At 41.2% G+C, this 144,179-nt stretch overlaps 1 protein-coding gene and 1 long non-coding RNA gene across 8 annotated transcripts; one reads left to right on the top strand and one right to left on the bottom strand.

The window, feature by feature from the left end:
- Nucleotides 1-68,399: 68,399 nt before the first annotated feature.
- LOC132237670 (uncharacterized) lies at nucleotides 68,400-78,148 on the bottom strand. The gene is made up of 3 exons (XR_009453561.1): nucleotides 78,040-78,148; nucleotides 71,230-71,277; nucleotides 68,400-68,836 (listed from the first exon to the last, which is right to left on the bottom strand). It is a non-coding gene; the product is annotated as an uncharacterized LOC132237670 (long non-coding RNA).
- SEMA6D (semaphorin 6D) lies at nucleotides 78,068-136,185 on the top strand. 7 transcript variants are annotated; one of them, XM_059702256.1, is made up of 20 exons: nucleotides 78,068-78,336; nucleotides 79,247-79,441; nucleotides 121,665-121,827; nucleotides 122,216-122,327; nucleotides 122,882-122,942; nucleotides 123,063-123,125; nucleotides 123,234-123,335; nucleotides 123,569-123,659; nucleotides 124,105-124,224; nucleotides 124,920-125,008; nucleotides 125,685-125,902; nucleotides 126,013-126,144; nucleotides 126,450-126,605; nucleotides 126,696-126,869; nucleotides 127,876-128,016; nucleotides 128,113-128,190; nucleotides 128,615-128,676; nucleotides 129,071-129,127; nucleotides 130,611-130,778; nucleotides 132,480-136,185. In XM_059702256.1, the coding sequence occupies exons 3-20, from the start codon at nucleotides 121,719-121,721 to the stop codon at nucleotides 133,766-133,768; spliced, it is 3,222 nt and encodes a 1,073-aa protein (XP_059558239.1). In that variant the 5' UTR covers nucleotides 78,068-78,336; nucleotides 79,247-79,441; nucleotides 121,665-121,718; the 3' UTR covers nucleotides 133,769-136,185. The 7 variants fall into 7 exon arrangements, with proteins under 7 accessions (XP_059558239.1, XP_059558244.1, XP_059558247.1 ...); XM_059702261.1 differs by lacking the exon at nucleotides 79,247-79,441 and having other exon boundaries at nucleotides 121,669-121,827; XM_059702264.1 differs by lacking the exon at nucleotides 79,247-79,441 and having other exon boundaries at nucleotides 78,069-78,336; nucleotides 130,611-130,766.
- The last annotated feature ends 7,994 nt before the right edge of the window (nucleotides 136,186-144,179 follow it).

Genomic DNA, 144,179 nt, shown 5'->3' with positions numbered 1-144,179 from the left:
CACCACCTCCAACACAGATAATATTTACTGCGCATCTGTGCTGGGCCAGTGACGTGCTAAGCATTTTAGGTGTGGCTACATTTTATCCTCCCCGCAGTCTTGGGAAGAAGATTCCAGCACTGGATGCACTGACTGTGCAAGGCTACTGTGCTAGAGGAATTCAGGGGTCAGGAGGAGATCTGGGTTTGTCTTACTCTGGAGCCCTAGCCCAACTGCTGTGCGACACAGTCCCATTCACGGTATCCAGATACCACCCCATAGACAAAGATGTTACCGTCACCCGGGGAGGGGCTTGTGATGCAACAGCAAGACAACCTCCAGTCCGGGAAACCACTCTGGCTACTGGAGAACTCACAGCTGAGTGATTTTTTACTTAATTCGCATTTGAAGATGTGCTGCCGTGAGAGAGGCTCAACATAAATGCTACCATATATAACTGACCTCCAAATCAGTAATTAATTACTGGTTTCCCTCTCAAGATACCATGCATTTATAGAGTGGTTTGTATCACAGGTGGCTTTCATTTCAAAACTAATATTTATTGTCATTTTATCTTGACAATAACATTAGGCAAAACAATCGTTTTTGTCTCCACTTAGGAAAATGAGACTCAGAGTGGTTAAGTAATTCACCAAACCCAAGGCTAGTACCACACCGACCTGAGGCATAAGTCCGGGGTGGTGTTGCCCTTACTCTGCTGCATCTCAGTCAGCAGACTTTCTGCATCTTAATGTAGCCGGCTTTCCCAAATGTATTGAGTGCAAGTAAACAGTTTGGGCAGGGGCCACACACACACACACACACACACACACACACACACACACACACAGACTCAACATCTGATGTACTGTTAACAATAACATTTCCAATTGTTTCAGTTTAGGATAGCTGGCCTTGGTATCTAGTCCCAAGGACACCATGAAGGACCAGGATTTCAGAGGGCGGGTTCATTTTTACAGGACAGAACCTATAGCATAGGAAGCATCCATTAACGTTTGTTGAGTGAGTAAATAACTATAATCCCAGCACAAGTTTTCTATAACAAAAAAGCTAACCTTCACCATTACTACCTCTGGAAAAAGAAACTGTGAAGTAATGGCAGGTGAATGAGTCGTGTTCAAACATTAGTTTCTTTTAGATCTGGAAACATCATAATTTGTCAACATCTTATTAATCTATGTATCTGTGTTGTTACTCTGTGCTCTCCTCCTTTCCAAGATGTATGTATTTTGCCAAACTATTGCTTAAAGAAGTATATTTCAAGTACATGAAATATCTCATAAATTTTATGAGCATTATCTCATAAATTTATTTGTATTTTCCCAGCAATGGTCTAGTTGAGATGAGAAATACAATGGAAATAAACAAAGTAGTGTCTCATGTTTAGGCACTTAATAGACTTGGAGGTAAAAGACTAACACTCAAGAAACAAAGGGTATATGGGTGAGGAATAAACAGCCTGGCTGCTCTGGACTGACTGTGTGCTCTGGACTGTGTTCTAGGAATTCCTTAAAGTGGAAGACCATTTTTAATTAAAGCTTCAAGGAGGTCAGGCATTGAATTGAGTCTAGATTTTCTCTTGCCCCCAGTGGCACATCCCACAATTTTGTCACCAAAGCCTGGGGTCCTTTTTTTGCGATCTCTTTTATATCCATTTCCTCCCCCCAACACATTACTACCCTCTCAGTTCATAGATTTGAGCCTTTGATGGATTTGGGACTGTGGTGAATTGGGAGACATCCCTGGAGCCCACGTTTGGAGTCACAGTAGTATTTGAGTTCTAGCTTTGTCAAGAAAGGTGTGAAATTCTCTGAGTCCCACTTTCCCCCCACTTGTATTAAATGAGATAAATGTGGAACCACTTCATAAAATGGTAAGTTCTATAAAAATGTATGGGATTATTGTCCTTATCCCCTAAACTGTACTGTGTGCCCATCTTCTGTCTCCAAATAATACCGCACACCAGCAGGGCAATCATTTTCCTAAAGCATCCCCTCAGTTATGTGCTTATTAATGAGAAAGCCTTCATCATTCTACACAATTAGGCCCCAGATTCCCTGTCCAGCTTTCTGAGCCAGTGCCGCCCTGTGTGCACCTCCCTCAGCCCAGCTGTACCAGCCACTCCCTTGTGCTTTGCAACCATAGCATCTGGCCTGCCTGAGCACACCTCGGATGCTGGGAAGTCTGGGTGTCCTTCAGGAGCTGCCTACTGAAAGACTGGACTCTTCCCTAATTTCCCAAGTTGGTGGTGATCTCATCCTACTTTTATTATTCATAACCTGAGTTTCTGAATCATTTCTTTTGTGCCGTACATTATATATTGCTCTACTTCACTAGGGAGTAATTCCTGGTGATCAAGAAATAATACTTATATTTAGAATTCCCCACTCCCTTTAAACAGCGATTTGTGCATAGCAGCTTCACTCAGTTCCTATCAAGTGAATGCATGCTTCTAAGATATAAAATGACACAAAAGAAAAGCACAAAATATACCCATTGTTTTTATGAGAAATGCTACCTGGCCTTTGTGTGGTTGGCTGGGTTTACAGGGGACTAGTGCATGAAGGGTTAAGAAACATTTTACTAACAACTGCAGCTGTTTGTGGGGGAGCTCAAGGACATTATGAGATTAGCGAGAATAGGACTTTGAAGTCTGTCTTAGTGTCTGGAATTCCCCAGTCCCCCACCTCCAGCCCCTCTTACCCCCTTCTCTTCAAAACCCACACCCTGCTTCACTCTCCAGGGAGTGTTAAAAATGCAACTATGGAATTATGTAGCTAAATAATGCAGAGTGCTTTTGACTCATATACACACAGAGGTCCTTGCTGGGCATTCTTTGGTCCACTCTAAGCTAAGTGTAGACTATGCCCCTATGGCATACATTACTAAATAATAATAATAATAATAATAATAATAATAATAATAATAACAACTTAAAGATTCTACATGTAACTGTTTCTCACAAATCACAAAAGAAAGCAGGGTCCAAATAAAGATTCAAAGACTGGCTTGGTACTATAATTGGCTCGTTGGTGCTCCTGGTGCACGGAGATTGCCATGCCAAGAACTGGGAACACTGATAGACGCACTCTCCATGCATGCGTATTCCTCCAGGTTCTTTTGCCTAGGTAAGGGTATGATAAAAAACACTTCTGTCTTCTAAGCAGATAAACATGCTCAGACACCTGGCAAGGTATAATTGAGGGAAGATCAGTTTCCCAGGAAAATGCACTATAATGAGAAATATTCTTAAATCAAGGCTGAATCACTCTTTGCATAGAAAAACTTCAAATGGAACTGTAACCCGAAGCAGTTCGCATGTAAGTATGCTTAATGTGCAATGGAATCTGCACATAAAAAGAAACTTGACTCCTCAGGAAATAATAGAGACTCTTCAAATAGGCGATGAAAATAAAAATCACAGAAAGCAGAGAAAATCGACTGCTGGTGCTAATTCCTAGTCCTCACACACTTTGCAAACCCAAACTCCTTCAGAGCCAGGCCTGTAGAGAATAGGGTTGATGGCACTTTGTGTGTTGAATGTTCCTTTGACTGACTTGCCCTTTTCTATGCAGAGCCTGAAGGTTCTCCAGGAGCCACGCGAGACACAGTGCCTCTGCAAAGCTTTGACTAAACACTCTCCCAACAGCAATACTTACTATATTTGCAATTCAATGAGGTGCTCCTAAAATAATTATTTAATGTGGATTATAAATGTCATATGCCTTGTCCATGCGACAATATTATAAGTTTCTTGGTAGTAAGAAAAAAAACAAACACATTTTTTGGAGGCTGCATGGTATATAGCCACACAGAAAGCGTGCTTGTCCATGAATAAATGGATGGGGAATTCATCAAGGATTAAAAGTCCCCTCCTCATCCATTCCCAAATAAGTGTAGTGCATCATTAATACATTTACCACATATTTAATGGGACTTACATTATTCCAGGCACTGTATTAGGCTCTAGAAACTTAGTGGTGAGCAAAATAGGGATAGTCCCTGCCTTTGGACATTTATAGTGATACTAGAGGCCCAGTGCACAGAATTCATGCATGGGTAGGGTCCCTAGCGGCTGCCGGCTGCCGGCCCGGGGCCTCCCTTCATTCCTTGCCACCCCCTGGTGGTAAGCACACGTCATAGCAAGCAGTTGAACTCCCAGTCAGCAGAACTCCCGAGGGGACACTTTGCATATTAGGCTTTTATATATATAGATTGACTCTTATCTTCCATGTTGATGGGATTGTATCCTTAGACCAAGGTCTAAGGAGGTTGCTGTTTTTCTTAACCTAAGATAAGGATGTAAGAAAGGATGATGACCTTTCCACTCCAAATTGGGAGACTCTTCCTCTTTTAGTTTAAGGTGTTAGATCTCCATTTACAACTGTTTATCCAGTTTTTAAATTACGTGATGGATCTTTCTCCTTTTCTCCATACCTTTCAGGACTCCTTACTGAGGAAGTTGAAGTGAATGCAGTTGGATGGCTTCTACATCCCCAATTCAATAGATCTCAATCTGGCTCCACATTTTAATAACCTGGGGTGCTTTTAAATACATTATAAATACCAAGTTCTCACACACAGAGATTCTGATTAATTGGCCCAGGTTGGGAATTGGACATTCACATTTTCTTATTTAACTTCCCAGGTGATTCTGGTATGAAGCTACTCTCATAATTTCTGCCTCTCCATAATTATATTCTTAAATCTGTCTGAATAGAAAGTCAGGAACCTAAGAGGGAATAATATGTGCACATGTATTATTGCTATAAATACTTACATATGTCTTTTTAAAGGTTACAGGCAGTTCAGGAAAATTACATAGATTAGTATATGACTTTTAAGTGAGCATTCCCTTTATTTTAAATATTGCAAATATAATCAGGTTTCTTTGAAGAAGATGAATCAAAAGGTCATTATTCATATTTGCAAACCTATTGTGGGAAGAATGGAGGTCTTAGAATTAAAGGAAGTTCTGCAAATTATTAATGTGTTTTGAAGCTTCTCTGTACCTCCATGCTTTCATCTGTAAGTTGGCCATACCAAGGTTTACCTGTGAGAGTTACTTTAAATGTTAAATGAAAGTTCAAATACAGTTGACCTTCATTATACTTGGATTCTGTAATTGTAAAGTAGCCTACTTGCCAAAATTTATTTGTAACTCCAAAACCAATAGTTGTGGCACTTTCCTAAGCATTTGTGGACATTCACAGAGTAGTAAAATTTTTCATTTGTTTGACACACTTTCCCAGTTGAAGCAGAACAAGATTCCATTCTTCATTCTTGTTTCAGTCCTCATACTGTGTTTTTCAACCATTTTCATCTCATGGCATACATAAACTAATTACTAAAATTCTGCTACACACCAAAAAATATATATATTGCCAATCTGACAAAAAAAAATAGGTATAATTTTGAATCATTCACATTGGATGGCAATTGTTGTGTTGGCTATTGCCATTTCTTTTTAAAATATGTTTTATTGATTTTTAGAAAGAGAGGAAGGGAGAATGATAGATAGAAACATTGATGAGATCGATTGGCTACCTCCTGCACAGCCTCTACTGGTGAATGAACCTGCAACCCAGGCATATGCCCCAACCAGGAATCAAACCGTGACCTCCTGGTTCATAGAACAATGCTCAACCACTGAGCCACACCAGCCAGGCTATCCTATATAATAAAAGCCTAATATGCAAATCGACCCTAACGGTGGAACAACCAGTGGAATGACTAGTCGCTATCATGTGCACTGACCACCAGGGGCCAGATGCTCAACGCAGGAGCTGCCCTAACCTGCAGGCCCCAGGCCAGTCAGCAGCAGCAGGGTGCTCGAGTGGCAGGGCCAGTGAGCGGGCAGCACCAGGCCGGCCAAGGTGGGTGCCACCAGCGGCCTTCCTGATGGCCCCACCAGTCACCCCACAGATTGGCCCTGATCACCAGCCAGGCCAAGGGATCCTACCCGTGCAAGAATTTCATGCACCGGGCCTCTAGTAGGTTCTTAAAACTGTATATAGTGGCATACTTAGGATTTCTGTATAAACAAGCAATATGATTCCCCATGTGTTTAAGTTGTCTTTGTGTCTTTTAGTAGAGTTTTATGGTTTTCTTCAATTTGTTCCAACTCATTCTTAGCTTTTTCCCTAAGATTTTAACGTTATTACTATTGTCACAGACAGAATTTTTCTATTTTAATTTTTAATTGGGGAGTACAAGTATATATAATGAAGTTACTGATTTTTGCATTTCCTATTTTTTTATTAAATTTACTTTAAAATTTAACCCGGAAAGAGAAAGAATGTATCTAAACAGTTCATTTTCTCTTCCTTTGCAACATTTATGCCTTTCATATTGATCCATCAAAACTTAGAATTCATAGAGAAATAAATGTAGAGCATGCAATGACAGAGGATTAATTTCTTTATTCTGGCCTTAACGTGACAGTTGTAGTGTCTTCTTATAAGGAAGATAGTGGTAGTTGATTTGAGATATTTTTATGATGCTGAAGATGTGTTAATTTTTACCTAAAATGTTATTGACTTTTTGAAAAATTAGATGTGAAATCTTATCCAAATCTTTCAACATCTCGCAAAAAGTTCATATAGTTTATCCTTTACATATCAGATGTAATTAATCATGTAACTATGTATACTAAACCATCTTTGCTTTCCTGGAATAACTGAGGGAACCTATATGGTTATAATATGTTATTTTATTTTCTCAATTCTTAAATGCCATGAATTATTATGGTAAAGAACTTTTCAATGAGAAAAACAAACATTACTATGTAAGAAATACATGTGAATTTTGAGGTGCTTCTCTATTTCAAACACATCAAACTGTGAAAAATATATAGCTTAGAATTTAAAAAATAAAGAAACAAGATAAATAAGAAATAAGAAGATTCCTGAATTTATATTTCAAATATTTATTTTTAACTTTAGCAGTGGCATTCCTAAATGACACTGGACAAAGTTTTGTCCCATTTTGGTGTTGGATTCTGCAATCTTTACCCCCATACTTGTAAATACTTGACCCGTCATTTTCTAGCGTCTATTATGATATCTTACATAGCTATATGTAATGTTTTTTCACAATAAATCTATGTAATAGTAGCAAGTTATGCTAAAAAATGTTAAATTATATTAGGTATAGTCTGTTTAAAAAGGCATAGAGACTAGCATTCAACTTCCCTAAATTGATAACACAATAATTTAGAATATATAATAAAAGAAAATATACCATTTTAAATAACAACAACAAAAATCTAGGATTAAGCTGAAAAAAGTTGGGATGACTTTTATGAAGAAAACTATTGTGGAACAAAAAGGTTGTACCTTATCCTTGAACATTTGGTCTCAACATTTTTAAGATATCAGTTTTTAAATTAATGAATTTGATGGAATCCAAATTAAAATACCAATAGATTTATTTAAATTAGAAAAACAGAATCTAAAGTCTTTGTGGAAAAGTGAATACAAGGGAATAGCCAGAAATTTTCAGAAAAAATAGAAATAATAAGTGAGATGTAACTTAATTGCTATGTAAATGCATTTTACAGTAAGAAATTTGGTACTAGCACATTATATATAAATAGAACAATAAGATAAAGAGTCCAGTTCAAAATATATCTAGAAAATTTAGCATTTAATATGTGTCATGTTAAAATCAATGAAAAAACAGGAATTGGTCAATAAGATGGTATTGGGAAAGTGGCCAGCCTTCTGCAAAAGGATAAAGCTATGTCTGTTACCAAATACAAAAGGACCCATCAATCAAATGTTTGGGTTATTTTTAGATAAAAGTATAAAAGAATATATGGAACCATAATTTTTGTGTTGTTTGCAAACTTGAAGCAGAAAAGGTTTTTGTAAGCAAGAAATGATCATATAAATTTTATTGCAAAATTAAGGTTTTGCATGACAGAAGTTTTTTTTAAATCTTCATCTGAGGACAGGCTTTTATTGATTTTAGAGAAAGAAGCAGCGAGAAGAGAGAGAGAGAGAGAGAGAGAGAGAGAGAGAGAGAGAGAGAGAGAGAGAGAGAGAGAAGAAAGGAGAAAGAAAGAAAGGGGTGGGGGGACACCAGTGTTGCCTCCTGCACACACCCCAACAGGGGATTGAACCCGAAACCTGTGTCTGTCCCAACCAGGAATCAAACCCACAACCTTTCAGTGTATGGGACAATACTCCAACCAACTGAGCCATACTGGCCAGGGCAACAAAAGTATATTTTAAGGAACAAATTTATATTTGTATCCTATGATAAAATGATAGTTTACTTTATATATATAAATTTCTTAAAATTCACTAAAAGAAAAGGTAAAAATTATGAATATACAGGTCACAGAAAAAGAAATACAAATGGCTTATAAATATACGAAAAATGCTTAACCTTGCCAACAATTAAAACTACATAAATTAAAATTATAACCTATAAATTATATATTGCATTTTAATTTGATGTGCTTCTCTAAAGAGTAACTTGATGATACATATTAATGTCTGATGCACATACTCTGTGACCCAGAAGATGCTTTTTTAGCAATTTATGTAAAATACAGGGTTGGGCAAAAGTAGGTTTACAGTTGTTTATTCTTGTATTATTATGTATTAATTATTGTATTATTTCCACATAAACAACAATAACCCCACTTTTGCCCACTCCTGTATGTAATTACATATATATTCAAATACAATAAAAAGTGATAATGATAATTATCACTTATTGAACATTCTTTATAGACCAAGCATTATTCTAAGTATTTTACATATAATATCAATGCATTTAATCCACACAAACACCTTATAAACTATCTGTCATTTAGGAGTGTTGTTAGCTGCAAATAATCAAATACCCACTAACACGGGCTAAACAATTTGGAAGTAAGTTATCTAACTAAACAAGAAGTTTGGAGATAAGAGATCTGCGGTGTAGATTGGTGGTGCAGCAGTCTGGGCTGGTTGATGCCTGGGCAGTTCTCTTAGCTTCCTCGTGGTGGCAAGGTGGCTGCAGCAGCTCTGATGATCACAGTCTCACACAATTCACATGGGAGCCTCAAATCAGGAAGTGAGTCAATGCCCCCTTAGTCCATATCTTGATCAGGATCAAAGATCTTACTTGAAGCCTCACCCAGCACAGACTTCCTCTTCAGTTTCATTGGATAGACAATATTAATAGTAAATTGATTCAGCACTTAATAATTACCAGACATTGCTCTAAGTTCTTTATGTCCATTCACTCATTTAATCTTCAAAACGTCCTTCATACAGTAGGTACTATTATGATCTCTGAGAAGTAGAGTTTCAGTAACCTGCCCAAGTCTACACAGTGAATAAATGCTGGACCCAGGATTCTTACCCAGGCGCTGACTCCACAGTCACACTTTTAAACAGTTTACTATATTGCCAGATCTTGGGCCTATGCTTAAACTGCTCACTAACATAGGGGAATGTCAATGTCAGTCTTGCTAAGGCAAATCATTTTTTATCCTCTAGGACTGGAAGGGAAGGGTGGGGAGGGGAACTCAACTTGCGTGAGCAAGTTGTATGGCCACCAAGACAAAGTCGCCATTCTAAACTTAGAAAAGGAAGAAATAGTCGCTGGGTAGGCAACCAAAACTGTCTGACATAGATCAGTACTATTGTTGTCCCCAATTGATAAATAAGGAAACCAAGATGTAGATTAAATAACTTCCCTGAGGTCATGCTTCTTGTAAGAGGCATAATCTATTTCTTGAAATGTTGAAGTAAACATCTGGAAATCTACATGTGTATGAATAACAGGCCAAAATAAAGAAATTATGGAGATGGACACAATATGATGATATGTTGTCTTAATGGGGGGTATCTATACATAAACATATAGAGAGACGTCTTGTATGTCCTAAGCTTAAAATATAACCAGCAAGGTACAGAAAAATGTAAGTCTTATGTGGGCAGAAGTAACGGTGACACACATGCTTACACAGGCTCTATTTGCCTATTTCTGGATAAACAGGTAACTAACTAATAATAGGAGTTGCTCTGAGGAAGTTGATCCAGTAACCAGGGTAAGGAGAACATATACCTTTTGCTGAACAATTTTTTGAAATATTTGAATTTTTCCAGAGATGTGTATTGCTTTCTTATTTTATTTTATAAATAAATTTGTAGGATTGCTTTTTAAATTGAAATTGCTTGCTTACTTTAAAAAATAGTTTTGACTTTCCAAGTGATATTTTTCTGTATCACAAATTGCCTGATGATCTTGAAGAGTTGGTTCTTCACTGAATTTCTTTACACTTCTTTGGAAAGTTTACGAGAATCATGTTTTCAAATGCAGATTTCAATAATTTGAGAAGCAAGCATAGCCTGCTGCTTTCATCTGTTAATAAAGTTAGGTTGGGATAAAGAAAGAGTGGTATTTGCCAAATACCTTCTTTGAGCTAAAAGGAGCCTGCCCATTTTGGACTCTCAGTCCCAGACAACAGCTCTTTTTCATAATCACTTCTTTTTCTTAGGAAGCCAAGTAAAAGCAGCGTAGATTTTCTTTCTTGATCACCTTTGGGCACCACCTTCATCCTTGAGCATTTCCCTGGCAGCACCTTCCCCGCTTTCGTCCTCCAGGAAATGTCCAGTATGCACTTCCCCTGGGAAACTGTCTCATGAGAGATGTGTATGAAGATTAAACTTTGTTTTTGAGATGGCCTGTTCAATCCCTTCTTCTTACATCTTTTTTTTTTCCTACCTGAACAACAACAACAACAAAGAAATAAAAATTGGTGATGGAAATACTGATGATATAATCTCTGCCTACCAGGCTGAATTTAAAAAAAAAAAAATTAAATCTATTTGGCACAGACACCTTGGCCCTGCCCAGCTAAATCTACACCCTTAAGATTTTCTGGGTGAGGGGTGAAGCTATGGAAACTGCATAGAGAGCTGGCTGCTTGCATTCTCTCCTGAAGGGAGAAACTCAGAGAAAAACAGTGTGCAAAAGCTCATTCCAGGAAGTGGACAGAGGAGCTGCTCTGTGGGAAAATGGAGACTCGGAAGGTAATAACGTTTGTGCTTCCAAGGAGAATAATGAGCAGCGTGTCCCAAGGAGGTGATGCTAGAGTGCTTTTGTCCAAAGAGCAGCCACGTTGCCTGGTTACAGAGAGATTTTGCTCTAAATGTCCAAAGTGCAGGCAGGAGAATTAGAACACATGACTCTAAAATAAAGCAACATTTTTTAAAAGGGATGCTCATACAGGATTTGGGTATTCAAGCACACTTTTTGTCCCAGTCAGACAACCAGGCCGGATATCTTGGGTAAATCACAGTGAGAGTGGCTCGGGGGCTTCGTTTCATTCCTGGTATTCCTCACTCCAGCCTGAATGCACTGGGCCCCTCCCCAGCCGGTCACTGCAGACCTCGGAGCTGGCACACCAAGCCCAGGTATGTATGGGACGTGCCTCACCTTGGGAACACGAGTGGAGTGTGGGGATGCAGAAGTATTAACTTTCATCCCACCTTCTCAATTCTAGCTGGGCTAATAGCCAACTTAACAGAACCAGACCAACAGGAGAAAAGGTCCCCAGTTAGTTATGTGAACGTACATCCGGGGGTGCCCTAAGGATACAGACCTGAAGCACACTGGGCAGTGGAGGTTTGCATGCCCTGGAGACAAAGGAGAAGGGGACAAAGTCCGGGGAGTCCCAGAGGAACGTGGACAGCCACGGGTCAGGTGGAGAGCAGCCATGGGCGAGCAAACCCAGGCTGGGCTTCCAGGAGCAGTGGCTGCGGGGGAGCAGGCTGGGCAGGTTTCTCCTGGTCCCCATGCATCCTGCGCAGGGGAAGATGCTAAGACTCCCTTCCGGAAGCGGATGCCCCCATCTAAATCTGCCTAAAGGGGCGAGCCTTTTGTTTCTTAATCTGGGGGTTCAGAACGACTCTCCCCAAGATACACCTCAGTGGTGTGTGAATTATTTTGAGCTGAAGGCAACCGAGACCCCGCGGGCTGAAGAGAAACCTGTGCTCCTCTTCTTAACTGTCTAGGATTTAAGTTGGGAGCCTGGCTCAGGAGAAGAGTTCAAAACAGAAATGACTTTTTAGCCATCCAGGTGGCAGGGCAAGCTAATAATTACCGAGCATGCGCTCTCCCGCAGTTACCTCCAGAAGCCCCGAGCTGCGTTACTTCATCCCCAGCTCAGAACATCTCATATTCCTCAATTTCCCTCCCAGTCTCTGAACCCCTCCTGCATGTGAGTTCTACAGATGTATTAAATGCTGTTTTTCTCTTGTGAATTTATCTCATGTCAATTTTTTTCTTATTATACCAAAGAAAGAACCCTGAGGGTAGAGGAATGTTTCTTCTCCCCCCACATTAATAAATAGCTTAAAAATCAATACCCCAAAACGTACATTTTGGGGTGACTTCCCCTCGAGCTGGTGGTGGTGTGTGTTAGGGCACCTCAGTGTGCACTGGCACAGAGTGTTTGGGAAGGTGACAGCTTGCAATGCTCCCAACATGCTATGCATACGAAAGAGACGCAGTGTTGGATCAGGAGCATTCACACACACACACACACACACACACACAGAGTCAGGGTGCATGTGGCTGGGTGTGGCCTCACGGGCTTTGAGAATCATCTGCAGGAGCAGCAGCAGGACAGTGATCCATTTCTGCAGCTCCCACCGAGCGCACCACTGAAACCTAAAATTAGCCACATCTCTATGAAATCGCATTCATCTCAGTTTCATCTGCTCATGGCAATGTTGTAAAATCAGAAAGGCCAGGCAATTCAGTTATTAGCTCATCACTCTCTGTGCATCCTTCTTAGAATTTATCTTTCTCTGTCTCTATTTGAGCCCCAAATGTGTCTAAATATATTTCAGCAATAACCTGCCTCATTAGGCACGCTCCCTATACGCATATCTACATCACTTCTTGCACTTAATTTCTTTAAAACTTGTATTTTAATCAAAGAATAAATGAATTCAATACAATACATATATTTCAAGTACCACTCTGTGCCAACTTTGAGTTGAGTAGGGCACAAAAGACTTTTTTTTAAGTAGATAGAATTTTACCTAGAGCTCAAAATAGGTAGTTATTGTTCACAAAAAAAGTATTGGCTCATTTGGAACGAAGAAAGTTACAGCTGTGGCAGATCAAGCGTGGGTTTTGGGAATAGCCAATAGTTTAGTTGGGATGAAACGGCACTATGCTGCAGGATGGGAGAAGTAGGTTCAGAAGGTCAGTTCAGACCACACTCCAGAAGCCACTGAAGATCAGGGTAAAGTACCCGTAATATATTTTAAAGCAATTTTGATCATCATATGAAATAACATACATAAGGCATTTTATGTGTCTGGTATAATATAGGTGCCCAGAAAACATCAAGTCTTTTCATTCTGTGAGCAGAGGGGGCCCTTAAAGATTACACAGACATCAATAACTTCCAGAAAGAATGCTCTCATGACTGTGAAAAAGGTCAGTCATGTTCAGCAATGAAAAATTATTTATTCCAACTAGTAAGATAGTTGAAATATTTCACTCGTCTTGACTAGTAAATTGCTTATTCTGTTACTAGAACTGAAGTACCTTACTTCCTGATCTTGAATTAATCCCTTATTGATCAGAAGTTACAGATTCAGGATTTGGCTTTGTTTTGTTTTCACAGCAGGAATGGGGTTGGGAGTTTTGAAAAGAGACATTGTTTTGTAAACTGGCACTAGACCTTCTGGTGTCCGGAAATAAAAACCTGTGAAACCTAGTGGCCTAGGAAGAGAACACCTGGAATACAATGATCATAACTCTTTACCAAAATTCTGGAAACAAAATTGACCAAAGATTTCAGTGCTTCCTCAAGTTCAAGGCAGCCTGTATAACGTAACTGAACTGATGGAATTTCCAAGATAGTCTAGTGGTTTGGATGGGAGAAGAGAAGGAATATTTGAAAATGCAACTATCCTTCAGAAAATCCAGGCAGCTGGGTCTGATACCCAAACTTCTCTAGACCAGCTCTCTTGTTTGGGGATGCAGAATTACAGCCCCAGAAATGCCGAGTGCTTTCCCCTGGATACTCAAACTATAAGGAGAACCTGTTTAATCAGAACTTGAGTTTTTTGACTTCTCGAGCTGTTTGTACCTTACTGTGTCAAACTTCTTCATCTTGACAGGGTAGATATTTTTCTTATGAATAAAAAAATCTAGAAATAAGTTTTAGAACAAATCTGAAGACAAATAACACTGGATAAATTAATAGAGCCCCAGAGAAAAACAATTTACAACCTATGGTACATTATCTACTACAGATGCTGCTTATTTATTGTTATTTCTAACATACATTTATACCTACATAGGCACATATATAAAATGATGACAGTTCTTTTACATTTATAGATGTCCACCTTATGCTTTACAAATGTAGGCACTATAGGTAAATTTGCTCTGATTGAGTTATTTTTTAAGATTCCTCATCTCTATAAGAGCCGAGTTCTGTTCATACAATATTTTGTGAGCTCTTACCACATGTGCCAGACAAAATTCTAAGAATTGGCAATTTGATTTAAGAAGTCTTCTTAATGTAAAAAGGTAATAAAATAATTATTTGACACAAGTCTGTACTGTGATGGAAAATGAGCCACTTATCATGTATGACAGCTATAAAATGTTCAAAAGCAAGTAGCATTCAACTGTAGGCATAACTACCATGTGTAGCACAGAACTGTCAGTCCCTCATCACTGGGATGTGACCCTGGGCAGATCACTTGGCATCTCTGAAGACACTTCCTCTGCAGGGATGTTGTTAGTATGTTTTTGGTGTCCCTTTTCCTCTGAGCTCAGTGTGCACCTCTTCTGTCCTAGAGTCACACCACTCTGTGCTGATTAGCCACTCCCTAGTATCAGACCTAAACATCTAATCGCAAAGTTTGCCAGCATTATCTTTACAGTTGTTCAAAGCGCATCTTTATATCTTCACCGACACAGATCCTAGGGCAATGGAAACTAAAGGGAAAATAAACAAATGGGACTACATCAAATAAAAAGCTTCTGCACAGCAAAAGAAACCATCAACAAAACAAGAAAACCCACTTTGTGGGAGAATGTATTTGCCAACGATATCTCCGATAAGAGTTTAATCTCCAACATTTACAGGGAGCTCATGCAACTTAACAAAAGGAAGACAAACAACCCAATCAAAAAAACGGGCAACTGATCTAAATAGATACTTTTCGAAAGAAGATATAAGGAATGCCAAAAGACATATGAAAACATGCTCAAAGTCATCCGAGAGATGCAAATCAAAACGACAATGAGGTACCATCTCACACCTATCAGAATGGCTATCATCAACAAATCAACAAATGACAAGTGCTGGCAAGGATGCGGAGAAAAAAGAACACTCGTGCACTGCTGGTGGGAATGCAGACTGGTGCAGCCACCGTGGAGAACAGTATGGAGTTTCCTCAAAAAACTAAAAATGGAACTTCCATTTGACCCAGTGATCCCACTTCTAGGAATATATCCCAAGAAACCAGAAACACCAATCAGAAAGGATTATACACCCCTATGTTCATAGCAGCACAATTCACCATAGCTAAGATTTGGAAACAGCCTAAGTGCCCATCAGCAGATGAATGGATTAAAAAACTGTGGTACATCTATACAATGGAATAATAGGCTGCCATAAAAAAGAAGGAACTCCTACCATTTGCAACAGCATGGATGGAACTGGAGAGTATTACGCTAAGTGAAATAAGTCAGTCAGAAAAAGGTAAATATCACATGATGTCACTCATTTGTGGACTATAATGAACAACATAAACTGATTAACAAAAACAGATTCAGAGACAGAGAAGCATCGATCAGATGCTCAAACCTCAGAGGGAAGGTAGGGGAGGGTGGGGTAAGAGGGAGAGATCAACCAAAGGACTTGTATGCATGCATATAAGCATAAGCGATGGACGCAGACAACAGGGGTGAGGGTGAGGGTGAGGGTGAGGGCAAGACTGGGGGGATGAGGGGACAATGGAGGGATAAAGACACATCTGTAATACTTAATCAATAAAAAATTTTTTAAAAGCACATCTTTAGAGTTGAATTCCTCCAATCAACTCTATGCTATTGGCACTAATCATTTGCACTAATTAGACAGATAGATGTACATGGTGGGCACGACCTGTAGACAACTTCAGCAACCATGGCTGCTACAGAACTCCTGCTGTTATCTGGTGGAAGGGTTGTATTCATCTTGCTGGGTCTAATGGGTGTGGGGGAAGTACGTTAAACTCCCAGCCAGAGCATCACCTAGAAGATTCTAAAAGATCCTTTCTCATCACAGAAGCCCTTTATGCTTCATAATTTAATGTCTTTCTCTGTCAAGTAGCCCCCACCCCAGCCGTAGTAAACATGCGTTGACTTGGTCGGATTTGTTATTTAACTTTTTTATTTAAAACATGGTTATGAATGATTCTTGCTAGTCTCAGTCTTTGAGTAGGAAGAAGAGAGGGACAAAGGAAAACTATTCTTCATTCTTTCTGCAGCTTTAGATCATCTCCTCTCCTCTTAAGTGCTATAAACTACTGAAGGAAGATTTTCATCTACCCCTTTCATTCTTCCTGTTTTTTCTTCTCTTGCCCGTCTTTATTCCAGTTGTCTTTATTTTCTGAAAATTTTCCTTCCAGTCTTTTACCATCCTCTACACTTTTCAGAAAGCCAGAACAGTTGGCGGACAAAGAGTAAGATCCTGGTTAGAGAGAGGGTGTAGACAGGTGCTGCCTATGGTAATTACCTTCAGCCCCTTTTTAAGAAACTGCTACCCTTCATGACATTTAAGAAGCGGCTACATGAAGCACTGACATTTTTACAGATGAAGAAACAACCTCAGGGAATTACGTTTGCCTACAATAGAATGAAGAGTTTCTAGAATAAACTCAGAGTTCCAGCGTTCTTCTTATTGTTAGACCATGTGTCCCAATTCTTAGAATATAAACTATTGCTCTCCTAAAGTTAGGAACTTGTCAACAATATGTGCATGGTCCCAGCAGCATGAGAGTCCAGATCTCTGAAACATCCATGGTTGAATTTTGTGTGACACCTTTCTCTGAACTTCCAAGAATGCTTTTGTTTACAAATTCCTACTCCGTTGTCCATCTTCCAAGGTGTTTTCATCTGCACGGTGTTGGAAGAAAGCGGTGAGAGAAAACAACAGCTAGAGCTGTCTTCCTGCTTCAGAAAGTTGGGCTCAGACACGTCTGTATAAGTCACGGCAAGGCCAGTGCCCTAAGAGCAATCCCTACTTTACCCCTGTTGAGTAACTGTACTAGCACTGGCATTTAACACCAGTCTGGCTGGGGCAAAATTGTGACATTTAAGGGATAATCCCATGCTTAGCCATCATCTCCTTTATTTTCATTTAGAAGGAGAAGGGGGAGGCCACACCTAAGAGAATGCTTTTGAGCGAGGCAAGTGGCATCCTTCCCAAACCAAAGCTGTGTGGGCAGAGCGAAGCAGAGACAAAGGCCATAAGTATACACACCCTCATGTGCAGAGTACAATGCTGACTTTTTCCTGCCCTTATAGCATTCTTTTTCCATATAATTATTGACATACAGCTGAATTACTTCCAGTATGATCCACCTGTGAGGATTCCCTGACTTTTGGCTCTTGTTCCTATTCTCCACATGTAGGGAATGTGTGGTCATCACATCAAGAGCAGCAGATGTAGCTTCTCAATGTGATGCATTCTAAGTGTTTGCTGGGGGTTGAGGGGGGAGGTGTTTGCTAAACCATTATTGTCATTCTGGCTCTAACATGGCCCTAAACAAGGTGCAATATAGGATGTCCAGCCACCCTGAGGCTGTTATGCTGGGAGAGAGTCCAAGCCACACGGAGGGGCCATTAATCGACATCCAATCAATAGTCCTGGCCAAGCTCAGCCTTGGAGTCTTGCAGCCCAGCCGTCCAACACAGGAGTGAGGAAGCTTCCAGATGATTCCAGCACCCAACTATCTAGTCACCCTCAGCCTTCAGGTTTTTCCAGCTGAAGACCCCAAAATCGTGGTGCACAGCCAAGCCATCCTCACTGTGCCCTGTCCAAATTCCTGACCCACAGACTCTGTGAGCTTAATCAGCCCCTTTACGCCACTATATTTAGGGGTGGTTTGTTACAAAGCGAGAATAAGTGAACAACCACATCATCATCATTCATGAACTAGTCATTCTGAAGTTTTGATTTTCTGAAGCCCTAAATGGTTGTGCAGAACGCTAAGGGTATTTAAAAACACAATTCAAGCACAATGTAGTCTAATTTTCTGTGGAGTAAAGCATTCTCGAGCACATCAGCCCTCACACGCTCTAGAAAGCATCATGAAGAGGGCTAATTCCTCAGACTGGGGATCCCCATGGAGCCCAGGCAGCTCCAAAGATGTGACGCTGAGGGGGGTGTCCAGGGCCCAGGGCAGGTGCCAGGATGAGGAGGATGTTTTCTTCTGTATTTATTCCCTTCATTGCTTATTCTGTTTCTGTAGTTACATAAGAGGGTTTAAATTTTTAGTTTTAAAATCTTCTTAAGCAAATACGACTAAGTTCACAATTTTTTTTAGAAGTTAATACCTTAGCAGTACAACTGCAGTGTATTTCTTTATCTCCAAGATTACTCAAGAGTATCGCTGATACTGAACGCCAGTGACTTTATTTCCTCTCTGATATACCTTGTAGCCTCGAACATACTCCGTGATGACAATAATCTACAACAATGCTCAGTATTAATGGCTCTGAAAGAACTTGAGTCAGTTTGTCCTGTGTCATAATCTAAGCATCTACTTGATCTAACACTGGCAAACATTAAGACTGGAATGAAATCTGACCTATTCCAGCCTGGTCTTAGCCAACTAATTTCCACACGGCTGTGTATAACATTTACACTGTTTCAACATCTTCTGTATAAAGAACTGGGTAATATATGGGCTCTATTCTGCTCCTAGCTGCTTGCTCTGCTTTCATACATCTCAGAAATTACAAAATCAATGAGACAAATGGCACCCTGCCTTCCACCCCCCTCTCTCTGTGGGCTCCACTTCAAGAAACCGAAAGCTTGTTTGAACCCATGGAGTGAGACCCTCTGCAGATTGGGATGGAGCAGTCTCTTTCAACCCCTTCATATCATTGTTTCTGGACCAAGGAATCAATTCCTTTTCCTGACCATGACTGGCCTCTCTGCCATTGTCCCTCCCCAGCCCCCTTTGCAGTGAGGCGCTAACCTTTCTGAACATCCTTGCTTGCCCATCCCATCCAAGCTGTCCTGCCTCCATGCTGTGGTAGCCTCCTTGGCAGGAACACCTTCCCATCTTCTAGCCCTCCCTCCACCACAGCCCTCGTCCACTAGCAGGAAATAAATTACAGTTCAATTCTCATTGCAGGGTATTTCCTTTTGCTCTCCATCACCTTTTATTTTTAAAAAACTCAAGGTTACAGAAAAGTTAGGAAATATTACAATGTATACCTGTATACTAGTAGATTCACCAATTATCACTTTGCTGCCTTTGGCTTTATCCATACCTTTCCATCTCTCTTTTCTCTCCTTTTGCTGAATGGTTTGAAAGAAAGTTGGGCAGAGCCAGCAGGTTCCTTCGCCCTGTCTAGTTGGGCACACAGCTCCTCAGAACAGGAACTTTTTAAAGCACCACCTTTGAAGTCCTTCCTGGCAACCTTCCCCTGCACACAGATGGAATCCTCACCTCTTCCTTCGAGCCTCCTTCTACCCCCGCGGTTTCTCACATAGACACATCTGTAAATGATACATGAATGGAGATGTTTATAAGGCTCTATCTTCTTGATCAGCTGTAAGCATCCAAGGGTAGGGCTGCTTTGCTTATTTTTCTCTGCATCACAAGTGCCTGGCCCAGTGCCTGGGATATGATGCATGTTAATCAAACAAATGAATCATTGAACAAGATTAGTCCTCTCCTGGGTTCCTGTCCCGGAACTCGAAAAGCCCTCATCCCCTTGGTCATCCGCCACGCCTGCCTTGACAATCCAAAGACTTCCTTTCTCATTCTTCAGGGCTACTGTTCAGAGCCTTTATCCCTCTCTTACCCCAGCCTTGCTCCTTTTACTATCCAAAGATAACCCACCTGTCTCTTCAGCCATGTTTATTACTTTCTCCACCAACTTCCTTCTCCTCAGCATATTCTCTGTCATCTCTTTTTTTAGTTATTTCTTCCTTTGTGTTACTGATTCATCACATCCTGTTCTATCGGGTGTGGAACAAACTGACCTGGACTTGAATCCTTGCTCTAAAATTGTGCCACTGAGACCAGCCTCTCTTCTTCCAGAATATGGGGAATGTATTGTTCTCATCCTTTGTGAAATAATACCTGGCATATGATAGTTAGTTTGCATTTGTCCCCATCCTTGTTCAGTTCCCCAAAGCAAATCAAGTTCGTCCACTCATTCTGTACCTCTGGGCATCTTGCCCCTGCCTGAAGTGTCCCTAGCACCTCTCCAGTTAGAGAAACTTTGCACATCTTTTAAGATGTTGTTCAAACGACATACTCACTGTGAAGCATTCCTACAGTCTCACCCTCTCCACTTGAACATCCACGAACAAAAACCAGAATCAGTCAATCCTTTGTCTATGCTCCCTTAGCCTTCAATAAACACCATGACAAAATATTCATTACAGTGCATGGTGAACACCTGAGGGTCTGTCATACTCACTGCATCTGAGCTGTCGTGTCTTCATTCGTCTCACACACATGTGTCAAGCACATCACAGAGGACGTAGTACGTTACCTGAGAAGCAGTTCTCCTCACAAGTGTCTTGAGTGAGAAGGGCATGGTTTACGTGTGTCTGTCCTGGCTTGCTTAGCAGTGAGCTTGATTGAAGAACCAGGGCTAAGACTCTGGGGAGTCTTGGTCATTTCACAGCAGAAAACCAGTGAGACCTGGGGACTAATGCCCATGGGAAAGCGATGCCTTAATGATACCTCCTAGCATTGTAGATACCCTTGAAATAAGGCCTAGTAAGTTTTCTCTTTTCATATGTGCAAGAAAAAATCTTCTAAAAATAGTTAAGAAACTGAAGTTTAAAGAACAAAAGGAATCCCCAGTGTTTCCTTCCTGTACTCACACACACACTTCAACACCTATGAACCCCTCCCTCACCTCCCTCTTGCCTCACTCATTTGTAAAGGGCTGCAGTTAAATTCCCAAGTCCAGTGGTGTTCTTGTTGGCATCTGCGTTTCCCTCCTGCTCTGTGGGCAACGAGGTGTTAGCCAATCCCATTTTTGGTAGCAAGAAATATTACGCAGTAGTGTTTTATAAGGATTTTGGTTTCCATTTAATTACTTTCAATAAGAACATTTTGTAAACCAAGTTTGTGTTCCAGAGAAAACAGTGGCATTGTTGAGATGATAGCATTGGATTTAGATTATATTTTGATAATAGAATATAGAAAAAATATCTCTGTGCTTTTATTCTATTTTCAAAGAAATTGGTGGTGGGTTTTTTTCCTTTTAATTTAAACATTTCCCTGCAGCGTTGATAACTCAAAGCAAATCTCATTATACACAGTGCATGCGAACCAGAAATTGATGCTGAATTGAGTTGAAAAAAATGAAACTGAGTCTTTTTGGCTAAATACAGTAGTTTTTCTGAGAATTTTTGAAATACCTATCCTTTGCTTGTTCCTGTACAAGTCAATGTAAGATATGCAATAAGACTGTCAGAAGTGGCCCGTGCCCGCAAAGGTATATAGAAAGTGTGGGCACAGTTCAAATGATAAAATAATGCAATAGAGTATTTGTTCCTGTGACAAGTGTATAAGAAGTATAGATGAGACCTACAGGAACTGACATGATGAGAAATGTCTGGGAGCTAGGAAGAGAAACTTCAGCAGGAAAGCAGGTAGGGTTTGAATAGGTAGGAGGACTTCAGCCAAAAGAAAAGTGATCGTGACCATAGCTTTTTGGAAGCACTGGGAATAAATCAGCCTGGCTGGAGGACTGGGTAATGGGAGCAATAACATATTTGGGCCCAGAGATGGAAAGCTTAGGTTGACAAAGGAGGGAGTCTAGAGAGTGGGGATCCAAGTATGGCTAAGCAGGAAAAGCATGTCTTTTAATACCGCTTAGATGGATTGGATGAGAGAAGATTGGAGGCAGGAATAGCAGTGCAGAGGCTGACACAGTATTTTCCATTGAAAACGTGGTGGTGTAGCAATAAAATGGAATCAAAGGGATGTGAAAGAAGAAGCTGTAGGGCTTAGTAGATGGGTCGATATAAGGGCACGCAAGAGAGAAAAAACTTAATTGACAGAAGAATACGGTACCAATGCGCACAATAGAATAGGAAGTTGGGCTGTTCTGCTGTGAGGACAAGGGTGGTTAGGTATATTTGTGAAAATGACAACCACTACTGTTTATTGATCATGAACTGCATGCCAGTTAGTCCGCTATAATAAGAGCAACCATCTGCATTGTGAGTACTATGGACCAAACACTGTTCTAAAAACACTACCTATATGAACCATAAAAGAATTCTAATATCCTTGTGTGATATTATCACCACCTAGAACCCTCATTATAATCCTTATGATGTGATATCCTCATTTCCATTTTACACGGGAAGGAGCTGCAGCACAGAGAGGCTAAGTGCCTTGCCAAAGGTCCCATGCAGAGCCAGGGTTCCAAACCAGGCAGCCTGGCTCCAGAGTCCCTCTCACCGGCTGTGCTTCGTCACTGAGCGTGTTCCATGCCTTCGCTCACCACAGCTCAGCAGAGCAGCATGAGAGAGACTCTCCTGATTATCCTCACTTTCCTAGTATATATCGAAAACTGAAATGCCCCAATATTGGGGGAAATGCTCTCTTGACAATAGATAATAAAAGCTTATGAAAAAAGGCATGGAAACAAACTCTGAAAGTGGTTTAAACATAGGGTTAAATCCTGAGTTTTAAGAAAAATATATGCCAATATTTTAATTAACTTGAAATAATTATATCACGGATGTAATTCATCCTATCACCAAGTTATATTAAAATGTTTATTGGCAATCCTGAGTACATGTATTAATGATATCAATAAAAACGTTGGTACTAGGTTTTATTTTCCTAATTGCATCAGCTTCTCTTTCTGGTTAAATATGATAATTACATAACACTAATATGAAAACTTCACTCAACTTGAGTTGCTTCTTTTTATTTTCCCACTCTAGGCAATGTGTTAATAATTATCAGAATAATTCAGTGCAACCTAATAAATATGACCTAATAATATTTAATCACATTAATAATGTATATTGCAAAAAACTGACATTCAGGAATGTTCCTCCAATTTTAACAAATTAGTTGGCTTATCAGAACGACAAAGAACTTTTTCAAATGGAATTTTTATTGCAAGCCATCTTCCTTAGCTTCTGAAGCCAGAGGCAGAAAGATCCGTCATCTCCTCGGTTGCTGTCGAAAACGCGGGAGGACCACTTCTGCGCGTTTCGCTGGGTCCTGAATGACATATGCCCCTAGCCAGGCAATCTCCCCTCACCCCTAGGAAATCCCCCGGTGGCCAGCTCTCCACTTGAGCCACATCCCTACAATTACTCTTTGCAAAGGGGAAAAAGAACTAAATTATTTGCAAGCGTCAAATCTGTACCCAATCCTAAGAAGCCTGAGGCTAAAAATCTGTTGTATACTTTTCTTTCTGAAATACTATTAAGCTCAAGCATATATAATTATACAGGAACCACCAGGCTGTGAAGGATGAGAAAATATAACACAATTATCTCTTCACAAACCGCAACTGAAATCTGACAGAAATCAACATGAGCCCAGAACACTCTTCCCCTCCCCTTTTCCTCTCCAACTTAACCCCTGCTTTCAGATGGCTGTCTCCCAGAATCCGGGTCTGGGAGCGCTGCCTACACGCCTGTCACATAGCGACTGGGCTGGCCCAGAAGGTATTCATGGGAAATGTCATGTTCAATCCAGGGATAAAGTTTGCAGGGAAAGCTTGTTATTTTAATGCAGTGGCAAGGCTGTAAGCTTCCGAATCAGCTGAAAACCAGCCCAGTCTATGGGGCAAAGCCAGCTCTGCTCCGGAACTCACGGTGAGGTAGGAAAAGGAAGAAGGAGGAATATGTTATGTGGGAATGGGAAGGCCAGATGCGCACCAAGATCACTGAAAGAAAAAACAACAATAAAAAGAAACCAAGGAGTTGATTTTCAAACTAGCCTGATGCCTGCAGCAGTGCCCTTCTGCCCACAGAGGAAAATTGGACATATACCTAATATAATAAAAGGCCAGGGACCATGAGCGTAACGACCAGAATGACCTCTCGACCAGTGGCTATGAGGTGCATTGACCACCTCGTGGTCCCTCCCCTCCCCCACTTCCCCTACCCCCGCCCACAGGCAAATGTGGAAGCGGGTGGGTGGCAGCAGGGCGGGACTGGGGACTGGTGAGCGGGTGGAACAGCTGACCTCTTGGCCCCTCCCCTTGGCCTGCAGGCTCTGATGGATCAGCGATGGTGAAGGGGGGAACCGGGGTGAGTGTTAGGAGGACCAGGCTAGTTGTCAGGCCATTGGGATCCCTAGCTCATCCCCGGCTGCTCAGGGGTTCAGGCAGGTGGGACAGTGGGCACCGTGGACTTCACTTCCGTTCGCATGCGCTGGGCCAGCCATTGATGGAAGGAGCTGCTTGCTCCGCAGCTCACGCAGGCGCCACCGCTGCTGCGGCTGTTGCTGGGGCTTGAGGTGCTGATGGAAGCTGCAGGGGGTGCATGCAACCTACCCCCCAGCAGCAGAGGAGGCGGTGTTCACCGTGGGGACTGGCCAATGGGCAGAAGATGGCCCTGATTGCAGGCTAGGCCTAGGGACCCTACCCATACGATTTCACGGGCTGGGCCTCTAGTGCCTAATAAAGGTCTCCGTGGGGGCAGTAATGTTAAGCTCTCATTCCTTAGGATTTGTCTTCAGGCTGTGCCCTCTGTCCAGTACTTTCTGTGTCCTGATACCTCTGCTTCTTATCTCGTTGCCTCCCATCTGCTTGCATCCTCTCCTATCAGCAGTTATATCTAACTTTGCCCGCAAACACTCTCGGTGGATCCACCTTCACACTGTGCAAACTATGGGGCAGCCCCACCTCAATGTAAAACCGACCCCAGCTCCTGGGACCCTATCGGGGTAAAGTGCCCTGAAGGCCTATTGGTTTGAACCTGTGTACAGTGAAATACGGAAAATATGCTGTTGGTAGCAGAATCATTTCCAAATAAGAACTCAGTCTCTATTTGAAAAATAATTTTTCAGATAATTTTCAAATCTCTGAAAAATCCTCAAGCCTGGCCTTTTCTCCTCGTAGAATAGGGAGTGGGAAGGAAAAGGTAGAAGGAAGGAAGCAGATTGTGGAAAGAGCGTCTGATTCTTCAGCTCCCATCACCACTGTCATCAGAAGTCACTGGGCCACGTCAAACCCTTGTCATTCGACTTGAATAAAGCACAGTTTTGAGAAAGCTGGGTTCATGTTGAAAACATCAATTAGCTATTCTTTGATTAAGAGGGTAACTTTAAATTCCCACCCACTGGCTCACTTTTGACCCCTTCACTGCCACCTCTGCTTTCTCTTACCCTGTTTGTAGCCATTGTGGTGAGAAGGGTGAGAAGTCTGTTGATCACCACCCAAGATCACTTATTAGACTTGGCTTTTTAAATACTAAATTACACCTTTAGAAGCAGCCCTGAACAGCCAAAAGCAAGCTCAGGGGAGAGGGATGGCAGCTGGACAAGGCTGGGGCTTTGTAGTCTCAGAAGGCGTTGTGTACATGAGGATTAAGGTGGAGCTAATTAGAGGGGCAAGCTATGGAAGTAACACTGTTTTTTGCAGCTGCCCCCTGATTGAGGATTCTTGGAACATCTGCCTCTCTTCCCCAGCAGAAGTGGGAATTCCTATTAGTTGAGGAGTTAGCGAATAATTAGCACCTGCCAAATTCAAGGTCTCTTGGAAGACTCTTGGCTCCATGATCTAAGTGAAAACTAATGGTGGGGCCTCCACATGAGCAAATAAAACAGACTGGGTTACACAACAGCATAGCAACAATGCCAAATACAGAGCAGGATTAAGAGGTGTCTAATCAAGGAGTGACCATGGTATTATAAAGCCACATAAAAATGTCTCTTAGAGCATTTGCTTTTTGGTATTACCAACACTAGTATTTCCTAGTCAGCGTATACAATTTAGACAGGCTTAATTCTCCAATTTTCTGATTTTTCTTTTTACACTGTATTTTAGGCTGAATTGTCTCCCAAAATGCATATTTAAGCCCTAACTCACCATACCTTAGACTGTGACCATTTTTGGAGATAGGGCTTTGCAGTAGCAATTAAGCTAAAATGAGGCCATTGGATTGGGTCTTCGTCTGATCTGACTGGTGTTCTTACTGGAGGAGGAAATTTGGACACACAGAAGAACACTAGGGCATGCACACATATAGGAAAGACTGTGTGAGGACATGGCAGGAAGGTGGCCAACCTGCAAGCCAAGGAGAGAGGCAGAGAAGAAACCAAACCTTCTTATAGCTCATCTTGGATTTCCAGCCTCCAGAAATGTGGAAAAATCAATTTCTGTTGTTTAAGCTCCCCCCTCCTCTTCCCTTCCTTCCCACCCCCCAGCTCTGTGGTGTTTTGTTATGGCAACCTTAGCAAACTACTATACTCTTCTTCCTAAGAGGCATTAGTATCAATTAGCATTAGTATCAATTAGCATTAGTATCAATTAGCATCTTTAGTGCTTTGCTGTATATAAGGGAAAATGCAAAATAACAAAATAACTTACAGACAAATCGGCATTTATCTTGTCTGGCAACTCCATGATCATCAGGGCTCAGCCTCCTCCTATCTTTCTGGTTCACCGTCCCAGCACTGGCTTGTGTGGTGGTCCTTGGCTTGTTAGCTCCTCAGAATCATTCTGTTAACCTTTTCCCCAATCTGCCTTGTATGCAGGGAAACTGGCCTCTGCAGTTTATATTTCCCTGGTCCCTGAAATCATTGGCTTCCAACTGAGTTTAGCCAGTAGGAGGCATTGGCTAGAGTTCAGGGGCAGGAGGAAGGAAGAAGCTTGTCCACCTGGGCCCTCACTCTGGAGCAGCTCTGCCTCTCTGGGCTCCAGCTCCAGCAGGACAGTCTACTGTGTACAGTTTGTATTGGGTGACTCTGCACTTGGGTCCACAACACGGCCTCCTTCCTTTGCCTTCCAGCATGACACTGCTACTGACTACCTACTGTTGCTAATCTAGAGGTTTCTGTTTGGCTTCTCATCTATTCCAATATCTCTGCATCTCATTCCCTGCTTTGAATTCAACCAGTGCTAAATACAAAGTGTGGTTTTGTTTTCCTAGTTAGACCCCGCTTGATAAAATTTCTATTCTCAATGTCACCTCATTGTCCAAGTTAGCTACTGGTCTTGCCCCATCATGTCTGGTTCTAGAAAAGAATATGAAGGAAACTAAAGAAGAAAGTAAAGGTCTTGCCTCTTGGCTAAAATCAACTCTTTTAAGTAACCTTTCTGAAAATTTCATCCAACATTTCTGCTTTACGTCATTGGCCAAAATTTAGTCACATGACTACTCCTAGCAACAAAGGAAGCTGAGAAACGTGGGTCTATTAATTGGATCCAAGGACATAAATAAATTAGGATTCAAAGAGGATGGGGAAAGAGTATACTGGAGGACAAATAGCTATTTCTGCCTCTGTGTCTTTAAAAAGTACTTTCATATCTCTACACTTGATTCCTTTCCCATTAAACTCTATGAGGTCTGATACTTTTAGAGACAGTGAGTCCAGTGTGAGCAATCTGAGGACCAAGGCAAGTTTTCTACCCAGGCAAAAGATGGCAAATTACTATTTGTGTAACTTCAGGAACTCTGACATTAAATTATTTTTTTGTCAAACTCGGATTAATGGCTCTCACTTTCAATACTGCACAACAATTGAGAACAGAGTACTAACTACATTATTCTGCTAATCCCAAATAGTTCGAGAAATAGTGTGATATCAAAAAGAAGTACTGTAGAATCTGACAGCCAATGAAGCGTCATGTAATCTTCAGGTTACTTATTGCAAAGCATCCCAAAACTTATGTCTTAAAACTTATTTATTATCTCTCATGGTTCTGTGGGTACACTGATCTTAGATGGGTAGTTCTGTCTTGGGGTGTCTCATGATGTCGCCGATAGTGGCTGGGCTTAAGTCTTCTGAAAGTTTCGCTGACCTAGATGTCCGAGAAAACACACTCCTGGGTAGGAGTAGGTGCTGGTTATGGGCTGGGAGCTCAGCTGGGACTGTTGACTATATTGCCTATGCACAGCCTCTCCATGCAGTTTGGGCCTCTCACCGCAGTGGGCTGGGTTCTAAAAGAGAGCATCCCAAGAGATCCAGGCCAAAGCTGCTAAGGTCCCTCATGACCTAGCCTTACAATTTTCTGATGTAACTTTGTCACATTCTATTGGTCAAGCAGATTCAAAGGGAGAAGAATTCGCCTCCATCTCTTAATAGGAGAGTGGCAAAAATCACATTACACACAAACGTGGGAATAGTAAATAATATTATAAGTATCTTTAGAAAATTCAACTTGTCATAGTACCAAGAATCAGGAAATTGGGGTTCGTTCCTGTATGCCCTTGGTGAAGAGGCCTTCCCTCTCTTAGCCATCAGATCTTTAATTCTTATACGAGAGAATTGAACAAGATACCTTTTTATGGTTCATACACTGAAAACATCCAGTGTTTGGCCCTTTGTGAACAATGGCATCAGTATTTATCTAGCCACAGGTTTTGAAAACCAAGAAGTAGTAGCAAAGGAAAAGCTTAAATTGCCAGCAGTTCTCATGATGTAGCTTTTAGACAGAGAATGTAAGAAATTAGATGATTAAAGTCTCTCAGCAAAAGCACACTATGTTTGAAAGCTGTAGAGCAGCAAGGAAGCATTGTAATTCCACTAAATTAAAAAACCTCAATAGAAAAAGGGAGTGTGAAAATAGGAAGTATCCTTTTTCAATGAAAACCACCCTGTGAGCATTAATTTTCTCCTGCAAATCTCAAAGCATTTGACACATTCACCAGCCTACGGTTTTACTGGTTTCTCTTTATTGGAGAGGTACAACTGGCTCAGAGAACATAATTTTATCATAGAAAATTAGAGCTGAGGGGACCTCAAGGTCATCTTATCCAATGCAGTGATACAGGGCAGAAGAGTACAAATTATATGCACCCACTGAGATCGTAATCTAGAGATTAAATGATTTTCCCAGCATCAAACAATGAGTTAGTGCTGAGCTGTGGCAAGGAGGTAAAGGTCTCCACTTTTCAGCTACAGACTAGCGGAGCTCCCTTTTTAGTTCCTGACAGTCAAAAAATGCCTTATGATTTTCAAATGTTTTTATATCTTTCCTTCCTCCCTCCCTCCCTCCCTCCCTTCCTTCCTTTCTTCCTCCCTCCTTCCTTCCTTCCTCCCTTCCTCCCTCCCTCCCTCCCTCCTTCTCTCCCTCCCTCCCTTCCTCCCTTCTTTCCTTCTTTCCTTCCTCTCTCCTTTCCAACTTTCCTGTTTTTCTCAATCCTATCATATGGATAGGTTATATATCAGAAAGTTCTATATAAGTTATTTCATTTTAGCCTTACATCAACTCTACAACACTGCTAAATACTATTGTCCACATTTTATACCTGAGGGAAATGAAGCCCTCGTAAGAATCCTGCTGATTCTCAACCTTGCCAGAGAGGCAACACTCTGTCTTTTTTGTTTTAGTTTCACAACCTTCCCTCAAAGTGCTTCATGTTATATTTTTAAAATCTTTATCGTTGAGAGTATTATAGACGTTATTTTTTTAATTTATAAAAATTAAAATTAGTTTCCTCTTAGCAAATTTTGCAAATGTTAAAACACCCGAAGAAAAAAAGAATACTTATAAATAATATGTCTGTAGCATTCTTCAGATATTAAATCATTTTCCCAATTCTTGGCTCATCTGGGCCTCAAACAAATCCTGGTTTTTCCAGAGAAGAAACCTGGGAACCCAGAAGGTTTAAGTGGTTTACCTGAATTGTCTCATCTCTCCAAGCTGTTAAATGGTAGAAATGGGCCTTGAAGCATCACTGAATCCAGCTTCCGTTCATGGGAAGGATCCAGGGTCCAAGAAGCACCAGCTATTCCCTAACATGGAATTGCCCCACTTACTTGCATGAGAGCCTGAAGAGAACGCACCAGAGTGTAAATAGGCCCCTCCCTGTGTTGCCCTCTCCATGACAGAACAGCAAAAATTTGCTTCTGATGCCTTTTTCATCACATGCCCGTGGCAGCAACTAACACTTACCCAGAACCTTCACACTGTTTGTTCTTCATACTGATTCTCATGATTCAGACATGCCCCCTGAAATGCATCCCACATTCCAAAATCTGTTCTCCTAGATACATCTTATCTCTTCAACTGGATTGATACTCTTCACTCACTACAGTTCTTTTACTTGATGTCATATCATTTATAAATTCTGCTCTGGACCAGAAAACAGGGTGGAAACATAATCAATATGTTCATTTCCATATGAAAACATGGGTACTAGTTAATATATTTTATCTTCCAGTTAACATGAATGTATTTAAATGACTTTCTGTACTTATACTTAAAGAAATGAGGTCACTGACATAATGTAGTTACCTGGACACACCAAAAAGTCAGATATCTATCGGCAAAGTGGAGCCTTGCCCACTCCTCAAATGACTCAATATAGACAGTTACTAGATAGTCTAATATAAACTGAAAATCAATGTCAACCATACATCTAAATAAGGGGTTAATATCTAGAATATATAAAGAACTCCTATGACACTGTAGCCAAGAAACAAATAACATAATAATTAAAAATTGGATAATTAATTTGATAGACATTTCTCCAAAGAGGGCATACAAATGGCCACCAGATGTATGAAAAGATGCTTAACACCACTAATTATCAGGGAAATGCAAATCAAAACTACAATGAAATATCACCATGAATCTGTTAGAATGGCCATTATTTAAAAAACACATACACCAAAACTTACACACACACACACACACACACACACACACACACACATACACAAATAACAAGTGTTGGCAAGGATCTGGAGAAATTGGAACCATTGAATAATATTGGTGAGAATGTAAAATGGTGCAGTATCTATGAAAAAATAGTATGAAAGCTCCTAAAAAATTAAAAATAGAAAAAACATATGAACCAGCAATCCCAGTTCTGGGTATTTATCCGAAAGAATTGAAATCAGCTTCTCAGAAAGATACCTTTGCATTTCCATATTTATTGTAGCATTACTCACAACAACCAAGAGGTAAAAAAACAAACAAAACAAAACAAAAAAACCCTAAGTGCCCAAATGACAAATAAATGAATTTTTGAAATGTGGTATATACATGCAGTAGAATATTATTCAGCTTTAAAAAGGAATGAAATTTTGCCCAGCCAGCGTGGCTCAGTGGTTGAGCGTTGACCCATGAGCCAGGAGGTCGTGGTTGGATTCCTGGTCAGGGCACATGCCCATGTTGTGGGCTCAATCCCCAGTGTGGGATATGAAGGAGGCGGCCAATCAATGATTCTCTCTCATCATCTCTCTCCCTTCCCTTCCTCTCTGAAATCTATCTATCTATCTATCTATCTATCTATCTATCTATCTATACATATATATGTTAAAAAATGCAATTTTGACACATACTACAACATGGGTAAGCCTTAAGGACATTATGCTAAGTGAACTAAGCCAGTCACAGATGGATAAATACTGAATTATTCCACTTATATAAAGTATCTAAAGCAACAAAACTCATAGAAGCAAAAAGTAGAATGGTGGTTGTCAGTGGTTGGGGAGGGAGGAATGGGGTGTTGCTAATCAATGGATAGAGTTTTAGTCATGTGAAATGAAAAGGTTCTAAAGATCTGTTATACAACATTATGCTTATAGATAACAATATTATACTTAAAATTTGTTAAAGGGGCAGATCTCCTGATATGTTTTATTCATCACAATACAAAAAAAGAAAAAATTTGAATGAATGAACAAACAGATGAATGAATGTCTGCCTCAGGCCAATATTTGCCATTTAATCATTGTATAACATTAGACATGATATTTACCTCTCCGATCTTTAGGGAGTAATGGCTTCTATACAGTGGCAATGTGAGATTACAATGAATTATTACTAATTGCAAAGCATATACAATGATTATTAATTAAAAAGCATATGAAATGAAAGGTGGGTTTATAATTGTTATCATAAATTGTATTAGTATTTCTCCACTTGGAGAAGAGATTATCATGGGGATATGTGGTTGATGTTGGCAACATTTCTCAAGTGTAATCAGTAATAAAAGTATTTGTCATAAAATTACTCTCTAAGGAAAAGCTTTTGGGTCTAGGGGCATAGTTGTTTCAAATAAATATCCAATTTTTATGAAAGCCAACATTAATGCTATTGTCACTGAGGAAGGTGTGATTTAGGGAACATAGATAGACCCCTAAAGGGTAAAATTAGCTCCTAGTTCTCTTAGGACCAATTGAGATGTCAGGAGACACAGGTGCCACAGCCTGACCCTAACATGCCACTTTTGTGTCAGTTACATCGGCAATGTTTACATCATTCTAAATCACGTCTTCAAATCACAAAAGAAAACATGTCAAACACTGGTGCCTTCCAGTGACTGGCTTCTCTCTTAATTCCTCCACCTCCAGGGGCAGGTTTACCCACCCTGCAGACCAAGTCTTGGGTGGTTCTCTACCCGGATGGCTTGACCATGTCATCCTACACAACTAAAAGACCAGTCAAACTATATTATAAATCATTCAGTATGTTAGTCTAAAACTAACACAACTCTGCCAAGTAATAATACAACATTCTAGTTAAGCTGAAAATTAAATCCTTTGTATGTGAGTTCATTTGGCCTGAGCAGTACTTAAAACTCTCCTCACGAATGTCCACTGAGAAAAATAAAGAGGGGAACCCTGGACACCACACAAACATGGTTTGAGAGAAGGGGGACAGATTTCCCCAGCAAAAGAGCATATAAATGCTGTTGACCGATTTCCCGCAAAAACAGGGAATGCACTCGGTTCAAGTCCGGTGGCTGCATCGAGACTCCAAACAGCCACCAGGAAGAGAAATTCGTCTGTGCGCATATTTTTATGTCAGAATCATCACCTAAAAGCAATGATATCCAAGTTCTGAAAATAGAAAAGCTAGTAGCTTATAAAAAAATCTCAGAAACTTTAAATGTGAATTCTATTATAAACTCTGCACTTAGAAAGCACAGCACTTTTTGTGTTTATACCTACACTTTGCTTATCAGAATGTGATATGTTTAGTTGTATATCTTGTTTGCATTCTTTTCAGAAAAAATATCAAGCTTATTCAATATTCAAAATATTCATTTTATTTACTTTGGGTTTTTTATTTTGTTTTGTTTTGTTATTTGTTTGCTCTGTTTTTATTAACTGACATCATACGTCTGAGCATGCCCCAAATGTTTACTTAAGTATTGCTAGTCTTAGTGTCACATAACTAAGTATTAAAGTATTAGTACTACTGTACTAATAGTAGCCCATGAATGATTCATTCTTCTCTGGGAGTCTAGTCGTTGAAGCTGTGGCTGAATGAAACATTGGTTGCACAAAGGAAATGCATTGCATCTTCATTGAGTTCAGTCCTGGTAAAGTATAACGAAGCTTACTTCTCTCTCTAGCAACATGCATTTAGTGACCCTCCTCTAGTTGAACACCTAGTGATAGCAAAATCCAAGAGGTGTGGAAAACAGATAGTAAAGAAGCAGGATTCTTTAAAGGAATGGATATGCTCTGTATCACTATGGAGTCATCTTCAGAACGGCAGAGGCATTGGTCTTCACTCCTAAGCAGTCTTAGCAGAAAGACAAGCATTATAGACCCCATGACCTTCTCCCTAAATGATGCTGATGTGTTCCTAAGGCCATACTGAACACTGCTTATACTAAAAGGGGGCCAGGCTTGCATTATCTGTATGTGGCTTATGCAGATTTATGAAATATTCTCGTCTAATAATAAAAAACAATAATGATAACAAATTAGCATTTATTGACAGTTGACTACAAAAAGCATATATATTTAGGACCATATCATATATCATCATTTTCTCTTTTAAAAATGTTGAGATAAGAACTCTACACACTTTACAATTAATATTAAAGCACAGCAACATGGCATAGAATGTAAGTTCCACAGATGCAGGAGCTGTTGACTACTTAAAACACTGCCATGTTTTTCTGAGTCTATAATAATGCTGAGCACATACCAGGGGCTCTATAATTATCTGGTGCATGTATGAATGACTAACTTGTCTAAGGTTTCTATGCCAGAAGTTATTCAATTATAATTGAAAGTTAAATATTTAGCAAATTGTGAGACTTTTTAACATGGGAATTTCATTTTTTAAAATTTGTATTGGCAGATTTATTCCATCTACAATCAGTTTCAATTATTCAATCTAATAATTATGATAGAGAAATGAATGTTATTCCATTCATCCATTTATTCATACATTCATCACTTAAATATTGAGCTTTAAAATATTCATTGGATGGATTCTATGCCAGACTCAATGCCAAAGTCACAGATATAAGGAAACTTAATATAAAACCAGTGATTAAAAAGTGAAATAATGATACATAAAGAAAGAAGGAAAAGGAGGAAGACAGAGAGGATTAAAATGTAAGATTATATGACATGTTGAAAACTCACACCTTATTCCAGTCCTTCTTAAATGTTCCCCCTGAAGAACCCCTATGAGCAGATGAGAACAAGCCTGTCTTTCCAAAGGAGCCGGTTGTATATCACGAAGGGCCCACTGCAAGCATTAACTAACTTTGGAGAGTCATGTTTTATCATAACATTCATGAAATTCTTGTGCAATACCACCCAATACGTTATCCTGGATTCCCTAGAAAACACAGCCTGAGTCTATGCTTTCATTCCAACACTTCATTGGTTACTGCAATCCCAGGAAGGCAGGAGGGGAGGAGAAAGGGGATGAGGCAGAGAGCACAATGACTGTGAGGGATGTCATCAAGTTAGCAAACACAGCTAATTGTCTGGTCTGGCTGAATATCTTTTTAAAGGCCACATGGGGAGCACTGTGTTGTTGACCAGTTCATTGGAGAGGATGGGGGAAGAGATGCAGCGAATTGATCTGCTGATTCTCTTCCATATTTATCAAATTTCCCCCCAGGGGGTTATCTCCACTACATTCCAGCTTGGACTACATGCCCCTTCCAAGAGAAAGTCACACCTCCCACAGGGGAGGTAGTACTTTTTCAAAGACCAGAACTGGGGGGAGGGGAAGTCCTGAGACCCTTAGCAAGAGCCCCAAACCAATACAACTATGGTAGGACTTCTGGCCAAGGATACTGGAGACAGGTGAGGCCCAGAGGGTCTGGGGTTGACCACATGAGGAGGCTAATACCACCTGCAAGTAAAACTGACCCCAGGAAGATATGCCACGTTCCTGTTGTGGCTTTACACCTCCTTTAGACTCCCCTCAACACAGGAGACTTTGCAACACAGGAAGACACCGCCTGATTTTATAAAGCATATCTGAGTGATCATGGCAAAACCTAGCCATGATATCCCACTTCCCCAGAAGCCAGTCAACCAGCTCTTGACCACCCCTTTTGGGGCTGCCCATTCCAACTCCTCTCTGGGGGACCAGGAAGATGACAACACAGCAACAGCAAAGGCACTATGACTTTCAGAAAGTTGTTCTGAGGCAAATGCTCCCCCAGGCTGCTGAGCAACCTGCTGGGCCCTCCTCTTTGACCTTGCCCACCTCCTGCAGAGGTTCCAACAGCAGCTGAGCCAGAGTCTTTACCAGCAAGTCCTCTTCCCAAAGGACCCAGTTCCCTACATAGCCACGGAAGCGCGGCAGGATCTTGCATTTTGGAAAAGACAAGTTTTAGGCCTCAGCCCAGGCTCCAGTTCTCTGTGGATAAGGCTCTGTGGCTGATGACTTGAATCTATGGTTACAGAATTAAAATTCCTGTGTTCCTGCCCAAAAAGCCTATCAGAGAAATGGACCAGTGGAGGAGGGTATGATTACGAACACAGAGTTCACTTGGAGCAGGTGGGTCTGGACTTGCAGAGAGAAATAGAAATGAAAATATTGGGTATGATTTATTTAAATTAACATGTGGATATTTATTCCCCATTGCTGTCCAGGTAGAAGAAGTGGATGATGCCTTCTTGCACTGGGGCAAGATGTATTGTTCGGAAGACTTCATTTTTTTTAGAAACTACCTTGTTTCCAGGAGGATAAGCCATATTATAAAATCATTTGAAATGGTTCAAAAGTCAAATTAAAATTAAGTCATGAATTGGGGGCAAAAAAGGAAAATTTTTCAGCACTTAGACATCCTGGCAGGGTTATTGAACTAAGTTCCAACCTTCTGAAACTTCCTTAAAGTGCTTCCATGACAGTTTTATCCCTAGACATGAAGGGGTAGGCATATCACCATTGTTAGAAGCAATAAAAAAATGTTTAGCACAAGATACCTATGCTTCATGGAATGAGATTCTGCAAGATGAGCTATCTCAAATAGATTAGGACATTCTCAATAATAATATACTTTCCTAGGTTGCTGATATTTTGGACGAACAAACTAGTGAAAAAGCACCATACAAACTCATTGTTGCCAAACTTGGTGAGGCCGTAGGGTAGGTTCACTGTCCTTTTTCCCCATCCTTCTGGTCAGCCACCCTCAGAGCCTCTAATCTCAACCATCTCTCAGCATGCAAGTTCACCACCACTTCAACATGTGTGTCAAATTCCTTGAATAAACACACAAAAACTGGTCTTATCAAGATTCTAGATGACTTAAAATTAAAGTGGTGTTAATTATGATAGACAGAATACCCTAAAAGAATCTGAATAATGGAATAGAGCTAGGAATATGAAACTTTTACAGAGATAAAGTAGACGTCCCTGACCTTTCATGCTTCTACAAATAATTTGAGCATCTGCTGTATACCTGCTGCTGTGCCAGGCACTGGGAACACAGTCATGGGCAAGCTTGAAATGCTGGCCTGCCCTCAAAGCACTTAAAATTCAGCAGGGAGTCTAAGCAGAGAAGGAAGGTCATTAGCTAGCAGCATGAAAATGTGTGGCCATGTGTTATATTAGAAATAGTGTTAGGGCACCTAACTTCTCTGGAGGATGTCTTCCAAGCCTCAAGAAGTGACCTTTAGGCAGACATCTAAAGAAAGATTAGAAGTTATCTAGGTAAGGCACAGTTGTAGGCTGTTTGAGAAGAGAACAGTATGAGGCATGTATATTCAAAGAATTGGAAAATATAGAAAAAAAATCATGAAATTCACATTAAGTGATTAGGTTTTATCATTAAAGCAACAGGAGCCCACTGAACAGTGTTAAGCAGGAAAGTAACATGATTAGATATGAGTCTTAGAACTATTAACCTGGAAGCATTTGGCATTTAGGCATGTGTAGGAGAAATCCAGGAGGGTGGCCAGTAACAGCAAGAATGGAAGGAAGTAGAGAGAGATTTATGAGGTTGAAGCAACTGGTTGCGGTGGGTTATTGGATATGAGAAGTGAGGGGATAGGGAAACTCATTGATGATTCCAACATTCCCAGTTGAGTAACTAATTGTGCCATTCATTTAGATGAAAATATTGGGGGGGCAGCAGTTTAAGGAGAGAGGGGAAGGACTACAATTTGGGGCCTATGGAATTTGACCTATCTATAGGCCAAGCATGTCAAACTCAAAGGCTAACACGGGCCAAATAAATAACATTTAAGTTTATGTGGACCACAAAGAAACAAAATGTTCAATTTTCACAGAAACACAGGTTTATTTTGGTGGAGACATGCTGAATACAAGGGCTAAAATAAATGAGTAATCATTAACATAAAATAATAGAACATTTTAATAAAAATAATATTTTTTCTTGAACATTAACTTACCAGACACTGAATAACTGCACAAATTAATAAGCGTAGCACAAATAAACCTATTTTTCTTGTTCTCCAAAAGTGAAATATTTCCTGTTGCGCACACCAATCAAGTCAGTCCAAGACTAATGACATGGCAATCGGCTGTTAAAATATTCGCTACTAGTATTAGTGGAGAGAAATGGTGTACCTGTGCGTAAGGGAAATGAATGCAACACGATTATAGTAATCAGTCATTAGTGAACGTTGTAGTTCATTATTAATAATTATGTATAACAGAATATTATAAAAATTAAGTTACAAAATTTTTATTAAAACGTTTCTTATATACCGTTATATTAGCTGGACCACAAAAATAGTTGTTATGGGCCGCATGTGGCCCGGGGGCCGCAAGTATGACATGCTTGCTATAGGCTATCCAAGTACACATGGTCAGGTTACAGTTTGGACATAAGAATCTGGAATTCATGAATAAGGTCTAAGTTTTTTGAGGTACATATTTGAGAGTCAACATAAATGTGATAACTAAAGCCATCGGAATAAATAAAACCAGAGAACTAGAGATAGAACATAGAGGAAATAGGGTTTGAATATGCACTAAGTTTGTAAAATCAGCAACATGATGTGGCTCTCCAAAAGGCAAAGTGATGGTAGTGTGCATTGATCTACTATTTGGCTCTAAATAAGATATCAGAGAGTCCTGTTCTCCGTGGAGCTGACCAGATCATGCTAAGCATCATATTGAGCACAACACTAGAAGCAGATTCAGAAGAGAGGGTCTAGGTGATGAAGAGACTGAAAACCAAGATGAAAGCTGAGAATTGCTACAGCAAGCATGCATGTCCAGTCTAAATAAAAGATGATTCTTCTTCGAAAAAAGTAAAAAGGCAACCAGATAGAAGCTGTATTAAAGTTAGTATGCCTTCTCTTATTCCACAATTATTTATTAAAGTCATGAAGGTAGTACACCCCTTGTCACAGGGTTATTTAAGCATAAGCTGGTACAATTTTTGTGGAGAGAATGACAAGATCAGACAGATGGGTAGATTAACAAACCTTTAGTGTACTTTCCAACCATGAGATTCTATGGTTCACACTGACTGGGAATGAGAAAGGGACATGCATGAGACAACATAACTTTAGTGGACTACCTAGAAGAGGACTGTTTGTAGTTTTGAGCTGACCATTGAACAGCAGAACCTGGCAATCTCACTTGCTTCAGTTCCCTCCCTGAAAGATGAGGGATTGACAGGATGTTTGTTAAATTCCTTAAATTCTGAGAAAGTTCATACTCTTCAGCTACTTTTTTTTCTGGCTAGACTTTCTTCCCACATATCCCACATATAACAAATACACTTTAATTATGCAAATTTATCACATGCCTACTTTGGTTAGATGGAAAGACTTTAAAATAAAGAGGACTAGGGAGGCAAAGGAAATAAGTCTTGGCTCATTGTGCAAGTTGGCAGAGACAGTGTAAACCAATTTTGAGTCACGGATAAGCCGTTTTGAATCATGATGGATTTACTGGAGTTAATATTGCTCACAGACCCATCCAGGAAAAGGAGGGTCCAGAGGCCAGTGGCAGATATTAGCTTCAAGTTTACAGTGCAGTGATACTCATCCTGCTCAACAATTACACTTAGATTGTTAAAATGTATTCTTCTAATTTTAGTAACTCCTGTGAATTTCGCTTTTATATGGATAGCTGGAATATCTCTAGGTGGTGATGACCTGTTCAGGAAGGGCTAATGACCTAAAAGTTGCTCTAGGAAGGCAGTCTCAACATGTAACTGAATTCCTCAGTAAAAGTTGGTTTGGTGAAATTACACCACCAGATGGCAATTGCCAGAGAATTTTGTCATGCTTAGCCAATTGGTTATATCTTAGAGCAGGGATCCTGGCCTTGTAAAGTCAGCTTCTAGTTTAACCAGGAAAGAACATGAGAAAATAGGTAGCCTCTTGCATTGCTTTGTGCAGTGCCATTCCCAGAATGTCAAGTCAGGGCCAGCCCTGGGCATTGGAAAAATGAAAAAGCCCTCCTCTCCCTTCAGAGCCTTCAATGAAGAGTCCCTAAAAGCTCTGGCAAAAGCAGAGATTTGGCTTCTGAGAAGCCTAATTTTCTCTGGCCCTACCACCTCCTGTGGCTGTACTGCCAGCTTATTTAGGAAATGAACTGGCCTGTACGTTTTAGAGCAAGGTCCTGACTCCATTCCTGTCCCTCTCCTTGGCATGCCTTTCCTCAAAGCATCAGCTTTCACAATAGTCTGATGCAATGAGCTTGCCAGGCACACAGCTTTTCTGTGTGCATGAATTTGCTCATCATCACCACTCCTATTCAGCTCCTATTCACAGCTCCTCGGGGGTTTCCTGGGCAGAGGCAGATTTGCTATGGGGCGGGGAAAGCAGGGATTTAGAGTGAAGTGTTTCCCTGAAATACACTGCCTGGGCAGGCTGGGTCTGCTGTGACAAAGCTCCTCCATGGCCGTATGTCTCCATCGCTTTATTAAGTGGAGTGTTGCTGTCATAAAGACGGAGGCTCTGGCTCCCTCCATCAATTATACCCTGTGCCGTCCATCTGCAGGCATGGCGTTTTGCCCATTTCTGAAGTTAAAAGTCAGCTACAATAGAAAATAACTTGCAGCAACTGCAAAGCTCAGAAGCTTCAAAACCTAGGTGACTCTCCCTTGTGGCTTTGAGAAGTCACTGCTCCCAGAGGCTGGCTCATAATTAAATTAGTGTGCACATTTTCCTGATTTGTTTTAGGTGTGGTGTGTATGGCAAAGTCAGGGAAGGGGTAACATTTGAATTAATCTTTCATGATAGATGGAGAAAAGAACCACAAATCTTAAGAGATGTTATAGTTATTACATAGATAGTATCCACTTTCTTTCTTTCTTTTTAAAATATATTTTTGCTGATTTCAGAGAGGAATGGAAAGGAAGAGAGAGAGAGAAACATCAATGATGAGAGAGCATCATTGATTGACTGCATCTTACACCCCCCCCTACTGGGGATCAAGCCTGCAACCCGGGCATATGCCCTTGACCAGAATCAAACCTGGGACCCTTCAGTCCACAGGCCGATGCTCTATCCACTGAGCCAAACCAAATAGAGCTCTATTTCCTTTATTGATTTCATATTTTATATAAATATTCTTCATAATAAAGTCCTCATTTTCCAAAGAAATAGGGGGTTGGGAGGTGTTGCCTGTAGACACCATGAGTTTTTTTTCTGTTTTTTTTTCTTTTTTTAAATTTTATTTTTTAAAGTATTACAAATAGTACATATGTCTCCTTCTTTTTCTCCCCATTGACCTTCCCCCAATCTCCCCTATCCCCTGGCACATGCCCTCACCACCGCCCCCAGGGTCTTGCATCCATTGGTTATGCTTATATGCATGAATACAAGTCCTTCGGTTGATCTCCTACCACACCCCCAACCCTCCCCAGCCTTCCCACTATAGTTTGACAGTCTGTTTGATGTTTCTTTGCCTCTGTACCTATTTTTGTTCATCAGTTGATAATGTTCTTTATATTACACAAATGAGTGAGATCATGTGGTATTTTTCTTTCACTGACTGGCTTATTTTATTTAGCATAATGATCTCCAGGTCCATCTATGCTGATGCAAATGGTAAGAATTCCTTCTTTTTTATAGCAGCATAGTATTCCATTGTGTAAATGTACCACAGTTTTCTAATCCACTCATCTGCTGATGGGCGTTTAGGCTGTTTCCAAATCTTAGCTATTGTAAATTGTGCTGCTATGAACATAGGGATGCATATATCCTTTCTGATTGGTGTTTCTGGTTTCTTGGGATATATTCCTAGAAGTGGTATTACTGGGTCAAATGGCAGTTCCATTTTTAATTTTTTGAGGAAATGTCATACTGTCTTCCATAGTGGCTGCACCAGTCTGCATTCCAGTGAAGGAGAGTTCCTTTTTCTCCACATCCTCGCCAGCACTTGTGGTTTGTTGATTTGTTGATGATAGCCAGTCTGACAGGTGTGAGGTGGTACCTCATTGTTGTTTTGATTTGCATATCTTGGATGATTAGTGACTCTGAGCATGTTTTCATATCTCTCTTAGCTTTCTGAATGTCCTCTTTCAAAAAGTGTATATTTAGGTCCTTTGCCCATTTTTTGATTGGATTGTTTATCTTCCTTTTATTAAGTTGTAAGAGTTCCCTATAAATTTTGGAGATTCAACCCTTATCGGAGATAACATTGGCAAATATGTTCTCCCATGCAGTGGGCTTTCTTGTTGTTTTGTTGATGGTTTCTTTTGCTGTGAAGAAGCTTTTTATTTTGATGTAGTCCAATTTGTTGATTTTCTCCTTAGTTTCCTTTGTCCTAGGAGCTATATCGGTAAAGATATTGCTATGACATATGTCTGCTATTTTGGTGCCTACGGCTACTTCTAAGATTTTTACGGTTCCCCATCTTATGTTTAAGTCCTTTATCCATTTTGAGTTTATTTTTGTGTATGGTTAAAGTTGGTGGTCTAGTTTCATCTTTTTGCAAGTATCTATCCAACTTTCCCAACACCATTTATTAAAGAGACTGTCTTGACTCTATTGTATGCTCTTGCCTCCTTTGTCAAGTATTAATTGAGCATAATGGCTTGGGTCGATTTCTGGGTTCTCTGTTCTATTCCACTTGTCTATATATCTGTTCTTGTGCCAGTACCAGGCAGTTTTGAAAACAGTGGCTTTGTAATATTGCTTGATATCTGGTATTGTGATCCCTTCAACATTGTTCTTCTTTCTCAAGATTGCTGCAGCTATTCGGGGTCTTTTTTTATTCCAGATGAATTTTTGGAGAGTTTCTTCTAGGTCTTTGAAGTATGCCGTTGGTATTTTAATGGGGATTGCATTGAATTTATAGATTGCTTTGGGTGGTATGGACATTTTAATTATGTTGATTCTACCAATCCATGAGCATGGTATATTCTTCCATTTGTTCATGTCTTATTCTATCTCTTTTTTCGGCGTCCTAAAATTTTCTGAGTACAGGTCATTTATCTCCTTCTTTAAATTTATTCCTAGGTATCTTAATTTTTTTGTTGCAATGGTAAATGGGATTGCTTTTTTAGTTTCTCTTTCTGTGAGTTAATTATTAGTGTATAGAAAAGCCATAGACTTCTGGGTGTTAATTTGGTATCCTGCTACATTGCCAAATTCATTTATTAAGTCTAGTAGTTTTTTGATGGAGTCTTTGTGGCTTTCTATATATAAAATTATGCCATCTGCAAATAAGGACAGTTTTATTTCTTCTTTTCCAATTTTGATGCCTTTTATTTCTTCTTCTTGTCTGATTGCAATGGCTAGTACTTCCAGTACTATGTTGAATGAGAGTGGTGAGAGTGGAAGAAATCCCTGTCTTCTTCCTGTTCTTAGGGAAAATGGTTTTAGTTTTTGCCCATTGAGTATGATGTTGGTCATGCGTTTGTCATATATGGCTTTTATTATGTTGAGGTATGATCCTTCTATTCCCATCTTGCTGAGAGTTTTTATCAAGAAATGGTGTTGGATTTTGTCAAGTGCTTTTTCTGCATGAATGGATAGGATTATATGGTTTTTATTTCTCATTTTGTTTATGTGGTGTATCATGTTTATTGACTTGCGGATATTGTACCATCTTTGCATCCCCAGAATAAATCCCACTTGGTCATGGTGTATGATTTTTCTAATGTAATGTTGGATTTGATTGGCTAGAATTTTGTTGAGAATTTTGGCGTCTATGTTCATGAGGGATATTGATCTGTAATTTTCTTTCTTTGTATTGTCTTTATCTGGTGTTGGGATTAGGGTAATGCTGGCTTCATAGAAAAAGTTTGGAAGTGTTCCTTCCTCTTGAACTTTTTGGAATAGTCTGAGGAAGATAGGTTTTGTTTCTTCTTTGAATGTTGAATAAAACTCGGCTCTGAAGCTATCTGGTCCAGGGCTTTTGTTTGTTGGAAGTGTTTTTGACTACTGTTTCAATTTTTTCCATAGATATCAGCCTATTCAGATTTTTTTATTCCTCTTGGTTGAGTTTTGGAATGTCGTATTTTTCTAGGAATATGTCCATTTCTTCTAGGTTGACCAGTTTGTTGGAATAGAGCTGCTCATAGTATTTTTTTATGATTTTTTGTATTTCTGTGAGGTCTGTTGTTATTGTGCCTCTCTCCTTTCTGATTTTGTTTATGTGAGCCCTCTCTCTTTGCTTCTTAGTGAGTCTGGCTAGAGGTTCATCAATCTTATTTATCCTTTCAAAGAACCAGCTCTTGATTTCATTGATATTTTGTATTGTTTTTTTGTTTGTTTGTTTTTTGTCTCTATGTAATTTATTTCCACTCTGATCTTTATTATTTCCTTCCTTCTGCTCACTCTGGGATTTTCTTGTTGCTCTCTTTCTAATTCTTCAAGTTGTAGACTTATTACCAGTTTTTTTGTTTGTTTGTTTTTTGAGATAGGCCTGTAATGCCATGAACTTCCCTCTCAGGACTGCTTTCACTGTGTCCCAAAGATTTTGGATTGTTGTGTTTTCATTGACATTTGTTTCCAGGATGTTTTTTATTTCTTCTTAGATCTCTTCAGTAACCCACTCATTGTTTATTTAATATATGCTAGTCAGACTCAAAGTGTTTGAATTTTTGTGATTGTTTTTATTGTAGTTGATTTCTAATTTTATGCCATTGTGATCTCAGAAAATGCTTGATATGATTTCAATCTTCTTGAATTTGGAGAGACTTTTCCTGTGTCCCAATATGTGGTCTATCTTTGAAAATGTCTCATTTGCACTTGAGAAGAATGTAAATTCTGTAGTTTTGGAGTGGAATGTTCTAAAGATGTCGATAAAGTTCATGTGTTCTAGTGAGTCATTTAGGATTGCTGTTTCTTTGTTGATTTTTTTGTCTAGAGGATTTATCCAGTGATGTTAATGGGGTATTAAAGTCTCCTACTATGATTGTATTGCTGTCAATCTCTCCCCTGATATCTTCCAGAAGTTGTTTTATTTTTAATATATTTGGGTGCTCCTGAATGGGGTTCATATATGTTTACCAGAGTTATATTCTCTTGTTGTATTGATCCTTTTAGAATTATGAAGTGGCCTTCCTTGTCTCTTGTTATGGTCTTCACTTTGAGGTTTATTTTGTCAGATATAAGTATTGCTACCCTAGCTTTTTTCTTTTCATTTTCACTTGCCTGATAGATATTTTCCCATTCCTTCATTTTCAGTCTGTGTGACTCCCTTGTTCTGAGATGGGCCTCCTGTAGACAGCATATATATGGGTCATGTTTTCTTATCCATTCAGCCACTTGATGTCTTTTGATTGGAGCATTTAATCCATTTACTTTTATTACTTAATGTTATTATTGATAGGTACTTGTTTGTAGCCATTTCTGTGCTTTATGCCTGTGTTACTTCCACCCTTTCTATTTCTTCATTTTACAGCATTCCGTTTAACATTTCTTGCATTGCTGGTTTGGTAGTGATAAACTCCCTTAGCATTTTTTTTGTCTACAAAGCTTCTGATTTCCCCTTCAATTTTGATTGATAGTCTTACTGGATAGAGTATTCTTGGATTTAGTGCTTTGCTTTGCATCAATTTGTATACTTCATTCCATTCCCTTCTAGCTTGGTGTGTTTCTGTTGAAAAATCATTTGATAATCTGATGCGGAATCCATTGTAGGTAACACTCTGTCTCTCTCTTGCAGCCTTTGAGATTATCTCTTTGTCGTTAACATTTGCCATTGTAATTATGACGTGTCTTGGTGTGAGTCTTTTGGGATTCATCTTGCTTGGGACTCTCTGTACTTGTGCGACTTTTTTCTTCCTCATATCAGGGAAGTTTTCTGTCATTATTTCTTCAAATAGATTCTCTTATCGTTGCTGCTCTTATTGTCCTTCTGGCACCCCTATTATATGTATTTTACTTTGTTTCCTGTTGTCCCAAAGCTCCCTTGGGCTCTCTTCCTGCTTTTTAATTTTTTTCTACAGTTGATGTTCAGATTGGGCTTATTTCTCTACCTTATCTTCTAACTCACTAATTTGGTCCTCCACTTCTTCTAGTCTACTGTTGAAACCTTCCATAGCGTTTTTGATTGTAGCCATATCACTTTTGATTTCTTCCTTATTTTTGCATAGGTTAATTTTTTCATCCATCTGGTTTATGAACTGTATGACAATTACTCTGAATTCTTTTTCTCTCATATTTCATGCCTCCATTTCACTTATTTCCTTTCTTGGTGACTCCTCTCTTTCTTTCCTCTGGGGATTGTTTCATTGTCTCCCCATTCTATCACCAGAAGGTCCAAACACTGAATTGCAGGTGCCTGAGCCATCCATGCATGCAGAGAATCAGAGTCACCGGCACTCAGTGCAGCCTCATCTGCACACCTAGAATCAGAGACCCCACCTGCGGCATGCTGAAAACAGATCCCTGCATGCGTACACCAAAAATGAGAGTCCCTTAGCATGCGTCAGGAGTCAGAGACCCTGTGTGCACATGCCAAGAATTGAGTATCGGCGTCTCTGTTGTTTGGTGCAGCCTCGCGCCATGAACCAGGGTCCCTGTTTGCACATGCACCAAGAATTGGAGTCACAGGAGCTCAGTATGTATGCACTGAGAATCAGGAATCCTGTGAACGCATGATGAGAAACAGAGTTTCCACATGTGCACACTGAGAGTCAAATCACTGATGCTCAGTGCTGCCTCTCACACAGAGAATAAGGGTCCCTGGTCTGCTTGGGGGGCCGAGTTGCACAGCTGCTCTGTGTTGATGGGAGGCCCACTCCTGTGCCTTGGTTAACAGACTCTTGTGTGCGTGCCCCAGAGTCAAGGTTAAATTCCACAGCCTCCCTCCACAAGTTTTTTTCTTGATTCCTCTTCTAGGAGACACAATAATAGTGAGCATTGCCACTTGTATCTTCAAAATCCACTAAACAACTTTGGCTCTGCACAGTGGTTCCCAGTGGAACCACGCTTAGATTCCCCAACTTATAAGCAAACTTTGTTTTAAATTCACTTTGGTAGGTTTTACTTTTAACCATTTGTACGCCATAAGTGTCTATAGACACAAGCAATGGACCTTTTTTAATTAAATCCAAAATATCGTGGCAGTTAACTGGTTAATTTTTAGAAATTGGAACATCATTTTTTGTAGAAACTATGCTTTTAAAAAACATTTCATTTTGTAATGATTTTTTAAAATAGTTACAAAAATATATTGAATTCTCTTATACTTTTGCCCAACTTTTTCCCCTCATGTCAACATTTTGCATAACCATAGAACAATAATAGACATTAACACAATAACATCAACTAATCAGTAGGCTTCATTTGAATGTTACCACTTGTCTCACCAACATCCTGCTTCTGGCTCAGGAATCAATCCAAGATCCACCTTTCCTTCAGTTGTCATGTCTTTGTAGTGCCCCCTAAGTGGGGCTGTTTCTCATAACCATTGGACACTTTTGAAGAGTACCGGCTAGTTATTTGTTAGAGTTTGCCTCAATTTGGAGTTATCTGTGTTGTCTTGTGATTAAAATTAGGCTTTCTAGGCATTTTTTCAAAAGTAACCAAGAAGCAATATTGAGCCCATCTCAGAGCATCATATCAGATGGTTTATGTAAATGTCATATTACTGATGGTGGTGTCTTCCAGGTTTCTCCATGGTAAAAGCTACTGTTTTTCCTTTGAAACTATTGTTTTTAAGAGATAGGGCTTAAGGATGATACCCAAAAGCCAACATAACCCATTATAGTTATCGCTGAGCACCTCAGGGTGCTTGAAATGAAGGGGAGTCAAGGAAGCTGAATCATGCTCGGTCTTGTCTGTATTTATTTTTACTGAGGTGGTAGACAATGTAAACACTTCTCCATCTTTACCACTGTCACCAGGCACTTTAATCTACAGCTACAGGGGACTCTAATGACTCAAGGGGCAATTGTTCTCATGATAAAATGAGAATGACATGTATGAGTCAGATCATCCTCAGTTTGAATCAGAGGTCTGTGCTTCTAGACAAGTTACTAACCTGCTCTTCTACAAAATAATAATAGTATCTGTCTTATAGGATTGATTTGAATATTTGAGATGATAAATATAAGTTTCCCATGTAGCGTTTATAGTTGTTACTTCATAAAAAGTGTTAACCATATGTGATGGGTAGGTGTTTCTGTTCCAGTGTAACATTGGTCAACTGTCCATATTTGTGAAATCTTTATTAGCCTAGTTTGTTCATTCATTCATTCATTCAAAAATTTTATATTGAGTGCCTGCTGGAGGCCAGTCATTGGTTATATATTCCCTGCCTTTATGGATTTATGCTCCAGTAAAAGAAAAGCCAACAAATAAATGTGGCAGACAATGTGAAACTCTTATGAAAGAAAAATGGGAAAAGGAACATATTTAAATGGAATGGTAAAAGAAGATTTTGTTGAAGAGGTAACAATCACGACGAAAGTTAAAGGATGGCAAGGATTGCTCAATGTAAAGAGCTAAACGGAAAGTGTTTATAGAAGGAACAGCAAAGACAAAGAATCTAAGATGGGAAAGAGCTACAGATGTTTGAGGCAATGGAAGATGGCAGGAGTGACTGGAACACAGAGAAAAATTGAAGAGCTAGCTGTAACAAGTAGTCAAAACTTTTCAGAAAGCTTATTCACATATTTTTTCTTCCCTTGGTTAATGATCATCTACAGTTCTGCTCAGTTTTAGGCATTTTTCTAAGTCACTGATTTTTTTTTTGTTGGTTTTTTTTATATAATTAAATATTTATTGTTCAGATTATTACATTTGTTCCTCTTTTTTCCCCCCATAACTCCCCTCCTCCCAGTTCCCGCCCCACCCTCCGCCCTCACTCCCCACCCACTGTCCTCTTCCATAGGTGCACAATTTTTGTCCAGTCTCTTTCCGCATCTCCCACACCCCTTTCCCCCCCAAGAATAGTCAGTCCATTCCCTTTCTATGTCCCTGATTCTATTATGATCACCAGATTATTTATTCACTTGATTCTTAGATTCACTTGTTGATAGATGCATATTTGTTGTTCATAATTTGTATCTTTACCTTTTTCTTCTTCTTCCTCTTCTTAAAGGATACCTTTCAGCATTTCATATAATGCTGGTTTGGTGGTGATGAACTCCTTTAGCTTTTCCTTATCTGTGAAGCTCTTTATCTGACCTTCTGTTCTGAATGATAGCTTTGCTGGATAAAGTAATCTTGGTTGTAGGTTCTTGGTTTTCATCACTTTGAATATTTCTTGCCACTCCCTTCTGGCCTGCATGGTTTCTGTTGAGAAATCAGCTGACAGTCGTATGGGTATTCCCTTGTAGGTAACTGGGTTTCTTTCTCTTGCTGCTTTTAAGATTCTCTCTTTGTCTTTTGCTCTTGGCATTTTAATTATGATGTGTCTTGGTGTGGTCCTCTTTGGATTCCTTTTGTTTGGGGTTCTCTGCGCTTCCTGGACCTGTAAGTCTATTTCTTTCACCAGGTGGGGGAAGTTTTCTGTCATTATTTCTTCAAATAGGTTTTCAATATCTTGCTCTCTCTCATCTTCTGGCACCCCTATAATTCTGATGTTGGTACGCTTGAAGCTGTCCCAGAGGCTCCTTACACTATCTTCGTATTTTCGGATTCTTTTTTCATTTTGCTTTTCCAGTTGGGTGTTTTTTGCTTCTTCGTGTTTTGAATCTTTGACTTGATTCTTGCGCTCCTCTGGTCTGCTGTTGGGTGTCTGTATAATATTCTTTATTTCAGTCAGTGTATGCTTAATTTCTAGTTGGTTCTTTATCACAACATCGAGGGTCTCATTAGATTTCTTGAGGATCTCACTACATTTATCGGCGGTCTCACCAGTCTTTTCGAGGGCCTTAGTAAGTTTATCGGCAGCTTCTAGACAGTTCTTGAGAGACCTTAAAAGTGTGGTTTTGAGCTCTATATCTTCCATTTCTGACATTTGCGTCCTGTTTCTTTGTCTCCGCATTTTTTTATCTTTTCTTGGTGCACCCCCTAGTGGTCTTTGTGCACAGTCTTGTAGTTAAGCCTTGATTGTTGTCAGTAATACCAGGGGTGATTTGACCTCCAGGCTAACTGGCTATGAGAGTCAGCTGTGTCTGCAGTGGGAGAGCTTCCATGCTGGATCTCTAGGGCGGTGCTAATCTAGCCTTTGCCTGAGGCTATCCGGCAAATGGCGCTGCGCAGGGCTTGGGCCGGTCGGGTCCCCGGGGACCTACAGGGCGGGTGGAGCGAGCAATTATGGCTGCTCTCAGTTCCGTCCCTAGGGGCTCTGCCTCTCAGAGTCCCAGCAACTGCTGCAAACCTCAGAGAGAAAGCTGCCTTCGAATTCTGACCGAAGCCAGACAGTCCCGCTTCTCCCGTTTGAGTCTGGGTCCCTAGAGACTCGCCTGGATCTGGAGTTCAGAGTCTGAAACTCCCTCCCAATTGAAAACATCAACCGCGCCAGCCCGCTCGCGCGCACTCCGCACCTGAGTATTTCACTTCAGCACTGTGCCTCCTCTGAGTCTGGGTATGATATTCTCTTTCCTCCTAGTTGTAGAATTTCCACTCAGCCAGCCTTCCTGTGGTTCTGGATGATGTCTGTTCTGTCCTTTAGTTATATCTCTGAAGTGGTTGTTCGAGGCAGCAATCTCCGGCGTTAACCTATGCCGCCATCTTGGTTTCTCCTACGTCACTGATGTTGTTAGGAATGCATTTCTTTGCCGACCATGTGAGCCCTTATCTTAATTCTGCTCATAGTTGAAAGTGTTATCTATCCCACAACATTTTCCTTCCTTTACTGTGAAAATATCAGGATGATATTGAATGTGCACCCACTTACTGTCTTTGCTTTCCCACTCTTCCGTGCCAACTACTGTTCTGCCACGCTGGTAATGATCTTGCGAATTGTCACTTGCTGATTAGACAATTTGCTTTGTTTTTAAGAATCCCTAAGCATTCTGGAAACATAGCACCCCTTCAGCATAGAGAGTTAAACTGTGAAAACAAGGTTGTCTAGCACCTTAAATATTGTCACATTACATTAAAAACAGATTATTCCTGATTCACCAATGCTCAGAGCAAAACAGTCATGTAAGCCTGTTGGAAAATTCTTGGCCAGCTGAACTATAAAGGGTACTCTAATTTTCTTGGGGTCTGTTTGCGATGTGACCCATGGTGTCACCTGGATGAGCTTATCACAATGCATACCCATGACCATTTATTTTCTAGTTGTGTAGCAATGACCCTGGGGATTCATTCTGGTGTCTTGCTGCTCTGTCTCAAAGCATTGTATGCAATCACAGGCTGAGAAGACAATATTTTCAAAAGATTGATTCACTGCAATTATAAAAGGTTTTGGTTTAAATATGAAATCTGAAAAAAGGAGCAGAGACTATCCCTCCCCTAGCCCCAGATGTTTGCAGTGTTAGAAAGATTAGCATTAATGTTATAGGTTGTACTCTGCACCCCTCCCCAAATTCATATGTTAAAGTCTTAGCCTCCAGTACCTCTGAATGTGACTTATATGGAGACAGGATATCTGTAGAGGTCACCACATTTAAATGAGGCCATTACAGTGGGCCTTAATCCAGCATGACTGGTGTCCTTCTAAAAAAGGGAAATTTGGACATGGATATGTGCACAGGGGGGAATTCCCACAGAGAGAAGACAATGTGAATAGATACAGGAAGAAGACTGCCACTTACAAGCCAAAGAGAAAGACCTAGAACAAATCCTTTCCTCTGGTAATTTTTTAAAGTTCAAGTGATTCCATTGCGAAAGTAGGTTTGGAAACCTTGCATTAGTTTAGTTCCCTAATCCTCAGAGGTGGTCCCAGACCAGCTGCATCTTAGTTACTTGGGAGGGTGTTGGAAACGCACATGCTCTGGCCCCACACCAGCCCTACTGAATCAGACACTCTGGGCTGGATCTAAGAATCAGGGTCTGAACAACCCTCCAGAGGCGCTGATGCATGCTCATGTTTGAAAGAGACTGGTCTAGTACATTGATGTTTTACATGAGGGCAGCTCATAGAACCTGAAAAAAATGTATATGTGCACAAAATATTATACTTACTACCAGAGAGTTCAAGGTCTACCTGTGGCCACGGACATAAGGGGTTAAAGACCCCAGTTTAACGAAGAACCTTGTATACATATATGCATGGCCCACTGGCACAGACAATGGGGTGCTGAGTACCTGGGGCAGGGGGTGGGAATGGGCTGAAGGAGGTCAATGAGGGAAAACGGGGGACAAATTTAATACTTTCAACAATAAAGAATTATTAAAAATAAATCAATACATAAGATAAAGAGTCCAGCTTAAGAACCTGATACTCCTCTCTACCTCCAACCCAACAAACCAGACATGTAGGAGAGAGCTTTTTGCTCTTTCTTAGCTGCAAAATAAGCAGACTTCAAGGAAAGCCTCCTGGCCCTGCTCATATGCCCTCTCCAGCGAAGCCAGGGGCTACTTGGGGAAAGCGAAGCCTCCTGCCATCGCCATCAATTTCCCTGTTGAGGTTTACAGGCCTGAGGTGGAGCGGTGCATTCACTCACCTGATACAAATGGCAGTATTTTTCCTAAGCTCACATGAATACAAACAACCCAGCTGTGAAAAGATCAATGCATGTGTCTGCTGTGGCCAGTCAACTGCAAGTTATGTTTTGCAGCAGGGCCTGAGAAGAGTAGGGCAGCTTTTCTCAAGTCAGAATCATTTTCATATGCAAGTGACAAAGACAAAAGTCATGGCAGAGAAGGTTGGCAATTAAAATAACATCCGTATCCAATTACCCAGATAGTAGTAACGTGTGTCAGTAACAGGGAGAGGATCCAGAGCTCCAAAAATGATAGACTTTTGAGCAGGGCATAGCCTTAGGCAAAAAATAAAGTTAATATTGATGAAGATTATTTATTCATTAAATGACAACACTGTGCCTGGCATATGCACTCAGGGCTTAAAACCTAAGTCATCCAGACAAGCAGATTGCCTAGCCGCTGGGTGGTCAATGCTTGTTTGGTGGGCACACTAAATGAAGTTCCTCATCTGTATCCAAATGTCAATCAAACTTCTGTGGACTCAAGCTGATTGGTAATACCAATGCCAAATTCTACTTTTTCAAATGCAGAAATGATTTTTTAAAATGTTACTGTGTTCCTATTTGCCTTTTAAGAATTTTGCTAGCATAGCCATGTAAATTATGTTCCCTTCAATGAAGCTGTATTTCAGCTTCTCATAGTTTATGGGGTAAACAATCTAGGGACAATTTGGATATCTTCATTCCCTTGACAGATGCTAAGAATGGTCTCAGCTAAGATCAGCTGGGAAAAATTTGCTAATTTGAATTATGGATGCCCTGATAACTTCTAACTAGAAAAGAGAAGAGTTGTGTGCACCGGCAATTGCCAACACACACACACAAATTTATAGGTCTTGTTAAATGAAGTTCTTAATTCTTATCTTCATTCAAAGCCTTCCCTTTGCCTGTCAACATTTCCAAATGAAATCTAAATTTTAGTACTTATTATTTTTCTGTCTAACAAAATATAAAATGTATTTTAATCCCCAAAGCTAGCAGGGAAAGGAAAAATGAAGTCACATGACTAAAGGTCCATATTGGTGTGGGATTTGAATGCCTGGATGTGACAGCAAGTTGGCTCGTATTGGATTTTGTATATTCTGGGGCATGTAATGAGTTATTGATCTGTGATAAACTAAGCTGACATTTTGTAACCAGTAAGCCCTCAGTATATCCAGTTAGCATACGTTGCAGTAATGTTACAATCAGGTCATTGGTAGTTTAAGACACATAAAGAACATGCAAATTTGCAACAGTGCATGCATATCTGTGTTTAATTCTCTCCTCTACACATTAAGACATACATTTTTCCTTAATGCAGTCTTCTCTTCACACACCTCCAACGTGTTTTCCTGACATCAGCTGATGGGTTAAGAAGATGACCCAGAATCCAATTTTATTAGGAACTTAAACATTTATCTGCAGTCAGAAATCTCTTTAGATGACTCAGCCGTCAAATCCAACAGGTCATATTATCTACTCTAAGTGTTAGTTGGGGGTTAGACAATCTCCACGCATTCCCAGAAGCCAAAGTTGTCTTTTGCTAAAATTCTAAAAGTCCCTGAGCAACAAGGTCTTCTACCAAGTTCAAGGGGACTTTTAGGGCTTCCTCTCAGCCTGAACAACACACTTTAGATATTTCTCTCAGGGATTGCAATGCTCAGCAGTTATTTTTAGAAGTAGGGATGGGAGGGGGAAGCAAGAGGGGCTCTGTGTGGTGAGAAAACTTGGCAAAAGCTCCTAGGGACTTCCTTGCTGCCAAAATGAAGAGAAAGGACAGAGGCAGTGGTAAGGATCTGACATCTGCTCTGAAGCTTCTTGGAGGCGAAGTTCTGTGAAAGACATCTTACCAATAGCCCAATGAGGTGGGATTAATGCTCCCATTTTGCACATTAGAAACTGAGAGACTCAGTTCACTTAATTTCTCTAAGACACATAGGTAGTGATAGACCTGGTGTTTGAACCAGTGGTGTAGGGACTGCCTACACATACAATATACTGGTACATATAAAACTGGTGATAATAATGCCTGTCTCACAGATTTGTTATAAAGATAAACATTTGTAAAGTAATTAAGTACTTGACACAATAGGGACTCAATAGATGAAAGCTGCTATTATTATTATCCTTAGTATTATTACTATCATGGTAATCATCATCATCACCTTATACGTCCTACCCAAGCCCCTATTACTGTGTCACAGTACACTTAGCTTGCAATTCGTAGCTGTCTGATACATTTTTGCAAAATGATCAACTTGAGAAAAGGACATATTTACTGCTCATCTCACTCTAGAGACCCAGGTTTTGAGGAGCATCGTAGGATATGTCAGCTGCTGTTCCCTTTCACAGGAAAGGCAAGGACCATGCGTATCTGTGAACCTCCTGGAAACATGGGAATGGGATGGAGGGACCTGAATCTCTCCTCACCACTGGAGCAGAGAAGCACGGGAAGGGCAGTCTGTACACAGGGGAATCCTGGTACGCATTCTCAGGGCTAGCAGCACCCTGCTCTCCTAAAAAGAGCAAGTCCTGCCATGCTTTGCTCTCTGAACTCCCCAAAAGCACTTCCCGGGACACTCCGTGTACCCACAGTGATGGCTTGTTGTCGTGTCTTGTGTTTTTTCATTTCCCACTAGCAAAGTTTCTGGTAATCTTTTCTTATTGGTTGATTATTGACTAATATTCATTGGATTTCAAGGTTGATCCTATTTTACCTCTAACTTCTATTTATTTTCAGAGAATAATCAGATAAACTATATTTGTAAGAATTCAGACTCTGAATCTCCTTTAGTCTATTGTTTATTTTTCAATTGTCACTTCACCTCTTTCAAAATATCTCTTGTTTTGAGAAGCTCTGCTGATTTGAGATTAATTCTAATTAATTTAATTTAATGTCTATTGCTAACTTAACCTTCTATATTTTTACACGTCAACCTGCTCACCCTTTCTCTCAGACAGCCTCCTAGCATCCTTAATACATACACTTCTCATTTCAGACAGCTCTTTTCAGAGGGAACATTTAGTAGAAAATGCTATGACCGAGTCTAAAGAGACTTGGATTCCATTCCAACATGGTGTCTACCTAACTCACTAAGGCAAAAGAATCATTCAGTTCCCTGGGCCTCAGTTTTCCTATCAGTAAAATAGAGGACTTAATGATAGATGGTCTCTAGAATCTGTTCAATATTGAGCCCATTCCATCAGATATCACTTGATCTTTAATATGTTGGTAGGAACTTTAATATGTGCACTTTTTAATTTTCCCTCAAAATAGCTATTTCCCATTATTAAAATATGGGATTAGTGAGATCCCTTTGGAATTGCATATTTTTTGCATAATCCATGCAATGTTGCATTTTAAAGGTGCTCATGGTGAAGTGGGGAATGGTCAATAAACATTTAAATGCAAGCTATTTTAGATTCTCTCTCTCTCTCTCTCTCTCTCTCTCTCTCCAAAGCAAGAGATGAGAAATGAGAAAAAGAAGGCCAGTGTAATCTTAGGTATTATTTAACACACAAAATGACCAAACTCTCTAATGGCAAGAACAAAATTTTATGAATGCTTTTTGCTTCTACTGCAAAACCTCTAGCAGTAAAAATAAAACTCTCTTAAGACTTCTTTACAGCAAGCATGGCTGCTAAAATCTTCCTACCAGGGAAAACTTCTCAAGAGGGAAATAAAAAAAAAATTTTGCTTTAGATGAAACCTAAAAATGTGAATCTACTAAATGAGGAACATTTATAAACTTGATTATTTCCTTCCTGTCTGGAAATCAACTGTTACTTTTTCCCTTCCTCTATTTCTTCTCTGGTAGAGCTGATTCACATATAGGAAATAGAAATACATGGTGCACAGGCATCTAGTGTCCCTTGCTGTACCCATGGCAGGATGGCAGGCATGGCTAATCAATCACAGTCTTTCTTACTCCATGCATCCTCCTGCAGCCACAGTATCTTTGCCAATGCAACAGCCCATGCGATCACTATCTATCACAGTTGGTATAATATATCACGCTTATTGGCCTCCCATAAAGTAGAAACAAATTAGGTTCCTAATAATATGGCTTTCCAGGCCCAGTTATAGCCCAAAAGCAATAGCTATAACATTCCCCATTGTATCATTCAATAAACTTAAATTTAAAAACGGCTGTGAGAGCAAAGGCAGACTTAATGGGAGTGACTATGATTATAAAAGACAGAGAACATTAACAAAGAATAATTCCTAAATTGCTTTTTATCCTAATTATATATACAATTTATTGAACATCTATTCTATACGCATCTCAGTGAAGATGAGAAGAATACACCTATGCCAGGCTTTCAAAGGCCTGTGTTTCACTTCTCCTTTTATTTAACTTGGTTCAATTAGCATCTATATTTCATCTCTGAAATTAACCTTTATATAATTATAGGATTTAGGTAAAAGAGCATGAGACCTAATATTTATTGCAAGCCTACTAAGTGCCAAGCACTATGCTAAGTGCTTTGTCAATGTTATCTCATGTAAGTCTTTAATAATCCTATGAGAATTGATATTATTCCTATTTTATACAGGAGGACTTTAAAGCTCATCAAATTAAAGTAACTTTTCCAAGGTCAAATAGCTATTAAGAGGTGGAATTGGGATATAAACCTCGCTTTATTCATCTCTGTGCAGTGTTCTTTCTATTACACCAAAATACCTTAAAAATAAAAAAGACCTTAGGTCTTGGCCAGGTGTTTCAGTTGGTCGGAGCGTCATCCAGTACACCAGAGGGCTGTGGGTTCAATTCCCAGTCAGGGCACATGCCTAGGTTGCTGGTTCACTTATGGGTGGTAACTGATCAATTCTTCTTTCTATAAAATCAGTAACAAACATATTCTTGAGTGAGGATTAAAAAATAAATAAACTTAGACATTTGGCACTCTTTTTTTTTTGTTTTTTTAATCTTCACCTGACTATATTTTTTGAGGATACTTTCCCATTGATTTTTTTTGAGAGAGAGAGTAGAGGGGCAGGAGGAGTGGGAGACAGAGAGAGAGAAAGAGAAGCATCCATGTGGGAGAGACACAAGGATTGGTTGCCTCCCTCAGGCTCTTGACTGGAATCGAACCCGAGACTCTTCAGTCCAAGGGCTGACACTCTAACCACTGAGCAAAAAGGGCTAGGGCATTTTGGCACTTTTTTGGGGGCGGGGGGCACTCTTTTTGTTAACAGATAACAGATAAGCAAACTGAATCCTGGAAATCTAAGCTACCAGCAATAGAGAATAGTGGCTGTCCCTTCCAGCTATGCCTAAACATGTAGCCTAAATTGCTCTCTCACATTTAGCATCAGTTCAGTAGGAAAGGAAGGGAAATGTTTGGGAAAGACAGAAAACAGAGGAAAAGCAGGAAAATTAAAGTTAGTCCCACTGTCCAATCACACACTTAAAGCAGAATGTTTGTCAACACTTCCAAAAGCTAATTATGATGCAGTGTGTGTGTGTGTGTGTGTGTGTGTGTATGTTTTTAAAAAAGGATAGATGGAAGGATTTTGAATAAAGCTCCATGAATATATTAGTAAGAGTAAAATCATTCTTATTTCAAATTTCCATGTACAACTATTACAAAAATAAACACATGTCTATTAACATAATTCCCCATAAGGATTCCTAAATTCTAAAGCAGATGTACATATTGTTAATCAAGTGTTTAATATTTACTATAACTAGCCCATTAGCTTCACCTAACTGTAATTTATGGCATGGTGGAATTGTATTTTTATAGGCTATACATTCATTTTATAGTACTTTGGGTCCTTTTGTCTAATCAATAAAATATTTTATGCTTTTTAAAATAAGATATGAAATATAATTTGCTGTTTAAAATAAATATCAAGGCTCACATTTGCATATTCACATTTATGACATTGGCTATAGCTGTTATTTATGTCATAAATTCAGTAACATAACACATTTTTAGTCAGCTATGTACACTTTCAGGTATATCACTATTCTTATGGAAAAAGAGAAAAGAAACAATTAGGAATCAATGCACTTTGTGACAATTTCCAGAAACTTCTTGCAGAGAAAAATGATGCCTGTGAAATATGGCTCCTACTCTTTGAACTTACATTTTTATAAAGCAAAGTAGAAAATTAATATAATTAGTTAAATAATTCTGGCAAAAAGAAAACTTTTCCTGAAATATCTAAACCAATAATAGATATAAAAATAATGTTTGGGTTTAATACTAAATAATCTCATAATCTCCCCCCCCCCTCTCTCTCTCTCTTTTTTTTTTTTTTTTTTTTTTGGAGAGGAGGGAAGATGGGATAGGTTTGTGTGTGTATGTGTATCATATGTGGGAACATATTGAAAACTTTTACAAGGTTTTGGATTTTCTTAATAAAGATTAAGTTATTTTATGCTAATAAAATTAATTTTTGCTTGATGACAGAGGAAAAGTTTCTGCTAGTACATGTAAAAGAAAGAAAATTATCTGTTTCAAAAACTTTGGCATATTTTAACATTTTGATTTATATATAGATACACACCCTCATTTGGGTTTTGGCTTTCAAAAATAGAAGCATATGAAATAAGCTTTTTACATAGCATACATACCCTTATTGCTTAGTATATATGGTACATATATTTCTATGCGCACAGTATTAACAAGCTCCATCACTTTAGGTAGTTGTCTAGTATTCCACTGACTGAATATACCATAATATAAGTATTTACCTATTGATAGATATTTAGGTTGTTTAAAACTTACTATTATTATAATAGAGGCCCGATGCATGAAATTTGTGCAAGAGTAGGCCTTCCTTCCCCCGGCTACCAGCACCAGCTTCCCTCCAGGACCTGGGACCCGGGCTTCCCTCTGGATGCCAGGACCTGAGACCCAGGCTTCCTTCCCAGAGGGAGGCCTCGCCCACCCGCTGCAGCTCGCTGGGCGGTGGCCTGGGCCTTCCTCTTTGGGGCAATCATGGAGCCCCCCTATCGATGGCCCTACTGGCCGATGGCCTGGGCCTCCCTCTGTGGGGTGATCATGGGGCAACAGCCGGGCCCCCGACCAATTGCATCACACCTGCCTTGGCTGGCCTGGCACCAGTGGGTGTCATAGCGTGGTCCCAAATGGTCTTCCAGATGGTCATTCCACTGTTCAGCCGTTTGGTCAATTTGCACATTACGCTTTTATTATATAGGATATAGCCCCAAGTATGCATACATTATGTGCATTTGCTTAATTCTTGTTTAAAGAATTAACTCACAGAAATGGACCTTCTAGTTAAAAGCATAAGGACATCTTACCTTCAGACACATAGTCCCAAATTGCTCCCATCCATGTTCAAGGGTGCTCATATCCCCATACATCCTCAACATTGGATTTTATGAATCTTTTAAACTAATGCCAACCTTACTGCATGTAAATAATAACTGTTTCAACTTTCATTTTAATTGCTATTTGAAGTTGATATCTTTTTATAGATCGATTGGTTGAAATTATCTACTCAATATCATTTGCCCAATTTTATTATTGATATATCTATACATTTTCTTATTGAAATACACTTAATATATTAAGAATATTAGTCCTTATGTATGTAAAAGGATGAATTAGGAGCTCTACCTCACACCATATAAAATTAACTCAAAGTGGATCATAGCCCTATTTGCAAAAGCTAAAATTATTATATTCTTAGAAGAAAACATGGGAGTAAAGCCTTGTGACCCTGGGGTAGGCAATAGTTTCTTAGATATGACACTAAAAGTGCAAGCAACAAAATGCAAAATAAATTAGACTTCATTTAATTTTAAAACTTTTGTGCTTCAGAGGACACCGTCAAGAAAGTGAAAAGACAACCCTTGGAATGAGAGGAAACATTTGCAAATCATAGTTCTGGTAAGGGGCTTTTTAATTTTATTTTTAAATTTTTATTTATTCTTTTAAACTTGAATTCATAAAAGATGATTCTTTTTTAAAATACATTTTACTTATTTTTTTTTCAAAGAAAAGAAGGGAAATGTAGAGAGAGATAGAAACATCAGTGATGAGAGAGAATCTTTGATCAGCTGCCTCCTGCTCACCCCTCCTGGGGATGGAGCCCCCACCCCAGGCATATGCCCTGACCAGGAATTGAACTGTGACCGCATCGAACTGGGTCAATGCTCAACCACTTAGCCATACAGGCTGGGTTTATAAGGGACTTTTTCCATAGTATATAAAGTCTTCTTATGATGCATTAATAAAAAGGCAAATAACCTGATTTTAAAATAGGCAAAGAATTTGAATGGACATTTCTTCAAAGAAAATATAAAAATGCCTAGTCAGCACATTAAAACACGTTCAATATCTTTACTCACTAGAAAAAGTAAAGTGATACCACAATGAGATATTACTGCACACCCACTACGATGGACATATTCAAAAAGCAGGTCATAGCAAGTTTTGGTGAAAATATAAAAAAATTAGAACCCTCTTACATTGCTGGTAGAAATATAAAATTGTGCAGCCATGTGCAAAATAGTTCGGCATGCCCTCAACAAAATAAGTATAGAGTTATCATAGCAATTCTACTCCTAGGTATATAACCAAGAGAAAAGAAAACATATGTCCATACAAAATTTTGTATATAAAAGTTCATAGCAGTATCATTCACAGTAGCCAAAACTTAAAACAACCCAAATGTCTGTGAGCTGCTGCATGAATAAACAAATGTATATTCATACAGAGAAATATTATTCAGCCATAAAAAGAATAAAGTACTGATACATGATACAATATAGATGAACCTTGAAAACTTTCCATTGGTATGAAATGTCCAGAATAGACAAAATGTATAGAGACAAACAGGAGATTAGTGGTTGCCAGGAGCAAGGGAAGGATGCTGATGGGTACAAGGTTTCTTTTGGGGGTGATGAGAACATAATGGAATTAGATTATGGTGGAAGCACAATTCTATAAACATACTAAAAGTCCCTGAATTGCATACTGTTATTTTTAAAAGAATAAGCTTTTTGTTCTTATATTGCAAATGGTTTTAAATTGGTGTTTTCAATTTTTATTGTTTTTCACTGTATATAAATTTTACATTTTTTAGAGTAAATATATATCAGTCTTTTTCTCTGTTATTTTTGGTTTTGTGTCATATTTAGAAATTCTTTCCCTACTTTAGGTTTGTGGAAATAATCACTTGTAATCTCTTTTGAAAATGTTGATGTTTGATTCATTAGAAATTTACTTTTTGGTGGACAATGAAGTATGAAATAGGATTCTAGCTTTTTTTCTAAAATGGATAACCAGTTGTTCCAACTTGGTTATTTAATTATTTGTCTTTTCCAAGTTGCTTGAAGTGCTACCATATTTATATTATGATTTGCATATGAAGATGACTTTAACTTTTATATAAAAATTTGTGTTTATCCCTGTACTCTGTTCCATTGACTTAGATGCTTCTATCTACATCACTTATTTGTTGTAGCTTTTAAATATGTTACTTTCTCTATCCAGAACTATTCAAACTAGTCATATATTACAATTACAGTTCTAAATGGTTTTGTAAAGCAGTCATAAATACTCTCACAAGGGAAAAAAGCATTGAGAACTTAATTACAGTTACACTATTTAAAGAATAATTTAGAGATTATGGAATATTTATCACATTGATACTTTTCATATAAGAATGAAACCTGATTCTTCATTTATTTATCTTCTTTTATGTTCCTCTAAAGAGCATTATAGTTTTCTTGATAAATGTCTAGCACATTTTTGATAGGTATTTTTTATTAATATTTATTGTTGAAAGCATTACATATGTCTCCCTTTCCCCCCATTGACCTCTTCTAGCCTATCTAGCACACTTCTTTCTAAGTTTATCCTCAAGTGATCTATGTTTAATTTGCCTATGTGAATGTTGTATTTTCCCCATTATATGTTGCAATCATATTTGTATGGTATCTGGCATATAGAAAAACTAGTAATTTTGGCATTGTTTTATAAACTATTAACCTTGGTAAACTTTCATTCATTCTAAAAAATTTATAATGTGGGCCTCTTTCTTTCTATTATTTCTAACTATATTTTACTTTCTTGAATTACTGTTTTGACCAGCACATTCAAAATCATGGTGTATAATAGAAGAAATTGATGACTGTTATCCATGGCTTTTTTTTAAAAGAAGAATTCTATATTTCACCACTAAGAATTATATTGGATTTTGATATGAGCCGTTTACATGTTGATCATGTTAAAGAATTGCTTTATTTTAATTTTGTTTTAAAAAATGTATTGTAGTAATAGAAATGCATTGGTAATCTCTGTGTTACCTATCTCTCAACCTGTCTATTCAATAAGTATGTATGTAGCTAGCTAGACACTGTCCTAAGCACTAGGGATAGAAATATGGCCCCAACTTTCGCACTCACTGTTAGAAGGCAGTTACTTTAACCATTCCTATTGCTCTGAAGAACTTAAGGGACATGTCTAGCGATGGATTACTAAAGCAGTGGAACTCAGTAAGAGAGGAAGCACACTAGAGGCGAAGGGAAAGAGGCAGGTGTGGCACTGACCACTTAACAAAGCACTCTGAGTGGCTCTTATAGGGCCATCAGGTTGGTCACTGGACTTTAGTAATATCTAAGCTCAACATAGGGTCTATACTGTAAAAATGTATATAATGTTTTCATAAATATGAATTGCTTTACTCCTAGCAATAATCTCAGTTAAATATTATGTCAACTATCACAGAAGACAAAACTGAAACTTAGAATTGTTAGAATACCAAAGCTAAGCCAAAACAAAATCTGTGCTCTTTGTACTTACCCTAATAAAACAATCGAATAACATATGACTTAATAATTTCATAATCTTTAGCATAGAGTTCTAAAATTCATTCTTCCATAATTTTTTTAACCCAGAGTTCCCGCTTTCCCAATTAAATCAGAAAATCACCTGTTAATCACACCAGGCCATCCCCACCAGTAGTTTTCCAGTCGCTCTGAATTGCAGGAACGCCTAAGACCAGTCCTCTGCGAAAGCCCTGCATTCTTGTCCCATGTTGACTTGTGCTGACCAAGAGGCAAGGGAGGAGGTGCTCAAATCAAGGCCACATTCTATGCTGTGGCATGAAAAATGTTGGCTTTCTATCAAGTCCTCAGGGCTTATGGCCGTCACCAGGGAGTCAGAAGCCTTTGCTGGACAGCCAAACGCCCGTGGCCTCACACCCAAGGAACCTGCTCCTTCGCCTCCTCCAGAGTGGGGACTGCCTCAATCCCAGAGCCCTTTTCCTCATCTACTTCACTCACCAAGCACACATTGGCGGCTGTTTGAGCAACAGGATGCTGTGTTTTTCCACCTCTCTGCAGCCTGAGGAATATCAGAGGAAGAAAAGTGGTAGAGAGAGCTCTGGAGGCCAGATCAGCAATTCAGTCTCTGCTGAGAACTGCTCCAGATCTCACTGCTAAAGTGGAGCCTTGAGAGCTCTCTGGCGTATTAAATATTCATCAAACGCTAAACACCACTTTTTCAACATTTGACGGAATAATACAACTGTGGAGTTGCCCCTTCGCTACTCTTGAATTGCTCAGATATACGTAGCACTGAATTATGGTTCTCATGAAGTCAGTTTAAAAGATGAGGAAAGAATCCTTTGTAGTTTATCCCTGCCTTTCATTTCCTCTTAACTTAACCATAAACTAAATGGATCCATAAAATGTTTATGGAGGGTAATAAAATGATATTTTTAATACAAAGGTTGCTCATGTAATTAAGCATAAATTCCATGGCATTCTGTGTAATTCGAGATGGTTTGCAAGGAATTAACAAATACTTATATTTATTTTATTTCTCTTTCCATTAATGGCAAATAATAAAACAAAAAGTGGGGGAGTAAATTCCTACCAATCTAAGTACCTACAGTTTGAAAATTGAAACTGCAGATGTTAAAGACTTTATCTTTTCTTGGAAATGTGCCATTACATTTAATTAGGTTTCTCATTTGTCCTCTTTCCCTTTCACTCTGTCATTCTTTTTTTCTGCCTCTTTATCCCTCCTCTCTTTCTCCCTTAAATAGCAGGAGAACACTATATGTTTTTAAATGGCCTACACAATATAAATGAAGAAACGAACCACTATAAGAAGTAAAAAAGTGGCCATTTTTCTAACCCTATACCTATTCCATTATAAATTATCTGTGAAGTACTGCTACTTCAAAGCTCACCTGACCATTAAATAACATCATCATGCACTTGGTGCCGACACTCTTTGTATATACTTTCTTTTTCTAAATAAAAAGGAAAACTATGCTTGAAGAATTAAAATCAGACTCTGTTTTTCCCCCAGAATTTTTTTATAAAGAGAATTGGAAGCGATCTAATCTTTATTGTTATAACATTTTATCATCTGGCTGTCAAGATGTGATTTCTTACTCTGAAATGATCCACTCTCTATTATATTTCATGTTAACATTTCAAATCAAGAAAAATGGCACCGTTCATGTTGCTTAAGATAATTGGGAGGAGAAGCACTGAACTGTATTTCTCGAAGTTCATCTAGACTTTAGCAGCAAAGATTGATAATCAGAGTGGAAGGATGCCTAATTTTACATGGAGTGATAATGCCTTAAGTAAATTATTTTTTCAGCATTTTTCTCATCAACACCACACTAAGACGAAGGTTTTCTTAACACTTCTAAAACCATGATTTTGGATAGTTTCACGAAACATTTTAAAAGCAATTATCAGCATTTTCTGAAAAGTATCAGTCGGAAAAGTTATCACTGACCCCCCCCCCCACCCCCCCGGCTTAAAAAAGAATTAGCCCAGCCCGGCTGGCATGGCTCGGTGGTTGAGCTTCAAACTATGAACTAGGAGGTCACGGTTCGATTCCCAGTGAAGGCACGTGCTGGGGTTTCAGGCTCCATCCTCAGTGTGGGGCCTGCAGTAGGCAGCTGATCAATGATTCTCTCTCATCACTGATGTTTCTCTCTCTCTCCCTCTCCCTTCCTGTCTGAATTCAATAAAAATATTCTTTTAAAACAGGAATTAAATAAGTTGTAATGAGTTGCCAGATCTACGTTTCCTGTGTTTGTGAGACATGAGCAAGGAATGGGAATAACTCCATGCTCCTGCACTGTATGGTTTCCGTATTGGATGAAACCGTCCAGGAAAGGGAAGGATTAAAGCTTCTCAGGTCACTGTTCCCAAGCACATGAGGCTTCAGAGTCCTGCAGGCTCACCTCGGCCATTTGATGAAAGCTAGTTTCCCCTTACTTTCTTGTGTGTATTTGGCTCATTTAGATTTGGGTGTTTCTCTGGAAGATAGAAATTTTCTCCTGGCCACTGGCTGTAAATATCATAATGATTCCCTATTTTGCTGCGGGGCATCCCCCCATGGACACCATACCAACACTTTCAGCTCCACTTATCCAAAACCAAACTCAATTATGCCTCCTGCAAACCTGCCCCACCTCCTGTGCCTCCATCTCTTATAATGATTCAACTTTTCTCAAACTCTGCCAGACTAAGAAATACGGAAAAATCTCCTCTGCCCTGACTGGCATTCAAACACCAGCCTGCTCTGCTTGTCTCTGCTGTATATTCCGATGTTTCTATCGATTCCACCACCACGGGAGTCATCTTCTGGCTTGACTCCTGCATCCTTACTTCGGAAACTTCCTGCTTCTCCAACCAATTTCTCCCTCCAGCATGAGTATTGCTTCTCAAAAGCACAGCCTAGTTTATGATCATCTTTCCCTCAAAAGTCTGTGGCTTCTAAATACCCCAAGAAAAACATTCAAACTCCAGCAAATGTCAATTGAGAAATTCCATACAGTGATTACATCCTGTTCTTCCTGTCACATCTCCTACTACTTGCCCCTAGGAATGTCAATCATGCCCGGCTACACCAGGCCCTCCCACCCTCCCCTGCCCTTGCTGTCCCCTCAGCCCACAATAACTTGGTTGTATTCCTCTACCTTGTACACTTGTCTTCCAGTGTGCTTGGCTCAGCTCATGTGACCCCTTCATCACGAAGTCTTTTACAGCCCACACTATTATTCCTTCCCCCTTTCTGTCCCTAGCCCTTTCCCTGCATCTCTGGATTTAGCATCTGCAGCACTCTGCCACTTATGAAGTTAGCCTCTGGCAGATCTGTCAGAGGTTGCACACTGTCTCACTCATTATACCACCGATCAGGTATCTCCAGCGTTCCTGTCCCCGCTGCTATTCTAGACACTAATGATACACAGACCTAGTTCTCGGGCTCAAGAAGCTGCGTCTGGTCGATGATAACATGTTAATAATGCAATGTGGTGAGGCAAGTGTCATAAGAAAGTCCAAAGGAGAGGGTGTAGGGAGTCGGTGTGATAAGCACAGGGTCTGAACTCAAGTTTCAGGAGTTCAAGGTCTGGTTCTGCTCTGTAGCTAAGTTATAACAAGCAAATCTCCTAGTTGCAGTTTTCTCATTTGCAAAATTAGGATCCCTACTACCTAGTGTTCTATGAGGATCAAACTAAAATTACAGAGTGAGTTTTCACTTGCCTCACCAGATCCATTCTCTGTCCTTTCCCTCTACTTGAGGCCTCTAGAAGTTGACCTCTAAGCAAGGGGTTCCTCTCCACGATCACCTCTACATCTCCAGGTTCTGCTAATTGCTTTCTCCTCTGGCTCCTTCAGTCCCAGGGGTAGTCAGGCCCCGGGGTAACTCTCCCTTGTGGTCTCCCTGCACGCTGTCCACACCTCAGCAAACAGCCCCTTTATTAAGGGCTCGGAAAATTACCCAAGTCAATGTGCCATCTGTTCCCCGCCAGGACTCTGATTGATAAAACTGCCGTTCGAACTTTCAGTTGCTGTCTAAATGCAAGGTATTTCTCATTTATCTTTGCGCAGTGCTTTACACAAAGCAGATTACTGCTATTAATAACAAACGGTGAAGTGAATGTATGCAAGGATGAATGAGTGAATGATCCTGCTCGTTTCCACTTTGGCTGCATTCCTATGGGGGGAATACCTCCTCGTCCCCTTGATTGGGTTTTGTAATGCCTGGTTTGATCTGGAAGGTCCGTTCCCTTGGAACTCACTGTCTCTGAGAAAATGTTTCTGCAGATAGCCTCCCTCAGCCCATATATGTTTCTAGTGGTTAAGCTTGAAAGGGTTAACTTTGTTTGCAATTTCTAGAAATACCCTCCTTCTATAGGCAGCACAATTACCTGGTAGCAGAAATGGATTACATATTTGTTCATTTATTTATATATTTTGTTCGTCAACATAAAAGATGGCAAATAAATCAGAAGCAGGCAAATGGATTATTCCCTTATTACATGGGGACCATGAATATATTTAAGGAACCAGTAGCTTAGACTGGGGTAGTTTTTCAAAAGCACGGGAAAACCACAAATCATTGCCTCCACTGCCCCCTTTCTCCAGGGGAAATAAATGGACAATGAATGGACAACCGGGTAGCCTCACCAAATGACCTAAGTACAGTTCAATCACTGAATTCAGTAGCTTGATATTTATGAGGAGCCGAAAAATCATGACTAATTCGACTTTAACATTAAATTTATTTCCAGACATTATAGACTATCCTTGTCTCCTGAATCCTCACACATTTCAATAAAATGGGAGATACGCAGTTTCCTCTTATTTTAATATAAGGTTGATAACTTAAATATGAGAAACTGACCCATAGAAACTATCTTTATAAAGCATGCTTTTGAGTAAACACCTTTAATAGTATGCTTTGGTACTGAGTAGATATTATTCATTAGCAAATAATTGCATAACTGGAATTCTTAATTAAAAATTTTGATGAGAAATGAGTTTGTTTATTCTATAATTATAACCCAGGAATTCAGCACATATTGGGGTACTTTATGAGCACAATTTCAAATATTTTAATATAGCAAAGAACCCACAAAGCTTTTAAACAAGAACTCTTAGAGGAAAATAGGCATGTGCGCGCACACGCAAACACACACACACACACACACACACACACACACACACACGGTGTTATGTGTACAGATCAGATGCAATAAGATTTTAAAAGTATAATACAACTGTTACATGGACTTGCTCCAATTTAATGGACGTGTGATGCTGTTAAAAACCTCTAAACAGTCATTCTGGACCTTTCTGGATTTTGCAGGAAGGCTCTTCCTTGAGCTTTGTAATTGAAATACAAATTACAGACAATGGCAAGGCTCTTTTTTAAAGCTTTCCTTAAGAAGATAAGTTTGAAGAGATTGTTCAGCACACATCACAATTCACGTTTTAGGAGACAGCCATGGAGGAGGAGTTGTTTCTGGCAGACAGTTAAGTGGCTCAGATAATGTTTAAAGCTAACTTGGTCGCGAGGGCCAACCTGGTAAGAAAGTCTGTTATAAATATGTACAGGCCTTAAGTGTTTTTATTTGTTGATTGTCAACTGATGGTAGGTTCTTGGTTCAAAGGCCAAAGAGATCTGGGGACAAGGAGACCTTGAGCAGACCACTTTGTGGAACCAACCAAAGGTTAGACAAACTGTAGATTCCTCCCGAGCCTGGGGCATAAATGAAATCCCCTGTAACTGGGGCTGGAAGAGAGAGCATTGCTGTCTGTCACCTCATTTGTGATGTTGCTGACTCAGTGACATCATAACCCGACCCAGATTTAAGCATTGTTGTCTACATGCATCTTCTCATGTGCTGCTGGGCCTTGCCACTTCATCACAGCTCCATTGGGCACTTAGGACGTTAGACAAGTCCTATAATTAATGCTACTGATTTTTATCCCAGAATGTCAACTTCTTCCTGTCCCCCAAACCACTCTCCAATTTTTGTATATTAGCAGTGTAGTTTTTTTTAAATGAATCTAATATATTCAATATTAATAATATGTCCGTAATAGTAAACATCCTACCTGAAAAAGACACAGGGAAGGAAAAAAAATGTATTCTTTGTGTTCCTTTATTTAAAAAGACATAAAATACCCAGAATCTTATTTTCTATCTCTTTTTTTAACCAATTGGTGGCACTAGTGGTTTCTGGCAATGAATTGGCTCTATAACCATAGTTCAGTTGTTCTTATATGTACAGCATTTAGTGATTAGGGTGTTTTTATTTTATTTTTTGTGAAAGGTGCAGTTGTATGGTCCTAAACATTAATTGCAACATTTATGGCTTAACCAATAAAGTTTATTTTAATAAAAATATGCATGCTGTTAATTGGATCCTTTCTCTTATCCAATATAATAAAAGAGTAATATGCAAATTGACCCTAATGGCAGAATGACCAGGAACTACTGGTCACTGTGACACGCACTGACCACCAGGGGGCAGACGCTCAACTCAGGGGCTGCCCCCTGGTAGTCAGTGTGCTTCCAGAGGGGGAGTGCCACTCAGCCAGAAGCTGGCTCATGGCTAGTCAGCACAGCGGTGGTGGTGGTGGGAGCCTCTCCTGCCTCTGCAGCAGCACTAAAAATGTCAGACTAACAGCTTAGGCCCACTCCCCATGCCATTAGTCGGACATTCCCTGAGGGCTTCCGGGCTGTCAGAGGGATGTCTGACTGCCAGCTTAGGCCCAATCCCCCAGGGAGCGAGTCTAAGCTAGCAGGCGGACATCCGCCGAGGGGTCCTGGACTGAGAGAGGGCACAGACCAGGCTGAGGGACCCCCCCCCCCCCCACCCTGAGTGCATAAATTTTTGTGAACAGGGCCTCTAGTTATTTATAAGTGATTCAGAGGTGCATAATAGAATGCATATAATGTACAGGGATTTAAACTATGCTATAAATCCCATTGCAGAGTTCCTGACACTACTTTGTATGCGACAAGCAAAAATTATCACAGATTTGAAATTGAAGTACATTTTTAACCTAGTTTCAAGCATCTACTTGTGGGTTTTTAATGTTTTTATTTTCTGTGTTATCCAAAACATTTTTTCAAACCTATACTCTTTTCATTTTTCATAACATGGTGTCCTAGAAAGAAAATAAGGTTGAGAGCCAAACAGGCCTGTATTAGACCCTCGACTCCTTCATCTACTAGGGCTGAAACCCCTGCTAAGATGGTTAACTTAAACCTGGTTTCTTTGTTTTTGAACAATGCCTGTTTCCAAGAGCTGTGGTAAGAATTAAGTGACACTATTGTGGCTAGTCAGTATCTGGATGCAATAGGTACCCAGTTAGTTTCTTCTCCCTTTGTTGATTTGAATTTTAACATTGGCTTAAGCAAAAAAAAAAAAAAAAAAAGATTAGCGAGGGAGTTTTGTTTTTAAAAACAAATTTTAAAGCATTTTTAAAAAACAGATAAAAAGTTGTAATTCTCTACCACTTTGGTTATTTTATTTCTCTTTCTTCTTTGTTAAGACTTTATAACATTTAATAGATACTATTCAGCCCCAGTTCTTCAAGGTCAAAGGCTTGGTTACTGTAAATTTGTGGAGAGATGCCTGTAAGGAATTTACATCTGTTGGGAAGTAAGCTGGCATCCCTAAATCATAAGTATTTCTCCCCAAAGTACATTGAAGTACAATTAAGCAATCCAGCTGAGTTATCATCTTTTTATTTGATTTTCCCTCTAAAAATTTTATTTTGCTTCTGTTTGTTCAAAAGATCTTTGATAAAATGGTGATAGCATTCCTATCTCTTGTCTGTTTTCAAAAGAGCTTGTGTTATTGAAGGCTGTTTGTTGTTTCTGATGGGGGTGGGGGAGCTTACCTCTTTTTATTCAGCTTGAGCATTCAGTGTCCTTCCACAAAGTGGCACCTGCAGAATCATTAGCAAAATTAGACAAGTAGCTGATTTATTATTTCTGTAAATGCATGGTGCATTCCCTTTACTCGGAGAGCACAGCAAAAATTATTCATGCTAAGGGAGAGTAATCAAAATGACTAAAAAAGCACATTTTTATCATTCCAAACATAAACCTAGCTGTGGTGGTATACTATCACAGTACATAATAATAGAAATGAATTATGTCAGTAAACTCTTGAGGTTGAAGATTTACCATGATAAATATTTTTCATTAAAGTGAAATATCTTGGCAGAGTCACTTTCATATGCAGACTATTGACACAAGGAGGCCAGCTGTGCCCATGCAGATGCCGAGATTTGGGTCTATATTATTAATGATTTATCATGTCACGGAGAGCTTAGATTAGTTTTTAAAGCAATCCCTTGCCACAAAAGCACTTGCTATAATGTGCAAACGCAAGGAATGCTATATGTGCTCTTCAAATTAAAGTGATCATAGAAGGTGTATCTACCTTTATAATTTCAATACCTCTATCTTCTTATTTTCAAACATGAAATTCTGCATCCTAAGCTGTATTATTCATTAAAATTCAGACAAATGTTATTTTATATCAACAACTGGATAGTGAATAGCATATCTGAATTAGTAAACACATGCACATAGATGAGGAAATGAAGGAGATGGAATGCAACAAAAATTTATTGCAAACCCATTGCATACTAAGAAGAAGAAATAAAAGGCATCCAAATTGGAAAAGAGGAAGTAAAACTGTCCTTATTTGCAGACGACATGATATTATACATACAAAACCCTAGAGATTCCATCAAAAAGCTACTAGACTTAATACATGAATTTGGCAATGTAGCAGGATACAAAATTAACCCCAAGAAATCTGAGGCATTTCTATACACCAATAGTGAACTTTCAGAAAGAGAGATTATAAAAACAATCCCGTTTACCATTGCACCGAAAAAACTAAGCTACCTAGGAATAAACTTAACTAAAGAGGTAAAAGACCTCTACTCAGAAAACTACAGGACGTTGAAAAAAGACATAGAGGAAGACATAAACAGATGGAAGAACATACCGTGTTCATGGATTGGTAGAATCAACATCATCAAAATGTCCATACTACCCAAAGCAATCTATAAATTCAACGCACTTCCCATTAAAGTACCAACAGCATACTTCAGAGATCTAGAACGAACTTTCCAAAAATTCATCTGGAATAAAAAAAGACCCCGAATAGCTGCAGCAATCCTGAAAAAGAACAAAGTAGGTGGGATCTCAATACCAGATATCAAGTTGTATTACAAAGCCACTGTTCTCAAAACTGCCTGGTACTGGCACAAGAATAGGCATATAGATCAATGGAATAGAATAGAGAGCCCAGAAATCGGCCCGAACCAATATGCTCAATTAATATTTGACAAAGGAGGCAAGAACATACAATGGAGCCAAGATAGTCTCTTCAATAAATGGTGTTGGGAAAATTGGACAGATATATGCAAGAAAATGAAACTAGACCACCAACTTACACCATACACAAAAATAAACTCAAAATGGATAAAGGTCTTAAATGTACGACAGGAAACCATAAAAATTCTAGAAGAATCCAAAGGCAAGAAAATCTCAGACATATGCCGAAGCAATTTCTTCACTGATACAGCTCCTAGGGCACTTGCAACTAAAGAAAAAATGAACAAATGGGACTACATCAAAATAAAAAGCTTCTGCACAGCAAAAGAAACCATCAACAAAACAACGAGAAAACCCACTGTGTGGGAAAACATATTTGCCAATGACATATCTGATAAGGGCCTAATCTCCAAAATTTATAGGGAACTCATACAACTTAACAAAAGAAAGATAAACAATCCAATCAAAAAATGGGCAAAGGACCTAAATAGACACCTTTCAAAAGAGGACATTCAGAAAGCCAAGAGACATATGAAAACATGCTCAAAGTCACTAATCATCCGAGAGATGCAAATCAAAACAGCAATGAGGTACCATCTCACACCTGTCAGACTGGCTATCATCAACAAATCAACAAACGACAAGTGCTGGAGAGGATGTGGAGAAAAAGGAACACTTGTGCACTGCTGGTGGGAATGCAGACTGGTGCAGCCACTATGGAAGACAGTATGGAGTTTCCTTAAAAAACTGAAAATGGAACTCCCATTTGACCCTGTGATCCCACTTCTAGGAATATATCCCAAGAAACCAGAAACACCAATCAGAAAGGATATATGCACCCCTATGTTCATAGCAGCACAATTCACCATAGCTAAGATCTGGAAACAGCCTAAGTGCCCATCAGTAGATGAATGGATTAGAAAACTGTGGTACATCTACACGATGGAATACTATGCTGCTGTAAAAAGGAAGGAACTCTTACCATTTGCAACATCATGGATGGAACTGGAGAGCATTATGCTAAGTGAAATAAGCCAGTCAATAAAGGAAAAATACCACATGATCTCACTCATTCATGGACAATAGAGACCATTATAAACTTTTGAACAATAATAGATACAGAGGCAGAGCTGCCTCAAACAGATTGTCAAACTGCAGTGGGAAGGCCGGGGAGGGTTGGGGGGCAGGAGGTAGGGGGGTAAGAGATCAACTAAAGGACTTGTATGCATGCATATAAGCATAACCAATGGACATAAGACACTGGGTGATAGGGGAGGCTAGGGGACTGTCTAGGGCGGGGGGATAAAATGGATACATATGTAATACCCTTTGTAATACTTTAAGCAATAAAAAAAAAAAGAAAAAAAAAACCCATTGCATACTATGTACTTTTATTTTAAATCTCACATTTAATGTGAAGCTGGATTAAGTTTCTAATCCAATTCTGCAGAATTCCCAGATTGCACTGCCTTCAGGGCATATGTAAGAATGTTGGCTAATGTTGATTCAGTGCTTTCTGTGTTCTAGGTAAGATGCTAAACACTTTACATGCGTTATCACATTGTCTTCATGAAAGACATCTGAAGCATCGGTATCACCCCTGTCTCACAGATAAGAAGACTGACGTGCAGTGTAGTTGGATAAATTATCCTGACAGGAGGTGTCTGAATTTGAATCCAGGCTGTCTTATGTTCCAAAGCCTTCTGCCAATAACTGTGACCTCACTATTAAAAGTATTATTACAACCAAGTAAGAGGTAGGGTTCAGATCCTGCTTAGTTACTACCTCTGTGGCCTTAGGCAAGTCATTTAAACTCTCTAAACTTCAGTTTCCTCTTCTGTAAAATGGAGATAATAATAGTACTTACCTCACAGACTTGTTGTGAGTTAATATTTGTAAAATGCTTAGGATAGAGTATAGCACATACCTTAGCATTAGGTTCTTCATTTAATAACTCTAATAGTTAAAGAGTGGTACTTTCTGATGATTGATAAGCTTTCACTGACTATTACACACAGATTATCTATAACTTTCAGATAGCTTTTATTCTTAAAAGTAGGTTAAAGCCCTTGCCAGTGTAGCTCAGTTGGTTGTAACATTGTACCATGCACCAAAAGGTGGTGGGTTCAATTGCAGGTTAGAGCAAATACCTATGTTTAGGATTCAATACCTGGCCAGGGAGCATGTGGGAGGCAGCCAATTGATCTCTCTCTCTCTCTCTCTCTCTCTCTCTCTCTCTCTCTCTCTCTTCCTCTCTCCTTTCCTCTCTAAAATCAATTTTAAAAACAAAATAACAAAAACTAGATTTGAACTAAAACATAGAAAAAACTTCTGAATTTTACCCCTAAAGTACATTTTTTAAAATATATTTTTATTGATTTCAGAGAGGAAGGAAGAGGGAGAGAGGGATAGAAACATCGATGATGAGAGAGAATCATTGATCGCCTGTCTCCTGCAAGTTCCCCACTGGGGATCGAGCCCACAACCCGGGAATGTGCCCTTGACCAGAATCAAACTTGGGACCTTTCAGTTCCCAGGCTGAGGCTCTATCCACTGAGCCAAACCAGCTAGGGCTAAAGTAAATTTTAAAAAATAGATTATTAATTAGGTTACCACTTATCAGTAATGAGAGATGTATGAAGATAACACTATAAAGCATAGTTATTAACCATTTACATCATTGAACCCTTTAAGTATTCTTTCTGAGTACAGAAAGAGCCAAATATCTTCCTCCCCTCCCTTCATCATTCACTCACTCAACAGACATTCTTACACAGGTACTATGCTTGCTCTGGGGGTGCAGGTGAATAAACCCCTACTCTGAAGGAGCATGCAACATAGAGACCATACTCTCTGGTTTGGCACATAAAACAATGTGAAGTAGTTGTGGGTTCTTCAACAAGTATTTACTGAGTGCCCATTAAATACCAGGCACTGGGCTAGGCACTGGTGCTGTGCAGGTAAATAGGGTATGATCCCTACAGGTAAGAAGCAGCCAGTAGGGAAGACATCCTAAACAGATACTTTCCCTTTAGTTTGGTAAGTTACATAAGGGTACAGAAGAGAGGTGCTTAAACCCATCCCAAAGGTAGTGGGATGGGGGAAATTTTGACACCTCAGCAAAATTTTTGTTAAAAGTCAAGAAAAGCAGAATTTAAAGGGCATCAAGTCATGGTGAAGGAGAATCCCAGAAATCATACCACAAGTGAAGGCATGGAGACAGGAAGCATGCAACTTCGCAGGAAACTACCTAGAGTATAAGGTGATGGCTGTGGAGGCAGCAGACTAAAGCAGTAAACAGAACTAACAGGTTAAAAGTGTCTAAAATCAACCGGAAGGGCCAGATGCTAATAAACGGCATAAAGAGTGAGCAGTTGCCTTACAATTTTTCCCACTAAAATCGGAATAAAAGGAGTGTCATTTTCCTGATGACTCCTTAATAAATTAAAATTATTTCCATCCTGACCAAAGGTGAAGGGTCATTCTTTGACACCAGTGACTTGTCCTCTTCCTGAACTCTGTTCCCCCAGCACACCCAACACAGGGATTGGCTCTAAGGTCCAGACTAATATTGAAACTGAAAACATCTCTAAGTTTTGGGTTGAAGTCACCCATCCCCATACCCTTCTGCAACCTGAAATGTTTTCATTCCTGGGTTTAGGAACTCAGTCTAGAGCTCTACGGTGGCACTCTGGCGAGTTGTCCGTCACTGAATTTCAGCAAAGAAATCAGGAATCTAGAGGATTGAACTTTTTCTGTTTGCTGCTGCAGCAGACACAGGACAACGCATGAGCTTTCTGGAGAGGTGGGTGGCAATTTGATTCCTCATCGAACCACTGGTCACCGTGCATCTTCATTCAGTGCACAGAGCCCTCTGCCTGCAGCAGGGTTTGCTCCCTTGATGGAGAAAATACGGAATGACTGGATGCCAGTAAAACAGGCACAGCTTTCTGGGTCAGAAGTTGGCTGGGGAAGGGCCCTGACTGCCAAGTAACTTGCAATGATGTCAGAACCCAGCACAACCAAAAAACACCAGCCAGCCAGCCAACAACAGCCTTAACAACAATAGAAAAATCAGAGGGCTCTGTTGCCAAAGCTGTTCTTTCCGCCCCCTACCCCTTTCTTCCAGTAGGAAGAACAGCAGGAAGAGTTTATATTTTAAAAGACAACCTCTCCTCCTTCCTCCTTCATTTTGGTAACCAAGTGTTAACTACCCAGGAAACTGTCCTGAAGCAGTTCCTGGGGGTATCGTTGCGTGTGTGTGTGTGTGTGTGTGTGTGTGTGTGTGTGTGTGTGTGTTTCGAGTTCCTTGTCAAGGCTGTCAGGCGTTCAGAAACAATTCAGAACAGGGTATTTTCCTAAATGTAAACATGTAACTTTGTACTGAGGAGAAGGCAGGAGCTTCAAGGAAAGGAAAATCCTTTCTCTGCTTCCTTCTTCTCTCTTTCACGGTAATTAACCACACTCAAATGAAAATTAAAAGTTTGGCGATAAAGATCTTTCTTTTTCTTTAAATGGGCATTATGGTTCATTCCAGCCATTTAGAGCCCCCAGTGATTCATAATTCAACTGCAAATTAATAAAAACACATTTCCCGTTCTTGGAAATGAAGTTTGGGCTCAGATCCTCTTGTTTCGGAATATATGACTTTTTTTTTTTTTTCATTTGTGACAGTCAATTTTAAATGATGTCACTTCAAGGACATTTTCATTTCTCCCACAACATATTACACGAAACACTTGCCTGTAATACCGGCTCATTAGCTTGCAAAATTATACTGTACTGAATGGCTTTCATTCAGAGTAAAAATGGGATTTTTAGTAGGCAATTTCTGTATTTTTATAAAGATAAAGCAATGTTTGATTGCTTCTTCCCAGCTGTTTTAGTTAGTGGTTATAAAGAGAAATTGGAAGGGGGAGAGCGAGAAAGGTAATATGGGGCGGTTTGTAAAGATGTGCTTAGAAAAATACAGCTTAGATTAGGAAACTATGGCAGAACTTTACGGAGGAACTGCGCCTGCCGCTCCTCGGGGCTGCAATAATCTGTCCTCTGGATAGCTGGAGGAAAGAAGGAGCGAGCAAAAGAGGGAAGGAAGGGGGGCAAGCCAAAAGGCTGCTCCGCGGGCTGCGGCGGCACCGCCAGCTGGATGACTGGGGCGCTGGGAGTTGCTGGCAGGAGCCGCTCGCTCTTCAGAGGTGGGGAGAGGGCGGGGGCGCCGCCGAGCGCCAGGGAGGAGGGACGCGGAGGCCACCGAGGGGTCAGCGGGGCCGCGGCGCCGGGCTGGGGGCCTCCAGGCGGCGCTGGCCGCGGGGCTCGGGCTGGGGCGAGCGTGCCCGGTCACCCGCGCCTCCTACCGTCCGCGCCCGGGGGTGGGCCCGCGCCGCTTGAAGGATTGACTCGGAGATGGATCGAATTACACCATTTGCCGAGCCTCGGTTTGTTTTGCTCCTGCTTCGTCCCGCTGCTCCTGCGGCGGCTGCTGCTGCTGACGCTGCTGCAAGGACTGCTGGTGGCGAGTTTCAGGATTATATCGAGGGAGCCAAGACCTAAAGACACAGAGGGACATCCATGTCTATTTTCTATTTTGTTCCTTTCTTTTCCTTTTTCCTTGCACGTGACAAGCCTTATTTCTACCAGCCTCCCCTCATGAGGTAAGCCCCTCTTGTGCAAACGTTGTAATGCTCTGGGCGCCTGGTGGGGATCGGACCGGGATCCTCCGAGCCTGCATCGCAGCCAGTGCGCGCGAGCGTGCGTGGCCACTGGAGAGTTGATCTCTTTTTCACCAGCTCTCTCCGCTGGCCGCGCCAGGGACGCGCGGAGGGCTGGAGAGGTTTGGCGGACCCGTCAAAACTGGCGGAGCTGGGAGCTTGGGGGGAGGGGCATGTGGCCCTGGAGGCCCCCCAGCTCTGAGCACCCCCTCGGGGGGAATTAGCGGAAGAAGGGGGCGAGGAAAAGTTTCTTGCCAGGCAGCTCCAGCTCCGCGCTGCCCCGCGCATTGTCAGGGGCAGCCCAGGCTGTTCCGGTGCCGGGCACGGCGTCTCCAGCCAGCCGAAGAGCCCAGCCAAAGCCAGAGGAGCCGGCTGCGGGCTCGGCCGCCCCCTTCTGCCCGTGGGCCCCGAAGCCAGCGCCGGGACCGCAGGAATCGGGCAGCGCCCGGCCGGGCTGGGAGCAGACGGGCGAGCACTGGCCGCGCCGGGAGAAGGGGCGTAGCGCACAGCGGAGACCGAGAGGCTCCCGGGCACTCCGGCTACCTGTCAGTGCGCCCCGGTGGTGCGCGGGGTGGCGAGGGGCGGGGGCTCGGGGGGATCGGCCACCCTCACCCTCCAGGCTCCTGCTTGGGCTCCTGCTCGGGCTCCGGCCGGGAGGGGGCCGCTGCCCACCCTCCTCCTCCCCCTCCCCCTGCTGGCTGAGCGCGCGGCGGAGGGGCCCGGGGCCGGAGCTGCCCACCGCCTACCCCACCTCCCACCCGGCGCCCGGGTTTCTCCTCCCGGCCACTCTCCCCCGCAACTTTCCGTGCTTTGTTCTCCGGCTGGAAATGATTTACGGAAGCGTCTTGGACAGGGTCTCCGCCAGGCGGCAAGAGCCCGGCGCTGAGATGTGTTACGTTCTCATCTGCCCATCAATTATGGATGGAAACAAATAAGGAAGAGTCAATTTTGCATGAGCCCCTTCTCTCGCGGCGAGAGGCGTCCTGCAACCTGGAGAGAGCCGCCGCTCCGGTCGGCAGCTTCTGGCAGGGGGATGGTGAGGAGGAAGGTAGGGAAACTTTTATTTCGTCTTGACAGCGATGTTTGTTCCTGGGCTGCCGCCTTGGGAGAATGCGGAGGGGCTTAATGCTTCCTCTGTCGTGTGTAACTCTTGGATTGAAAATAAAAAAAGTCATAAAGGACTTAAAGGTGTGGAAGAAAACTGGGTTCAAAAATTGTCTGCTACATCGACTCTCAGGGCCAGTGCTTGTCAGGTGATTGTTTAAATCCTGAACTTGTGGGAAGCTAAGTGTCAAGGAGCTAACGCGGAATGAAGTAGCGGCATTAATTACAGCCCTAGAGGAAGCCAGGGGGGAGAGAGCTCCCTGTTCTGAGGTGACCAGTCAGTAACCCAAGTTCCAGCATCCCAACCCCTCACCGCTCTAGGCTGCGCGATTTTCCGCTCCGAAGGGGCAGTAAATCATCATTGTAGATATATAGACTTTGTAAACAGTAATTGGACCTAGGTCCACCTCTACAGGCGGCTACTTTCCCATAAAAATAACGGTAGTGTTTCCAGTTTCTAGGGGAAATAAGTGTCTAGGGCAATTTTCCCAAGAACTTCCAGCTACTAAGAATGTTAAGTCTGCAGGATCTACCTGGTATTTGGGGCAAAGGAGCGGATTGTTTTGTTTATTTCAAGGTTGAAGTCATAGGGAAAGGTTTAACATTTTTTTCCCCTAAATTGGATTGTCTCTGTTACTCAGAATAGGAGGTATAACTTGTTTGGAGAATTTCTTTCAGGGTTTCTTCCTGGTAGAACTGAGAAATCGAATCTTAGACAGCTCAGGGTGATGATTTTACTATCCTTGTTGGTGGTTTAAACAATAGGTTTTGAAGCCGGTTTATTCATGTTGTTAAAAAATCCCCCTGGCTCTCTTAGCTGTCTAACTCAGGAAATTAAGATGTGTGTAGTCATGTTTAATGTAGTGAGTGACAGGCATATTCTGTCAGCCTGGCAAATAGTACACAAACGTTTTCCCTGGCTTAGCTAAATAGAAACGGCCACATAAGCTCTGAGATGTGGGCCTATATTATCATGAACTTAAACATCTGAAGGTAAATTGAACTATAATAGCTCAGCCTTTACCGAGTCTTGTTTTTATAGCTAGTGTCTGTGCTTTGATTTAGGTCTCTAGAATGTGCTCTCAGAAAGATAGTTCAAGAAGTAACCCTCAGATTTCCAAAATATGTTGTTCACCAGACCATTTTCCACCATTGGCACATTTAGTCAGATCAACAACTGCTTCTTATTGGTTCCCGCAGAATAATGCCACCTGTCCTCCTTTCTTTGAGGGGCGCTGCATAGGTAAGCTTTTGTGAGGAACGGGTCTGTGATGCAGGACGGTGTGCTGGGAATATGGTTATTTCCCCATCACCAGAAAGCTGGTTAACTTGAGTTTGGTTTAGATTTGTGGGCGTTCTGCCCTCTTCCCTGCTGTGGTGTGTGTGTGTGTGTGTGTGTGTGTGTGTGTGTGTGTGTGTGTTCATTTGTTGTTGTTGTGTGTTGTTGTTTTGTCCTATCTCCTCCCCTGGTTTGATGGATTTGAAAGATGGCTGTGACGTAAACCTATTAGTCCTTACAGAGAGGACAGCTTAGAGATCCAGTGGCCTTCAGTTCACTGGCTGCTGGCTGCGAGGGAGGGATCTGTCCAGTAACTGCTCTGGGTAAGTGGGCCGCTAGCTCCTGTGCCGTGGTGGTTTCTGCTGCTTGAAAGGCACACAGGCAAGTAGGCAGGAATAGAGCTTTGATTCACAAAAGATGCCCATAGTTTTAAAGACTTACTGAAACTAGAGAAGTTCTTCACTTCTTGCTGCTCCATCATAATGAACCTTGGTAATTAGCTTAGTCATTGTTCTCGCATGTGAATTTCACTAAGATCCAAGGAGTGAAAAATGCATCTGAAATAGGGTCATTTTTCACCCTCCTGATGCATTTTATGCAGAGTTAAGAGCCTGGCTGAATGCCTAACCATTATTGGTGTAACCATAGGAGGTGAACTCCTTCCTTAGCATATTGCAGACTAAAATATTACCTTTTATTTCAATTAATAGACTTTAACCTGCACGTTCTAGATTCATTTCTAGAGGAAGCAGGAGGCACCTGGGGCATGCCAACCACTCCGTATTTATTGAGTGTTATCATTTGCAAGGAGCTGTGCTAGCTAGTGTTCCAGCACCAGGCTAGGCAGGCAGGTTTCTGTATGTTCAATATAAGTAAGAATGAAAAAAATAGAGAACGGCAAAACATACCATTAGGCAAGAAATGCAAATATGCGCCCCTTTTTGGAAGTATAGTGTGTTATCCTAGAAATTTTAAAGCAAGATTGATTATACCAAATATAGACAGAGGTCCAGCCTTCCTGCTTTCAACACTGATGATCCAATGTACTATTAGTGTAATTCACATATTGAAAGTGTCATTAGAGTGGGAGGTCTCACTTTCCCGGGTCCATGTGGATGGAGACATAGCACGTAACCATCTACCAAAGCTCATGTCTGAGGTTGCCGCTTATTTTGTGAACTGCTGCCAACTTCCAGTTGGGGAAAAGAGTGTGTTTTGATTTATTCCCATGACATGCGGAGGGAATAAAAAGCATACAACTGTACTGAGCATATCATAATCCTTTTTAGTTGAGGTGGCTGTCATCTGGCTGACTTTTCCTCTTCAGTCCCTGATGGCAGAGGCAGCGCAGCTGATAACGGAAGCTGCAATCATTCATCCCAACAGGAAAAGGAGGAAACTTTCTTCTTCACAAAGCAACTGTTCATGTAACCAGGGGCGACCAAATGAGTGGTCCACATAGGTCCACACGAGGTGTACCGAGTTCTCAAACTTCCCTTTTCTATGAAGCTTCTGTTAACTCACCCAGATTAGCATTTTAACAACCCTGAAGTGAACTTCTGCCATTCTCTCTACTTGGACACAGTGTGTAGATCATCCATCATCCTGTCCTTGGCTACAACAGGCTGCTGGCTCCATCACCATTTGGAGCTGCACAGAAGCCATCCGACTGTGAACAGCACAGCTGGCTACAGCAATCTTTCCTTCCACACCACTGGCAGCATTGTCTGGCTGTGGTAACTAAAGTTAACACCCAGAACGCGAAGTTTCCATTGTTTGGCAACCTGTGCCGGGCCCCTCATCCAGTTCTGGGGGCCCACCTGCAGGAAGGCTGGCTGGAAATGGTGTGTCCCACTTAAGAGGGGACTTGTCCCAACCTCCCAGGACCCACAGGAAAGCTTCCTTAGCCTTGATACGATTAAACCGTCCGGATTGCAGCAGGAGAAGGAGCCATTCAGACACCACTCAATCCTCGACCTTCAGAATTTTATCTGAAAAGAGGAAGAAAAAAATGAAGTATCCTTTAGCTTGTGATCCCGAAAATCTGAAAACAGAAAAGACCTTGTCTAATTCTTTGGAGACTTGAACAGGTTACTGCTTCATCCCTTTTCACAAAGAACATGGGCTGTGCCTCCATCAGGACCCGTGGCTAATAGTATCCAATGATTTCTATCACTTTTTTTTCTTCTTCATTTTACTCAGTAAGAGATCAGCTACAGTCGTCTTTGCTTATTAAAGCAAGAATGACATGAATTAGGTGGATATATTTGTTAGGTTATGTTGCCAACCGTAAAAAGAACTTTTCTAATTAGAAGAGCTGCTCTGGGAGTTTGATGCCTCATGTTCTGGCAGGCGATTGTATCCTTGCTCTCTTTCCTAATATTTACTAATGAAATCGGCCACCAAACAGTTGGGATGATATTTTGGGGACTGAAAGAAAAATATGAATGCTTTTCCTCCTGCCTTCTAAGTTCTTCTTTGGGCTAATAATCAAATTAACAGACAGATTAACAGGAGAAAATTAACACATGTGCATGGGTAATTCACATATGCATGAAAATCTCAAGGACAGTGAGGCAACATTGGGTATATAAGGCATATTTAGACAAAGGATAAACCGGTGGACGGGGGTATTAGATTTCAGAAGTGAGAATGGGCAATGTAGGTGAGGAGGAGGAACACACCTGGCACCCATAGGGAGAATCCTTGCGGGGTGCCTCAGGAACAATGGCACACAGGGGGATCTAGCTGAGAGGCCCCTGCCTGCAAGCCACTCATTTACCATACTTAATTCAAATTAGGCTCTGGTGAGCAGCCTAAAAATCTCCTTCCTAAGGCTAGTTTATTCGTCTGAGTCTCTAGGGCAGGAAACGGGGGAGGGTCAAAGGTTCTTTCTGAGTCTTTTAAACAGTTTACAATCCCTATCCCAAAAGGCTGCTTCACGGTGGCAAAACTTTGGTCCTCTTCCATAATGATTGATGATGATGATGAAGGTGATGATGATGATGAAGAGGGAGAGAAGAAAAGGGCAGCCATGTATCGTTTGTCTGCTTACCAACTTCTAGGCACTATCTCCGATCTTTATCTTTATTATATCATGTTACCTCCAACCGCCTGCGTGGGGTAGGTTCAGTTAGCGTCAGTGATTACCAAAATGAGGCCCAGGCACCAGAGAAGTTAAGTTATTTTCCTAAGGTCACAGGGCAGAAAAGTGAATGAATCAAAATTCAAACCAGGTCTGCCATACCTCTCAGCCCACATCTTCATCACTGCACTGAATTCCTTCCAGAAACGGGGGGTGGGGGTGGGGGTGTTCTGCAGTTTTCTGAGTCCCTGGTATTTCTGACATTTGTTTTTCAAGAAAAGAGTAAGATTTTGAGGGAAATTTTTCTAGTGAAGGAAATTATATGTTACACAATGGGTATGCTCTTAAATTTTACCTTTCTCTGAACTAAGTTGTATCATTTTACTCTTTCATTTGTATTCCTGTTGGCCAAATAATTATGACACGCTTTCTTCTCAAGTGTCCTAGAACAGTTATCTTCTCCCACCATTTTTCTCCTTGTTAGGCTCTCCTGTCCAAAATTACGGTGGCGGAGGACAAATGGCAATATTCATCACTCTCCACCAAAGAGTGCTTCTGCGTCAGGGTGTGCCTGACATTCATTTCCCTGATCTTGGCAGGTGAAGACCCATTATGTATCCTTGTCCCATTTCCCAGGAGTATTTATGGGCCCCGTCAGCTAAGACAGTGAGCTGCAGCTGTTCAAGCATCAGTGGCACCAGGAGGAAAAGTGTATTACTGTACTGAAGTTTGACTGTGCCTTGTATTGTAATATACACTTTTCTTAGCTATGATTGTGAGAGAATCCTTTTGTCTCTGTGAGTCATCAGACACATTGTTGAGAAATGTCACCCATGCATCAGCACTTTTTCTTGGTGATCTGTTTTATTCAGGATCCCTATGGGAGGGAAGAAAAACAAACACACATTACCACTACAATAATGCTGAAATGTAAGGTTTTCAACATATATTTATGGGAAGGAAATATGTGTTTTAAAAAACCCAATATGTTGGTACAGGCATAATAAGGCCTCAGGCTGATCTGCAATTACTTAGCCTGTTATTGGAGTCTGTATTTAAAAATAAAGACTGGAGTTTCTACTCAGCTGAGGAACTGGCATATAGGAAGCAGAGCAGATTAAGCTATTTGAGAAATTAACACTTCCATTCCCAGGTGCCTGCTGTCGGCAGACCAGGGACTCGAACTCCCCCAGTGTCTGTATTGGCTTAGGCCTTCCTTGTCATTCTAAGGACCTCAGGGAGCTCTTTTGGTCTACAGAGTTGTCTACATTGACCCCAAACCTCTCCTGGGTAATTGATGGGTGGAGTAAATATATTTTCAAAGCTACAGAAGGAGGAGGAGAGGCAGAAGGAGGAATAAAGAATGCTACTGTTTTTGCAGGATAAATAAAGAATGCTACATACAGAATGTTTCTGGTTTTGCCATTGCTGGGGTAACCGTATGTTCATCTAGCTCTAACTTTTACCGAGTGTCTGTGCTGTGCAAGTGGGTGCCAGGGTAGGGAGAGGGTTCAGAGAGGAACATGAAACAGTTCCAGAGCTCAAGGGTCTTGCTGAGTGTTACACGGAAAAGACAAGGTCAACACATCGCCAAAATAAAATGGCAAGTGTTTTACGTGTCACACAACATACACACAGACCTGTGGAAACTGAGAGGAGTGAGAGGTTATTTCTGGCGCGGGTGGTCAGAGGAGGCTTTGTGGAGCCACTGATATTTGAGCTGGTCCTTGAACTAGGTAGGATTTGGACAGGTGGACCGTGAGGGGCAGTGGGGGAGGTGGTGAGGAGGGCATTCCAGGCATAGAGAACAGCTTAGGCAAAGGCCCTAGGGTAGGGGTGGGGGTCTAGATCAGTTGTCCACGTTGGAGTCCTAACCTAGGACAGACTTGCATTTCAGGTGTGAAGAGGCAGTTTGCCATGCAATCCACAAATATTTATTCAGTGTCTCTGGTCTACTGTGCTTAGCCACTCAGCAGATGGCCCTGCTGCTTAAGCCATCAGAATGAATGGGCTCAGTCTTGTGATGATGTAGTAATTGCTCCATAATCAGAACCCCCCCCCCACCACCACCACATCAACTGCTAAATGGTTCAATGTTACACATGGATGTTGCAGGGCCTGGTATAATTGCCTCAAATTTCCCGGCAAGATGGTTTCTCCCCCACACAGTGCTGTTTAGCAGAACCAAACCACATCGCTTTTTTTTTTTTTTTTGCTTTTTTTTTACTTAAAAAGATTCTAGACATAGATTCTAAAATAAAGAGTAAATTGCTTACATATATGGGAATTTTTGGTGGTGGGAGAAGGGAATGTGGAGATAAGAAGTGGAAGAGACAGAAGAAACTTGTTGAAACTGCGAGAATGATAAGAGTTGGACTCTAGCCCAGCAGGCATGGCCCAGTGGTTGAGCCTCAACCTATGAACCAGGAGGTCACAGTTCAATTCCTGGTCAGGGTACGTGGGTGGGACATGGCTAGATTCCCAGTGTGGGGCATGCCGGAGGCAGCCAATCAATGATTCTCTCTCATCATTGATATTTCTATACCTCTCTCCCTCTCCCTTCCTCTCTGAAATCAATATATATATATATATATATATATATATATATATATATAGAGAGAGAGAGAGAGAGAGAGAGAGAGAGAGAGAGAGAGTTGGAATCTAGATGCTCATTTGGACTGAAGCCCCAGAAGGCTAGATTGCCTGTTCGCCCCGTAAGTTAACAGATTGAGTGACACACAGTGGACGTGCAGCAAATATTTCAGTGAATGTGTTCATTGAGTTCTACTTTTTATTACATTGCAGTTGTAGCCTATGGTGGCTGGTAAACTGTGCAAGAAATGGGGTTGGAGTTATTGCCTGTCTTTCCGTAATAGGGAGGGGGGAAAGCAGTAAATGTCTTGGAAAGTTATTAATACTTCTTTGAGAACCCCAATCATGAGAGTTCCTGGGGATTCAGCATCCCTTTTTGGGTCTGAGCTTTCAGAATAAACTCACCTCCCATTAGTGGCTCCCCAAGACCCTACCTGCCCAACTTCCTTACCTTCTCCCTTCTCCCCTCCATGGAGTAGGGAGTGCCCATCCCTACTCCAAGCTATGCTGCTTGCGTTGGAGTTGGCATACATTGTAATCGACCTGCGATTAAGGTTAATAGTGGAATTGATAAGCTTTGTGGGAGGAAAGACTGGAGGTTCTTTGTAATATAAGTATGCTTATTAGAACATATAATAAGAGAAAAACAGAATGAAAACATTTACGTTACGGAATGATTAAGGCAATTGCTTTGCCAAGAATTGAGACAGTAGTTCAATTTTTTCTTGGTCTATTTAAGTCTTTTACAAGTTAATAGTTACATGACAGTCTGGGAGAAGACTCTTAAGTGTGAAGAATCGCTGCCAATGAAAGATCAATCAGAAATTATAAAATAGGTCAATGGGGAAGTGGATTAAGCCTACACAAATTCAATATCAGGAACTTTTCAGGAATATTCCAGTGATGTAAAGCAGAGAACCTGTTGAGTCTAGTAATTGTCTGGCTCCCACCCAGTTACTTTTTGCAGCGAAGGGCATGTTCCCTCCCCCTTCCTAGAGCACAGTTGCCTTACAGACAGGACCTAAAATAACCTGGCCTGGCTCAGCTCAACTAATAATAACAGCTAGTGCTTACTGTGTGCTCACCGTGTGCCATGGCACGGTGCCTAGCACTTTAAATATGTTACCTAGTTTAAGCATCACGCTATCCCTGAGAGTGTGGACTAATAGCTAAGAGCTAGCATTTATTAAGTGCTTACTATGTGCCTGATACTCATTTAAGTGCATATATTAAATTATTTGATCAGCATTCTATGAGGTGGATACCGTTATTAATAATACCTTCATTTTACACAGAGGGAGACTGAGGGATATGAGATTCAAGTAATTTCCCCAGGGCTGAAGGGCTAATGAGTAGTGAAACCAGGGGACTTGGATCCAATAGAAGCAGCCCTAGGAGGAGGCTTCTGAACATGAACTCTGAAGCCAGCTTTTCTTGGTGTGAGTACCAGCTGGGTGACTGATAGCTGGTGACCTTGGGCAAATTGCCTAACATCTCTGAGCCTCAGTTTCACCACGTAAAAGGTGGATGATGATGGTTGCATCCACCTGGTAGGGTTGGTGTGAGACATAAGTAGATTAATATTTGAACAGCACTTAGAGCAGAGCTTGGCATGCAGTGAGTGCTGTATATATCTCAGTGTCTATTAAATAAACGGAACGCAGGCTGGCTCCAGAGCCCACGTGCTTACCCCTTACACTGTGCCATTCTTCCACCTGGGATTTGATCGCATTCCTTTAACTGATGCATGTACCTTGAAGCCAGTTTCCCAACCAGCTACATTCCACCCCCACCCACTACACTTGTCACAGATTCAGCTGGATTGGAAATGGTGACTTGGTCGGAGACATCCAGTGGCCTGCAGATTTACCCCAGACCTTGATGCTTAGTGGTATACCCCTGACCCAGATGTTAGCTGTTTCAGATTCATGATGTCAGAATATGGCTGCCACTTGGTGGTGGTGTTGAAAGACAAATGTAGATGGTCAGCATGTGTTCTATACTGGTAGCCCCCAGACAGACAAAAACCTGAATAACTCCATGGAAATTCAGGCACACCCCTAGACCATCCCTGCCATCACACACAATTCTGATCACTACCAGTGGTCCTCAGAATTTAAAATTTATCAGAATCACATAGGGTTAAAATGCAAAATCCAGGGCCCAGCAGCACCAATTGGTCTGGAATAGGACCCAGGAGTCTGCATTTTAAACAAACATGTCAGGTGACTAGTGTCCTGTTTTATCCCTTGGCCACACTGAGAAACAATGCCCTACGATAGCCAGGGCACAGATTCCCATCCAAGCAAGGCTCTGGGTGTCAAACTAGTGTTGGCGGGCCACTGAGCAGTAGGTCTGCAACCTTTTGCCTACAGCACGGGGAGAACGGGTATGAGCTGAAGGCTTCCTGGCTAGCTCATGAAAGAGCAAAAAAAGTAATCAAATCTGCTCAAAGCTAAAGAGGCTCCCCCACCTCCCAGTTTGCAAAAGATCTTTGCAGTGAGCAGAAATTAAGAAAGAAAAAGGGCACCACTTATTTCAGCTGACTGGCCTATATCATTTCATAAATGGAGTCCTGGGCCAGTATTTGTAGCAACGTTTTTTGACTTAATGATAAACTGAGATAAGGGTAATCAAACTTCATGCTTCAGGGCATAAGGTGATTGCCTGCCTCGGTCAGGATGGAATTTTTTCCCTTGTGTTTTGCACAATTGACTAGATGCATTACCGAGAGGACTCGGGCTACGTGCAGAGGGAGGGGCCTCGAGGCCCTGGCAGAAAACCTCCCGGGTAAGATCACCCAGGAAATGGTCAGATGAGTGATGAGCAAGCCCATCATCATTTGGCTTATCATTTTTGTTTCCGAGGAAGATTCTGCTTACAGTGAGTGTTTCTGTAAGCCACATGATGACACCGGAAGCCTCCTGTATTTAGAATCAGGTGACCTAGATCCCAACTTTGGCCAACAGCGTTCTCTGAGTGACTTCTGGAAGGCACCGCCCCTTCCTCTGTGGACTTGCTATGATCATGAGCATCAGATAAGACAGTGGAGGTGAAATTGCTTTGTAAAAACCAGATAAGTGCTGCGGCAATGTAAGGTGCTATTATGATACAATGAATGACGCTTTGTGGAACCACCTCTTATTATAGCCAGCAATGTATAAGTCCCTACTCTATGATGATATCACATGCATAATGACAGTGAACATTTATTGAGTCCCTAACCTCTGCCAAGCACTGAAGAGTTTTATTTACACTCTCTTATATAATCCTCGTTTCAGCCCTTTGGGGCACACCCATTTTTTTTTTTAACCATTTTACAGATGAAGACACAGATGTTGAAGGAGCTTCAGTTTGCTATTGCTGTTGTAACAAATCACCACAAACGCAAAGGCCTAGAGCAGCACAGATATTGTACCTTACAGCTCTGGTCAGAAGGCCCAAGTGGGTTTCACGAGAGTAAAATCAACGGCTATTCCTTCCTGAGGCTCAAGGGGAGGATGCATTTTCATGTTTTGTAGCTTCTAGAAGTTGCCTTTATTTCTCCACTTGTGGTCCCTTCCTCTGTCTTCAAAGGCAACCATCCCAGGGCTCTGACTTCTGTTTCTTTAATCTCATCTCCTTGGACTCCTGCCTCCCCTCGTCCATTTTTTTTTAAGGAGCCTGTGATTACAGTGGGCCCATACAGATAATCCAAGAAACTGTTCCTATCTTAAGAGCCTTTATTTAATCACTTATGCAAAGTCCCTCTTGCCATTTAAAGCAGCATATTGACAGGTCAGGGATCAGGGCACAGGCTCTTGGGGAGGGAGGGAGACATTATTCTGTCTACCACAGTTAAGTGCCTTAGGAACACACAGAGCAGGGTCAGAATTCATGCCTAAGCCTGTCTGACTTCAAAGCTCATAATCTCAACCACTTACTATAAAAACCCCTTCATTCAATCCGTGGGGAAACAATAAAATTATAGAACAGAAGGGGTAGTGAGGACCCTGTTACTTTTAGAATAATCAATTGGAGGCTTTTAAATGTAATCATTATAGTAGTAACAACTACTATTACAAGTGAGGTGCAGATGGGCAGCAAAAATTAACCTTACTGAGCTTCATGTTTTACTTTGTACTAAGCATACTATATATAGTCATTTATTTTTTTGTGAGGGTGAATATTATTTACCTGATTAATTGAATTTATAGGGTCCCGGAATCCAGTTGTCTTTCATAAGGTGACTGAATAAAGGAGCATTTTGGGGGCCGGGGGACCACTTTGGAAGACCTTGGGAATGTGTTCTAAATGAGCTACCACTTCAGCAAAGATTGTTGACAAAAGGTGATGGCAATAAGTCGGTCATCCTTTGTTGGCTCTGACATTGGCTCTGGCTTTGCTGGTCTCTTGGCTAATTGGATGGGGTTTCTCAGGTAAAACTACCCCACCCCATTCACTGAAAGCCAAGACCATCTCCAGCTCATGGGGCTTGATGTCCTCAGAAGTCAATGAAAAAGTCAGGAGCCTGTGTTCTGCCAAGCCTCCAAATAACTGTAAAATATTATCTGAAATCTCTCTTCTCTTCTCTTCTCTTCTCTTCTCTTCTCTTCTCTTCTCTTCTCTTCTCTTCTCTTCTCTTCTCTTCTCTTCTCTTCTCTTCGCCATACACTTAGTTAATAGCTAAGGCTTAACATAATTGTAGAGTTCAAAGTGTGCACCCATCACAGACAGGGCTGTGAGATCAGTTCGAACAAGAAGCAAGAGCACAGAGCTGGGAGTTGAAACCTAGCCTGGCTCAAATGTTAGCCAACCAGATACCTATGGACAAGGCGCTGGCCTTGCTGGCCTTAGTTTTCTGATTAGAACTAAGTGAGGTAGGAACTGGCAACAGAAAGAATCTAGATGATCTCCGTGGTTCTTTTCAGTATAGTAGGATTCTTTAACACTATATTTATTTTCATATTTTAATTTTCTAGGTGGCAGGATGAAATCTAATGGTGATTTAAAAATTGTGAATCCACTTCATGAATAAGCATATAGCTATTTGTAAAAAGAGACAGACAAAAAATAATTCGACTTCTCAAAAATATTATTGCCATTTACATTTTACAACATCTTGCCCTTTTCTTTTGGGATCACTTAAACTTCATTGCTGCTAATACAGTTTTTAGACTCAATTTTCAGACATACTTAATGTTTTCAGTTAGTAGTAATTGCACCTCTTTCAGCTCTCAGGGGTTGATACGCTACCATTGCACAATTTCCCTGTAATTTTCAATTACATCCCTGAAGAGCCATCCCCAACTGATCATGGATGTAGGACAGACGGGCCCATGAGTTTCAAAGTAGAAAGCCAGACCTAACTGCTCTGTAGTGACTGCTGGAGCTTGTGTTGTAGAAATGTGTGGTCACATCCAAGGTCAGGGAGAAAGAGAATGCCTTGCCTGATTAGCAGATTCTGCTGTGAAAAGGGGAGAGTGCGTGGTAACCTCTGCAGAGAAAATGTGCCACCTTTGATTCAGTATTTTCTTTAGAGACACATATCTCCCTTAAAACAATCCTAAATGGTCTTAAAGATAAGTACATAATGTGCATGTTATCTGGCACAATTTCTTAGCTAGCCCTGAGAACAGAGTTTTGAATTATCTGACCCATGAGAAGGAAAATAAGTACCTCCTAATGGATAAAGCAATTTGGCAATGACTACCTTTCCCAGTTCTTACCATTTGCTTTGTGTCATTGCATAGTCCCTCAATTATGCCCCACTATTTTTAACATTTTATCAAAGAGCCAAGAATGAGATAAATGACCGTGCTTCTACAAATAACACCATCACCATAGGTGTATAAATGTGGAGATATATAAATATACAACACCATGCATATACACAAACTCATACAGAGATTTTAAACGGTAACTTTTGAAGGCTGATAGACTAGGTTGGAATCCTGCCCTGTTGGCCAATAAGATATGAGAAATTGGGTATATCACTAGTTTCTCCAACAGCCTTAGTTCCTGCCGGGGTCCAACCCCAGCAGGTCCAGGGGTTCCCAAAGGCGTGGACGGAGTCGGCGAAGAAGGAAGGACACGGATACAGTGTTCAGGTGATCATTATAGCCGGGTTCTCTTGTTAGGATCTCCAGCCAGGTTCTGTAGCCAGTTCTCCAGCCAAGTTCTGTCTAGGATCTCTAGCCAGGTTCTGTAGCCATGTTCTCTTGCTGGGTTCTCCAGCCAGGTTCAGTCACCGGGTTCTAGTCAGGTTCTCTTGCCAATTTCTGTAGTCAGGTTCAGTCCAGGATCTTTTGCCATGTTCTCTCCAGCGAAGTTCTTCTGTCTCTAGGTCCTGTGTAGGTTCTGTCTTCTAAGTTCTGTCTTCTAAGTTCTGTTCTCTTGCTGTCTTGTTACATCTGTATTTATACCAGTTGATTCAATCCTATCAATCTCTATTACAAAGGTTAGGGTGTTTCTTATCTCCATTCCAGGGAGTAAAGATTATGTAGTTTAAGCATGATTGTTCGTAGTTAAAGTGATTAATTACCCGCCTGGCACTTAGTTGAGGGGTTTTATTCCCTCCCTAACTTCAGGGGAAAATCCCTACCTGGGGAAACAACCTTTCTCAGAGAGGAGACCTTGGTTAAAATACATAGTGCCAAGAAGGTGAGCAAACATTTTAAGAACAGTATGCCATATATGCCAGGTCCTTTGAAACAGCAAGGATGGACCGGCTCCCAGCAAGTTCCCTGTCTGTTAAGTAGAGAAAACAGCCCTTAAAGAGATGTTAACTTCATTAAAGAGCGTGTGTGCAAATTGGCCAGCATAGTTCTTAGAACACAATAGGTGCTTGGTCAAGTAGGTTTTGTGTACAAGTAACAGAAAACCCAACTCAAAATTGCTTAAACAATGAAGACATGTTAAGTCACATAATAAGAAGTCGTGAGATGAGGTGGCTCAGCAATGTCATCACACACTTTCTGTATTCTTCTCTGCTCTTCTCAGCTTGTCAGCCTCTCCTTGGCTAGCTCTTTCCACAGTCCCTTTAAGACTGGCACATTCCAGGTGAGAATAAAGCAGATCAAGAGACCAAGTTTTGCCCTAACCGGTTTGGCTCAGTGGATAGAGCATCGACCTGCAGACTGAAAGGTCCCAGGTTCGATTCCGGTCAAGGGCATGTACCTTGGTTGCAGGCACATCCCCAGTGGGAGGTGTGCAGGAGGCAGCTGATCGATGTTTCTCTCTCATTGATGTTTCTGACTCTCTGTCCCTCTCCCTTCCTCTCTGTGAAGAATCAATAAAACATATTTTAAAAAAAAGAGACCAAGTCTTCCTGAGAAACCTTTCCTAGCAATAGACTCCCCTCAGTCTCCATGGATAGAATCCTGACAGCTGCTCACATACGCAGCCTACCATAGTCTTGGGCAGGAGAGTGGGACCACCACCAACACAATCGACTTGATGGAGGAGACTCACCAATGGATACAGGAACCAAATCAGCAGTTTGTTACAAAGTGTTTGTATTTGAGATCATTACATATGCATATTGTGTACACACAGTGTATATTACATAAACATATTCATGTGTTTCACCAGAAATATCTTTCTGCCATTATTCAAAAATTTTGCATACCTAGAACAGAATTTCATGCAATGAAGCAATTAAAAACTATAAAAGACGTGACACTGGAGGCCAGTACTACAAAGAAGTGGACAGAATATATCAAATGAATGTGCTTTGATTATGCTTCCATATTTTTTTCTTTAATTTTTTTTCCTGTGGCTTGTTTTAAATGAGAAGTAAGATGCCCCTGCCACATTAACACTTTGAAACATCTTAATAAATATGAGCCATCATTATGAAAGCATTTTTATCTCCTCGATAGAGACAGAAACACTAACTCTGTTCTCTTCAACTCCTGAGACATTTCATGCTTGTCCTATATAATAAAAGACTAATATGCAAATTGTCCCCATGGGCGGGAGTTCCATGGACTGGGAGTTAGAAGTGTGCTGACCACCAGGTGGTGGGGTGGAACATGGCAGGCATCGGGGATGCGGTGCTCGCAGCAGGTGGCGGTCGAGATGCTGCCAACCCGATGGGCCCTGACGAGAGCAAGACCATGATAGGATGGTGGAGTAGGTGAGCAGGCAGTGCCAGGCCAACGCAGGTGCGAAGGGAGGCCCCAGCCTGCAGCCGCAGCGGGCAGCAGGGGAAGAGAGGCCCCGGCTAGCAGCTGGCAGCCGCTAGGGACCCTACCTGTGCACAAATTTTGTGCACTGGGCCTCTAGTAAATTCATATTTTCTCATGGTTCCTACTTCAAAACAACTATTAACCCATGAAGCTCTAAAGTTAAAGTTTCTTGTGTTTTGGCTACATATTGTACATCCTGTATGTACACAGAAAATGCAGCCACTTTTTTTTCTTTCTTGCCCTTTAGTGAAATATATTGCAGGTTCCCTGACTGGAAATCTTGGCCTGGTTCTCCCTTCACTCCAGATTGTTTAACCTTTTTTTTCTTGGTACAGTAAAGCAATAAATCATCCCTGAAGCCTTATAAAAGATGAGTGAGGGGCCCTAAGTTTGTTCAACTTTGAACCTGTCTTGTACACCGGCCTTTGCAGTATGCTGTAAAATGAACCATAGATTTTCAATATCAGAAATGTTTACTTTCAGTGGTTTATGGTTGTGTTTTTGTTCCCCAAAGTGAACCTTCACCCAGGCTGGATCACATGCAAGTCACATTCCTTAAGACAAGCCACAGCCTTTGCAGTGCGTTCTTGTACATCCTACCGGCACTATTCTCCTTCCAAAAACTCTCAGTCTCTCCAGGAGTCCAAATGGCCCGACGCCAAAATCTGACTCTGCCATGCAACCTCGCGGAGCCTTGTTTTCCTTGTGGAAAATCAGGATAGTGTGTCTACCCATAGAGATGTTATGATGTCTTTCTGCAGGAGGAAATGTATGCAAAGTACTTAGCATGGTACCTGACATAATAAAAACTCAATATACTCATTTTGTTATTAATATCATTGTTTTCAAATCAGAGTTGACTAGCAATGTATGAAATATTCATATCTGAAGGGCTTATAGATTTTTGCATACAGATAGGCTCCATAAAACATCTGATGGCTACTTCTAAATGCAGAAAGAGACAGAAAACATTTAAAACAGTTTTTGTAAGAAGTTGGCATTTCGTGAGTATAAAAAAGCATAGTAATGCTACCACATGTATACCTTGCCACTCACGTTTTGGACATAATTCCGGCAACTTCTTTGTGTTGGGGCTTGCAAAGTGTATTATATTGTGAAGTATTTTCAGATTATGAATTGTGACACTTAAATAATGGACCAGGTATTTTGGATGACTTACTGTATTAACTCAACCTGACCCTGGGTCTTAGTGATTTTCTAGGTGCCTTCCCACACTCACTCATTTACCTATGCAACAGATAATGTTTGGGTATTTCATGATCAAAGAGCTTTTCTTTCCCTTTGCCTTAATAGAATCAAAGCCTAGTCACTAATGAAACTGCACTGATGGTCAGTTTCATGAGCCTGTTAACCTGCAGCCACACTTGGCCCTGTGCCAAGGGCACTCGGCTGTGGCCGTCTTGAAATTTCTAATGCTTTTTGAATAAGGAGCCCCACAATTTCATTTTGCATTGGCCCGTGCTAATGATGGAGCCTGTTCTGACTGATCCTTTTTCCCAGTGGTGTTTATTCTGTGTTGATCTGAGGGAGCAGACATGAGTTTTTGGAGTCACAGTCTGGCTCTAATTGGTTCCCACTGTATCACCTACTCAGGCAAGCCGCCTAATTTCCCTGGGCCTTCTCTCAGCTGTAAACTAAGGCAGAGTAGACTGACCTCCAGGGCACCTGCTGGAAACCTTCACACCTTCACACCTCAGGACAGTAAGACACTAGGGTAACACGATGTCAGGCCTGAATCTGGATGATAACTGTGGTATCTCGGAACTCAGAATTAGGACGTGGGGTTCATGGGGTCAAAGGAACAAAAGTGGAAATCAGAAGTTGAGCTGTGTAGTTGAAACCTTTGGCCTTAGTCTAGGCCTACATAAATATGCTGTGTGGTGATTTTACAACATGAAGTCAAAGTGATTGAGCATTGGCATTATTCTCATTTCATTTGGATCTGGACTCTCCTCTCTATAGATTATATGCTAATATCCCAGAGGAGACTTAACTCACTTCAATACTTTTGCCACAGTTAAAAAAAAAATCTATATTCAAGACCTTAAAACTCTAATACATAAATATTGACATCCTTGAGAATTTTCTGATTTCCAATCCAAGAAGCTTTGTATATTGCAAGATGATAATCAAAATATTTAGCCAGCTCTCTGGCGTGGGCGCTGACCAATGAAAACATACCCCACAGTGTGGTACCAGTGAATGCCAGCGCTGGGTGTATTCCATGTAGTTTACACTTCAATGTTAACGTTTACAGTAAGTGCCACTGTACTCGCGGTGGCACAAATATCTACTTCTACAGAGACCCAGTCTCTCCAAGGTGTAAGAAAGAGGTACCACTGTTTACTCAGCGTGAGAACCAAGATATTTTCTGGTTCAGTCATTCTGATCCCTCTGGGAGCACTGTTACAGTTTCCGAATTAAAACTTACAGCTGTTTAATGGCAAGCATAGACTTCAGCTACAAACATGTTTGCAGGTTTTACTTTTTTTTTTTAATCAAGTTGAGGTCACCAGCAAATTGCAATGAATAAAGACATTTCATAGAAAAACAACTCTAAATTAACAGATTCGGCAATCATCATTTGCAGATACACCTTCAGTTCTGCCTGAAGCCACCTTCTACTTGAGCAAATTTTAGATCACAAGAGAATTTGCAGCTCAAAGTGTCTCTAATCATTACCTAAACATTTGCATCATTAAGCGGGTCGTTCCACTTTACAAGCATGCGGTGGGCCTGTCTGAGCTAAGAAGAGATGGGGACCTTCTGTGGTATTAAAAGCCCACAAACAACTCCAGTGTAAGTCACAATACCAGGAGCCAATTAAAATCAAAGCCATGATGCTTAGTGTTACCAATTTTATCACTTAAATACTAAGCAATTTTTACTTTGACATTGATCAAGAGGTATTAATGTAGATTCTTTTATTTTTTCTGGATTATCTTTTTTCTTTTAATCTTCATTGTGAAAGTATTACATAGGTCCCCTATTCTCCCCATTAACCTCTTCCAGCTCATTCCCATCCCCCCCCCTAATGGAGATTCTTTTAAACAACTCAAATAATTTAGAGAGAAAGAGTGAGCATGGTAAGTTTTTCTTCTTTCAAGAGCTAGAAGTATCATGTCTTTGGGTCTCCCAAAAGTTAATAAGTTGAAGGGTTTATTTCCTTAATTTAATTTAACTTATTTAATATTATTTGATTTTTTCATGGTAGAGAACATCTTGGCTTCTGCCTGTTTTAGTACTTGCAATAGGATGCTTAGCTTAGAAGCCTTGAAAACAAATAGGAGTTTACATTTTCATTCCCAAGATATTCCTTCAGCCCTAATGGTTGATTGACTGACGTGTTTATATTTATATGAGCATTGAGTGGGCTGATTTGAAACGGGCTACAGGGAGAGCTGGAGTCTGGTTTCGTGTTGCTCTAACAACTAGAGGCAGACTTACAGAATTATTCTAATCTGCTATGGTATTTATTTTATGCCTAAGAAAAATGGCTCAGTGTGACTGAAATTCTGAAACAGATTCAGTGTTCCAGCAGCCATTTATCTATAAGGTAACATGTAAACAGTTCCCCTTGGAAATTAGTTTGTGAAAACATGTACTTGCTGTTTTGCTGCACACTCAAACAAGAAGTTTACTGAGCGCCTTGGGTTGGCAGGTGTTCGGTATGTGGATCCTAGTGAATCGGGGTGATACTCCAGCAAAGAGCAAGGAGCTGGCGGCGAGCGGCCCAGTGCCTGCCACTGCACTCACAGGGCTTCAGAGGAAGCTTGGGATTTGCAGGAACCAGGTTTCCTTCTCCACTTTTCTGGGCATGTTTCTAGAGGCCCTAATGCCAGTGTTTGAACAACAGATTGGAAATGGTTTGTTTGGGCTGTAAATATCTAAGCACACAATTGCAGTCAGTTTTCCATTGGCTTTTGCTGGTGCCCGTTTGACCACGGAGAAGTCTCAGGCAGGTTTTCTTTCTCCTGTGTGACTGTCATTCCTAATTCCTAATTTTTAATGCAAAAGACAGTCACTGTATTATTGCCACCTAGAGAAGAGCAGTGATTTTGAATTGGCGGGAATTGTTGTGAAAATCGGATTAAAGTTCACTCTAAAAATGGGAATTGCTGTTGCTGGTTTTATTTTTTATTTATTTTTTAATAAATCTTTATTGTTCAGATTATTGCAGCTGTTCCTCTTTTTCCCCCATAGCTCTCCTCCACCCAGTTCCCACCCCAACCCCTACCCTTACCGCCCCACCCCCCGTCCTTGTCCATAGGTGTACGATTTTTGTCCAGTCTCTTCCCTCACCCCCATACCCTCTTCCCCCCAAGAATTGTCAGTCCACTCCCTTTCTTTTTTTTAATAAATAACTTTAACTTTTAATTGTATAATATTTATACAAACCAAAGAGTATGCAAAATGTATCACTATATACAAGCATGAAAAACAAACATCTGCATATGTCACTTTTAACAAGTATCTCAGAGAATCCTATGTATCCCTTTCTTTTTTTTTCAGTCCACTCCCTTTCTATGCCCCTGATTCTATTCTAGTCAACAATTTATCTGTTCGTCAGATTTTTTTATTCACTTGATTTTTAGATTCACTTGTTAATAGATCTGTATTTGTTGTCACTTTGTTGTTCATAATTTTTATCTTTACCTTTTTCTTCTTCTTCCTCTCTTAAAGAATACCCTTCAGCATTTCATATAATACTGGTTTGGCAGTGATGAACTCACGGCTGGTTTTATTTTAACACTTTATATTTTAGATGCCCAGGAAGAAAAAAGTAGGAGGTTGGGAGGGGAGAGAAACAAAGCCAAAATTATAATATGCTAATTTAACTACAATCTCTGAATTACCTCCTTTTCTGTTACTGAACACGCAGAGTACACATAAAACGATAGAGGACTTATTCTCTAGGAAGTTACCAAAATAACTTAGTATTAAGTTCTTTATTCCAAGAAATATTCCATGAGATCCAAGTATTAGTTTCTTTTTGTTTGTTTTTTGTTCAACAGAAGGGCAATAACTGTTTTCACCAAGAAAATGCTCAGCTAATTGGGCTGGAGGGTGATTTTATTGTTTTTAATAGGTTATCTCTCTGTCCTTTCTTTTTAAAATTACAAAGTTTTGTATTTAAAAGGAGAAACTATCTAATATGAACTATTTTAAAAATAACTTGTTTTGTCTTTATATGTTCCCTTTTGTTAATTATATTTTTATTGATTTCAGAGAGGAAGAGAGGGGGAGAGAGAGATAGAAACATCATTGATGAGAGAGAATCATTGAATTATTGATTGGCTGCCTCCTGCAGGCCCCCTACTAGGGATCAAGCAGCAACCTGAGCATGTAGCCTGACAAGAATCCAACCATGACTTCCTGGTTCATAGGTCAATGCTCAACCACTGAGGCACACTGGCCAGGCATATCTGTTCCCTTTTAATACTTATGTGTACCTCTGTTTTTTATAAAGTTGTAATCAGTGGGCATATAGTTTTATATGTATTCTGATCCCCCCCCCCCCCACACACACACACACTTAGTATATCATGAGCTGAGGATTACTGGTCTTCATTATTATCATCTTATAATTGCATAACATTCCATGAGTCTGGTATAATATACTTTTATTTTAAACTATTTCTTCACATCTAGAAATTTAATCTGTTTCCAATTTTTTTAACCATGATAAATAAGACTACAATAAGCATCTTCCTTTAATAAAGTTTTTTTTTCCCCTTTCTTACTTTAGATTATTCGCTTAGGATAAATTATGAGAACTGAAATTACTGAGGCAAAAGTTAGTATTGTTCATGTGTCTGGATGGGAGCTTGTGTTACACATTGCTAAATTATTTTCTAAATGGTTGTACTAATTTATCCAGCCATGGGCAATGTATGATTTCATCCCAACTTCACTTCTGTTAAATATTATCCTTAAAAAAATAGCCAGCAGCCTTAGCCGGTTTGGCTCAGTGGATAGAGCGTGGGCCTGCGGACTGAAGGTTCAAGGGCACGTGCCTGGGTTGCTAGCTCAATCTCTAGTAGGGGGCGTGCAAGAGGCAGCCCATCAATGATTCTCTCTCATCATTGGTGTTTCCATCTCTTTCTCCCTCTCTTTTCCTCTCAAGTCAATAAAAATATATTTAATAATAAAAAATAGCCAGCTAATTTAACCAGTGTGAAATTGTACCTCATTGATATAATTTGTATTTCTATAGTTAAGAAGGTGCCTGATTTCAAGAGACTGGGATAAGTCCTTTTAGGGACAAGTTTTGTACCACTTGACACATAGAAGGCCCATCTGAAGATTATCACTGCGGAATTGTCATAGCATCTGCATTCTGACCAAAGGCTCCCCGTGTTTCTGCAGTATATCCAGCTTTGACAGCTAATTTCAGCCCTCAGCTGGTCTAGGAGGAGAGAGCAAAGAAAGCAATAGTTCAGGAAAGAGAGAATGCCTGAAAGAACCCAGGAAAGGATTCTTCCCAACGCATGGAATGTATCAATTATCTTGTTGCATTAGAAACCATCGCAAAATGAAGTGTGTAAAAACAGCAACAAAAAACCATCATGTATTCCACTCATGAAATGAGTCTACACCTTGGGCAGAGAGACTCATCTCTGCTCCACATCCTGTCAACTGGGGGGCTCAGATGGGGCTGGAGGACCTCCTTCTCAGAAGGCCCACTCGCGTGGGGGCCGGTGGGTGCTGCCTGTCCCCTGGGGCTCAGCCCGGGCTCAGAGCCGCAGCTCCTTCCCACATGGGCTGTGCGTGAAGGCGTCTCCACAGGCAGCGCAGGCTTCCTCGTGCGATGGCGGCTGGGTTCTGAAAGTTGCTCATTTATTAAGTTCAGATTCAAGGGGAGGATATATCTATCCACTTCTTAATAGGAACAAGATAAAAATATTTGGGGATGATGTTTTTAAACTGCCATGGAGTATATTTAGCCCACTGAGAGACAGAAAGTCTAGGTATCTAGAACACCATGCCTGGGGGGTATTGTAGCACTGACCTTCACCCTGCGTTCCAGAATACTCCAGCAGAGAGTTCTCCGTGTACCTAACTCACCTTTCCCACAGGAACTCAGCCTGGAGCACCACTGGGAATCTAGCGGTGCTCCTTGCACCCCTGGCCTTCCCCAGGAAGCCAGGGCTCGGTGCTTTCAACCATCCTTGTCAGGACTCTTTTCTAGGGAGACAATATCAGAGGGGGCCTGTGGGTGATGCAGCTCAAGAAGAGTAATGACGTTAAAGTATTGGGTATTTTCTTACAAGCAAAATGCTTAGCTTCTCGTTTGCCGACAGCCATACTTTTGAGAATCTCACCTGAATGCTAAGTGGTTGATTCAGGCATTCCTATTACTAGTGCCAGGGAAAGGAAATTATTTGAAGGCAGCTTCTTTGTCCAACCTTTCAAATAATATTCCAAGAGAGAATTTGGGACATAGAAGAGGACACTGAAATCGCCAGAGGTGGTCCGCTGGAACGATTCGATTATCACGGGGAGGGTAGGGACATGGCAGAGAGAAAGCATGGTGATGCTAACCATAGTACTAACAGCAGTAACTATAATAATACTTTTTGCACTTATTTGCCAGGCAGTTTTAAAGGGATTCTGTGCAGTAAATCTCTAACCCCCAAAACAACCCTTTAAAATAAGTTCAGTTATTTTCTATTTAAATAAGTCCAGTTATTTTTTATTTTTTACAGATGCAAGGTGAAGTAGTTTTCCCCAGGTCACATAGCTAATAGAAGGTGGGGCCAGCCCTAACCGGTCTGGCTCAGTGGATAGAGCATCGGCTTGCAGACTGAAGGGTCCCAGGTTTGATTCCGGTCAAGGGCATGAACCTTGGTTGTGGGCACATCCCCAGTAGGAGGTGTGCAGGAGGCGGCTGATTGATGTTTCTCTCTTATCGACATTTCTAACTCTCTGTCCCTCTCCCTTCCTCTCTGTAAAAAAATCAATAAAATATATTATTAAAAAAAAAAGAAGGTGGGGCCATAATATTCCTAAACCGTGTTTCCTCATTGGATTATATGAGGTGTGGTGAGAAGATGACCCATCCTCCTACGGATCCTTCCGTGGGTTTCACACATTGACACCCCTTTTTCAGAACCTCTCTCACCCTTCACTGTTCTCTTTTTGGTCACTGAAGACAGAAGGTAAGGAAAGTAGACAAGCCTCCGGAGGAGGAGACTTAGTCTTCACGTGCATCCCCCTCACGCCCACTCTAAGGAAGGGGTTTGGGAGGGGCCTCCCTTTAACTGGGAAGGACCCAGGAGCCAGGGAAGCCTGTCTTTCCACCACAACTTGATCAAGGAGGTTCCCTAATCTTAGGGGAGGTTGCTGCTGCACCCCTGTCTTGTCATTTTTGGGAACAAGTTCGGGGGGGGGGGAACGTCTGGTCCATGAACTGCATAAGGCCCAAGAAATCATTTGGTCCGGCCCTGCCAAGGCATCAGGGATGAGTTAGTTAAATGTTTGATCAAATATAGCAGGCTAATTTTTAAGTTGATAATTGTGTATGGCCCAGGAATGATGTTATAAACATCCAAATGGCACTTGGAAGAAAAAAGGCTCCCTACCTCTAAGTTAAAGGCTTTGATGTTGGGTCAAAGATGGCAGGAAAGAGGCCTCTAACCACTTCAAAGGTGAAGTAGGAGCACGAGGTGGAAACCAACTCTCAAGACCTAGGGAGGCAGGATCTTAGCTCATTTCCCACATGAAACTCCTCTCATTTATTTTGTTGTTTCATAGAAACGTTATTTATTTGTCTGATACAGTTAGATTAGAAGAAGGGATGTGGGGGAAATAGTGCTGTCTGCATCTTAAAATAACACTAAGAAGTCCTGGCTGGTGTTGCTAAGTGGTTAGAGCGTTGGCCAATCCACCAAAGGATCGATTCCTGGTCAAGGGCATGTACGTTGGTTGCAGGTTCAATCCCTGGGCAGGTACCTGGCTTGCAAATTTGATTCCCAGCCCTGGTCTCTCTCTTTCTCTCCCTCTCTGCCTCCCTCCCTTCGTCCCTTCTACTATCTCAAAAAAAAAATGCAATGGAAAATTTATCCTTGGGTGAGGATTAACAAAAAACAAGTGCTAAGAAAATGAAGCTCTAAATATGACAGTATTCCTACCTTAATAAACTACAAACTCCTCTTGACCGTTTCTTCTGCATTACCTTTTCTGATGCAGAGATTAAGACCCCAGACACTGGAGCCGAGACCCTGTTTTGTGACTGAAGGCAGTTTACCTCTTTATTTCCTCATCTGCAGATTTGGAAAGATAGCACCAACCTCCTAGGGGTGCTTATCGCAATGCCTAGTGCTTGCTTAGCAGTCAGCCGTGGCTTGTTACGATCATTATTGTCTCTTCTTTCCCGTCTCCAGCCTGTGTATATTGCACGGAGCTCCAGGTGTGTCGCGCGAAAACAAAAATGAGCATGTTGTTAGGCAAACTGCTCTCTTAGTGGAGCCAGCCCAGGGAATATTCTGTGTATTGGTGCATGAACCTATATCCACGAATATGTCATAGGTCCTGCCTTCCAGGAACTCACATTCTAATCAGAAAGATAAGCAAGTAGATGGCCGGTGCTACCCACCATGGTTAACCTGGAGTCCAAATGGATGGAGTTTTGCTAAAAGCGACCAGAGAGAGTTGGACAGGGGCTCAAATCGGTGATGGGCCCTAAGGGACGGTTAGGATCTTGCGAGTCAGAGAAGCCTCAGAGGGCGGTTCAGGTCCAGAGAACAGCAGGGTGAGCGGCTCGGTGGGGCCGGAGACTTGCAGAGTAGCTGCTTCCATGGGAATAGGAATGTCACTATTTATCTGGGCCAAAGCATAAGTGATACCAGTATCCGTGCAAATGCATACTGCGACTGAAGAAGGCAGTGATAATAATACTACTTCTTCACACTTGCATAGCACCTTTACAGTTTACAAAGTATTTTTATTCTCATTTTCTCACTTGTCCCTTTAAAAAGCCATGTTGAGGTAGTCAGCAGCGATGCTCTCTTATCTCACCTGGAAAGTGGAGACCGTGTGTGGGAGGCCACAGAAGCCAGCCCTTGCAGAGGGATCCCTTCCGTGCTTGTCAGCGGCCTCCGCTTCTCCCTCTCCCTCGGGCAGGTGGGGTGCTGCAGAAAGACACAGTGAGCAGAGATAGTGTCACTGGCCAGCCTGGGATAGAGCTCAGGGCCTGGGAATGTCTGATTAGAGTCCCCCTGGAAGCAGTGCCTCCCCCGCTCATCGGGTTGAGGATGGGTCCTGTGATAAAACAGCTGCCGGGTAGCTAGCATCTGCTTGGAGAATGTCTGCTGAGTTGGTCAATGAATCTCCATTGTACCTAAGAAGAATTAAAGAACTGATCGAGGGTCCTAGCCAACTTGGCTCAGTGGGTAGAGCATTGGCCTGTGGACTGAAGGGTCCTAGGTTCAATTCTGATCAAGGGCACGTGCCCAGGTTTGGAGCTCGGTCCTCAGAGGGAGGTGTGCAGGAGGCAGCCTGTCAATGACTCTCTCTCTCTCATCATTGATCTCTCTCTCTCTCTCTCTCTCTCTCTCTCTCTCTCTCTCTCTCTTCCTCTCTGAAATCAACAAAAATATATTAAAAAATAATAACTGGTCAAGGTTAGGCTATTGATAAGAGGCTTCTGGAACATCTGTCTCCAGGTCCACTGCTCTATCACCTCGGTGGCCAGTCTCAGAGAGGCTCAGAGTGGATTTGAGTAGATTAAAAGAGCAACAACTAGGCTCCACAGTGACATTCAGAAGCGACCTTACAAACCTGAGGCCCAAGCGGGAGCAGAGGACAGCATTCGGGTGATGCTTCTGTTAGCGCCCATGCTCTGGGTGCATGGATTCACCTCATTCCCCAACAACCAGCTTCCCCCGCCTCTCTGCCCCACTGTGCTTCCTGCCCTGGCTCCTGCTTTCTGAGGCTTCTCTGACTGGCAAGTTCCTAATTGTCCCTTAGGACCCCTCACTGATTTGAGCCCCTTTCTATTTCTCTCTCTGCTCTCTTAGCAAAACTCCATCCATTTGGACTCTAGGTTTACCAAGGTGGGTAGCGCCTCCCCTTCAGTTCCCGGGCCCTTGAAGGCGCTCTGGAACCTTCAGCATGTACAACGCGAAAGAAGCAGCTCCCCTCTCACCCCAGCTTGGCATAGACACAACCACTTGGTAAGAAATCCAGAGGTGCCTCTGTGTTTTCTCTCCATATCCTTATAAAAGGCTTTGCTTACTCTTGTCGTATCCTTTATACAAAAACCCCCAAACACTCTGCCTTCCTGGGTTTATGATCCTTTCTTTTTTTTTTTACCAAGGAGCCACAAGTCTGTAAAGAGAGTAGGCAGTGAAAGGAAAGCCAGCCACACTTTTTTCTCCAAAGGTCATTAAGCTAATTTTGCTCAATCTTTTTATTCCTGTTCAGCCTGTTTGTATGCCCAAAGCAACACTCTTTCCTATAGCTCCCCAGGACGCTTGCGGGAATGGGATAGAATTTGTGACCCCCAGGTCCAAGGCATTGGTCGTTACAGGGAATGGGCCAGAGAATAACAATGGGGCATTGTCAGTCCTATATGTCCATCGAGCAATGGCAAAATCAGTGACTGGTCAGAGCAGCCAGTGTAAGAGGTGATGCCTTCTATTCATCCTATAGCATAATTTCATGTTGGAGTGTGTGTCTGTGATCACTACTGCAGACCAGAGTCACCAGTCATCATTAATGGGAAAAGTGCTCTTTGGAGTTTTTTCATTTTTTTTTCTTGATAAGGTACAGGGTTGCATGTAACAATTCATTCAACAAACAACGATTAAAAACCTGTGTACCAACCACTTGTAAAGGAATTTATGACTATAAATGACATAGTCTCCACCCTCAGGGAACTCACAGTGTGGGGTTGGAGGAGGGAGAGGAAGCTGACAAAGTAAGGAAATGTAATATTGTTTGGTATGTGCTCTGATTTAAAAAAAAAAAAGAAAATGAGCCTATATTTTGGTGGCAGAAGGAGGAAAAAGGGAAAGGCCTGGTGGGAAGTGGTTTCTGATTAGGAATTGGCCATGGAAAGGACCAGAAGGGCATTCCAGGTGGTGGGCACAGCACATGCAAAGGCAGAGGGAGAAGCTGGTCTGTTGGAAAATGAGGTGAATCCATGCACCCAGAACACGGGCGCTAAGAGAAGCATCATCTGAGTGCCGTCCTCTGCCTCTGCTTGGGCCTCAGGTTTATAAGATTGCTTCTGAATGTCACTGTGGAGCCCAGTTTTTATTTTTATCTACCCAAATACACCTTGAGCCTCTCTGAGATTAGCCTCCGAAGTGATAGAGCAGTGGGCCTGGAGACAGATGTTCCAGAAGCCTCTTATCAATAGCCTAACCTCGACCAGTTCTTTAATTCTTCTTTTGTACAATGGAGATTCATTGACCAACTCAGCAGACATTCTCCAAGTAGATGCCAGGTACCCGACACCATGGTGGGTGATAAAGATAAAGAAGAGAATAGAGAATAGAGCAGACGTCTCGTGAAGCTAACATGAAGGTCGGTAGAGATAATAATTTCTGCCCTAAACCTTTAAGGACCAATATAGATAAGGCATATGTGCTTGGAAAGCATAAGATGCTGTAAAAGTGAAAGCCCATTGCCCAATCCCTGGTCTACGATGGATATCACTGAGACCTGGGCATCCCTGGCCACCACCCTCACACACAGAAGCTAATGAAATGCCTCCATCAGCTACAAAGTACATTTGGGGAGGCCATGAACCTAGAGGTCCTGGGTGCGTCTGACCGGAGCTTCCCAGAAGCATATTGATGCACAATTTAAAGAAGAAATCAGAAGTGATCTATTGACCTGTGGGAGGGCCTGCACCACTTAACCCTAGGTCCCGGGAAGCTAGAGGTGGCACAGAGAGGCAGTATTTCCCAAGGCCACATGATTGTGAGGAGGAAAATGCATCCTCTCTCACCCCATCTGCAACCCCATGAGAATGCCAAATCCACATTCATAGGTGCCAGCAGAGACGCATTGGGCGTTCAGCGCCATCAGCCAGTTTGTACTACAAAGCCCACTAGTGGGTACAGAGCGGAGGCAGGATCCTAGCACTGTCCAGTCTCCTGTCTTGGGGTTTAGAGGGAGCACCCACTCCGTATCCTCTGCAACACCAATGCTATAGGAAAAATTTAGAAGTGTGAAATGGGAATCGTTTTACTCTTGGTAAAGAACTTTTGTGGCCCAGACATCAAACTCAGAATCACAGAATCTCTTGACTTGGAGGGGGCCTTGGTGATGGAGATTCTAGCCCAGCCGTGGGCAAACTACGGCCCGAGGGGCCGAATCCGGCCCGTTTGAAATGAATAAAACTAAAAAAAAAAAAAAAGACCTTACCCTTTTATGTAATGATGTTTACTTTGAATTTATATTAGTTCACACAAACACTCCATCCATGCTTTTGTTCCGGCCCTCCGGTCCAGTTTAAGAACCCATTGTGGCCCTCGAGTCAAAAAGTTTGCCCTCCCCTGTTCTAGCCCAACCTTTCTTGATTGTGTAGATGAGGAAACTGGAGTCAGAGATGGTGGCTCATCCTTCTCAGGGCCTCTAGGCTTCTCAGAAGCCAAGTCAAAAATAGAATCCAGATTTCTTAACTCTCTATTATCTCCAGGTGTGTTTGCTAATCTGAAGAAAGATTAACACCTCTTGTGGTGGTTCATAAAAGGGAGGCAAGAATAAATGCAGATAAGGGCAATAGGACGTTTGAAGCATAATTATCTCCAACAATAACATTGGAACCACACAACCCTTCCTCAATGCCGTTAGCCTTGAACAGGCTTCCTGGCACTCACCTGATCACAGAACAGGTGTCGGGAACCCTGGTACCCTCCTGAGATAACTCGCCTAGTCTTCACAGCAGCTCTGTGAGAGAGCCGCTTGTATTATCCCAGATTTGCAGGTAACTGAGGTACAGAGCAGTTAAACGCTTGCTCAGGGGCAGGTGAAGAAGGGAAAGGACCAGAAGGGCTTTCCAGGTGGTGGGCACAGCACATGCCAGGGCAGAGAGGCGGGAGAAGTTGATCTGTTGGGGAATGAGGCGAGTCCATACACCCAGAACATGAGCCCTAAGGGAAGCGTCACCTGAATGCTGTCCTCTGGTCCTGCCAAGGCTCAGATTTGTAAGATCACTTCTGAATGTCACTGTGGAGCCCAGTCTTTATTTTTATCTACACAAATCTATCTTGTGGTTTACAGATCCAGAGATAGGATCACAGCTAGTTAAGTGGAAAAGCCGGAACTACTCCTACCTAGGCACGTAGGCTCCAGAGTTCGTGTTTGTGACCACGTAGGTATACCACTGCTTGCCTTCAGGCAGACTCCACCCCTCCTGGGAGGAAGGGCCCAGTGTTTCTCATACCCTCTAGGTGGTTAGTCAATTTAGAAAAATCAGTAATTGACTCCAGTGTACCTAAAGTCCCATTTTGCCTCTGTGGACCCAGAGGTTTGGTGCTGTAGATATCAGATATGGAGTCTATACAAAGATCTACAGGTGAATCACCGTGAACTGACATAGGCCCACTCTTGGCCCTCTGAGAGCTTTTATTGTTTGTAAAATTCACAATTCACGTGGGCCACTTATTGTTCTTATGCATGGTTACAGCTTCATGTTCAGTCCAGGGCTGTGGACTGAACCTAACTCCCTGGGACCTCATTTCCATCAGTAGGGCAAAACACCTTTAAAAAAAGTGTTGTGTGTGTGTGTGTGTGTGTGTGTGTGTGTACATGTATACATATATAAACTCATATGTAACAATAGAAGAGTCCCATGTCCTTTTTACCTATGAAGTACATTTTTAAAAACAAGTCGGTTGAATTGTCTAAGGGAACATGGATCGTGGTAGTGCTCTAGATCCTTCACAACAATCAGTGATCATTCTGCACATTTCTATAGACAAACAACTGCTACCATGTTTTCAAATGCAGGGGGCAAATACAAAGGCCATATTTTTTGGCAACCGAAAACCACAGGACTTGGACCAGGAATTCTGGGCTTTAAAAAACTGTTCAAAGACCATTTTTTCTTTCTCAGAATTGCTTACCCCTTCTGTGAACCCTTCAATCACTGTTTTAAATTATGACATCACCTGGGAACCTCTGATGAGGTGGTTTGCAGAATATAAACCATGAAGACATGAGTTCCTTGGTATAGAGCAAATTCCTGTTGTTGTTGGCAGTGATGATAAACATAGATCACTGGACTTTCATGACATTGGATTCTGTGCTGGCTTAACCACTCTGGGATCGTAAGTCGCAGCAGCCTATCCTCAGCCTGGGTATTAGTCATGTTCTTTGAAAACCTGCCTGAAAAGGCACCGTGGAGGCTACCACCGAAAGCTGTGGCTCCATAGTGGTGGCATCAGACAAGTCAGTAGAATCAGAACACACAGGCTCTACTTCTGTCATCCCTGCCCCGAGGGCAGAGCCAGGCATGGACCCAGGCCCTATTATCCTGAACAGAATGTCACGCGCAGGCCATATGGCAGCCCCAGCAGGTCATCTGGTAGAATAAGCCAGTGTTCCAAAGACAGGCTGAGTCCTTTGGCATCTCACTCAGCCCCTGGAACCCTGAGCTCTTCCTTTGTCTGGGATGGTTCCTTTCCTGGAGGCCGGAGGGAAGCAGCCCTGCCTGCTCAGACCACTGTGTGGAGGAAATAACACAGGAAAAGACTTTCCATTCCTCTCGTTACTAGTTAGCCTTGAGAGCCCTGTCGTCCTCCCTGAAAAAACGACACCTGGTTGTCTCATTGCTGCCATAGCCATCTTCTGCTATCTATTGTTTTCCTTCTGTGATTGTACAAGGTTCCTATGTTTTATATTTTCCCAAAGCGAGTCTTCATCTCTTACGAAGTTTATGTGTTTGTCATGCGCCCGGATAGCCGATTCTCTCTGCTTAGATACGGGCTCATCCTCTCATTGGTCTCCTGTTATTTTCACTTCCAATGAAAACTGTTTCTAGTAAGATGATTTAGCTTTAAAATGTTACCTGATTTGAGTAAGAGGAGACAGATAAAAAGCTGCAGGCGAGGAGTCACTAGGATTTTGCTCCCAGAGCCATGGCTCTGATCAGAGGGCAGATTCTGGGATCTCTGTTCAGATTTGCATAGAATTTAGCAAAGACAGGTCAGATCCTGTTTTGTGTCCCTTCCTGCCCAGTTCCTTTTAAGTTCATTCCTCTTTGAATTATTGATAGTTTTCAGAAGCATTGACTTAAAGTGAAAATTTTCAGTAAGAGCTGCTTTAATTTTCAGGACACTCCATTAAATAGCCAGTTTTCTTCATGCATGTAAAATATAATTAAAATAAACACAATTGACCCAACTTTTGGGAAAACATTGGTCATAAAAGCAAGGCATTAATAAAGAAGACAACAGGCTCTGGACCCCACAGTGTGCCCTTTTCTCTCTCCCATGGTACTTACTGCCACCTTTCTTTCTTGTCTCTTCTATCAGAATCTAGCTGGGGGGGAAATCATATAAATGTATTCATACTGACTTTTGGCTTATATTACACCCTAACACTACTTACTCTATAACTGGGGGGAAAAAAGGCTATCAGCCAAAGAAAAGAATTTCCTATTGCAGAATCTCAGCATCAGCCAGCCATTAGGCAAGCTGATTTCTATTTTATTTTTGTTTGTTGGTAGTGGGAGTCGAGTAGGCTTCCTGCTCTGCCAGTCCCGCATGTCCTACTCTTTAATCTCAGCAATGGCTCTACTTTCCATTTGTTCTGGGAAAGCTGCAAAATGGGCAGGAATATCAGTGGGAGGTGACAGAAATCACTTACTCCTTTGGCCTGTGTTGCCCATCTGTCCTGCATCAAAGAGCACTTTGCTAATGATGGGTCGATGTGAAAGGAGGCATCTGTTGCTGACTGTAAGAACCTCTTGGTTTTACAGCACCTGGAAACTCATGGACTGGGAGCTAGTGAGGATTGCGTGCCAATACTGTAGGAAAACAATGGTAGATTCAAGACTCCAGGTGTTTGGGGCGATAGTGATGAGGTGCTCGTGGTGTGGCACCTGTGCCGTGGTTGAGTCTAGTCCCATGTACTACTTCCTTCATTTATTTATCTGCTGTTATTAAATACTGACTAAGGACCTCCAAGGTGCCAGGCCCAGTGCCTCATGGCAGAGATAAAGAGAGTAAGATGCACTCTCTTCCTGGAGCAGCCCAGTTTGATAGAGCAAATATGAAAACAAGTAACATCACTAGGAAGTGATTAGTTCTGTAATAGAAGTATTTACATGACATCACAGTGTGATCAGACATCCTGAGGGGACCAGAACAGTACGGTTGAGGAAGAGGGATTTGAGGTAGAGGAAGAATGAGAAAGGGGAAAAGTTCAGTCAAGTCTGAGCTGGTGAGCAGACACTTTCCAGGAAGGGCATTTTAGAGAGAAGTTTATACAGAAGACACTGCTTTGAGATGGGGAAGTATTGGTAGCTGAAACAGAAGCTGGCAAGAATCAGATTGTGGAAGACCTTGTAAGTCTTGGAAATGAATTTGGATTTTATCATAGAGATCTTCAGGAGCCATGGAACTGTTTTTAGACAGGGGAGTAACATGATACGATTTGTACTTGGAAAGATAGTTCTGCGGCTTTGTGGAGAAGGAGTTTAGGAAACCAGAAATCAGTTAAGAATGGACTCTAGCTCAGCTGGAGGGGCTTGGTGGTTGAGCGTCGTCCTGTAAACCAGGAGGTCAGGGTTTGATTCCCCATCAGGGCACATGCCTGAGTTGCAGGCTCAGTCCCCAGTGTGGGGCATGCAGGAGGCAGCAGATCAATGATTCACTCTCATCACTGATATTTCTATCTCTCCCCCCCTCCATTCCTCTCTGAAATCAATAAAATTTACATATATATATATATATATATATATATATATATATATATATATATATATATTTTTAAGAGTGGACTCTAACACAATCACAAGAAAGAATCAGGGGTATACTGACAGATTGGAAAGAGGATAATGGAAAGGGAGAGATCTAATATGACTCCTAGATTGAAGGCCTAAGTGACTAAGTTTATAAAAAATGTCAACAACAATATTAATAATGGCTGTAATTATTGGACCTATACCAGGGTTTGGCTACATGCTTTACATAGACTATTTCACTGAAAAATCATAATAATATTAGTGCTGCAATCATCTTCACTTTAGGCAGGAAAACTTGAGACTTTGAGAAGTGAAGAGGCAGGCATGGCCAAGGCCTCATGGCTGGTAAGTGATAGTGTATGAATTTGAACCCAGGTACTCTGAGCTCAGAACCTGTGCTCTGTGGGGAACTTAGCAGGAGGACAAGTCAAGGCCAAGTATTTTAAGTTCCATTTGCTCATACCAAATTCAAATTGCCTCTTTTACTGATTTCAACATAGAGAGTTGAACAGCTGGGTCTGGAACTGAAGCATGTGGTCTGTGCTGGACATGTGGAATTTTGATTCCTCAATTAATTGGTGGTAGTAAAGAAGTTGGATGTAATGTTGGGTGAATCTCAAAAGAGCCAGGATGGAATCATGAAGAACCACATGTAAGTACTTGTGTGTCGGATGAGTTTGGGAAGGTTGCTGAGAAGGAGCAGCTAGAGAGATGCGATAACTATGAAAGTCAAAGGTGGAGTTTCATCTGCTGTTGTTTTGTTTGTTTAATGGTATTAAATTAATCTAAAGTAGACAAGAGTCCAAAATGCTAATCTTGCCCTGAGAGATTCTTCAGGGCTTTGGCAATTTAGGGCATATGACTAGTTCTGTTGTTTTCTCCTTCCTCTGCAGTTTATTCACAGTTGTCTCAAGTATTGACAACTATCAGACATTCCTGCCCCAAAGAACTGCGAAGAAGCATCCCTAGGCTTTGAAAAATTAGGAATTTAACCAGCTAAGGATGGGAGAGAAGAAGAACCACCACCCCCCCCCCACCCCCACCTTCCCGCAGGGGAGTAAGGGGGTAAAAGATCAACCAAAGGACTTGTATGCATGCATATGAACATAACCAGTGGACACAGACGGGGCTGGGAGTGGGGGTATGTACTGGAGGGTGAGGGCAGCCAGGGAGAGGTCAATGAGGGGGAAAATGAGACTTATGTAATACTTTAAACAATAAAGAATTTAAATTTTTTAAAAAAGGAACCACCCAGAAGTACAGTAGGAGAAAAGGCTTGGTGGGAATGGGTGGCATGACACATTCCAGGGCCAGAAAGATAGCCAGGGTGCTAGAAGCACAACTAAAGAGACAGAGATGCTCATGATAAAACTGGAGAGGGAGGCAGGGCTCAGAACACATAAGGCCACATTACAGAGACCAGGGCTTTCTCCTAAGAGCACTAGGAAGTTACTGGAGGATTATGAGGTTGTATGACGACACTCATATTCTAAGAAAGGTAATGTTTGCTTCACTTAAAAAGTGAGTGGGAGACAAACAAGGGACAGACAGAAAGGTAGGTAAAAGGAGAGAAGAATGTGATATAACAGAAGGCCCGGAATGGAAGTGTTTTTGAAAAGCTATAGACACTCACCTTGTGTCTAGGCAGGGGTGGGCAAACTTTTTGACTGGAGGGCCACAATGGGTTCTTAAACTGGACAGAGGGCTGGAACAAAAGCATGGATGGAGTGTTTGTGTGAACTAATATAAATTCAAAGTAAACATCATTACATAAAAGGGTACGGTCTTTTTTTTCAATAGTTTTATTCATTTCAAATGGGCCTGATCTGGCCCGCGAGCAGTAGTTTGCCCACGGCTGGTCTAGAGCCATTGAGCAATTACATGAGACAGAACTGTTGCATTTAGTTGCCTGGAGGCCATCAGTGACTTTACTGAAAAGGCAATACTGAGAGAGGAACTAAACAGAAGAAGTAAAAGAAGGAGCAATAGGTAAGGAAAAGACAACAGTTGGCAATAATAAAACAGCTTTTCAGTGTCTGTGAGTGGAAGGAAAAAGACAGGTGGTGACTGGAGGAGAAGCTGGGGTTTCTGGAGCTTTTTTACCTGCCCCCCCCCCTTTTTTTTTAGATGAGAAAGGCTTGGCTAATTTAAGTGCTGATGTATAGTATTTAATCAATAAAAACTTATAGAATATTTAGAGGTAAAAATATTGATGTTGTTTTCTGTTTCAGAAAAGACAGAAGGGGTTAGGTTTAAACACTTGGAGAGGAGTTGGGGAGTAAAATATCATCTTAAAAAGGAGAGAAGGAAGAAAAATTAGATGATGATCCAGATAAATTGATGGATTTTGGTAATGAGAAGTGGGTATGGGAGAAGTTCCTTTCACTTTTATTTTCTATGTGGAGTAGCTGGCTGGGGCAGGACAGGGGTGGGACTCGGGTGGAGACTGGAGGGAATATTGCTGTAGAGTAAGGAGAGAGAGCTTATTAGGGCCTTGAGGAAAATGGAAAAAAGTTAGACTTAACTTATTTGGGGAGTGAGCAAACCTAGTAGAGAAACATAGGATCCCCACAGTTTCAGGAGTGCTCGCTGTAGTTGGTGATAAAGAATTCCGTGATATTACTACCAAATTGCTCCAGAGTATGGATGTCTTCACTAGTGTTTAGCTGCTGTGGGACAGGTGCAGAAGGTGAATGGCCGAGTTCATCCAAGGTAAGAACTTTGCCAAAAAGTCTGACACAGAGACAAAACATGAGGGAATCCAGAGTATAGGCAAGTGTATTATTGAAATGATTGACTATGGACTATTACCTATAAGATAGATAATGTTGTATGTCAAAATTGGGAAAGGCTATTGAATTGGAAGAAGGGAGAGCAGTTAGTGGAACAGAAGGTCCTGGGGAGAAAGACAGGCAGTCATGGTAAAAGGGATCATACAAGCAGGCTGAAAAAACAAGAGATGGGGATCAAAGAATATATTGCTTGATTTTATGATTCCTAAGGTGAAAAAGATATAGCTGATAACAAGTCCCAGAGTGAAACCATGCACTAAAGTCTTTGAAATGTCTTTCTTAAAGTGACTAGGAAGTTATCAGCTAAAAGACAAGAGCAGAGGCAGAAGGTCAAGCAATTTTAATTTAATTTATTTATTTGGGGGGAAGATCATGGGAGCCCGAGGTCTGGAAGAATCATTGGGAAACTGGGAGGGCTGACTCCACTTTCAGGTCCTGAGGTAAATGGAAGATGAGAGTCTAAACAGCCCCTTTTTGAGAAGTGATCTCTCCAGAAGAGAACCAGACGAGAGCTATACAAACAGCAAGGTATCTTCCTGGATTCTTTTTGACCTGTGGATAAAATAGGTCTACCCCATTTCTGAATTTTCATTTCCTTTGGACAAATATATCTTTCAGGGAGGCAAAGACTATATATATACCAATCTCTCTATCTGGGATTCATTAATTTCAAATGTAGCCACTGTGCTATAAAGATGAAAAGAACTTGCATTAACCTACCCTATAAATTCTCCTGCTTAAAGAATCCTGTTAAGTATTTCTTTTAGTTTGGGTCTGCTAACAACAAGTTTCTCAGTTTTGTTTGTCTAAAATATCTTTATTTTGCCTTCATTTTTGAAGAATATATTCACTGGTAGAATTCTAGGCTGGAAATTTTTTTTTTTCAGCACTTTAAAAATGTCACTCTGGTTTACTGGGTTCCATTGTGTGTCTTGATAAGTCAGCTATTAGTATTGTTGTTCTCTGAAGGTAATATATGTTTCAGCTTTCAAAATTGTTTTTGTCATTGTGTTTAGCATCTTGACTATGGTGTGTTTAAATGTATTTTTCTTTGTATTTAGAAGTTCTTAGAGTTTCTTGAATGTGTAACGTGTGGTGTTTTGTCAGTTTTGAAAAAGAATGTAGCCATTATCTTGTGAAATATTGCCTCTGTCCATTCTCTCTCTTTTTCGCTCTAATCTCAGGGATTCCAGTATGTTGTGTCTTTTCACGTGATCCTGTGTGTCTCTTACTCTCTTAGCTATTTTGGGGGTTGTTTTTTTCTAAGTTCTCCATGTTTCTGTCTGATATTTTCTACTAACCCAGCTTCCAGTTGACAAATTCTCTCTTTAGCTACAAGAAATATGTTGCTAAAAATACATATATATATTAAGAAGCTTTAATTATTGTGTTTTTTAGTTGTATAATTTTTACTTAATTAATTTTAAATAGTTTCCATTTCTCTGGTAAAATCTGTCTTATCTTTTTTTCTTAGACAAAATAAATAGTTATTTTTTAAAATTTATGTCAAATAACTCTAATAGCTGGGTTACCTATGGCCTATTTCTATTATCTTTTTTCTTTCTTTCTTAGTCTTGGTTCTTGAAATGTCTAGTAATTACTGCTTGAATGTTGAGCATTTTATAAAAAATTATAGTCTCTGGATGATTTTATTTTTCTCTACAGAAGATTCACGTTATCTTTTCTGCAAGTAGCTAGAGTAGGAGGAGATAACATCTATCCAATCTAGCACTTAGCTTATCGGAGATCAAGTTGGAGTTTTGTAAGGTTTGGTCTATCACTTGTTTGCCTCTTCTCCTGGGGATATAGATCTTCAGAGGCCCAAATGAGAGCCTTTTAGACATTTACTAGAAGGCCTCCTTCTTGGTGGGTCCTAAACTTGAGACTGCAAAGCTTTTGGCTTTTCTTTATAACTATCCTTTCATGTTTAGGCAGTTTAAGAATTAGCAAATTCCTTAATGTGAACTCAAGTACTAGGTGTGGGGCTCATTTTCTTCCACCACCATTAAGTAAGGATTCTGTCACTCAAACCCTGGCTGTCTTGTTAGCTCTGAACTCCTTTTAAGTGCTTTTCACATTATAAGGTGGCCTTAACATCAGGATTGTATGGAGAAGCTCATATAATACCAAAAATTACAAAATATACTGAAGTTTCACTGTTCTCTGACTGAAAGGAATAACATATATGGTGTTATTATGTTATTCCCTCCTCCTCCTTGGCAGCATCTACATCTAGGAAGCTGTACCTTAATCCTCCTGGAACACCCCTAGCATTGTTATGATGACATATGTAAACAGTTTTGCAAATAGTTGTACAAGATGCAAGAGTAAACATTTCTCCCCCCATGAATTTGCATTTTTTCCCAGTAAAATATAACAATAACAGTCATAATATTCATAAAAATTTATTAGAGATTTACTGTGGGTCAGGTTCTATGTTATATATATATATATATATATATATATATATATATATATATATATATATATATACTAGAGGCCCAGTGCACAAAATTTGTGCATGGGTTCCTTAGGCCTGGCCGGTGATCAGGGCTGATCTGTGGGGTGACGGTGGGGTGATCAGGGGGCCCCCACTAGCACCCGCCATGGCCAGCCTGGTGCCACCTGCTTGACAGCCTCGCACCCTGCTTCTGCCACAGGTCACCTCCCTCTGCAGGGTGACTGAAGGGCAATGGTGGGGGAGCCGCTGGCACCCACTTTGGCTGGCCTGGGGCCTGCAGGCTGGGGGAAGCTCCTGTGTTGAGTGTCTTCCCCCTGGTGGGCAGTGCGTGTCATAGCAACTGATCGTTCCGCCTTTTGGTCGATTTGCATATTAGGCTTTTATTGTATAGGATTATATCATTTAATCCTTGGAAGAGCCTATAAGGTAGAAAAAATAATTATTTCTACTTCACACTTAAGGAAACTGAAGCTTAAAGAGGTTAAGTGTACTTAAACAAAGTCCCTGAGCTGGGAAGTAAATGGCACAAGTAAGTTTAAACTTGGATTATTCTAATCTCAAGGTCTGTGACCTTTTCCAACATTTTGTCCTGCCTCAACTGGCCCTCTTTCAACATAGCATAGTTTCATGAGTTTACTGAGTCCTAGAATTCTGAGATATTTCCTTAAATAAGGTAAGAACTCTGTCGTCTGAGGGGGTTTGCATGCAATAAATCTCCTTCCTGGGACCTTTTTTTCAGGTATTTCCAGATCCTTTCCTCCCCGAAATCAACCTTACTTTGATATACATTTTACATTAAATACTTCCACTTATAATTTCTATGGCAAGTCTAAAAGTAATTCTTTTTAAAAAGTGAAGCATTTTTGCAGGAAGAGGAAGCAATTAGTGATGGGGCTTTATTTTTGGAGGATGAGATTGGTGGGGGGCGGGGTCTGAGGAGAAATTGCTTTCTGCGTGTCACATGAATGAGTTATAGGAAATGGGACTCAGCCTGCAGCTTGGCACTTGCCAATGAGTCAGCAGTGAGTCCACCCTCAATGTCAATGCTGGAATCAAGCTGTGACAGACACTGTTCCAGGTGAGGCCACTCGCTGCCTGGCTGTCTGGGGCCTCGAGGCTCTGCCTACGGGAAGTGAGCCATTCAGTTACCAGTCCTGGTGAAGAAAGATTCACAGAACTGTCTTCTTGTCTTCACACAGTTATTTTTAAGTTTCTTCAGGAGTGGTTGCTGTTTCTTAATTTTCCCCAATATCCTACAAAAAACATCCAGTGATTTGACTTCAGACAGAGAATGAAGCTTGGGATTAATGTCATAACCGAATTTGGTTCTTAGGGCAACACTTGTGTATTTTTATACTGCTTCAACTCTCTGGGGTCTTTATAAATGGCAAGTCACTCTGGAAAAGCCAGATGGATAGACGCTGCTTCAGGAGAAGTGGTAGGTTGAAAGAGGTCATCTTGCCGTGATTGAAAATAGGTGCATGTGGCAAGAAGACTAGAACCAAGTCAGCATTGTTGTTGGGTTAAGATGATAGGATTGTTGGTTTGTATTTTTTACTTGCCTTTCCAGGTTTGATAAGGGCTCAAATTGTAAAATTTATTCTAAAAATAACCCTTTAGTATTTTAAAATAACTATTCATTTGGGGGAGGAGGGGAGAAATGGCCAAACAGCTTTAATATCCTTTTCCCAGACCCTTCTCGGACTCTTAGGATCATCCTGGTCATATGCATGGTGTCCAGTAAAATATGGGTAAGAACACCCAGCTGGCATGGCTCAGTGGTTGAGCGTTGTCCTATGAACCAGGAGGTCATGGTTCCATCCAGGTCAGGGAACATGCCCAGGTTGTAGGCTCAATCCCCAATGTGTGGCATGCAGGAGGCTGCCGATCAATGATTCTTTCTCATCATTGATGTTTCTATCTCTCTCTTCCTCTCCCTTCCTCTCTGAAGTAAATAAAATATATATATATATATATATATATTTAAATGGATTAGAAGGACTAACTGCTCAGAATCTGTTTACACCGGCATTTAGTTCTTTTTTATTCTATGGAGAAGGTGGTATTATCCACACATTAGAGATAAGGAAGCTAATGCTCAAAGAGATTAAAGAACCTTTCCTGTGTCAATCAGCTAGTAAGTGATGGAGTTCCAACAAGTCAGAATGCCAGCAGAGCCCACACTCTTTCAACTGAGTACAAAATGATGCTGCCCAGATCCTGCTAACTTACTGTTGGATTAATTATTCATTAAGAAAAATTGTATTGCAATATTTTTCTCTTTTTGTGTAAAAGTAGGATTCTAAAATTCACATAGACTTGGCTTTTGACTTTAGGGAAAGATAAATATTGAAAGCATAGCATAGCATACATGTGCATCAGTGTGTTGGACATTAAGATGATAAAAGAGGCATAGTAAGTACCTGGTTGAGTGTTTGGACTCCCCCAGAATTTGAAGTGATTAGCATCCTCTCCCCTAAAGTTCTTGGATATATTAAACTGAAGATAAGTCTTAATGTTTTACAGTTTGGTACAGTAGTTGTAAGTGACAGTTTTGGTCGAGGAAGGAGTATTATTATTGCAAAGTGAAGCATTTACAGTTTCACAAAAATACCCATCCTGTTGGCCCACCAGGGCCCTAATTTATATTTTTAATAAATGGATACCATTTAAAGATTTTTAAAAATTGACATCTAATATTATACTATGCTATAATTTTAGTTGAGATATTGACATACAATATATTACACATATGCAAATGTACATTTTGATAACACTTAACATATGCATACACCTGTGAACACCACTTCAATAAAAATAACAAATGTATTTATTATCCCCAAAAGATGTTTTGTAATGCTATAATGAAGAAAAAACCCATCATCTAATTTGATGAAAAGAGCCTAGAGGGGACTCAGGTGATGTGAGTCTGGACTGGACTCGACTCATTTCCTAAATAGCTCCATGAAATTCCGTGCGTCCCTTCATTTTTCCAGCCCTTAGTTTTCTCATCTGAAAAATGAGGAGGTTGGACTAGATGGTCCCTAAGGCCCCCTATGGTTCTAAAGTTCAATAAAGCTTAGAGGACAGACGTACTTAGTGTATTGGTTTGTGTCCAAATGGCTTTATGTAAATATGTAGACATCCCCAGTGGTCAGGCGGCAGCTGTGCTGTTTCATCCCTGCCCTGCTTTGCTTGATTGATTGATCGAGAAATCATTTAATTTCTTTTCATACTCTTTCATCCTGATTCAAGGTCATTCATGCCATTGCTTCTTGTTGGTGTTACTAAGCTTGAGGAACTGTTCTACTTAAGAATTTTGGGCTAAGGCTTGAACAATGCTGGGAATTTGGCAATGCCTTAAGCAGCGATCAGATGAGGGGACAGGAACATCAGCTCTCCAGCTCTTTGGGAAGCAGCCTGTGCATCCAACGAGGGGCAGAGCAAGCTGTACTGGATGTATTTCAGGGCTGGGGGCAGGGAAGCAGATTGGAGTTTAATTAAAATTCTAATCCCAACATTGCCCATCTTCTTGCCAAGTCAGCAGCCAGCATTTCTATTGGTGGTTCCGGGGATTTTGCTGTGATGCCATACATAGTTACCTCAAAAACTCCTGCAAATGTACCTAAAACTTCCATATGCTCACCAGATGCTGTAATCAGGCCTGGCATGCTGCCATCTTTTGCCTGTGTTTTCAGAGATATCTCCTTTACCGCGGCCAGGGCTCCTGGTGGGAGGAGGGCATTAGAGAGAGCTGGTGGTGAAAACTGAGCTGATTACAAATAAGAAAACAGGTTCATCCCAGCATAGAGGTCTTTCCAAACTCTTCCTGTTTTCTAGGTAGTTAAGTGGGATTTCTGAGGAGGGGCTGCTCTGACTTGACCTTGGCCCACCATGAGGTTCTTCCTGCTTTGTGCCTACATGCTGCTCCTGATGACCTCCCAGCTGAGGGCAGTCAGCTTTCCTGAGGATGATGAGCCCCTTAATATTGTTGACTATCACTGTAAGTAATCTACAGAACATTCTCCTTTTCTAGGAAGGAAGCTTTTTTGGTTTTGATTTTTCTAAGTGTTATTCGCTTTTAGAAAGAGATTTTATATGCCTTAAACATGTTTTGCCTATTAATTTATCCACAGTTGTGTTCAGAAAAAATGGGACAGTTTTGTTGGGTGCTTTTCTATAACAGCCCATATACAGGTTATGTATTTTCTGTTAAAAGAAAAAGACCATTTGCTGACATTTACCGGCTTTGATTCATTTATATTCAAGACCCGAAGAGAGGAATTTAGTTAAAACCCTTCTACAACTAGTATATACAGCTAATCAATGCTGTTTATTGATTCTTTAGCTCCGTAATCCTGACTGATGGTTTAGCCCATTTTTACTTGCAGATTCAAGGCAATATCCGGTTTTTAGAGGACGCCCTTCAGGCAATGAATCGCAGCACCGGCTGGACTTTCAGCTGATGTTGAAAATTCGAGACACACTTTATATTGCTGGCAGGTAATTTTCCTCTCGTTGGTTTATTAGATTAAAATTCTTTTCTCTCGTGGTGCTTGCATTAATGTGTCTAGTTCATGAAAAACTAATATGTGATTGTGATCAAAAATTGCAAGTGGCCAAAAATATTCACAGAGAAAAGCCAGTGCTGTGTGCCAGGAACAAAACACAGAGCAGCAACCTTCAGCGCTGCTGTTTTATTACTGACATCAAGAAATCATAACATCGCTCTTTATTCCTAAAGCAGCAGGGGGGATCTTTCTTTATTCTTTTTTAACTTGGAATTATTCGAGCAAATATTAGAAGTATGTCTATGCTAATGCTAGTAGCAGTTTGACCCACGCCTGAGGAGAAGAGCTTTCTTTGCTCCCTAACCACAGTGATATATAAAAGCTTCCCACTAATGAAAAAGTACCCTTTGTTGACTTTGCTGGAAACAGAGAAAATCCAAATGATCTCCAAAACACAATAAAGGCAGATCTGTAAAAATAAAATAAGAAGCAGCTTAACATTTTTATGCATCCACATGCTATGACTTAATGCCTTGTTTCCAACAGGGATCAAGTTTATACAGTAAACTTAAACGAAATCCCCAAAACAGAAGTAATACCAAGCAAGGTAAGCTAGTGTCATTGGCAAATTTACTTGCATTCCCTCAGAACTTGGATAATGTCCCCCTCCCCTCCCAGAATTTTCATACTTCAAAACTGAGCTTTGGTTTTGCTTGGTTAATTGCAGAAACTGACATGGCGGTCAAAGCAACAGGATAGAGAGAACTGTGCTATGAAAGGCAAACATAAAGTAAGTAAAGCAGACAAGTGCCTGCTCTGTTGTGTCTTTCTGTGGTCTTGATCCCATAATGTCAGAGCATGGAATGTCTAATATTAACGTAATTGCTACTTTCTATAGGATGAATGCCACAACTTTATCAAAGTATTTGTTCCAAGAAACGATGAGATGGTTTTTGTATGTGGTACCAACGCATTTAATCCCATTTGTAGATTCTATAGGGTAAGTATATTTTATATGTTGTGCTTTTTTTTCACCAATTTTCCTTTCTTCACTAGTATGCTGTCAAAGTTGAATCCTTTCTGCTATAACCTAGTAATTTGTTTTGTGGCTAATGCTATGGAAGAATAAAGACAGAATTCTTCAAATAGAATTTCAGTACAAATAAAGCAGTATTGCCTTCAAACGGGTACATTGAACAGATTTGACACCAACTATTTATTTTTCTTTTGTAGTTGAATACCTTAGAGTATGATGGGGAAGACATTAGTGGCCTGGCAAGATGCCCATTTGATGCCAAACAAACCAATGTTGCCCTTTTTGCTGGTAAGGTTCTTTAGCATAATGAATATAAATGATTAATGACATTGAAGGTGCAGAAGGAATTTAACGGAAGAAAAAGAGCTCATAACTATGATAGCGACCTTGGAATTGGTGTTTCAAAATCTAAAAACTATGAAAATTTTTTCCAAAAAATAATTAAAAGTAGGCATATTATAATATAATATTTTGACACTTGGTTCTGTTGCTAACTAGGCCAGTGACCTTGAATAAGTTGCTTGACTTTTTGATGCTTAGATTCCTCATCTGTAAAATTAGGTAATACTATGGGCCAACCTGTCACAGGTTGCTTATGAGCATCATGTTTAGCTTTATTTCTGTATATGGGGATAACAGATGCAAGCACTCCAAAGAGTATACTACACTACAAAGGGCAACACACTACAGGGTAATTGTGGTTATTTTCCTCAAATTATGACTTTGGTTTCAGATGGGAAGCTATATTCTGCCACGGTGGCTGACTTCTTGGCCAGTGATGCTGTTATTTACCGAAGCATGGGCGATGGATCTGCCCTTCGCACAATAAAATATGATTCCAAATGGATAAAAGGTAACTTTGAAGAGCAGTGCTGTGGGATTGCCAAGGGGAGTGGGATGGCTGAGTGGGAACAGGAGCTCTGGTCATCAGGAAATTCTATGCATGACTTTATATTGTTTATTTAGAGCAAGGATGAGTTCCTTTGGTTGTGAATAACAGCATTGACAAGGAATTAAGAGACCCATAGCCAAGGCAAGAAAGTAGACTCATCCAGGATTTTATCTTAGGTGACTTAAAAAAGAAATCCCATTTCAGTGTGCCAATTTGCCAAACTTACCATGTGCATGATACTCCTTGCCCACGCTCAGCTACTTACCCTGGAAGGTAACAACAGTGAGAGTCGATTAGGTCATATCTGCAGAGTCATTCTGTTCTTTGGAGTCTAGAAATCAAGATTTTTTAATTCTCAACATGAGAGGTTTTCTTCCCTAGTTAAATAGGTTAATGAATAAATCTGTTGAAACAAAGACCTTTGCCATGGTTCAGTTCCCGGTAGGCTTTTTACAGTCCATTAGCTGACATTAAAGACTCCGTATCCCCTGGAGCTTCAGCTCACCCATGTCGGGCTCCTCAAATTCGTCGGCATATCCGAGTTCCCATTGGCGTGAATGTAGCTACGTGACATCTGTCAGTCATGCCTAGCAGTCAGGGTCAGACACTAATTGAATTACCTTTTAAGAACCAGTTTGTTTCTCATTTTCTTACAGAACCACACTTTCTTCATGCCATAGAATATGGAAACTATGTCTATTTCTTCTTTCGAGAGATTGCTGTGGAACATAATAACTTAGGCAAGGCAAGTATATGCGCTTGACTTGTATGGTGGACTTGTGCATGGAATTGAGCCCACGTTGGTAGAGGTGGGGCCTTTGCATGTTTTTCTCACTATGTTTAGGGCCAAGTGAAGAGAGATGGGCAGCTTATCATGAGAATAATTGCTGAGCAATGGCTTGGGTGGGAACAGCAGCCTCGGGCCTTGAGAAGACTTCATGTTTCCTGGCTCTGCAGGCACCCTTGTGCTGTGGATGCTTCGTTAACTCTTTAGCCATCCATTGATAGTTCAGTGCTTCCCTGTGTCAGAGGCAGGATGGGAAGCAGAGGCCCTTGTTTAGTTTTGGGTGCTTTGGTAAAAGCCCATATGAGTTTAAAGTATTGCCCCCCCCTTCTGGGCCAGGCTTAAGGAGGGCACACTTCATTAGCAACGTGAGAAGCAAAGTGGGAGACAAAGTGCGGGAATGGTTTCCGTTCAGCCAGGTCAGTGGCTCACTTCTGAGGGAGCTTTTGTGACAGAACAGGTAAATGGCCCCTTTTCTCACAAGGGAATCTAGTTTACACCCCTAGTCTACTGCTCCCTAGAGAGAAGACTGCTAGATTCTTCTGAACCAGATACATCTTTAGCTTTTCTTGTCCCTCCCATGCACAGCAGCTTTGGTTTTCATCCCCCTCGCCTTGCTCTGCTTTGTCTCGGGCAGGCTGTCTATTCCCGTGTGGCCCGCATTTGTAAGAACGACATGGGTGGCTCCCAGCGGGTCCTGGAGAAACACTGGACTTCGTTTCTGAAGGCTCGGCTTAACTGCTCCGTCCCCGGGGACTCGTTTTTCTACTTCGATGTCCTGCAGTCTATTACAAATATAATGCAAATCAATGGCATCCCCACGGTGGTCGGGGTGTTCACCACACAGCTCAACAGGTGAGATCACATCCCTGGCAACTCAAAAGACCTTCTGTCCTTGCTGGCGGGACCCACAAATAGGCCCGTTGTGGCCTGACGGTTTTTCTGATGGTTTTCCCCTTTTTCAGTATTCCTGGGTCTGCTGTCTGTGCATTTAGCATGGATGACATTGAGAAAGTATTCAAAGGACGATTTAAAGAACAGAAAACTCCAGATTCTGTTTGGACAGCAGTCCCCGAAGACAAAGTACCAACGCCAAGGTAAAGAAAAAGGGTGGAAAGGGATTTTTGTCTTTAACAAAACCATCTGGCCACTGGAAGCATCTATCTTCACTGAGCAGCTGGGCCAGCCTCCCACGCTGGGAGGGGCCGCTGTGCAGGACTACACAGGAGTCAGTCCCACAGTCCTGTGAGCAGGTGGAGAACCCACCCGAGTCAGGGAAATAGCATTGCTCTCTGGGTGCCACTCTCTCTTCTTTTTCTCTTGACCTCTTCTTTCAAAATGGACACTTATTCCTTAGATACCATTGATGATGCGGGGGAAACACACACTGTTTTCCTTGCAGGCCTGGCTGTTGTGCAAAGCATGGCCTTGCTGAAGATTATGAAACCTCTATCGGTTTCCCGGATGAGACCCTGCTGTTCATCAAATCCCACCCCCTGATGGACTCTGCCGTCCCACCCATTGCAGAGGAGCCCTGGTTCACAAAGACTCGGATCAGGTAAGGCTATGCAGACATGGCGGCCCCTGCCACTCACACCTGTCCTTCCTGTTGGCCTCTTCCTCTGACCTGGCTCACCTCCTCCCGCAGGTACAGGCTGACAGCCATCGCCGTGGACCATTCTGCCGGACCCCACCAGAACTACACTGTCATCTTTGTTGGCTCAGAAGCTGGTGTGGTACTTAAAATTTTGGCAAAGACCAGTTCTTTCTCTCTGAATGACAGCGTATTACTGGAAGAGATTGAAGCATACAACCATGCAAAGTAGGTATATTTTACGAGAATACTCTTCAGCACTGCTCAAAAATTTCCGGACTTTATTTCATCTAGTCATTTCCTTCCAGCCCTCTGAATTAGCAGTGGTTTGGCATATTAGTGTTTTGGGTTTTTTGTTTTTTTTTCTCTCACTGAAATAAATCCTGGCTTTGTTTTCTTCCTGAGTCCACTGGAGCTTGGAGGTGGGCAGTTGATGAGTTTAAAAATAATCCAGCCCTTGTATTTCACTTGTGGAAGATGAGAGCATTTCAGCACCACCCATCCTACCTGGTAGATCAATTTCAGGATGCTACACGCAGCAGACAGTGGCAAGCACACACACATACACAGGCACAAACAGAATGTAATTCTTCCAACCACTGATAGACAAGATTATTTAGACCATTAAAACAGTCAAGAAATAGATGAGAGAAATGGAGCAAAAGAAACTAAGGGGAAACATCTAGCACAGGAAGATTTAATGACATTAAAACATTATCTTTTTTTTCCTCTACAGTCCAACATGGTCTTCACAAATATAATTCCCTTCAATCATCAGAACGGGAAGGCAATCTTAAAAACAAACATGTATAGCACTAGAAGATGAATCACAGTATTATTATTTCCCAAACTATGTACTTGCTTGGTTTGCTACCTAGAATATTCCTTACGATCTCCCCAGCTCTCAGTAATTGCAAAAATCAAACCTCTGCCCTGACCGGTTTGGCTCAGTGGATAGAGCATTGGCCTACAGACTGAAGGGTCCCAGGTTCGATTCCGGTCAAGGGCATCTACCTTGGTTGTGGGCACATCCCCAATAGGGGGTGTGCAGGAGGCAGCTGATCGATGTTTCTCTCTCATCGATGTTTCTAACTCTCTATCCCTCTCCGTTCCTCTCTGTAAAAAAACAATAAAATATATTTTTTTTAAAAAATCAAACCTCACTTGTTCTGTATAGTTCACGTAGCTTTTGACTTACTAAACGTATGGCTTCAAAACGTATCCCACACGACAGGTGTAATCCTGAGAACGAGGAGGACAGAAAGGTCATCTCATTACAGCTGGATAAAGATCACCACACTTTGTATGTGGCATTCTCGAGCTGCGTAATCCGCATGCCCCTCAGTCGCTGCGAGCGTTATGGATCCTGTAAAAAGTAAGCTGATGTTTCTGTTCTCACCCTGGGGTCGTGCAGCATTAAGACGTTTGATGACAAGAAAATCCAAGTTTCATTCTGTTTGGTTTTGTGCAGGTCTTGTATTGCATCTCGAGACCCCTACTGTGGCTGGTTAAGCCAGGGGACCTGTGGTAGAGTCGCCCCAGGAATGCTGTAAGTATACTTCGCCACATTAGCCACGAGCTCCACACCTGCTCCGATCTTCCCCAGGGTCTGCAAAGCTAGAAATTTTAGAAAACTTCCAAAAACACTACTCTCCCTTCCCCCCTGTTTTTGTTTTTAGGGGAGAGTATTTTTTTTTTAAAGGAAAATCTGGAGCTGTGAGAGGAAAGGGAGATTATAGACAGCGTAATACTTAAGGGAAATAGGCAGTTCTTTTCTGCTCTCCTAAACATTCCAGTTACCAAATGTCTAACAGAAATACTCCAGTTAGCAAGCTCTGCTGAAATGTCCATTTTTCCCCCTTTCTGCCCATTCCTACTACTAATCGATGTATGTTCTTGGTTCTGCTCTGATTGTCACTTGTGTTCCTGTGAAGGCCGTTAACCAAAGACTCCTTTGTTTTCCATCACCACAGCGCTGGAGGATACGAACAGGACACGGAATACGGCAACACGGCCCACCTCGGGGACTGCGATGGTAAGACTGAATCGCCCTTGCCCTCCGGCCCTTCTTTTTGACCACATTTGCACGTGAACATTATTTTACAACCAGCCTTTTAATGATTCAGGACACATACCACCTAGCATTTAACTTAAACTTCGCAAAAGCTGAGCTGTTTGGTCATGGGGATACATTAGAGAAGCATCTTACTTTTTTTTTTTTTTCCTTAGAGAATCTTACTTTTTTTTTTTTCTTTTTTCTTTACCATTTACAATTTTGTAGGAAATCTAGAGAAAGGTAGTCTAACCAGTAGGTTAATCTTTTCATTTGTAGCCTTTCCTTTCGACTTTTTTAGTTAATTGGAATTCATAAATTTTTGCTTTCTTTTGGTTACTTTTTTACTGATTACTTGTTCCTTTAATTCTTTTAGAAATTTTGCCTACTTCAACTACACCAGATTACAAAATATTTGGCGGTCCAACATCTGGTTAGTTTTTTTAATTTTTTTGAATTAACAACCTTTTCTTTCCTTCAGTTCGGCATTTTCAGCCCCTTCTCCCCTCCTTTTGCGCAGTTTGGCAGCCCTTCATTTTTGTGCTTTGACTCATAACCCCACTGATGGTACCAAAAGACTTTTTCTGACTCAGTACTTCACCCTGTGGAGCATGTGAACAGTCCATCATTGGCCAAGGCACATCCTCTAAGGAAAATCAAATGGGTTCACATAGACTGCATTCCAGCTGCACGCGGCCACCAAGCTTTCTTCTCACCTGTGCATTGTGAATGTTGCCTCTGGCCATCTAGAGAATGGATGGCAGAATGTCATTACTTTCCCCCTTCTCTCCTCACCTTTCCTCAGACCTAGTAAACAAATACACATTTCCCCAAAATGTGTATTTATACATTTTAGAGATCTTTTTTGAATGGTTTGCGGTAATCCTGGGAAATATTGAATGTTGTGGTCTCAATGGTATGAAAAAGGCTCCCGGTTGAATGAAGCTGGTTTCCGATGGATGGAGGTGCTCAGTGGGCTCCCCACGCCCCTCTCTCTGTGTCTGTTTTTGGATCACACATCTGTGATCATCACTCCAGTCTGAATTGGGATCTCTGGACTCTGAACCTAAAATCATATGCTTACATCTGTGAGGGAAAATCTACTTGGTGGGAATCTGTAATAGACAGGCTAAGAGATTAAGTCGCTCCCAATCCTATTGCTGCTTCTAAAACTCGCCAGCAGTTTCATTCCTTGGGAAAGGGGGGAGGGGAAGGGAGGGCAGATCTTATGCATCAGAACATCCTCATTCAGCTTGTAAATGCTGTTTCTTTTGCATGAGTTGCTGCTAACTCTTTGGAAGGAAACTCCCTGGGCATTTTGGAATTCACGGGCAAGGTTCATCCCTGCTCCAGTGCCTTCTGGTGGACAGTGAGCCCCCTCGGTGCAGTGAATAATGCCAAGCAGAGCAATGTAGGCAGAGCTGCTTCATCAGGTCCCACATCCAGTGTTTACAGGGACCTGCCCAGGTGCTTTCTGATGAAGCTACACGTAGGCTCGCCAGTGAAGGACAGACAGACAGTCTCCAACCATCTGTGCAAGTGCTTGAAAAATATACACAAAAAGAAATGAAATGATGTTATCTCACCAAAGGATGAGAAAAGTAGCAATTAATCTTCTTGATTGGTATTACCTTTCCCTTGAGTGTCACTCATCACCCCAGGGGCTTCCATAGGAGCGTTTGAGGATGTTTAATTTTGAAATCTGCTTAATTTAGCTTTATTGTTCATTTTTAGTTTTTAGTTTTCCCTTGCAAGAGCAGGATTTGGTGTAGTCTTGGTGGATGTGTTTCGATAAAATCCTAGAACTGGTTTCCTCCTAAAATTGACCTCAACTGTACTTAAAAATGCCACAGGTCAGTCAGAAAAATCTGCTGACACTTCCCACGTTAATAAAAAAAATCTGTTTGCCACCACAGACATGGAGGTATCTTCATCTTCTGTTACCACAGTAGCAAGTACCCCACAAATCACACGCAAAGTGGTTGATACCTGGAGACCTAAACTGACGAGCTCCCGGAAATTTGTAGTTCAAGATGACCCACACACTTCTGATTTTACTGATCCTTTATCAGGTATCCCAAAGGGTAAGGCCTCACCAGGAGACTCATCGCTCACTGAGTGGAAACCTGATTCCTAGTAGCTCTGGAGTCTAGGACTTAGGGCTCTCCAGAGGAGGGCCAGGGGGGCTGCTGCCTGTGTCACCACCGCCTCCGCTGGCCGCAGTCACTTCCGTTTTCTGTGGATATGTTGGAGTGCATTCCTTAAAAGATGAAAGAGGTGGAAAGCTGTTAAAGAAAGGGTGGTGAAACGGCCACTCAGACAACCTAATCTGTTGATTTCTGTCTGAAGATGCTGGAGACTTCTAGATATCAGAGAATTTCGAGGGTCATTCAGCCACATCAAAAACCAAAACTCATTAATTGCAAATACCCAGATATCAGATATTTTTACCTAAGAATCAGTCCCAGTCTTTTGTTTAGCTACCGTTCAAAATGCATTATGAAAAGGACATGTGAGGTGCTAAGTTGCTTGAATGCTACAAGCAGTAAAACACAACAGCCCATCATAGAAGCAGTTGTAACATAGCTGCCTATGGAGCAGGCTAATGAGATATATTTCTCCAGAAAAAAGAAAAATCAATTCTTTAGCGCTTACTCATCTTTGGAATCAGGTTTCTAATCAGTTTCTATGACCGTACATTGTCATTTATGATTTATACCTGTTTATTTTGGTTTTATATATTTTCACTGTACACAGTTTTACCATCATTCTTTCTGCTTTGTTTTCTTTAGCAGTACCATTTCTACCTTTATTCTTTGTCTCTCAAAATGCCACTCAACCTCATAACCCTGGACATGATTAAAAATGACTAACATTCCAAGGTCTTGGTACTAACCTAAAGCCACCCAGCCTTCAGAATCACTCTGACTTCCCTTATTCTGGGATAGCTGTGTTTATAGCATGTAACAGACTTGGATACCTCTTAAACTAACATTTCTTTGGTTGACTGTTAGATGTCTGTGGTTGCATTAAAAATCCCAATAATTAAAACTAATGTACTCTTCTTCTAGTCTAACTTAAAGATTTCTAAATATCTCAAGATATTTGAATCATATTACTTAACAAATGCAAAGTATATTTCCTGAGACTGTTTAGGTTTCTTTCATAGCAGGCAGTCCAAGAGTGCTTCGCCCCAAAATGGAATGGAAAAAAAAACCAAAGCAAACACGAATGTCCGTCTTTGTAGCTAACAATGACCAAGCAGATGCTTTTAGTTTGTGAACAAGTTATGGGTTTTTATTCCAGTTAAGGTAGCATAATTATGTTAGCATAATATATATTTATGCCAATCCATGCATGTCCTTAGTCCTAGCAGCTGCCTTCTAATCCAGATTTATGAATTAGGAGAAAACCATGAGATAAAACATTTTGTGAGTTTAAAACAGGTCATTTAGAAAATGTACACTTTATAATTCTAATTTTTAGGTAGGAACGCTTAAAATTTCTGTTTTATAACAACTGTTTAAGAGGAGGTGGGGGAAAGAAGACAGAGAATACAGATCAATGGGAGATTAGAGTTATCCTGGCATTTGCAGCAATCAGGTGTCTCTGGGGATCCCATTGTAATTAAAGGAAAAAAAATATATGGAATTTCAGAGTCTACCTCACCCTCCAAGCTAAGCATAGAGACCATGTGCAGCCAGCGCTGGCTCAATGGAAGCCATTGCTGGCAGGTATTGTTTCCAGAGCACCTCACCGAGACTCTCTCCCTGTGTCTGTTGCAGGTGTCCGATGGGAAGTTCAGTCTGGAGAGTCCAACCAGATGGTCCACATGAATGTCCTCATCACCTGTGTCTTTGCCGCTTTTGTTTTGGGTGCGTTCATTGCAGGGGTGGCTGTGTACTGCTATCGTGATATGTTCGTTCGGAAAAACCGGAAGATCCACAAAGATGCAGAGTCTGCCCAGTCGTGCACAGACTCCAGCGGAAGTTTTGCCAAACTGAATGGTCTCTTTGACAGCCCCGTCAAGGAATATCAGCAGAATATTGATTCTCCCAAATTGTATAGTAACCTGCTGACCAGTCGGAAAGAGCTGCCGCCCACCGGAGATACTAAAACCATGGTCATGGACCATCGAGGCCAACCCCCTGAGCTGGCTGCACTCCCCACGCCTGAGTCCACGCCTGTGCTGCACCAGAAGACCCTGCAGGCCATGAAGAGCCACTCAGACAAGGCCCATGGCCATGGAGCTTCAAGGAAAGAAACCCCCCAGTTTTTTCCTTCTAGTCCTCCACCCCACTCCCCACTAAGTCACGGGCATATCCCCAGTGCCATTGTTCTTCCGAACGCTACTCATGACCACAACACGTCCTTCTCAAACTCCAATGCTCACAAAGCTGAAAAGAAGCTTCAACACATTGACCACCCTCTTACGAAGTCCTCCAGTAAAAGAGATCACCGGCGTTCTGTGGATCCCAGGAATACCCTCAATGATCTCCTGAAGCACCTGAATGATCCAAATAGTAACCCCAAAGCCATCATGGGAGACATCCAGATGGCCCACCAGACCCTAATGCTGGATCCCGTGGGACCTATGTCTGAGGTCCCTCCCAAGGTCCCTAACCGGGAGGCATCGCTCTACTCTCCTCCTTCAACTCTCCCTAGAAATAGCCCAACCAAGCGAGTGGATGTCCCCACCACTCCTGGGGTCCCCATGACCTCTCTGGAAAGACAAAGAGGTTACCACAAAAACTCCTCCCAGAGGCACTCTATATCTGCCATGCCTAAAAACTTAAACTCACCCAATGGTGTCTTGTTATCGAGACAGTCTAGCATGAACCGTGGTGGGTACATGCCCACACCCACGGGGGCGAAGGTGGACTACATTCAGGGCACACCAGTGAGTGTTCACCTGCAACCTTCCCTCTCCAGACAGAGCAGCTACACCAGTAATGGCACCCTTCCTAGGACGGGGCTAAAGAGGACACCGTCCTTAAAACCTGACGTGCCACCAAAGCCTTCATTTGCTCCTCAAACCACCTCTGTCAGACCACTGAACAAATACACTTACTAGGCCTCCAGTGTGCTGTTCCCCGAGTGGCTTTTTGCTGTCCACGTTGTTGCGAGGATGATGTTGTAAGGGTACCTTAAGATAAGAGACTCACTTGTCTTTTAAGAGAACCAAGTGGCCAAAGAAACTCTCCCACTTTGGCAACATCGGAACTTGCCACGTGTAGCTACTGCAGCGAGGCTTCTGTGTACTTGCCTGGAAACAAAGGAAGGTGCTGGCCATTCCATTTCTTTTGTTTGAAGCTGAAGAGAAGTATAGCTCCAGCTCTGAGGGGCTACCTTCCCGGGGTAAAGAGCTGGTACAGTGTGCAGAAGAATCTGTGAGCAAATACTTGAAAATGGGTTCAACTTAGACTGCCATTATTATGGGTGGTCTTCCCATTCAATGTGAACATTCTAATATGTATGCATTCACCTTGCCTCTTGCACAAATGTCAAAAACAATGGTAATGTCTCAAAGAAACAAACTTGTAGATTACCAAACAATTTGCTAAATATTCAGTCTTTGACCCGAACTGTAGCATTTTTTTTCATGTGGGGCAATTTTTTTCATGCCACCAATGAACTGTGTGTGTGTACGTGTGCGTGTGTGCGCGCGTGTGTATGCGTGCGTGTGTGCGTGTGGGTGCATCCTGTACCCACTAGGATGTGGTTAGGTGCCCATTGCATCTTTTTGTGCTATGGAGTTGTTTACATTGAGCATGACTGAACAAGAGACAATAACTACTTCCCACAGCAGTCCATTGGGTTCGGCTTTTAGAAATAAATAAAATGAAGGCTGATTTGACCATCACTATGATTGACTTACGTGGTACCCAATGCCAAAATGTAAGTTCTAAGTAATTTTGTGCTGCTATTCATTAAAACTTCTATTACAGTCTTGCCAGCTTAAGGAGATAGAGATGTTAAGAGGTATCCTTGATTTATCCAACAGTATTCAGTAGTAAAACTTACCTGTCCACTGTGAATCCGATACTGAGTCACTCTATTTAACCTTTGACACACTAATAAGGTTTTAGTTTGATTGTGTTTGGTTTTTCCCATGTATTAAAATTTCTCTTCCTTTAACTCCTCCTACCCCCAAGATTTAAAATTGAAAAAAAAAAAAAAAAGACAATAGAGGGAAATGTGAAAAGAATTGTCATTGGCTTAACAGACAGTCTATGAAAACCTAACAGTGGTGCAATCACGTTGTCTATGTTGTGTTGTGTGAGAATTTCCTCCTAAGTCATGCAGGTAATGACAATATACTGTAAATATTACATGTGGTTTACCTGAATCTGTGCATTTTGTGCCTTATTCATGAGAATGATAGAAGTACTAAAATCTGTCAAGTGTTTTCAGTATAGCACATCATTTACTGAGTGCCAGTTGTAAATGTTTTTCAACCAGCACCTGAAGAGACTTTTAAAAAAATCAAATAAACAACCTAGAACCATTAAGCAGTCCACCCCAATTGTAGCATTATGTCCTTTCCATGATAAACATTCCACTCCTGCTTTGCTAAGGATGAAACAGTGACACTGTGAAGTCAAATGAGGTTTCCTGGGTCCTGGGACACCTGCGGAGACCATAGAGTCATTGATTCGTAGCTTTGCAGAAGCCACGTACAGTTGTTGATGGGCAATCCAATGGCTGTTTCAGTTACGATGCTGCAAGTGACACGGTGGTTTATTGACCCCAACCTAGATAGTCACAAGGCAGAGGAATGCTCCTGAGCAAGTCAGACAAGTAAGTTCAGCTGATTTCTTGTGATAATGCTGATGATATACATTTCCTGGGGGAGGATGGGTCAGAAGACCAGAGCATTTTTATACAAGATGTAGAATACTGATACAGTTATGCTTTTCCTTTGAGAATATTGTTTTATACAGAACACAATTCCCTGAGATCTCTGGAAGCTCAAAAGCTAAAACTTCTGTTCTTGATACACTTCATCTTTGCAACTAAAATATTACAGATTAATAATAAATTAAACCAACCAACGATAAACACTACTCAGTCCACCGCCAACAAGCGTGTTTGCGTTCACCTTACCAATATTAATCCTGGCGTGCGGAAAACGGAGCGGTAACTCTGTGTGATTCCCGGTAACATGTTGTAACATTGTGCTGCCTTGTCGTTTGTAATGTGAGTTCTTTCAGTATTTATGTTGAGATTTCTAACATTAAATCTAGTCTCTATCCTGTTAATTTAATTTTTAAATGCTTTATCCATTTGTGCAAAGGTAAACACAGATTGTATCTTTTTTAATGTTACGGCATAAAAAGTAACCCTAAAGTGAAGTGGCTCTATACTGTTTTATAGAGTACTTTAACATGTATAGATATCTTGTAAACTTGTATTGTGGATGTGTAAATAATATGTACTTTGGGTTTTTAACACCGCATGTAAAGTCAAAATAAAATATATAAATCATTATTTCCTGCCTTTTGATATTGGAGAGGTTTAACATCATATTTTCAAAACAGTTTTGAGTCAACACCAGTGAAAGTTTCTTTTTTAAAAATCTACCAAAATATTCTTATCTGGAATGTTTGCTACCCAGTCAGGGTTACACCAGCATTCTCTTTTTAGAAGGCTGATACTGATGGGTAGACTCCTGAAACACTGAGAAATGATTTTAAAAACCAGATGAACTGTGTTGCATCAATAGCCAGAAGCTACAGGGCAAACATACTAGTGGCTCACTTGTCCTCATATCTGGTTCAACAGGCATTTTTAAAATTCATGATTTCTATTCCCACATTTTTCAATGTCATTTTAAGTCCAAAATTATAGCTGGTATCACAGATTCCTGTGAACATTTCCTGCTACTTGATATATGGCATTTCTCAGGTCTGTTGTTTTAACTGAATAGAACATATTCTTAGATATCTTCCCCAAATATTGAAATGGAAGGTATAGCCATGATTCCATTTAGTTCTTGCTTTAGCATGGAATGAGTTGCTGACTGCTGTCATTGGCTCTGGTGAATGTTGAGGGTGTCACTTCCCTCCTGGGAGAGACAATAAGAGTGTTTGTTTGTAGCGACTTCTCATGGGTCCAGCTGCTGCTCCTCGCTACAGCCCACCTGTGCCTCCTCCATGGCCACATTTTTTCCCAGAGCCCCAGCCGCATCTCTGCAGAAGCAGAAGTTGCCACCTTCCTGTCTTGGTCCTGGTTCTCACACGATGTCATCTAATGAGGGTGCTGCATTTCCATGCTAGTTGGTGGTGTCAGGGGTCTTTTTTCATTCTTCTTGTGGCACATCTTAGTTTAGATATATGAGGAAGAGTGCAGGAATCCTGTACAAGGGCAAGTACCTCGGTTACTGGAGGGCCGATTTGCCCCCTTTTAACAGCTACCACCACTACACCTGTGTAGGCAGCAAGACAGCGCCACTAGTCATGGAGCCGACTGGCATTGGGTGTCCTGCCCCGTTGCAGGAAGTCAGCCTGTACCCGCTGCAGTGCCGGGGAAGGGAGGGGAGGGGCCTCCCTTCTCACCAACCTGCAGGTGCCCATTTGTAATTCTTAGAATTTAAACAAATGAATGAAGAAAGAGACAAGGGAAACTGATCTTCATCCGGTTTCTTTCTGGGCTTCCTGAGCATTACAATCTCTTTCATTCACATTCTCTATTTCTATTGAATCGGTGTTTATTGCACCTTGTGGCCATTATACCAGTTTTCCTGGGTTCTTTGATTTTTCTTTCTCTTCGCCCTTGATAGACAGACTTAACTTTTTTCCACTGTGGACATCTTTGATAATTTAATGAATGCTACAGACTGAGCAGAATGTCACTTCTCAAGAGATTTACAGACCCCTACAACTATGATTCTTCAAGGTGTCATTGAAAGAAGGAGTTTTCATAAGGAAGACATTGTAAAGGCGCCCATTAATTAACCAGGACAGACCACCTGTCCTCTAGGTTCAGAAATCCCATTGATCAGGCATTTAGGTTACTCTGGGGGTGGCAATTTTGAAGCCAGATGGAACACTGGAGATGCTCTGCTGGTGCAGGCAAAGAAGAAAGGGAGTCTCCCATATAAGGCAGTGTCCGGATGGCCAAGGTGCTGGCCAGGTGCCAGAAGGACCGACCCTTTTCCCCACCCTTCCCAGCTCATCTTCATCCTCCTTGTCAGAGGAGGGCAAAGAACAAGGTGTCAAAACAAGCCCTGGGTCCAGGTCTTGGAGCTGGGTTCTAATCCTGACTCCATCACTTATCAAGCAACTTTGTGGCACTATACCTCTCTCGACTTCAGTTTTCTCATTTTTGAAAAGAGATGGTTTGACATTCATATCTCTGACAGTTTTATGTAACCTGCCAACTCTATAATTCTATTACCTATTTTATGAATGCTATGCTTAAATATTATTCTTTCAATAGCTTGGTTTGTGGGCTTTTTATGGGAGTGTGAGGTCTGTTCCTGTTAGATATGAGATATATGTGAAATTTGTAATAAAATAAGGCATGATAAACAATGCACTTTTAGCCATTTAGCTTCCATCTATATGTGATGTTTACCCTTTCCTGCATATATAACATGCAAAACAAATCTCTGCCAAAGTTGCATTCTTTATCTACTAGATGTGACACTGTAAACAAGGAAGAATTGGACCTATAATAAAACCAGCCTTTAATTCACAGGGGAATGGGAGTGAGGGGATGGGGGAGAGTGGTCAATTCCTGAATATGCAGACCATGAATCAACTGAAATTCACACATAAAGGAAAATATAATATTTCGGACACTGTCCCATGATATGATTCTCTAGTTTTTAAATTTTTTATTGGTTTTTAAAGAAAGAGAGAGAGACATTAACATGAAAGAGAAACATGAATCATCTGCCTCCTGCACACCCCCTATCAGGAAATCGAGCCCACAACCCAGGAATGTGCCATGACCTTGAATCCAACTGGCAACCTTTCAGTGCATGGGATGACACTCAACCAACTGAGCCACACCAGCCAGGGAATGATTTGATATTTTTTTAAATTAGGTATTGATTACTGGTTGATCAATGTCTCTGTAACATGCAGTTTGGTTCCCCTTAAACGTGAAAACATGACACTTGTTCCTATGCACTATTCCTCATAACTGTTCTTCATGTGTGTGAGATGGCCTCGCTGATGCTACTGTAAAGATTGTTAGAGTGGGCAGAAGAGGGAAGCTTGTCAGGGTCGAGCAGCCCTGTCCAGTGGGACCGTCTGTGCTGGTGGAAATGTGCTCTTCCTGGACTGTTCATTATGGTAGCCACTAGCATGGATGGCTCTGAGCACTTGGAATGTAGCGAGAGCCACTGAGCTACTGTATATTGGACAGCGCTGGTCTAGAAAGCCACTGCTGCTGCTGCCCCCGCTGTCAGGTCAGGCCACTGCTCTGAACGCAGCAGTTCCATGGGGCATGTAACTGATGAATAGATGAGACGTGATGTGGACATTTTGTTTATGTACCCTGTGCCTCACCGACAGCTGGGCTCACAGTTGATCACCAATCAATCACAGATCTAGTTTGAGGTTTTATATGTGTTTTCCTATTTAGAAACTGCCATGAGCACAGTTGGTATCCAAGAGAGGGTCAGCATTTGGGTTGTGTGGACAAGATTTTGCGTCTCTTAGGTTTCTTTTGGAGCTTTTGAGGCCTACTCAGTTAATCCTCAACATGCTTTCTGTTGGAAATGGACAAGCTTTGCCATCCCCATTTTCAAGGTACAGAAACTGAGGTCCGTGGGGCTGTGACGACTATAGAAATGCAGATGGCAGCCAAGTCAAAACTCAGGGCTAATTCACCTATTCTCACATTCAGGTTCTGTGCACATTCCAACACATTCCATGAAAGGGGGAAAGAGAATATCAGTGTTCAATGAGAAAGGACGGCCTCTGTCCAGCACTTCATGTATAATGAGGAGAAACAAAAAAAGTGGAATAGTTATAGTATCCAGGGGTATGTGCCAAACATCCAGTGAAAAAAGGAAACATTCAGTGAGTCAGTCATGTGCTGGGCCATCGTAATGAACATGCCAAATCAATTATTTGGGGGTGGGGGGGGATCTATGGATTGAGTTGATTTTTAAGTTGAAAGCAACCAAAGAGGATGGACTCCGTGATGTTCGAAGAGACTAACCTGACGTGTCCAACCTGAACCCATCTATAGTAAGCTTCTGGGCATCCTGCCAGATTTCCATCTGTGGGCTGTCAGAGTCTTCAGGAAGAACTTCCTTTATTTCTGATGTTGAAATTTCTTCGTATTGAAGCCGGGGTTACAGATTGTGAATTAAACGCAGTTGTAATTTCTCCACCGCTCCCTACAGTTGCGGGAGCTATCTTAGAGGAGAATCTTTTCTGATGATTTGAGCTGCCTGGTCTTCAGGAGGCCCAGCGTAAGCACAGAGAAAATGTCTGTTGAAGGAGTAAATTTGATGACAGCCTCTCATAGTTTTATCCTAGGTCTGATGGCAAGGCCTGGCCAGATATTTGCAACTGTTGATGCTGATAAGCATACTAGAAGCATAACCCTCTCCCTAGCATTTGAAAATCAGGTTCTCAAATAAGAGGATTATAGAATTCTTTTGACATTCTGAAAGGGGCATTCCATGGGTTGGGGACAGCTTTAGAGGTGTAAGATGGAAATGGAACCCTTGGGTGCTTCTGCAAATTTGAAAACTCAGGTGTTAGTGAGCATTTAGGAATTGAATTAGGCTCCAAAACTCAATGCCGTCTCAGGTTGAGAGGACCATTCACTGGTCCAGGCAATCTGGACCTTTGTTGGTCAGTATGTACCTGCAGCAACTCTTTGAAATCAAAACTTAAGATTCAACCTGCCATGATGGCCTCTTCAGATGGCCTAAGTGACTGCCACCCTGTGAAGAAGTCCATCTGGATTTCAGAACTCAGTAAGCTGTTATTTCCACTCACCTATGCAACTCACCTCCAGAGAGAAAGAAACAGCTGAACTTTTGATATATGCTTAATTTGCATAACTATTCATCATAAATTTATTTAATGAAAATAGCAAAATACTAAACTGAAAAAAATAATAGAATTCAAATTATTTTAAAACTCAATATACACATAGAAGAGAGTCCAGAAACAGAAAAATACTAAAGCTGGTTATAATCACTAAAACTAACATTTTGAAATGTGCTTCATTCAAACGTGTATTTTGGGAACATCTCTAAGATTGATTCTGAGTTTGTTTAAAAAAAAAAAAGAAAAAAGAAATCCTAGAAACAGCCCCTGACTTGATTTTAGTTATTTGGTCTCAGGAAAGTTGAACTCTGCTCACTGCTGAAAATGAACTGCCTAGAGATTTGATTTAGCTAAAAGGGAGAGGTCACTGATTAGGATCATCCTTGAAGTTCTTAGGTTTCTAAAGGGTGTAAACAATGAGTTTTGTTTTGTTTTTGCTGGAGATACTAGGACTCAACGGATGAAATATGGCAATTTTAGAAATAGTGAAGGCAGAAAAGAGGTTTCTGGAACTACAATCCAGGCAGAGTAGCCGGGACAGCAACTGGCAGCTGAGCAGGGTGTGGAGGAGACAGCTGAGGGTCCAGAGCTGGAAAACAGAGTGGAGGACCTGTGTCAGCTCTGTCTTCTTTGTGTCTCAAAGGGCAGGGACAGGACAGGAACTCAGAAACCTACAAAACCAGATTTCCTCCTTTGTCTTCTCATCCCTGGATTCCAAAAATAACAGAAAGCAAGGAAGCCGATGAATGGAGAGCAGGCAGGTCTGAGGACAATGAGACTGTGACAGTAATGACAACTTGTGAGAGTGGGAAGTAACTAGTGAAGCAGAATTCTCTCCTCGGTGACAGCATGCCAGGTCAAACTGTCAGGAAAGCCACGCCCCTTTGCAGTATTCCCTCAGGGTCCTCCCCCTCCCCACTTTTTAAAAAGTGAATTTTCTCAACAAGTTTTCCCTTTGAAAAGGTGACTTTGCCCTCCTCTCTGTTATAGCTGCATACCACCTTGAACAGATTAAAGATGTTTTTTAAGGTAATCTTAACCACTAGGCAGCCCACATGGAATTCAAGTTCTAAATTAGCATTTAGGGGCCTAGCTTTTTGCCATATTGTTTTCCTTGGTGTTTCCCTGTTCTAACTTTCAAAAAGAGTGTCAAGCCCTAGCCAGTTTGGCTCAGTAGATAGAGCTTCAGCCTTGGACTGAAAGGTCAAGAGTTCAATTCTGGTCAAGGGCATGCATACCTCAGTTGCAGGCTTGATCCGGCCCAGGTTAGGGAGGCAACCAATCAATGTGTCTCTCACATCAATGTTTCTCTCTCTGTGTCTCTCCCTGTCCCTTCCACTCTCTCTAAAAATCAAAGGAAAAAATATCCTTGGGTGAAGATAACAACTACAATAACAAAAAGACTAACAATAGGCAAGACAATTAATTCAATAGGAGTAGTTTATTCTCTGAAAATAAGCTTAGGATGCAAATGGGAGAAAATTACCCCCTTGTTGAAAATTGTAAATTAATCACAGAACTGGATATTTGTCTCTTGGTTTTAGATTATTCACCTACTACCAGGGAAAGAAGAGATATCGTTAGAGGAACAGTGCCATGTGATATCACCACAATTGAATATCTTTATAGAGGCTAAAAATGCCAAGTACAGTCAGTCCTCACTTAATTCAAGAAGTTTTATTGGTATTTTTAGTTTTGTAACTATTTGTTGCATCAACTAAACTTTAACATTCATGTCAGGTCTTGTTTCTGCAGTGGGAGCCAGTTGACCTTGGATTGTACCCATCTCTATCATTTGTTAGCCTATAAACTGTATGAGATTGCCCTTCTCCAAAAAATAAACCATCCTCAGTTTAGTCATTTGTTAAATGGGTACAATTACACTATATATATCCCTCTTAGGGAGTTTGTGGAGATTGAATGAGTTTCTATATGTAAAGTGTTTAGGCAGCATTGGCACTAGGAAGTACGCTATATATATTATACATATTTTAATTTTTATTATTATTCTGTCTTCATTGAGAAAAGCTAAACCATAAGGGATAATTCAAGCCTAATGATACTGTGACTGTTCATGTAAACATGGGCTGGAGTGCCCTGGTGGGTGTGGCTCAGTTTGTTGAGCATTCTCCCATGCACCCAGAGGTCAAGAGGTCGCAGGTTCAATTCCAGGTCAGAGCGGATGCCCAGGTTTCTAGTTCAATCCATGGTAGGGGGCATGCAGATTGATGTATCTTTCTCTCCATCTCCCTTCCTTTCTCTCAAAAAAAGAAAAAAAATAAATCAATAAAAACATACTTAAACATGTTGCTACATGGAGTAGCAAGGTTTTGTGAAGGAGCTTAAGTTTTACCATATGTGAACAATGGAGAAAGGAATGCCCTGAAACTCTGCAAAAGCTTTCGCAATGTGAACCCCCTCCTAGGGAAGTCACTTCTTTCTGGGTAAATAAGTCAGGCCCATCCAGTGGCAGCATTCCAAGAGAAGCCTCCTCATTGCATGTGATAGCGGTCTGAAATAAGCATTTCAATTAGATTCATTAAGACAGTTATTACTTGGTAATTGAATAGCAACAGATTGCAAAGGAACACTTATTGAGGTCTAATAAGTATGGAGGAGAGAAATCTTCTCTTTCTGTAATTCCATCAGCTATAAACCAGTGTAATTAGATTCTTACTAACACATTCAAATTGAAGGGAATGTTGAGGCATATAATTGGCACTTGGGAAGATACCTGTATTACGTTAGGGTACTTTCATTTACATACTTATTAAGTGTCAGTGTCAGTTGTTAAACAACTCAGGCTAGTGGACAATAGTAGGTCAAGTGGTTAAGCAAGAATTAAGTTCTTAAACATATTAATGAATTAGGGTCAGATATATTTTAAAATATGAAATGTAACTTTATTGTATCCCTAAATTTGCATCAATCCACATACTATTTCATGATTCTCGTGAACCAATTCAGGACTCTGAATTATTTTTTCAAGTATAATAGATTCATGTATTCATTCATTTGCAGTTACCATTTAAGCAACTATTATGGCGGGGGGAGCATGTTTTTTGCCATCAATTTGATAATGGAGATAAGATAGTTACATAAGAAAATTCCATAATTTGTGACACAAGCAAAATATGCTGGGAGAGCAAGAACAGAAGTAAAAAAGCAAAGTCTTTTGATATTTTTCCTGTGGGACACCATCCTCTTCGGATTTCAATTTTCTATCTGTGATGCAACTAGATAGTTCCACTTCTCAAATCAAGTACAAACTTCTGAGACAGACCCTTAATCTTCATTGTTTTTTATGCAAAATGATTACCAGGTGCTCTGTGGAGAGCAAATTAAACCTCAGATAACCTTTGTAATGCATTTAAGTTTTGGAGAATTACGTTTAATGTGGTTATATTAATAAACAACCAAAATTTGGATAATCTAGTAACTAGATTTTAGTTTGTCTTTTCT

This window comes from Myotis daubentonii, chromosome 1, assembly GCF_963259705.1.
Source record: "Myotis daubentonii chromosome 1, mMyoDau2.1, whole genome shotgun sequence".
NCBI lineage: Eukaryota > Metazoa > Chordata > Mammalia > Chiroptera > Vespertilionidae > Myotis > Myotis daubentonii.
This window is presented reverse-complemented; position numbering and strand designations above follow the sequence as displayed.

Excerpts from the sequence above, each read along its gene's own strand:
- SEMA6D (XM_059702261.1), top strand. The coding sequence starts at position 121,719 with ATGAGGTTCTTCCTGCTTTGTGCCTACATGCTGCTCCTGATGACCTCC. Across the intron at positions 123,660-124,104 it reads CAATGTTGCCCTTTTTGCTG|ATGGGAAGCTATATTCTGCC; the intron begins GTAAGGTTCTTT and ends CTTTGGTTTCAG. Across the intron at positions 124,225-124,919 it reads TGATTCCAAATGGATAAAAG|AACCACACTTTCTTCATGCC; the intron begins GTAACTTTGAAG and ends ATTTTCTTACAG.